The sequence below is a fragment of the Glycine max genome, chromosome 18, assembly GCF_000004515.6.
Source record: "Glycine max cultivar Williams 82 chromosome 18, Glycine_max_v4.0, whole genome shotgun sequence".
In the NCBI taxonomy this organism is placed as follows: domain Eukaryota; kingdom Viridiplantae; phylum Streptophyta; class Magnoliopsida; order Fabales; family Fabaceae; genus Glycine; species Glycine max.
The window spans coordinates 1197036-1341214 of NC_038254.2; the positions used below are offsets into that span (position 1 = coordinate 1197036).

A 144179-nucleotide genomic window follows, 5' to 3' on the forward strand; every position below is an offset into this window, starting at 1 on the left:
TGTTCTTAACACTTAATTGAAATCATAAATGATTATTTTAGCCTAAAACTAATAGTTTTATTGATTTCCAAATTTATTTTAAAACATTTATAAGATGTTCTAACCTTGTTTTTTTACAAAAATTTTAAAATACCACAAAGTTTATCATTTTCTAAATTTCCTAAAACTTTGAAGTGTGAAATAACCATTTTACCCACAGATTATTTATTTTGAACAGAATGTTTATAATTAATTTATTTTAAGTTCCAAAACGGTTTTCTCTTTAAATTAGACCCAATTAAACTCATTATAACTAAAATTAATTATTTTCATTATGATTTTAATTTAATTTAACTTGATTATTTTTTAATTTTCAAAATGATCAAAATAACTTATTTTTTAAGATCATTTTACAGACTTCTAAACTATATTCTAAAAGATTTATAAGATTTTTTTAATTTGATTCTTTTGCGAAAATTCTAAAAGATAACGAAATTCCAAAGTTAATACTTTTATGCATTGGACAAAGATAGTGTTTTACAATAACAATACAAAGCCACAGTTGAAATTGAAAGTTGAGACTTGAAACCGTTTTTACACAATCTGTCACGGATATTATGGAGGGCAACAGTGGCGCGTCCTAAGACCTCTTTATTTTCGGAAGATTTTTTTTCCTAAACGCCGTTCTTCTTTCCATTTTCTCCATTTTTTCTTCCTCCATCTGCATTCTCTTTCGCTCGACAAACCCTAGCGATTTGATGCTGTGCGATGCGACTCGCTGAGTTGAACCGGATAAAGATCTGAGTCGCGGTGATCGGTTCGACGCGCTCATGGGTGCTGCGGGCTCCAAGCTCGAGAAGGCTCTCGGCGACCAATTCCCCGAAGGAGAGCGTTACTTTGGCCTCGAGAATTTTGGCAATACTTGTTACTGCAACAGCGTTTTGCAGGTCTTCATCACCAATCCTTTTCACTCATTTAACCGATTTCGAATTCGATCCTATTATTTCGAAATTGCAGATTAATTAATTGCTTTGGTTGTTTTTGTGGTTCTCTCTGGTCATTCTGATAGTTGATTATTACTTGTGAATTTGTGAGGAAAAAATATGGCCGTTAAAGAAGGTCAATGCGCTTAGCTTTTTTTTTTTTTAATTTGCCACGGGAATTTTTTTTAATGAAAATAAGAAAATACGGAGAAACTAAAAAATGGCTTGTCATTTTCTTTTGGGTATTGCATTAATGTATATTCTTTATTTTTCTTGTCTTTAAGTTGAATGAGGTCTGCTCAATAAATAGCAGAAGTAATTGTGATTTCTGATTATTGGAAAGAATACTGAAACATTAATGTCAGCTTATCGGTCATTCAGAATGTCATGGAATTTGTCTTACCTTTCAGCTGTGTAAAGAGTACTTCTAATCCTGATGAATTATGTTTGGACATCAGAAGTCTGTCAAATAGTGTTATCAATGGTGGAAGGCCAAAATTCGGCCATATAAACACACCATTGTGGTCAATGGCTCTGCCATGGCGGGCCTCCCTTCTCAAATTGCCTATGGCGGTTGGCAAAAAATCTGCCATTGCAGCCATGGTGCCACCATTTAACGACACTTCTGTCACGTATACTAGTTTGGAATTTGAACAACTTCTAAAAGTTTTTATAGTTTTTCACTAACAAGTTACTCCTTTTTTCTCTATTATGCAGGCACTATACTTCTGTGTTCCATTTCGAGAACAATTGCTAGAATATTATGCAAATAACAAAAGCATAACAGATGCAGAGGAAAATCTTTTGACTTGCCTAGCCGACTTATTTTCACAGGTAACGAGTCTTATAATTTGGAAAATTCTCTGTTTTCCTTTCATGAGACCTCTCCATGGTTCATACTTTATTGAGTCAAGCATGATTTGCTGTTAGAGTTTGTGTTATTTTCGCTAATTTTATTAATGTACATATTACATACATGTGTTGGTGTTACTTGCACGAATGACAAAGCCAATGAGGTCAGAACCCAATCCTCCAGGTTAATGACTGCATAACCACCCTCATAACAATTAATATTCATTCCAGAAATTATACAAAAAATATGCAAGAATGGGAGAACATTTATCATGTTAACCCCACCCCAATTGAAAAATAGAATGGAGTCATTTGCAAATGATAGGCAAAAACCTTACATTCATTTAGACCCCATTCTCAGGACTCTATTCCTACTGTTGTTTATCATTCTGCTTAAGACGAAATCCACTGTGATTGTGAAAAGGACAGGACTAGGGGTCACCATGCCTCCCTCTCCATAGACATCCAAAGTCATTGTTTTGTTCACTGTTGACCACCATTGAAACATCACATATTGGAGCTAGGTAAACTCCCGTAATTCATTAATTCATTCCATCCATGGACTGTCAGAGCCATTTTCTCTAAAAGCAAAGAAATTCCATACCCTTTATCTTCCCAAAAGTCAAAATCAATCTTAAACACTAGGCAATTTCCTTTTCTACTTCTAATATCTTAAATTATTCTAGTTCTGGTGGTCTGGCTATAACATGAAAATAATTTGTTGTATAACATTATGGCGATGCCTGATCCATATAACTGATCAAACCCAGTGGAAAAAGACTTGGTTATTGCTGTTGTTAAAGAAACATGAATTTGTAATATATAGATCTACTTTTTAGCATGGTTATTGCTTCAGTCATTCTTAAGAGAATATTGTTTGGTTTATTATGTTGATCACTTGATCTAAAAATCTGGTTAAGTTTATCAAAAGTTCAAAACACGACTACCTATTCATGTGCCTAAATTTTGTTTCTCTAGTTAACATTTATGTTTCTTTCTGTTAGCTGTTGTACATTCCCCTTTGCCGTTTTTCTTTGAGATTTGAGAGACTGGAGACAGTGATTGCATGCTTGCCCGGATATGCATCTGCCATTACTTGTCTTTGAGAAATTGCTTCAAATTATTTATGGTGTGTTTTATTATAAGTACCTGTGTTTTATTGTTTTGTCTATTTTCCCTCTTTGTGGTTTTCCTTTGAGATATAAGAATTTGGCAGAGGTGATAAACTGCTTCAAAATATCTACACTATACCAATTTATTGCCTCAAATTTCCAGTTAATGCATTTATGACTTACCTGCTTATTTCTTTCTTTTATGGTTTTAGGTTAACCTATAGTATTTCTTTTGGTATAGATAAGTTCCCAGAAGAAGAAAACAGGTGTCATTGCTCCCAAACGATTTGTACAAAGGTTGAAAAAACAGAACGAACTCTTCCGTAGCTATATGCACCAGGTATGTGTATAATCTTCAAACTGTCAAGAATGAGCACAGAAGTCAGAAGGTTATGATTCTAGAAATTATAACTTAGTTTCTTTTGACAGTAAAAAATAGGTTTGCAATGACATTGTTTTGTCTATAATGAAAGAATAAAAGGCTCAAAGTCCAAAAAGAAAGAGGGAAACCAAAATAATTAAGTGACATGATGAAAAGGACAAGGTTTAGATTTAGTTGATCAAGAGGGTCCCAATTTGGTACAACTTGACTCCTTGAGCTGGCACAATGGTATTATGTATTATAAACTTCCAATTGTAATCGTGCTCCTGTATTTACCTTGATTGTTTATTTATGCTTTGAACTTGTGATTGGAAACTTGTGTTTTTTTATGTTTTGAACTTGTTAAAGTGTTAGATACTTGTATTATAGTCTTTTGAAACTTGGAGCATGAACTACATACTTATCAACTACTGACCTTGATCTAGTTGATGATCCAGTTGAGTTTACTAACGTTGGGTTGAATAATGATAACTTGTTTTGTTCAAAAGAAGTTATATATCTCAAATTGTTTAAGTTTAGGCCTTTCCTTATTTATAAATGCATTGTTAATTCTGTTTGCTAGACTTTGTGTACTGTTTATAGCATGATGTCACTTACGCATCTAGTTTTTTGCTTTTGAAAGAAAAGAATACACCTTTTTAAGATTAAAAAACAATATTGTCATTGTGATTCTTTTCATTTTTGGTAGGATGCCCATGAATTCTTGAACTTTTTGTTAAATGAACTTGTTGACATTCTGGAGAAAGAGGCCCAGGCTGCAAAAAATGATCAAGAGACTTCACCACCTTCTGAAAAGGCTGCAAATGGACCTAAGAATAGTCTAGCCAATGGTGCTAAAAAGGAGCCTTTAGTTACTTGGGTGCACAAAAATTTTCAGGTGACCTTGACCTACCAATTTAAGGTCTTTATTTTAGCATGCTGTGTTAAAGTTAAGAATTTGGACGCAAAGTACAAGGTATTATTGAGAGAATTCTGGAATTGAACCATAATATGTAATACAGAGGCCTTTGCCCTGCCAAGTAGTCACCTCCTTCAAACAACTCCAGCAATTAACATGCACACTCCCCTCTGAAATCTGTCACACATCCTGTTTATGAAATACATGCATAACTCTCATATAACAGCAAATAACTGTTCTACAGTTACTGAACACTCAACAACTGTCATGCAACCCTGCATAACTGTCATATTGTGTTGCTTGCAGCAAAGCTTGGAGTACCTATAAATTGTGAACTTTGTATTGGATTAAATCTGTTGCACTCTCCACTTATTTTTAGGAATCTCATTATTGTAAATTGCTCTGGTCAGGGAATACTCACCAACGAGACCAGGTGCTTGCGATGTGAAACTGTAACAGCTAGGGATGAAACATTTTTTGACTTAAGCCTTGATATTGAACAAAATAGTTCAATTACAAGTTGCTTGAAAAACTTCAGTTCAACGGAGACATTGAATGCTGAAGACAAATTTTTTTGTGACAAGTGCTGCAGGTATATAGAGTTTATTCCTAACTTTGATTTTATAGTTACTTGAATACTTTCGTGGCATCAGCTGTTACCTGGCTTCTTGAGGTTTACTTGAAAGTAAAGGGTCAGTTCAACCATTTTGAATAATGTGCGTTGCTGAACTATTCTATTGCTTGTTCAAGTGACAATTTTTGTGTGTGATGATGCAGACATATCAAATGACTTCAATTATGTATTATTTGTTGGCAATTTGTTATTCTTTTTAATTAAAAATAGATTGCTATCTTAGTTTATTACTAATAGTATCACTATGATGTTTTGTTTCTGGGTAGTGACTATATAGCATTATAGTTGTTAGCTAATGTTTTCACCATTCATCGGTTATTGTTCTTTTTTTTTTTTATCTGATATCTGGACGAGTTTTGATTGCTGTCAGTGCAGCGATAAAATACCCATGCAATCTCATCTGTTTTACTGGTCTGATAATCAAGATGTGAACTTTCATTGTTATCAGTTTGCAAGAAGCTCAGAAGCGAATGAAGATAAAGAAACCACCTCATGTGTTGGTCATCCACCTTAAGCGGTTTAAATACATTGAACAACTGGGTCGCTACAAGAAGCTGTCTTACCGGGTTGTCTTCCCTCTTGAGCTGAAATTGAGTGATACTGCTGAAGATGCAGATATTGAGTATTCTCTATTTGCAGTAGTTGTCCATGTTGGGAGTGGGCCCAACCACGGGCATTATGTAAGCCTTGTGAAAAGCCATAACCACTGGTTATTTTTTGACGACGAAAATGTTGAGATGATTGATGAGTCTGCTGTTCAGACATTCTTTGGGTCTTCGCAAGAATATTCCAGCAATACAGACCATGGTTACATTTTATTCTATGAGAGCATTGGCTCTGGTAACAGGAACTAGACGGAGGAGCCTTTGAGTTTTAGATACTTGAATCAGTTGGACTTGTCTTTTTTATCTGTTTAATTATTAATTATTTTTTCCGGTTTTATTCAACCTGCTTGAGTAGTTGTTATACATCAATGAGAGGATACGGGTTGTGAAAATGTATACTTAGTGGTCGGCATGTACAGTGGATAGCGGAAGCACTGTCCTTTTTCCCCTTATTTTTTTGTTACAATAAGAGCAGTGTATATGGTTTAAGAATTTCACCGACAGTACATTCACGATGTTAACTGTTAAGTGTTAAATCAATAGAAACACAATGCAATGGCAGAGTCACTAGTAAATTATGGTGTTTTCATCTACATTCTGGTATACAAGAGCTTCTTGGTGGTTTAGTCTGATAATTAGTATTAAGTTTTACAAGTTAGGTTTCTGTATGGCTATCTCACCATAATTCCTCTCAACTTTACACATTCTAATGTGTGATTTATGGTTAAAATTTAGATACGCATGTTGAATTACGTATATGGTTTAAAATTGAGTCCTATAATATTTAATCCAAAACCTGAAGTCCAATGGTAAACAATTTAAGCATGTTTGGGACAATAATCTAAAATTTCCACTGTTTTTTTAGAAAATACTTTGTTTCCAAAATAGGTTAGATGTTTTAGGATCCAAACTTAAATTTAGAAAAAGTTTTTCTTTTGAAAAAATAATTGTTTTTATGAAGCTGAAGTTTGTAACTTATAATTCTTTTTCAACAATTTCTTTTTCCTTTCAGTTGTTTTATACTATTTTATTATGTAAAAAATGATCTTTTGTTGCATCCAAACGAAATTAATAATTTTCAAATCATTTTCAACAAATTTATCCAGACAAAATTTGATTATGATTATAATTAATTATAAGAATGATTAATTACATATATGATTGATTATTGAAATAATTTAAATTTTTACGGTTGTCCCAAACATACCCTTATTGTTGCATAAAAAATGTACTCGCTCCGAATTCTTTTTGATAGATTGTTAAAGAGCGGCAATACCATATAGTATTTCAAAGATTTTAATAAGGGTCTTGTTTTTTTTAGGGAAACAAACTGAAGCCATTTCATTAGTAATTAAAGAGTGAATACAATGAAGAATACTCATAAAAGAAGTGGAACAAGGATGAGAGATAGCAGCCCGTGTCAAGGCATGAGTCATCATGTTGGCTTATCTCCAACAAACTTTACACTAAAGTTTTCACTTTTCATGACTAGAAATAATATGCTTGCACTGTCTGATAATTGTCCCAAATGCAGAAAGATCAGCATTAGCAGAATGAAGTTGCTCGACCACAACTTTGCAGTCCACTTCAAAAATGACCAAAATCTTGTTAATTTACTGATTTAAGATGTTAATAAATAAGTTATTTTTATCTAAAATCATGGTGTTAGTGTTTATATAAAAAAAAAATTCACTGTTTATTTCTTTCTTAACTAAAATCTTGAGAAAATAAGGTTTTTCCTTTTAATAATTGGCAGGCATAGAGACCAAAACCAAAAAGGTTTCCGGCCATAGCTTCCGCATTGCACTATGGTATTTGTTGGAGGTAACAATGGTCTTTCCCAAGAGATCAATAGTTTTTATTTTTATTGGAAAATATTAATTTGTTAAAATGTTAAGATTATATTAACAGATGGATCAAATCTGTGACCTTCTTGCTCATTTATGCTCTCTTAATCATTCAACCCATCGAGATATCAACAAACTGAGATTGTATTTGCATGGCTATGGTGGCATAGTCTCGTGGTATTTGTGTTAGGCTGTAAATCATATATTGCTCTTTTTATTGTAGGAAGTACGAAATTGGGTATCTATTATCTAGCACGGAACCCCTGTTTCTCTAACTGTTTTTTTCCGAGTAGGTGGGTGGGTGGGGTCCAGAAGAGAAGAGCATCGAAGCCTTGAACAACTGGCTTCATAATTACATTAAAGCTTTCTGTTTTTTGTAAATATCACACTAATCTGCACTGCACGTTTTAATGTCTGGCATTGGCAGGGGGTGAGTGAAGTCTGTTTATTTTGAGCTGCAAGAATAGTAATGATATTTGAATTAAAATTTAATCCACATGTTATACTTTTATAGTTTTATTAGACTGTTGCTGTGTATAGCACTCTCTTCTCTCTTTAGTTATAAGATTTGTTGTACAAATTGTTGTGAAAATAACATTTCTCATTAATCAATTCCACGGCCAAAACAAGGAGGCAGAACTATCTTCTGGTTTCTGATATATTGCCGTGTAAAAAAAACACGATTTAAAAGAGGATTTATTATTTTAATACATGAGTTTCTTGGGATCTGAGTAACAACATTCAATTCAACAGTCTATGTCTATGGTATTGATTTGCTGCCTCGGATACTGAACCGTTGACTTCACCTTGCAACCTTTCCTATGTTATGTTTGATTCTGCTCTCTTTTTCGAGCACATATCTTGTAACAGTGTCCTCACTCCTCACTGATTGTTCGTTTGCACAGAAAGATAGTGGAAGTGAAGAGAAATGAACAGTACAATTTACTTTAATTCAAAAATTGTATTTCAATTTATTTTCCATTCCCTTTAAATCCCACCAAACCATTGTATTTTTGGAGGTAGAATTGGATAAATTAGGACCGATTCATCCTTAGGAATATGCAACTAGAACAACATTTAATTTAATTAAAACTTAAAACTATATTGATTGCGTTAGTTAAATGAGAAAGCCTTTTACTTCACCCTTGAAAAGTGTAAGACACAAGGAAACGAGTCTCACAGATCACAAATAACAATTTTATTCATATTCAAAGTCTTAAGCTGTTAAGCCACGTCCATTATAATAACTATGGATCAGAAAGGTTTCTGCATTCCCCTGAATTATATATTTCAGCTTAGCTACTCGAATCTATGGTCAGGTACAACAAAAGTCCTGATTCAGCAGAGAATATGCTGCATAAAAAATAAAGCCACAACGCATAAGCAAGCAAACCAACATGTTGTATTTTAATTATATCATTTGGTTTCCAATATCATGTTAATATTTTTCATTTTGTGTAACAGATATTCAATAGGAAAATGTAACAATATAATGAATTTCTGATGTCTATATATATATATATATATATATATATATATATATATATATATATATATATATATATATATAAAGACTGACATTATATATAAATATAAATTAAATTCTTAAATTAATCAAGATCTTGAAACATGGCACGGCGGCCCATTATGATCACAGCAAATCTGTATTGCCGGTCAAGCCTTAGCCAACCGACAGATGATGTGGGGAGTTCAAGTTTTGGAGTTGAATTAACTTCTTTTTTTAATGTGAAAATTAAAACTGTAGAAAATTATTTGCATTTGGATTTGTTACTGTTATTATAAAGACATGTTTTAAAAAAAATTCTAAATATTCATACTACATCTTTTTACTAATTTTATTATTTTTAAAATATAAAGATATTGATGCTTTTTTAGGCTTTGAAAATTTAATAAATTTAATTTTCCATGTTAGAATTTAATAATTATATATTTTTATCATAAAAAATCTTATATTATTAACTAATAAAAAAAAATTGTTGATGTAACTTTTCAAGTAATGTAATAAAAAATAATAAAATTCATTATATATAATAGTTTGTGATTAAATGATAGTGTAAAAATACTTTATATTATTAGCCTAATTTTTTATTTAATATATTTTATACAAAATGTAAGAAGATTTATTAGTAAAATTATTAAAAAAATGGTATTAGTATCACTCCTTTTTCCTTTCTCTATTATTGTTTTGCAACACTAATTTAATAATACGAGATCGTACAAAACGGAATGGGCCAAGATTTTAATTTTAATGTATTTATGGAATGGGCCTAAATGTCTGAACGGTGGTTCTGCGAGACTGTAAGCTTGGTAGTGGGCCCGCACCGCCACGTCATCGATCTTCACAAATTAAACGCTGTGTCTCTGTCTCCTCATTAAACTTCTCTCACCTTTACCAAGGGCTTCATCTGAGTACCACTGAGCTCAATGTTTTTAAATAAGATTTTTAATTCAAAATTTTATAAATGAAAAAAATATATAATTATGAGAAGAAATTTGACTAAATATGAACAAAATTTTTCAAAACAGCAATTCGATAGAACTGTCGGAAAAAAAAATGTCTCCCCTTCCCAACAACATCCAATAATTCAAAACGGGCACCCATAACAATATGTAAGTCGCAACTATCGAATTAATTTAGGTGAGACAAATATAATAGGTAGTGAGTTGTTAAGAGATTGAAAAATAAAGATTTTATTATTAATGTCATTTAATTGCATTTTTTAATGAGTATGTTTAAAATGTGATTTTAATGAAAGCATCATTAGTTTTTTTACTGAATAACATTAATTATAATCAGATCACAGTTGTTATACAAAATATATTAATTTAATATTAATATCAGTCTAGTTAACATCACTCTTAATATAAAAATGTTCATTTCATAAATACATAAATTAATTAAAAAAATCAACTTTATATTATTATTAATTTCAACCTTAAAGACAGAAAAAACCGTATAAATGTAAGTAGAGTGTCATTTTCTTTATATAATTAAGAAGAAGAAGAATCAAGCAGAGAATCGATCCACGGGCTGGGGATGGAACAGTTACGAAACCCGTGACTCTGTCTTTGTCTCGTTGTCCGTGGCACCCAAGGTAGCTTTTTCGCTTCACAAATCACAAATCACAAATCACAAATCACATGCATAACACTCCCTTCCCAACACAACACCAAACGCAACCACATCATTCATCTCTCGTCACCAATTTTGCCCTTTCATATAGAAAAACCAACACACCCCACACTTCAATTTCATTTATTTACCGCTTCTTCTCTCCATCCATATGTCATTCTAATTCTTAATCTTCATTTTGGCCCATAACTTATTAACCGGCCCATTATGTCTTAAAAACTATTCTAACTTTGTTGCTTTTTTACATTTATGATTATGATGATTCTTTTCGGGTTACTTCATCATAGAAATGCTATCCTTTTCAATATGAGTAGAATTCGAGTGGGATCCTAGCATTGTAAATGAAAAAAAATTAATATTCAAAAATATTTTTTTAACATGTTTTATATTATTAGTTAAAATTTATTAAAAATAATAGATATTGATAAATTTTACTTTTCATTTAACAAGTTTGTCTTAATTTTTTTTTAATAATTTTAATTAATAATAAAATGTATGTAAAACAAATTGTATTAGGAAGAATATTGTTAACATTCCTCTATTTTGTGTTATTAATGCAAAGTATTAATTAAGTATTTCAATGATTAATCTACCTTTTTTATTAACAACATCGTTATTACCTCGATTCGCTGTTTAATCATATTTAAGTTTATCATTCATCTTCAAAAATATATTTTACAAAAATTAAACTCGCATCTTTTATTACAAACTCTGTATAAATTGCCGACGGAACTATACCCATCGGATAATGATTAATCTACCTATTTTATAATTTTTCTATTAACAGATTGAAACTTAGTTCATCTAGAAAAAACGTCATATATTGGTAGATTTATGATTTATGATGATTGTATTTTAGAATGGAGGTAATTTTGAAAAAAGGCAGAAAAGGAAGGGTCATAATGGTCAGGACATGAAATGAAGGTGTGTTAAGTAAGTAGGGTACTTTGCTATTGCCCTTCGTCCTCCGATAGTTATAATATAACCATGTAACGTTCAAATTCTACGCCAATCTCTGTCTCATTCTCTTTCCTCTTTCCTTTTTCCTTAGAAGAATCGAAAACGTCTTCAAAAAACCAAGCCATTATTAATGGCTGTCGATTCCTTCTTCCAGGTAACATTCTTAATCTTCTTCCTTAAGCCTCATTCTCGCTCTCAGTTATGTCTCTAATTAATTAATTCTAACCTGCATTTTGCATTTGGAGTTCATTTTTAGTACTTTTTACGACATGTCGTTTAACCGAATCGGAATCTCAACTCGTGTCGTGTTTTTTTAACAACTTGCTTTTGTTTGGCTGCTACTTACTAAATACTAACTAGTTGAAGAAATCAACGTTTGTGTGAAATGTGGAACAACTTTCCAGCTTTGATGGAAAAGAAAGGTTGGAAAAGTCTCAACGAGAGTCATGTGAGAAAGTGAAACCACACGATTTTGGTTCTGGCTTGCATTAATTACTTTACAGTTTGGAATTCAAGTTGATTTGTGAGGAGTCTTACTTAAGATGCATGGATTGAGCTCTATGCTGTTCAGATCCCGTAAGGTTTAAAGTTCTCACTGTACAACAATGAATTGAAGAGTCACATTGTTTAATGCGTTCTTAATTGAGATTCAGTTGTTTTGTTTTGTTTTTCATCTTTACTTGTGGTTTGGTTGCAGAAAGAACATCAAATTCGGGAGTTTGTGGACGGGAATGGAAACGTAGCTGTCGGTTTGAAGTTGCATAATAAACCAAGTAATGATGGCCTTAACCGACAGTTTCCTCTAGGTAATTGTACTAAATTGGATTACTTACGAATGTTGTAAGTTTTAGAAACTGCTTTAGTTTTTGTGGCTCTTTACACTGTTTTTGTTTTTGTTTTTTTTCCTCCTCTTCAGAGATTCCGCCGATTCTATTTGAAGAGACTTCACTTCCAGCAGGATTGCACGGTTCACATGTTGGTTTTTCTTTTCTCATGCAGAGATCTACTGTTTTTATGGATTTTTCAATTAATTTCTTAGTTTAGGGAATCTTTTGTTTGTGGCTGAATGATGGTAACTGGTATGGTAATGAGTCTATAATGGGGTTTATCTTCTTTAAGTATGTGCTTGTTGAGAGTGGAGATTGGGGAAAACAAAGTATGCAAGTTGGCTTAGTTTCTTGGCATGTTGTTGCTTAGAAACCAAATCAATTTGTGACATTTGGCATTTCAATGTAGAGGGGTCAGAGATGTCAACTAATAGTTTGTATGACTGGAAATTAGAACCATATGATTGAGGAGAGAGGATCAAAGATCTTTGTATGTAATCATGTTTCACATTGATTATTTTGGTATTTTTATCCATCCTGATTTTAAACTGTTGGAGACCTAAGCTTCCATTTAGTTTTGGGTTTTTAGTCACCTTGTTATTTTGGATCAAATGGGAAATGCAAGTCACTGAAACTCCCTTTCTCTAACTGTTGAAAAGAAGGACTAAAGGGACAGATATAAACTCAAATCAAATATTTCTTTCAATATATTACTGGCATTTCTTATTTGAATTTTGAACCACTTGACTGCTTTTATGACATAAGTGGGTTCTTTGGAAATAGCTCAAAATGTGTTTTAATAACTAATGCCCTTCCATTTCTTGCAGACTAAAGATGTTTATAGTATTTCAGTGTTGCCTGAGGAAGATGAAAATGCAAATTGCGCTTCACCACTACCTTTCTTGAGCATCTTAGGGGTTCCTAATCAAGTTAAAAGCCCAATGTGCTTAGATGATCCCATAAATTGTCAAAACTGCATTGATTTTCAAATGAAGAATGAGGGTGTGTATTCCCAGTGCATAATTGATATCCCTAGTGTCAATGGAAACTCAGTTTCACCTGAATCCTATGAAGAGGCAGTTGAAGGTTTTAAAACTGGGAACTCACCAACAGTAAGTCTTGTAAACTCATCTTGGCATTTGTTTTTTTAAGATATCGCATAACAAATAACATTAATTAACTTTGGATAGGGTACCCATATAAACTCACACATACATACATTTATGTGTGTGGTGTGTGTTTTATGATACGAGGATTGATATTTTACAATATTGTAGAGTGTACTGTGGAGAGAATCAAGTTTCAAAGCGGGGAAACTTATGCAGAGTCTGGTGAATGTGAGCAATCCAAGAGGTATATCTGCTGTTCTTTGGTACCTTCACATTTTTCAAATCAGATAAACTTATGCATCTTTCTTTTACTGGATATGATAAGATGCTAGGGAGATAATGATTTTCTGAGAGCAATCAAAATAGTTTAGAGCTGAAGAAAGTATTGTCCGATGCAATACAAACAGGTGGCTTGACAAGAGAAATATATGCATGTAACATTTGGATAAATAGTTCTATCCTCTTATGTAACAAGGAACAGAGAACCTGCTACTCTCTGTCATTCAAAAATCTAAACACAATTGAAACATGTTTTTAGCCAATTTGATCATTCTGACTGGTCCTGTAAATCAACTACAAGATTTCAGGTTTGCTTGTCATCTCAAAAGCAAAGCAGTAAAATATAAGTGGGTTTTGTTCTGGCATTGCCTTATGCAATTGAACAAACAAATGAAATACCCTAGTTATGAATAGATATGTTTGCAAAAGGGTATCGTTCAAAATTCAAATTGTCCATCATAATTGTTTTGCTTTCTGTGGTTAATTACTTTGAGAAGTTCATAATCTGGCATACTATATAATTTGATATTTCCTTATCTTTTATCTTACATTACACCCATTTTGTCATGTGCAAACTACCAATTACTCCCTTCTTGTACCTGGACTCTCACTGTTACATTTTTGTGTTCTATAAATGAGTAGGTTGGTGATCTTGATACATTTTTAACTTTCATATTTTGTAACTTGAACAGATAAACCAGTCTCTGAGAAGCTACATGATTTACCGAGTAACAGATGGAGAAAATATAAGCGTGCTGCCTCATTTGATTCCAGAAAAGTTGCTCTTCTGTTTTCAATATTGTAAGTTATAGTATATTGAACTATAAAACTTGACATTTAGAATCACTGATATCCATATGGCCGTACGTATTTATCAAAGTCTTAAATATTTGCCTATCTGACTTTATTATCATTTAATTAAAGGGTTTCATGAACTAGAACTGTGAGCTTAGCGCTAACTAAAATATTTATTTTAGAAGAAAATATGTAAGAAAGTAAACAATGCTGCCTGGTACACACTTTAATAAAATAAAGCACAACTATATGCTAAGATAGATTAATTCAATGATAATTTTAATATATGATGACCAAATTAAGTTCATGCACTAAAATTTGTTAATGGTGTATCTATTCTTATTTTGAATCTGCATGATACATTAGATATCTGTAGCGCTTCATTAAGAAAATACATTAGTTGTAAACTATTTTTTGTTCTTTCTGTATGTTAATGTAAATTGATGTTGACCATAGAAAGATTGACGTTGACTTGCCAAGATTATACCTACTCTTTAAAGCCTAATGAATGATATAAAGAGGGCAATTTGCTACTCAGCATTGCATATCTCATGTGAACTTTGGAGTTTACGAGAAATGTCACTTCTAGAAACGTGAATTGTTTAAGGTAAAAATTTCCCAGTTAGTTGTTTGGCAAATATATACTGAAATTATGGAAACCCCAACCTTAGGAAAAACTAAAAAGCATTAACTAGTAAAATACACTCAAAATCATTCCCGGTCAATGTTACTAGCACTAGGATGTTAGTAACTTGCATAAATTTATAAATCGTTCCTTGACGATTACATCCCTCTCAAAATATTCCTCTTTGAGAAAGCCATCCATAGCCATCATTGACAATACTCACCCCGTAATTGATCACTAGCACAAAGCCTCTCTGCCTCCATGAAGTTTTAAAGCATTCCTATGTCCATGCTAAACATTAGGGGGGACAAGAGTCTTACATCAAGTTTTAGGTGTTATGTTTATGCATGGCTTCAGAGCGACTGGTCTACTCGGTTGAGTGTCTGTGTTTTCCATCCTTCCAAGCTTTGATTTGTCATATAAAAATGCTTATAATATGGAAAGTAATGTATGTATTCATTTATCTAAGGACAGGATACCTTTAAGGCAACTATAGAAGGTGTAGAACTGGCTTCCCTGTCTAATACAACAATTCGATTTGTATTCAAAGTACTTTTGTTAAACATTTGCTGAGCTCCAACTGGAGATCTTATGCCTTTTCTTAAATAATTACCAAGTGATACTGATTTTTTCTGTTGTCTATATTTGGCATTTTATTTTTCAGTTGGGGCTTTTCTCATTCATTTGATATTTAATTTAACCATTTGCTAAATTGATCGATTACCCTGCAGGTCAAGTTTCGGAACATTGGTATTGATATATCTGACATTGAGAGTGAGGCAGAGGGCTGATGGGTTTGCTCTTATTTGAAGTTCCAATCTTTGACACCTTCTGTTTTTAGATTTCCGCTATGTTTGTTTAATTTAAGCTTTCCCCTTGAATTGTAATTGAGCTCCTTGTGGTGTTGAAGATGGAATCTAGGAAATGTTACTTGGCACAAAATATAGTCGCGTTTGTCTTAAAACTCCCTATGTTTATTAAATTATCTGCCAAAATCATATATCAGTTCAATCTAATGATTAAGCCGAGAGAGCCAAACTAAGACATTAAATGGAAATGTACCAAACAAAGACGATTAGATGGAGAGAAGATGCAGAAGGGAATGAACGTTGTGGAGTGGTTGTGATCATATTTTTGTAATCCTTCAGAGTCAATTATGGAAGCCATAAAGATAGAATAACTGATCTCATTGTGAGAAACCAAGATTTTGTCTAATACAATTTGTATCTATGTTCATAGTTCAAAAAGTTCTAGAACTTTGTCTGAATCGAACAGATCTATATTTGTTATATAAGCAGTTTTGACAGGTCGTGTTTCTGCAATCAAGTATGATATCATTGTCTAAAAAGGCCAAATGAACTATTGGCTTTTTTATCTTATGTTTATGGTTCAATTTGATGTTTTATTTTTTAAAATGTTACATATCATCTTTTATCTTATTTTTTTTAGTTTTAGTATTTTTATCTTTTAATAATTTATTATATATATTTTTTTGTTCAATTTAATCCTTCAATTCATTTGAGTTTAACATTGTTAATTATTTAAGAATGATTTTTTTTTTGTTAAAATGAAGGGGAGGGAAAGGAGAGAAAATTGAATAAAAAAGTTAAATTTTAAATTATTAACAACATTAATCTTAAATAGACTGAAAAGTCAAATTGAACAAAAAAAACTTATCAAACTTGATACTTTTTAAAAAGATAAATAAGTAAGCTGAATAAAGAAATAAAAAAGGACCAAAAAAGTCATCCGAAAATACTTCCAACAAAGCTCCAGTTTAAATCCTTTTATCTTAACTAGTAGTAAGTTAAAAATCGGTGATGCCTCCTTCACGTCATCCAGTAAATAAATTTTTATACAAGTATATAACCTGCAAGTGCATTCTTACATAAAGGGACTAACTATAAAATGAAACAGATGAATACCATTTTTTTTTTATCTTACATAAAAAACTATTACTGCAAACCCCTCTCCCCCAACTAAACACTGACGAGCATTGGTATGAAAGCATGTCTACCTCAGCTGCATCTTTCCGTTTAGTAGCCAATTCCATGACCGTGCTTACTGAAACACTTATATTGGCTTGTTATGAATAGCCTTTCTTTAGCAAGAGCAACCTCCTCCTTGCTGCTCTGCCTGGGATGAATTCACGGTGGGTTTTAAATTTACATCAACCATGTCTTCCTGTTTTGTAGAAGAAAGTGTTTCCATCCCTGGCAAGGCTGCAGCAATCTTGCGAAATAAAGGCTGCAATTTTGGATTCACATGAGACATAACACGAACATGAACATGATAAACTTGTAAAAGACAGAGATGGCCAGGAATCCTGAATGGTATATATTGACTATATATCCTTTGTAAAAGCAGTAGGCAGCCATTCCAGGTTTTTCAAGATTTATATGATAAATAACAGACATCAGAATTCAAAAGCATGTTGTTAGACTTAAGTTTGCTTAACAAATGAACAGAATTTTATTTATAACAACTCTGGAATTAACGAATTTGAATTACAGAATTGCTAACATAGGTTACTTCCCTAACAAGGAGTTTCCTCCAACACTGCACAAACAATGAAACACACATCTCCTCAACTGCTCTATTTTCATGTGTTGGATGGACGTTAACAAAATTGATTTTGAAGTGGTATGGTTTATGTTCGAATGTTTTATTTAAAATAAGTTAGGAGTAAAATTCAGTATAAAATTTTGGATTCAACGCAAAAGTTACTCAAAGTGGCTTCAACTCAGAATCAATTCTTGACCCATAATTAATTTTGAATTCTTCTCCAACATGAATTCAAACATGTAAGAATGCATCCAAAATCAATTATGGACTCAGAATCAATTCTCGAATACCAAACCAAACATGCACTATATCTATAAGACTATATTCCACAAATAACTGACAACTGTAGAAAAAAATTGCCTATTTCTCCCAATAATAAACAATAATTGCCCCCACATGTAGAAAATAACTGCCTATTTCTCCTAATACAGTACTGAACAATAACTACCATATGCAAAAAATAACTGCTTATTAATTATTACCAAACAATAATAGCCACATTTAAAAATATGTCTGTCTCATACATAAATTATACTAACTGCCTTTTATTTTTTCTGACATAATAGCCTATTAGAATTTGACCTATCACATGTTCTGATAAATGAAAAATATACGAGGGAGAACTCGTTAATTTCACCTTAATATTGAAGCCTGCTTTTGCACTGGTTTCTATGAACATGATTCCACTCTCACGGGACTTGGCATCTCCTTCCTCTATAGAAACCTGTCTGTTTAAGTATCAAAATGACATTAGAAGTTGCACCGGAACTTTAAATAGTAATACCACAATAGGAGAAATACAAATATGATGTGCAAACTAACTGGAAACCTCATGCCATATAATATTTTTTTTATTAAGTATGTATAATAAATTTAGCTTTAAATATGTATTTAAAATAACAACTTCAATGTACAATAATTTTAGCACGTCAGTCTGAAATTTGAGTGTTATATAATCAATTTATTGACAAAATGATTATTAATATAACCAACCACTTCTAACAAAATTATTCAATGGAAAAATTATTCATTTAATCCCTATAGTTACACAAACTTTACCTTTTAATCTCTACACTTAAAAATAATCCTTTTTAGTTCCTATACAAACACTTTCAGATCCCTTTTGGTTCCTGCCTTACAAAATATCAAGGAATAATATTTTCTTTTATCGGCAAATTTTAGTTTGTTAGTTTTGTTAGAAATGTCAATTGAGAGATTCAAACATGTGACCTCTCTCCCCCTTCCTTCTCCCTTCACCCTTCTCCAACCACTAGACCAACCTTATATCTCCAGCAAGGATTAAAAATAATCCGAAAGTGCTAGTACAGAAACCAAAATGGATGATTTTTAAGTGTAAGACTAAAAGTAAAAGTTTGTAAAATTATAGGACCCAATGAGTAATTTTTCCTTATTTAATTAGCCAATTGACATTCTATCCAATAGTCATAGTATCAAAATAGAACTTGAGCAATTACGAATTATTTTTTATGCCAAAAATTTGGAAAAAACAAAACAAAAATTCTTGCAAACAATATGGAAAGTCTCTTCTGAAAATAGATAGAAAACAAATTTTAACACAAAAAAAAGAGAACCAAGTGTAAAAAAAATTCTTGATGAAGATTCTTAGCAAACTTGTTATTTGCTAATAATATAACCTTTAAGAAAAAGATTTTCATTGACTGGATATACAAACTCATTGCTCACCTTTTTTCAACAAGATCAGTTTTATTCCCAACCAATACAATAATAACATCACTGCCTCGTTCTGTACGCACCTCCTCAATCCACTTGTTAGTGTTCAAAAATGATTGCCGGTCTGCATTATAACAGCTTGCTAAGGTTTGAATTTAATGATTACAATTTGATTTTATGTTTCATAGATTAAAATAAAATTAAACACTAAGCACGTCCTATTCCACAAGCAAACATAGAACATAAAGAGAGCATAAGAGAATATACACACAGGTAGGGAGATGAAGTTTTCATAACTATGTAATTCTTTTATGGAAAGTAAGATCAAGACAGTCAGACAAATACCAATCTAAGAATGCATTCATATGCTAGCCTACAAAATCTTTTCTTTTAGTAAAACTAACAAATAACTTCGAAGAACTATGTCGTGAGAAAATCTGTAAAGATCCAGAAAGAACACAGCAAATTAGACAATGAAACTGGCAGTTACAAAAAATGAAAAACAACTAGACTCACTGGCTACATCGTATACAACAACTGCAACAGAAGAATCTCTTATGTAGCTTGGAATCAGACTTCTAAATCTTTCTTGCCCTGCAGTATCCCTGTGAAGTTAAAATATGAAACAATTTTAACATACAAAGAATGGGTTAAAAAAAGTGCCTACACAACAATGTGAAATCTAATATAACTTTTAGAAAAAAAAATATAAATAGGTCTTGTGGCATGAGTTAAAGAGGAATATGGCCTACCAAAGCTGCAGACGAACTGTTCGATCTTCAAGGTACATTGTTTTTGACAAGAAGTCAATACCAATAGTAGCCTGAAATTTTGATGATCAAGAAATTTGTCAAGACCCTAGCAGGAAAAGGGGGAAGGGAGATGGAAACATTGTGCAAAACAAATTTACGAAGAAGATAATTTTTCATGTTGAGTTACTTTGTATGATAAATTGATAACTATTGACTAATACAATTACAAACAAGTATCATCACATGACGGCAGAATTTTCATAAAATATAATCACCAAAAAAATCTATTCAACTATTCCTAAAATAATATAATAGTTCAAACCTTGAAAATTTTCACAATCACTAATACAAACTCTTCTTCCTACTACACTAATTCAAACCAGATCAGATTCTAGTTCAATGCCTAACGGAAAAAATCTTTCAATCTATCAAAATGAATATATATTACTCCTTGCATCCAGATCAAATTCTTCGGTTAATACTCCAAAGACAACATAAACAAAAATCATTAGTAGAAAACGTATCTCTGAGAGTGCATTGCAAAATATGATACCTATCTCCTCTGATCCTCCTAATTAAGTGCTAATCATGCGCAATAAACACGTCTGAAAAATCACAGCAAAGATCATCACCGGTGGAGCTTATTTCCCAAACGTAACAAAACACAATAAATTACAAATCTATAACATGAACTTTCCACCCGTATTCTCAACGCATAACAGAACAATCACAAAAATGACCAAACAAGTAACACTCTAGTTCTGGCTCAGGTTGATCCACGTAAAATCACACGGAACATATCTAACGTATAACGGAAACGCCTCATCTAATGGCGTGATAAGATGAAATAAGAGATCAACGGACAAAATCAAAACCAAAACAAAACCTAGAGTGATTGAAATGGAATTAGTCAAATTGATAATCGATCAAAGGAAATCTTCGGATGATAACAAAAAATTACGAGAAAAAAAAAGAGAGATCGGTAAGAATAAAATAAAGACCTGATAATTAATGTCGAATTTGTCATACATGAAGCGAGTGATGATGCTGGTTTTGCCGACCGATTGATCGCCTAAGAAAACGAGCTTGTATTTGGCGAGAGGGGACACAGTCGCCATTTTTTATTTTTGGTTTTGTTGTTTGAGAGTGTGAGTAACACGGAATAGGCTCAGATCTGAACCTGAATCTCTCAAACTTCGAGAGAGCAAAAAACGAAGAGAGGGAGGAAATGTAGTTGACGATGACCAACACCAGTTGCAATTTCAAAGTACAATGCTTTTTATACACGGCGTCAGAAAGCGCCAACCACGATGACTACCACACTCCATTTTTTTGTATTTGACCAATTTCGCCCCCACTTTCTTACAATTTACCCGTATTTACTTCTCATTCATTGCTGACTTTTAACACATTTTAGAAAAGGGTAAAAGAGTCCTTTACAATTACATTTTATTTCTTTCCTTTTCCTTTTACTTTTCTATATGACTAAACTAAAACTAAATTACCTTATTATATTTTTTCTTAAACTTCACCACCCAAACATCACGTTTTCCCTTTGAAATTCACTTGATTTAATATTTTTTATCTTTTTCTTCTCAATTTCATTTATTATCCAGAGTGTTAGTTTGTGGTTTTTTTTATGCATCAAAGTCACCCTTTCTTGGAGAAGTTACACCTTGGAGAAGCGACTACATCATTATTAAATATAACTTTTAAAATAATTATAATAAAAAAAACCCGATTCGTTTTAGTTCCTTTGCCAATAATTGTTTGTCCTTGTTAGGTTTTTCAGTACAAAACAGAGACAAAAGTACAGAAACATAAAAAATAAAATAAAAAATACTCAGAGAGAAACTAAAACATAAAAGTTTTAGATATAGGGACTAAAACAAACAGTTGTCCTAGGTATTAGGACCAAAACATGAATTAAACTTTACTTTTATTTAGTTGACATAGTGACTCAAAATTATTGATAGTCTCAAATGCATGTAAAAGAAGACTAGGGATGCTCTTTTGATGTATTCAGAAACTTCAGTATTCAGATTCAACAATAATTGCTGCTTGGCGAGCTTTCAAGTTTGGCGTATAGATTAAGTGGCATATGCTGCAATCTCATAAGAAGGCAGGTGGATCTGTGTCACGAGGAACTATGTTACTTTTCGGATTCTTAATATTGCTTAGGTTTATTAACCAATTCTGGTTTGCGCACTAACATAGGAACATCAGTGACTTATTTTTTTTTATGCTTGGGAAAAGAACGAACAAAACAGGAAAAAGAAAAACTAACTACCCTAGGATACAAGATTCCTATGGAGTCAGCTAATAATGTAGTACATTGATAATCAGAAGGTTCTCACTTTATTTTTTCCATCCAAAAATTACTTGCCATTGAAGGATTGCTCAACAGTAGTAAATGTATTATGCTCTTTGATTGTGCTGAGAAATATTTTGCCTTTTTGTTTGGAAGTGTTAGATCAATCGTTATGCATGTGCAATACACACATATATACTTCCTAAGTACAATCACTTACTTATAGAAGGATTATTTTAGCAAATTATACTTTTTTGGTGTGTTTTAAGGCTTTAAGACAGCCCACACCTCAAAAGATCCCTCCATAGAGGTGCTAAATTTATACCAGTAACCAGCAACTGAACTACTTAGGCGTTGAATTCAAAAAATAAAAATGAAGATTTACTCCATTTAATCCATGAAAGCCAATGCATAAATTACCTCTTTCCGAAGCCTATTAAAATGCCTACTCAAAACTTGTTTTTAAAGGGCTAAAAGAAAGTGTCAATTTAGATTTCCTGCTCTATTTGAATGGGAAGTTAGACACAGTGAAATGCCAAGGAAAATGACACAGTAACCAAACTCAACATTTGAAAGAAAATGTTGCTACAGTTAACCGAATCTGATGTAAAGTATATCAAATATTTTCAGAATTATCAACATATGCAACAACTTGTAATTTTAAATAAATCAAGGTGCACATGAGCCTTATATTATTTTCACAATGATCAACATATGTAACGTATGCACTATGATATGAACCCAAGTTAAGGTAACAATGGAATCAAAAGAGCCAAACCATAACTAAATTTCACATTCGCAAATTCAAATGCTTTCACCAAATCAAAGTTGGTGACCCAAATAAGCAAAGGTGCAATTCCTGCTCTATTTGAATGGGAAGTTAGAAACAGTGAAATGCCAAGGAAAATGACACAGGAACCAAACTCAAACATTTAAAAGAAAAATGTTGCTACAGTTAAGCCAATATGGTATAAAGTACATCAAATATTTTCACAATGATCAACATATGCAGCAACTTGTATTTTTAATTTTTAATCAAATATATCAAGGTGCACATGAGCTAAGTGAATTAATATGTAAGGTATGCACTATGATATGAACCTGAGTTAAGGTAAAAAAAAAAAAAAAAGAATAAAAAAGAGTCAAACCATAACTGAATTTCACATACGCAAATTCAAATGCTTCTTTCACCAAATCAGGTTGCAAATTCTAGCATAACTGTGTCCTGCTCAAACACAGCATCATCATCTCAGAGTCAAAACAATTATTTCATTTTAAAAGAACAAAAGCACTACCACCACCACCACTACTAATGAACAAAAGCCAGTGAAAGAAACCCTTCAAACCATTTTCTATTATCCTCAAATGAGTTAATAACAGCCACTACCTAGTAGAGCCACTAGCAGACCTCATGCTAGACCAGGGAAACTTAGCATTGGAAGCGCCCTCGGGCCGGCCCAAACGGCCATGCTTTTGAGGCCTGAAGGGTGGTTGGGCCTCCTTGCGGTCATGGAGCCAGTGGTGGTGGGCCTCGGTGTGGGCCTCGTGGTCCTGAACGAGGCTGGACTTGGCTTGCTTATTGATCCTCTTCTTGTCCTCATCGATGATTCGGATCGGGTAGAGATCCGGGGAAATGGAGAGAGGGGTTTTGAGGGTGACGTAGGCTTTTTTGTAGTCGGGTTTTGCAATCAACAAGCCACCACGCTTCTTCTTCTTGCCCTCCATGTTGAGCGTTCGGACCTTATCGACATCGAAGCCGTAGAGGGATTGAAGGACGCGCTTGATCTCGATCTTCGTGGCCGAAGGAATGGTCTTGAGAGCGATTTCGTGGATGTTGGTGAAGCTGTTCGGCATCAGAAGCTTTATGGGGAGGTTCGCGAACTGCACCACTCTTCTTCCCAATCTGCTTCCCATAGCTTCAACTCCGCTCAAGGTTTTTCGCCTCTGTTCTTTTACCCTGACCTCAAATACCCGAATTTCCTTTAAGGCCCAGTTTGTAATGTCTCCTAGGCCCGTCTTATGGTTCGGGTTACATGCGTTCTAGATTGGGCTTGGGTTTCATTGGTCTGAGTTCTTCTTTTCTTTGAAGAAAAATTAAAACAAATAAAACAAACCTCTTGTTTTTACGAAGAAGAAAAAAAAAACTAACGTCAATTTTATCCGGATGTTGAATTTATGAAAATTATTTTATAATAAAATTATAATATTTAAGAATCAATTTAATATTAAATTATATTTTTTTAGGATTTATTTATAATTAAGTAGTAAAATTTAAAAATCAATATCAGTATGTTCTATCGTCACATTTTTTATATATTTAAAAATTAAATCATAATTTTTATTTTTTAAGGATTAAATTATTATTAATTTATGCATTGAGGGACTAAAATAATTATTTATCTATAAAAATATCAATGTTTTTCATTTAACTTTCTTTTGTATCTAACTATTCATAGAATTATCTTCCTATCTCTCTCCCCTTTTATTTTCTTTTTTTTTCTTTCACTTTTTTTTCTTATTTAAATGTATCATCGACTATGACTATATTGGACAACACTAACTAAAAATTAAAAAATTAACTGATAGAAAATATCAAAAAAGAAACCTATTAAATATTCAAGGAAAAAAGGTAATAAAAAATAAACTAAAAACTACAAAAAAAAATTTGTTTACCAAATAATTAAATAAATTGTTTAATTAGTAAAAAAAAATAAAAATTAGTTGAAACATCTTGTGAAACATACTCATATATTTGACAAAACTAGCTGGTAGTGAAAAGTTAAAATTTGGGTAGAAATTAATTTATATTTGATAAAAGTAGTTAGAAGTTAAATAAAAAATTAATTTATTAAATTATAAGTGTTCGATAAAATTATATAAAGTACCATAAAAATATAAAATGACATAAATTCAATATCATGATTTACTTAAAAAGAATAAAAAATATAAAAAGTCAAAAGTTAAAATATAACATTTTAAAAAATATTACTTAAAGTAGAGTTTTAAAAACTATTAAAAAAAATATTTACCAAATAATCAAACAAATTTTCTAATTAATAAAAAAATAAAAATCAACTAAAATGTTTTGTGTAACTTACCCTTACCTAAAAAAAGCCAATATGTGTACCTTACATTGTTTAATTTTTTAAGACAACAAAATCATATTCTATCCATTAATAAAGAATTGTGAATACAACGAAGAATTATATTGAAAATATTTTTAGTATCAAAATAGATTGAATTTCTAGCTTAAAGTGTACAGGAGAGATACAATCTCATGATATCTTTGATTTGATTAAAAATCAATCCATACTCATACAAATCTTCCTCATTGTTGAGAATATGATCGATGATCAATAATAACATTGAATAAATTCTGGTTAATCAGCCAAATTAACGATTGACGAAGGATGGCATTGGCTCCACCCTCTGTTTTTGCTCTGCGTATTGTTATTGACCTGAAGATTGAGATCTATATGACTATATGTGTATGCCACCCCCTTTGCTGCTGTGGACCCACGATGCAAATGGTGTTATTTTAAAACTACTAGCATGTTATTAATGATATATTAATCATATCATTTAAAAATTAATATCTCTAATGTTAATTTATAATTTTCTTAATGGAATAATTACCTTCCATCCCAGGTATTAGGCTATTAGCCCCTCTCTTCAGCCCACTAAATTTGACCAGGACTAAAAAGCAGGGGACAGCCTAAAAGGAATCCGGAGTGGAATCTGGTGCTAACAAGAACCCTAGTAGAAGATTCTTTCATCCATCACTTATAAAAAGAAAAAAAAATGCTTAAATGAATGCTGAAAAAGAAAAAAAGGAACATACGAGAGAATCTTCTGACAACATGCGAGAAACAATAATAATAAATAGTAAATAAAATTAAAAAAGGAAAAAAAAATGGTCATTCACTGATTCACGTGACTAAATAAATACTGAAACCTATCACTTTACCCTCAGTTCTGTTGTTGTGTTGTGTTGTGTGTCTTCCCTTGGTGTTCCAGTTTTTATTTGCAGCCGCCATGTGCGGAATCCTCGCAGTGTTGGGTTGCGTCGACAACTCTCAGACCAAGCGCGCTCGCATCATCGAATTGTCTCGCAGGTCACACACATTTCTAATTTCTTTATCTCTCTGCTTCGGTTTACCATTTTTTATATTTATGTTACTCATCATTTGTGCTTTCACTTTATGCAACCAAAAAAAAAAAAAGATAACTTTTTTTTCCCCATTTTATTTATTTTCTTGGTTTAGTAAATTATATTTTGCTGCTTTTGAAGAATTAATTTTTTTTATTCTGAATTGTGTGTGGTTGTGATTGACTTGAAAAACGTAGGTTGCGGCATAGAGGTCCTGATTGGAGTGGCATACATTGCTATGAGGATTGTTACCTTGCTCATCAACGCCTTGCTATTGTTGACCCTACTTCGGGGGATCAACCTTTGTACAACGAAGACAAAACTGTTATTGTCACTGTACGTATCTTTGTGCCACTATAAAATAATATATGTGCATTTTTTGGGGGAATATTCATTTTATTAGACTACGTATCGTTTTTTCTTTTCTGGAAAGGGTTAAAGAGGAGCACTTGCATGGATGCTAATTTACATGCTTATAGTCTCTAGTTTGGTCTGTTACTTAGCCTGAGAACCTAGCCAAATATGATATTTATGAAGTATTAGACCAAAAGCCTGACTCTTGCATTGTTGAACATCGATGAGAATGCTTATCAAAAGGCATTTGAATGCGCTATGCCGTCTTTTTAATTTTTGGATATCTCTTATTGTATTGTTTTCACACTTAAATTTTTATGATATATACTGAACTAGTTTCTAGATATTTGGTTATCTCATACCAGATATTTCCTTGTTGAAACTGTGCCAATGTTAGGTAAATGGGGAGATATACAATCACAAGCAATTGAGGCAGAAACTGAGTTCCCATCAATTTCGAACTGGTAGTGATTGTGAAGTGATTGCCCATCTTGTAAGTGTTTGTGAATCAGTTAGATTTGGTAATCAATTCACTGTTTTCCCATAAATTATTAAACTTGTTTTTTTATTGTAATTATCATGTCAGTATGAAGAACATGGAGAAGAATTTGTTAATATGCTGGATGGGATGTTTGCCTTTATTCTTCTTGATACTAGGGATAAAAGTTTTATTGCTGCTCGTGATGCTATTGGCATTACCCCTCTATACTTGGGCTGGGGTCATGATGGTATGTGGCTTTTGTTATAACTTTTTACTATTTCACTTCAATCTGAATGCTGTCTCAGCCTCTCAAATAGAGCTAGCTATTGTTCAATTTAAGTAAATCCAAGTGAATGTGGATATGCTTAACTGTATTTTTCAATAAAGTGAGATAAATGCGTGCCATCCCAGTGGCTCCAAATCTTCAACAACTCAGCTTTTGTAAGAACTCCTACAGAAATCTGAGTTTCAACTCATTACATTTTTTTATACAGGTTTATATATACTTGTATTTTTATAGTATAAATAACACTATCAAGAAATTTGATGTTGTTTACCCTCATTTGCACAGCACTTGAATTTTCTTAGCTCAAGGGAAGTACTAAAAATTGACCCCACCCGTTGTGCTACAACAACAACAACAACAACAACGCCTTATCCTACTAGGTGGGGTCGGCTACATGGATCAACTTCCGCCATAATGTTCTATCAAGTACCATACTTCTATCCAAACCATTAATTTCGAGATCCTTTTTGATAACCTCTCTTATAGTCTTTTTGGGTCTTCCTCTGCCTCGAATTGTTTGTCTTCTCTCCATCTGGTCTACTCTCCTCACTACAGAGTCTACCGGTCTTCTCTCTACATGCCCAAACCACCTAAGTCTATTTTCCACCATCTTCTCTACAATAGGCGCTACTCCAACCCTCTCTCTAATAGCTTCGTTTCTAATTTTATCCTGTCGAGTCTTACCACACATCCACCGCAACATCCTCATCTCCGCTACACCTACTTTATTCTCATGTTGACTCTTGACCGCCCAACATTCTGTTCCGTACAAAATCGCCGGTCTTACCGCAGTCCGATAAAACTTTCCCTTTAGCTTGATCGGTACCTTTGCATCACATAACACCCCCGATGCTTTTCTCCATTTCATCCATCCTGCTTGAATGCGATGATTCACATCCCCTTCAATTTACCCATCATCCTGTATTACAGACCCAAGATATTTAAACCGTGTGACTTGAGGGATAATATGGTCTCCTATTTTCACCTCTGAGTTAGAAACCCTCCTTCTTTTGTTGAACTTACATTCCATATACTCCGATTTGCTTCTGCTTAGGCGAAAGCCATGTGTTTCTAGAGCTCGTCTCCAAGTTTCCAACCTCTCATTAATATGACTTTATTATATCCTCTGGTGCTTCTTACTTTTTGGAACATATTCTAGTTTTTCCATGGCAAGTAAATGAAGCATCTCTTTCTCTCCCTCACATACACACTCGTCTTGTTTATTCTGAACTTGAATAATTTTTTGATAGAAAATTTATATTGGCTTATTTACTTGGATATACATGTCTTCTTTTCTGTAACTTGGCATGATTGTTCTTTTCTATTTTTAATCACATGAACGGATCAGATATGTTATCTATGGAGGGGCTGGTTTATTTGCAGGATCAACATGGTTTGCATCTGAAATGAAAGCTCTGAGTGATGATTGTGAGAGATTCATATCTTTTCCTCCAGGGCATATCTATTCCAGCAAACAGGGTATCAATAATGTCATTTATTCTATTCTCTGTTTATGACTCTTGTAATTCCCATGTTTTTTGCATTTCAGATATTGTAACACTACATGTTGTTAAAATTTGCTATATTTGCAGGAGGATTAAGAAGGTGGTACAATCCACCATGGTTTTCAGAGGATATTCCATCAACTCCCTATGATCCAACCCTTTTGCGTGAGACCTTCGAGAGGGTATAAGCTACTGTTGTGTTATTTTCTATTTTCAACTCTTAGATGATTCTTCTCATTTCTGAAAAATCAGTTCTACTGCATTTGTTTGACAACTGATTCAGACTTTTAGCAGCTCTACGCAAAACTTTGAATGGTCAAAACCACCCTTTCATGTTTTATCTATGTCTGTTATACTTATCATTTTTGCATGAGACTATAACCATTAAATTTCCTTCGGTAACAGCTCAAGTGGAAGTCACTTGACACTAATTTTAGCAAAAATGCATGCTGTAACCAGGGGTTAGAAAACCAAAATGCACCCCGGAATAAAACTTAGGACCCTTCTGAGGAAAGTATACTTAACAATCTCTGCATCATCACCATCTATTGAATCTGACGTCCAAGTATAGAACTGGCAAGATCTATGTTGTAGAAGATGTATGGCTTGCATGCACTAAATAAGTTGATATGCTACTGATGTGAGGACAACCATAGCTCATAGGTGGGGATGATATTATAATTTGTCAGTTTGTGAAGGAGAATGGTCCTTTTGTTCCTTTTATTTTTAGAGACTCCCTTTGGTGTAATGGAGTCACATACTAACTGATGGCATGGTTGATTATCACAACATCTTTTTTAACGCTTTGCTTGGTTTCACTGTGATATCATTCAGGCTGTAGTTAAGAGAATGATGACTGATGTACCTTTTGGAGTTCTTTTGTCTGGAGGATTGGACTCATCACTTGTTGCTGCAGTGGTCAATCGTTATTTGGCTGAATCTGAATCTGCTCGTCAATGGGGATCACAGTTACATACTTTCTGCATTGGTTTAAAGGTCAGAATGAGTTGTGTTACCCTTCTTCAACGCAAGGAAGCTATTATATTAGATTTTGTATGCTTCATGATCTGACAGTTCCACCATTCAGGGCTCTCCTGACTTGAAAGCTGCAAAAGAGGTAGCAGATTACCTTGGTACTCGTCACCATGAACTTTATTTCACGGTTCAGGTAATCATCTCTCATTCTCTCTTCATTTTATTTTTTTTCAAGTGAGTTCTTTTATTGTCACTCAGAAGTAATTTTTTGTTTTGCTGTATCAGGAAGGTATAGATGCACTTGAAGAAGTCATTTACCATATTGAAACATATGATGTAACGACTATCAGAGCAAGTACTGCAATGTTTCTTATGTCCAGAAAAATTAAAGCCTTGGGAGTGAAAATGGTACTTTCTGGAGAAGGTTCAGATGAAATATTTGGAGGTTACCTGTATTTTCACAAGGCACCTAACAAGAAAGAGTTTCATGAAGAAACATGTCGAAAAGTAATGCAATAATTGTTATGTAATTCTGTTTGATTTAATTTATTTTGCAAAGTTTCATGCGTGCTCAAATCGTTATATTCTCTCTTTATCTCTTCATTCGTTTTGTGCTTTGCTTGTTTATTCAAGTTTTTATGGCTTTGATGATTTGGCAGATTAAAGCTCTTCATCTTTATGACTGCCTGAGAGCCAATAAATCAACTGCAGCATGGGGTGTAGAGGCACGTGTACCATTCTTGGATAAAGAATTTATCAACGTAGCCATGAGTATAGATCCGGAATGGAAAATGGTATTTTACCTTGACTTTTTTCTGTTTTCCTCTTATTATGCTGCATAACTGCTTTAGCTTGTCTTATGATTGGGTTGATTGCATGTGCATCCAGTGGCAGAACTTGGTTATGTGGCACCCCCAAGCTTTTTTCTTTTTTTTAACTTACATATTTATATAATTATTAAAATATTTACTTTTTTAGTTGGTGTTGGATACAATAACTTTTTCATTCATAACTAAACTATGTACCTGCATTGTTGATTTAGATTGTGTACCTTACTGCTAAACAAATTCAAATGTCTTTTCAACTTTCCTTCACTTTAAATGTTCAAGTTTGTTTCTTCTGGTTAATGGTTATCTCGTATGGAGATTCTTCTTGTTTCATCAAGTATAACACCTAGTCTTTAAGGCAAGGCAATAGCCCTAGGTATATGATAGTGCTTATCCAATAAAACAAGTCTATGGACAGTTCTAAAGTTTTTATTATGTAAATTGATTTTACAGCATTATGAAGTTAATCTTGTTGACTTCATTTTTAATCACACTATGAAATGTATGACAAATTGCACAGATAAGGCCTGATCTTGGAAGGATAGAGAAGTGGGTATTACGCAATGCATTTGATGACGATAAGAATCCATATTTACCAAAGGTTTGTATCAACTACTGCATCATGTTTATTTTTGTGTCTTGAAGGATTTCTGAACTAGTTCTCTCTGTATTTTCAGCACATATTGTACAGGCAGAAGGAACAATTCAGTGATGGGGTTGGTTACAGCTGGATTGATGGCTTGAAGGATCACGCAAACAAACAAGTAGGTTTTAACTTGTGACGTTGAACTTCTTTTTTGGATGTAATGCCATAAGTTTTAATTAATTGTACTTTTGTTTTTTTCTTTCAATAAATGACCAGGTCACAGATGCGACGATGATGGCTGCCAATTTTATTTACCCTGAAAACACTCCTACCACAAAAGAAGGATACCTCTACAGGACAATTTTTGAGAAGTTCTTTCCAAAGGTGGATTTTATAGTTTCTTTTTTTAAAAAAGCAATGAATAAATAATATATGCATTTAGTCATCCAATCACATACTATTATATATGAAAATTTTGTTGAATTTTATAATAATTACTTTGAAAATATGACTTCTAATTGATTGGCATTGTAAAAAATTTTACACTGCGAGTGCCTTGCATGCCTATATTTAAACTCAAAAGAATTGGATGTTTTCATGTCATGTGTTGTGTGTGCATCAGAACCTTGCACCTAAGGATAGACTAGCCTTGTAATGTGCTCACAAATTGATTGACTTTTACAAATTCAAATCCTTCCAAACCTCCTTCTGATTATGTTGAACCATTTTGACAGAATGCAGCAAAGGCAACAGTGCCAGGAGGTCCTAGTGTGGCATGCAGTACTGCAAAAGCTGTGGAATGGGATGCAGCATGGTCAAAAAATCTTGATCCTTCTGGTCGTGCCGCACTTGGTATTCATGATGCTGCATATGATGCAGTGGATACCAAAATTGACGAGCCCAAAAATGGAACCCTTTAAGGCCCATAATCGATTGTCAAGAGAAAAAAATGTATGCAACAACTGTCTAGTGGGGATTTAAACTTCTAGTAGGCAAAACTAATGAGAAGTGGGATTGTTTTTATTTTCAGCTCAAATTAATATGTAGGTTTTGAACTGTTTGTGGGTTATTTTAAATAAATATCTATATTTAAATTTTGTAATTAAGTCATTAAATTTTTAAATCATTAGTTGGACCTTTTGATCACATTTCCATTAGAATTTTCTCAAATATAGGGTCCCACTCGAAAATTTTCAATTAATTTAGAGATTATGTTATTAAAAAAATTTTAATCCTTTCTATATTCTTAACCAATAATAATGAATATCAATCGTCGATTCGAGTAATATTAGATTTAATAATCTTAAACAAAGTCTTGTAGATGAAAAAATAATTGAAAAAAAAAATTCCACTAATAATGGTCATTCAAGTTCCTTGACAAAAATTAGTGATCAACAAAAAAAAAATGGATACAGTGTACCTATAACAAAGTGATTTAAAAAAAAGCAATACTAGACCTCATGAAAATAAGAAAAATAAGTTAAATACTGACAATTTTATATTATCTAATCGTAATTCATCATATATAATTAATTTATTAACTTTTATGTTTAAAAGTCATACAAATAGTATTTATAATTGAATAAAAATATAAAATAATTTTACACAACAATAACGTTTAACTCTTAAAAGTTCATATACTTAGTAATAATTCTTTTAAAAGTATTGACATGTTTAAAATTGTTAAATAATACAGGAACTTACAAATTCATTTAGCCTTTATTTTTCAAACTACGTATACGAATTAAGATTAAAGGACTCCACAGCATAGTAAAACTACAGTGTCGGGACGTAAGGTCATAGGGTTATTTCACGTTCTTTCATCATCTGCTTTAAGAATACAAACTTGCTCCACCTTTTATTCTGAACAAAATTGGCAAAAAAAAAAAAACTATATACAGTATATGTGTAGGGACTCCATATATACATGCTTGGTAAATATTTACATATATGTTAGTTGCTTAGTCAGAACATAATTGGATACATAAAATATGTCTCCATTATATTGTCATATGAACTTCGCATTGCTCACTTCACTAGAGGCCAGAGGGAAAGTGACCATTCAATGAAATACCAACTGCAAGCCATTTGAATATTCAGAATCGGCAGACCCCGGGTGCTTCTGTTTTGCTCATTGCAAGTACTTCTTCATATTTTGAAGCATGTACAAAGCCCCATAACTGCATGAATGACACAAATCAATTAACTTGTTCTAAGTCATATACAAAGCATATTTCACAAGTAGCAGGACAAACAAAGGTGGGAGAGGTGTGCAAAGAGAGGGAGGGAGAGAAACTTTGTGTGCACCTCTACTTCCTTCACTTCAAAGTCTTGAGAATTTGCAAGGCAAGGATTCCCATACGTTTCCGAGACTGAACTTGAACCATTCAATCTTCAAGTAGATGTCACAAATTCAGAAGGGGTTAAAAAACAAAAACAAAACTCAAGCTGATCATATTATTGATGGAAGGAAGCCTATAAATATAAGCAGTAAATCATATAAGAACACATAATTATTATGAGAAATAAGAATGATAAATATAGATCATTAGATCAATAATCAAGATTAAAAGATAAATAAAAATGATTCCTTTCAAGAGTTCATATGACTACTAACTTTTAATCTTGATCATTTATATATAGTTATGGTATAGATTCAGAATTATAACATTCTTAAAACGAAAAAAAAAAAATATCATCATGAAAGTAGAGCATCCTTACAGATCACCATCCAAATAAAGCGCAAAATGACCTCCTCCACCAATTGCTATGTAGTCAGTGTTGCACAGTGTGAAAAAGCGGTTTACTCCTGCAAATATTGTGGTTAAGCAAGTCAAGGAAAGCAGCATCTGGAATTCCACACCAAGCCAGATATATTCACTCTATGTAATTGTGTGTGGATCAAATCCTAAGATGGGAGTCACATTATATTCGTGTAACTTTAGCTGTATAGACTGCCGCTCTAGTATCACTTTTCTTTTGCATTTCAAAACTCACGTAAAGCCTCATGCTGGTGCTAAATCCCACACAAACAGAATTACTCCATTGTAACATTTTCTTCGTTCAATTTCTAATATTCTACTAGGGCAACTGTTAAACATGCCAGAAAATTCATCATTTTTAAATGATTCGTAGATAATCAGATGAATAGGAAAGTATCATGGAATTAAAATCGAATCTCATTGGCAAGTTGATCACTTAATGTAGCAGACAAAATTTCGGTGTATCTAAAGAAGAACAAAATCAATCATTCCTTAGGAGATTGATTCTATATGGTTAAAAGATGACATTCCATTCGCTAGATCAGGTGATCTCATGATTATCCAGAAATTTAACCTTTTAATTTAAAAAATAAAATAAGGGATGGGGGTCTGGGTGGTCTATATAGCCAGATTCTGCTACAAAAATAGTATTATACTTTATAAGCTAGTTTCAGCATGTTTTTCAAAATGTGCACCGAACCGAAGGGAAATCTTATGTTATTAACCTGTTATCACCATTCATCACAATAAATCAACTTCAAACAAATTCTCTTCACATTCCCTACAGATAGAAAAATCTAAAGAAGAACAAATAATCTCTGATTTTGATAGCTAGCCAAACTCAGTGTGATTATAACAGCAAAAGAAGAACAAAGTGCAACATTTCAAACAGAAATAATAGATTAAATGTAGATACCTGTTGGACGATATATAACAGGCTGACCAGAGATATTTGTGAAAACAAATGTCTTGTTTGTTCCCTGTACAAAATCTATTGTCAACAACATAAAGTAACAAGCATCACAATTGCAGGAACAGTATCAGCCTATCAGATAATCCATGGGAACATAGGATAAATGACTTTTGGCATGACCTGGTATTTTTTCTTGCTGGATGATCTGAGAGGTGCTTCAACTAAGCTGCCAAATACTGCTCCTTTTTTATCTCCAACAACCTAGAATGGAACATCTGGCAATGAGAACTAATCCAAGATTGGAAAAAGTAGTGGCTGTATAATTTCAATTTCAAGTTACAACTAAGAAAAAACAAGAGGGAGGCAATCCATAATATAGCATGGGAATTACCATGATGTGGTTGTACAATTTGCCAGCTTAAGCTTGTTTAACTAGTAAATAAACAAACTTGGGCAACATAGTGACACCATAAAACCACTGCATGCTACTGTTAATTACAGTATCAAAATTATTTACATAATATTCAAGCACCATTTAGCATTTGACCTTCTTATTTTATTTTTCAATGTAGATCAGACATAGATAAATGCATGCTTAAAATTAATACCAGCTAAAGGATAATTAAGCTGTACTACCAGCAAACTCAATCCAGGCCAAAGCATGCTTCTCCGGTAAAGAGTGGAAAGTGATATACCATGCCTCCAAGTGCTGCAGAACATGTATAATAAGCTTATGATAATAATGATAAAATTATCCATCCATAGCAAGACTAAGAACTTCAGAACAGAATGGACAGAATCTCGTGTCTGACAATGAACAATCATCCATAGAGATACCTGTACAACAACAGCCATTTCCTTCCGTGAATAAGAGGCGGAAGAGAAACATAGAGAACGTTCCGTATACTATCTGAAAGGAGAACTGAAGGTTCAGAAATTTCTGGAAGATCAACCAAAGGCACAGTCACAGGTTCAATTCTCCTCATCTCAACACCACCAGAAACCTTAGAACCATGCCCATCATCCAATTTCATTTCAACATTATCCCTGCGATCCTGATGGCGAAATCCACCAATTCTGCGAATAGCCTTACCAATTGATTGCTTGCTTCTAGAAATCAAACTCTTCCTCCCACCATTTTCCTTCAGCGATGATGAGTCTGGTAAAGGGTTGTGATCAGGTGCAGCAGATTTATTATCATCACTCTGCACGCGTGAGTTTGCATTATCTCCAGTGTCAGAGGAAGACAATAAGGAATAGAGGAACGCAGTGAAGGACGAAGTATCAGGCCCATCAACTAAACCACGGTTACCCTCTTCATCATTTGTCTCTGATCCACCTACTTGTCCCTGAGACAACAGCAAAATTGCACGGAAAATATTAAACAGTCACCTAAAGTTTACTTTGAAGCCAAAATCTCTTAAAAAAAATAACTTCAAAAAAAGTAAAGAGAAAAGGTAAATCAAACATATTAACATAAGTAGACATGAACCTGTAGTTATAAGGTTGGCTTGGTGGGAAAGGAGAAGGGAGAGGGGAAAAGATCGTAGGTTCGATTTAACCCGCTAACAAAATACCAACAATTAACGATAAAAAAAAAAGTAGACATTAACCTCGTACGAGCTAAGAATGAGGATTGAATTTGATAAATAAATTAATAAATATATTTTATATACGTTAGGGAGACAAGATAACATGGATTAAGAATTAAGAATGAGAGAGAGAACTTACGGAAGGAGGTGTAGGTGTTGGTGTTGGTGGGTGTTGTTTGGAGGTTTTGGGATTGGAAGTGTCGGAATCGGAGATGGGGTTGAGAAGGACAGAAACAAGGTGGGTGGCTTTGTTGCGCAAAGATTGTCTTTTTCCCATTTCTACTTATGGAACTCCAAACCTGCTAACTTCAGAAACATGGGATTTTTTTGTCCTTGTTTCTATGGCACATTTGAGGACAAGATAACTTCAGTGGTGGTGTTCTTTGTGGATGTGTCGCAGCTTTCAGATTCCTGAGCACCCAACCTTGTTGCAGATGCAGATGCTGACCCTGAAAGCCATACAGCTTGACTTGGTGATCACGCCGCCATCACTAATCAATTGTTTTCTATTAAATAATTAGATTGTTTGAAAACACTAATACCGTGTGGACTCCATGGCCCAATGGATAAGGCGCTGGTCTACGGAACCAGAGATTCTGGGTTCGATCCCCAGTGGAGTCGTTTTCTGTTAATGTTTTAATAATTTTTGCTATTTTTACGGGTTTTTACCTTTCATTATATTTAATTTAAGAGTCTTTCGATAGAATGAAATGAAATTTTAAATTTAAATAGATTTAAGGGTTTAGTTTAATACTACTTTTTTAAAAGCTTAATTAATTGTACTTGTTACTCTCAATTTTTTATTCTTTTTGTCAAATTTTATCACAACAAATTAATTTGAGATGTTTTACTTGTAATTTTTAGAAAATTTACAGATTTTATCTTGTTATTTTGTCATTAATAAACATAAAATTTAAAGATAAAATATATTAAAAAAAAGAGTTGAGTGTAAAATTTGTAAAAAAAAATGAAAATACAAAGTATAATTATGTTACCGGTAAAATAATATAAGATTAATTTTATAAATTTGTTAAAAGTAAGGAGTATAAGAAGCTAAATTAATTTATTAAAGATAAAACTTGTCAAAAAAAATAAAAAGTAAGTTGAAGGTTAAAAATATCATTAACCTTTAAATTATTAATTGTTCCAAATATAAAAAAAAGTCAAAGTTAATTTGTTTAAGCATCATGTAGATTTACTTTTGTACCCCTTTTCTTTTTAACTATATACAACCTGAATTTTGTCAATATTTTTGATTTTTTTTCATAAAGATATCAGTGTACGCCACTAAAAGAAATATAAACTCAAAAGAAATTGTCCTTTGCAGCACATTGCTTGCACTAATAGACTTGAAGTGCCCCTTCGTAATCAGATCACATAATCGCCTAATCCCACCCTTCTTAACTACTCAACAAAACATGACACAATTGTAGTTTTCGTAACATTTTTAGCAGCGGTACGAATAGGGATAAATGAACACAAAATCCTCGTCCAAGAGGGGCCGATTTCATGTTTCATCATTCAAATGTAAAGTAAGATTATGCCACGCTCATTGAAAGTTGAAACCTACAATGCTGATAATCGAACACACTGACCCTTCTACTGAAAAACATGGAAGTTCAGACGAATTTATAGAATGCCTAAGTCAAAGGGGGATAAGTTAAAGAAGAATGCTAACAACACATTTTTCAATACATTTTTTTATCTGCTTTCTTTCATTGACTGAAATTCATGTGAGTTTCACTTGTTTGTGGATGAGACTCACATTTTTAGTAAGACTCACGCGAATTTCTATCAATAGAAAGTATGTCAGAAAAAATATATTAGAGAATATATTGCTAGTATTTTTGTAAGTTAAAATTAACTTAAACCAAGGCAATGCTGCTCTCTCCACCAGGGGGTTTCCGGGCACCTCGCACAGGGTCTTTGATTTCTGCCTTTCCATCAGCAAATATGTCACTGCCAGTCATTTCTCTGAGCTTAGCCCTGCTCAGAGGCTTCTCTGCTGAGCCTGGAGGAACATCTCCTTGGAAAATATTATTGCCTGTCAGCTCCGCAAACTTCTGGTTATGTATCTTCTTTGCCGTCTTCTCAACTGGTGCTTCACCAAATAAGATATTACTTTGGCCACCTGCAGGCTACAAATATAAGAAAAGCAAGGTTAAAATGAAAGCCGAGATCAAAAAGGACATGAACTAAGTTGAAAAACATAAAAAGGAACGAACGGGAATCTTGTTTTACAAAAGATTTTGCCATTATTGACTTTATTGTAAAAGCAAAAACAAAAACTTATTTCGGGAAACAAATTTTAAAAAGAATAATACTATTATGGAAACTTTAAAGACAATGAGACAAACTGCTGGCCTTTTTCAATCATGCATGTGCGGTTTAGCATCAAATCAGGCTTATATTTCGGAAAAGAAAAAAAATTATGGAATAAAATTTTAATAAATCCATCCAAATAATTTGGTATTCCTCAAGAGATGCAATTGTATTATGATTATCTTTTAGTACATCCTTTGAGTTATATCTTAAATAAAATTCTTGCCAAAATAAAAGGTCAGAACTGATCTACTTCTGAATTTTGCATTACATGAAAGTACAAGTTAATCATTGGTGAACCCTCAAAGGTCAAAATTCATCACCATGAAGAACCATGTAGATATTACAGTCCCACAATTAGCACAGAAGCTTAGTTCAGTCCACATTGATAACCATTTTATAAGAAGGGATTATACAGTAACAAACAATTCTTTAGCCAATCATATATATGACGATTATTTCATGCCTGGAAGATACTTACATTTGAAACTTTCACTGATGTTCGCAGATTTCTGGGAAGAGGCTCTCCCATGTCTTTACTTTCCTTTGATTCCAAAGTGCGTGCAGCCGCAACTGAACGGGGCAGGATTTCAGGAGGAGGGCCAAATATGTCATTTCCACTGAGCTCCTTGGTCTTGGCATTTGATATTTGCTTCTTACTCTTTGTGTCCGAATCACTTTGCATAGTTCCACTCAGTTCACGCTGCTTTGCTACCTCAGGTATTGAGGTAGGCTTTTTAGGAGAAATGCTTTCGTCGGTGCTGAATGATATCTGACTAATTCCATTCATCGCTTGCTGAGATGCAATGCAACCACAGGGAGGAAAACAAATCAAAACAAGAACATCGTTGTTAGAATGGAGTTTGATTTTACCTTCATGAAATACTCATACAGTCACATACTGAAATACTTGCATAAAATTATCTGTTAGTATACCTGACACATGCGTATGCTTGTTCTGTTATTCAAATTTGCAGAATTGGCTTCTGATGCAGAATCTTCCCCATTGGCAGAAAATATACCACTTCCAGTCATTTCTTTCATTTTATACCCTGAGCATGGTTTGCTGAGAGTGAAAAATGGAAGGATATGTTCAACATTTTTTTATTTAAAAAAGTAAATTGGTATGAATGCAACATCTCCTAGCCCTAATTAATCATAAAATAAAGAGTAGGTCCTGAAGAAATACACACTGCAGCACATGTATATGAAAACCACTTTCTATTAAGGTCCTGTTTGAATAAACTTCTCTATATACACTCATAGGAGAAGAAATAACAAGGTAAAATGAACTAAACTTTTCATATAAGCTAAAATCAACTTATATACTTAACTTTTTTATAGAAACTCTTTCATGTAACTTCTCTGAAAGATAAGCTGCATAAGATGATTTTAGTTTATAAGAAAAGTTGAGTACATTTTAACTTCTTTTTTTTTGTTAAGCTCACCTTTTGTTTTCTTTATATGTGCTTAAGAAGAAAATTATCCAAACAAAGCCTAATTAAAGGTTAATTAACGCACCAAATCACGCATAAACATAGGCTAACAACAAAAAAGTGGAACCACTAATAAGATTACCACAATCAATTAATCAGGCTTAAGGTACGAAAGAAGCATTCCATTTCAAGCTCAAGCACAAATTTAAAATAACTAAATAAATTAAAACGAGCTAGATACTGAACATCACATTTCTCTCAAGCAAATAAGCATCACCTCTCAGAAGACGCCGAAGAAACTAACGAGTTTACCGAAATTACAAATTAAAAAAAAAAAAAAAAAACAGATCGATGGAAGAAAAGAAACAAGTTAAATCAGATCGAAGAAATCGAGAAAAGAAAAGCACTAGTAGATCTGATCTGAGTTGTGAATCTAACAGAGAGTAAGTAAGAAATGAATGTTGTATCGTACCTCTTGGCTAGCGTCTGAGCTTCTTCGTCGGTGAGCTGGCCGCCATGGAGAACCTTGCTGATTCTATCGGAAGGCTGCGATGTGAATGCAGTGTGAGTTAAAAGAGAGAAATGAATGAAAGAGTGTTTGTTTCAATGCTAACCTGGCCAGAGCGGGTGGCGGAGGCGACGGTGGCGGCGGATTCTGGCGGAGGAGTTTCCGACCAAGTGAGGAGATCGGAGGTGTTGGTGTGTGGCTTTCTCACTGGCGTGCCTCTCTGCATTCTGAATGTGAATGTCAAAGTGAGTGAATGAGTGGGAGATAGTATTTGAATTGAATTGAAAATGTGTTTAAATAATCTAAAGATTTGAAAAAGGTTTTGTACTGAGTTTGGACACTACTGTGAAACTCGCTCCTTCGTCGTTATGCTTGAGCTTCACTCATGTCCTTTGATGGCCAATGCAATTTATTAGAACGTGTTATCTCACTCTCTTACTATTCAAACAAAAGGAACTTAACAATTTTAATACTAATATCTTCAGTTGAGATTTGTGATTCAAATTAACCAATTAAAGTTGTCAACGAATGGAAACCCAACACCCTAAGCATTTTTTCATCTTTGTGACACTTGTATAAAGGAGGTGTATTTTTTGTCTTCTTATTCTCTAGTTCAAGAATTATTTTTTTATAATATTTGAACGATTTAATTTTAATTTTAATATATTAATTATTTATGTCTAATTAATGGTTCACATACTAGGATATGTACGTGAGAGTGTTTGTTAATTTATTTTGAATGAAATTAATTATAAAAATAAATATAATTAAAATTTATTTTGAAGTGAGATAGGTTATGTTTGATGTTTTTATTTTAAAAATAAGATATCAGTAGAATTTAGTATATTTTTTATACTCAAGGTAAAAGTTATTTAAAATTATTTTCTCATAATTAGTTTTAGATCTAATTTTCCTTTAAAAAAAATAGATCTAATTTTTAAATATGTGGACATCTATTTAAAATCACGTTAATCAATATTTTAACATAATTTTGAATTATCCAACGGGAATCTAAAATACAGGTGAGTGTTCCTAAAAATTTGTTTCGTTACGATGTTCTATAACAGCAAGGCCAATCTCATTTTTCTGGGTTCAAAATCTTAATGTCGTGTTCACTTCAAAATATAAATAAATGTAAAAGTTCAAGTTTGGTAACGTAAGCCAAGTTTCATTTAAATATTGTTCTGAGGGTTATGGTTCATATGATAGGAAAGGTTCTAAAAGTGGATGAATCATGCATACATATAGAGAAGCTACATGTCATCCACTTTTAATAATGATACTTGATCGCATCAACAATAAGTGGTACTATCAGTAGCTGTTTAATTACTTCTTACGATGATAGAGCTTGATACATGTCATTTTATCTTTCCATATTGCAGAAAGTTTACCTACCAATATATATTATATAGTAGCTAACGATAATTCTGAGTATTCTTAATTTTCTCTTTCTGACAATAAAAAATATAATTATGTTCACTTCATTTTCAATATGTTTTCTTTCATCTCAAATATATATATATATATATATATATTTGTGTGTGTGTGTGTTGGCTTGTGATTCTCCTTCAACCAATGAGGAGATTGTCTAAAGGTCCTAATCACCTAAAAAAACGTTTATAGCATTTTTTTTAATTTTAAAGTGATAAATTTTAATTTGTTGTGATACATTTTTGAGTTTTTTTTAATTTTACTTTAAAATAAAATTTATTATCAAAATAATAATAATAATAATAATAATAATAATAATCAATTATAGATTTTATATTAGTTGCATTTTCGTAAAACCAATTATCCAAAGAAAAATCTTCAATTAGCTATCTATTATTCTTACTATCTTATCTCTCTATTGCCTTAATGATTTTTAATTATTTAAATCACCAAAACTAATAATTTTAGATGAAGACAAATTAAAAATACTATATTAATTAATCTTAAAAAAATAAGTTTTACTAAATATTCTGGCATCTATAGTTTTACTTTGTTTTTAAAATCAAGGTATTAAAATAAATACTAACAAAAAGAAGTAATACCTATTAAAAAAATACTATATCAAAAGGTTAAATTAAGGGGCGGAACTACATTAATTAGTTCTAAGGATGGTCATACACCCTCCAAATTTTTAAATTTTCTTTATTTTATATGATTTTTTCTATATATAAGACAAAAGCTTTATCTACATTTATAAGTTAGTATGAAAGAGCTTTATTAAAATCCATTCAATCTTACAATCTACTTTAATTAATCTCCCACTATATATATAGTGTGTCTTGAAAAAAATTCTAATTGTATTGATATCCGTCCAATCAAAATTACTCTTTTAAATTAAGTAAATATACTCTAATCTTGAAATTAAATTTGTGTGTAAATGTGTATAAAATTCTAAAGTTTGGTTTTTTTTTCAACCCTACATATAAAATTATCATACACATAAGACTATTCGTATTAAATTATTATCAAAATTTTGAATTTAGAAAGTGATAATTTTCAACATATAAAGATTTACAATAATAAAAGATAGATAAAATATTTGATGATGTTTTATGCATTTGTTCACTTCTACTAAAATAATATAATCCTATCTATTAGGTAGAACGGGTAGATTATTTTTCATATGCATGAATTATTATATAATTTTTTTTTACTGTCTATTATTAATATTGTTTTTTTAGAGGATACTGTCTATTATTGTTGTGACCATTAAAATTTATTTCTATTTGATAATTAAAATAATCATCGTGTATTAGTCCTTCTTGTCAAGTTTTCGCAATAACTTTTTTTTTTATTCTGTTTATCTCTGAAAAATCTTCAGCATACAGTACACATGACAAACACCCAAAACTCAAACCAAGTTCTGGGAACGCCAAACGTCTTCCATGGTACTTGTATTTTCATGGAGATTATTACTAGATAGACTACCTTTCTGCGAAAAACTCCATAAAAGGCTTGTTCAGGTTCAAAATTTAGAAGTTTCTTGTTATTTTTGTTATATGAGAAAAGAAACCACTCAAGACTTATTTTTCACGTGCTATGAGACTATTCAGATTTGGTACCGGATATTTAAATGGTTGGGTGTAGATATTGTACTCCCTCACCAGGAGATTAATTACTTATATATATGACCAATTTGGTTTGCTTATTCGTGGAAGGAAATGCCGCAGATGGAACCATTTGCCACATGTTGGTGCATATGAAAAATAAGGAATAGTATTACTTTTTGGAAAAGACTTTTTGATGGGGCAAAACTCTTGGAAGACATTAAGTTCACCTCATGGCAATGGTTCTTGTACAAGAACAAATCAGTGATTTTCTTCTCTTATGGTGCATTAACCCCTTGCTTTATTTGTATTTACATAGTTAGATGTTTCTACGAATTACTTTTTGGGATGTATGATGCCACACTACTTTGTATAGTGAACAAGCACTTTTTGATTGTATATTTGAAGTTGTACCTCTTGTAGAGTCTTGCTCTCTATTATACCTTGCCTTAAAAAAAAAAAAAAAACACGACAAATACCAACAAGTTTTGCCCACATGGAGATGTAACATTAAATGCTGACACAGTTATACTAATATTGAAGAAAAAGATAAATATTAACTAATGTTCTAAAAATATTAATTAAGAAACTTAAAATATAAATATTTTTTATCAAAAGGTAAAAAATTATACTGTTCATAATTTTTTTTTTACATTTTCTTATAATTTATACAATAAATATTTTATTTTTTTTTAATTTTTTAACTAATATCCTAACTAAGCTAGTTAATCAAAGCTTAAAAGAAATACTACAATGAAAACACAAAAACCAACTCGAATCATATAATCCAAACATGTAGCTAACGTTGAGTAAGTTTTTGGACACCGTGAAACTCGCTCATTCGTTGCGTTTGACACATGTCCTTTAATGGGCAGAACATGCTATTCCACTCAATCTCAATCTCTAATGAAGAAACAAAAGGGACTTAACAATACATTTTAATTTTCAAAACAATCTCTCTCCTCCTCTAACAAAAAAGAAAAAGGAAAGAAAAGTTGTACGCAGTAATATCTTCAGTTGAGGTTTGTAATTTATATTAACCAAATAAAGTTGGCAATGAATGGATACTCTAACACCCTAGGCATTTTATATAGGGTGTGTTTTCAAGAATATATATATATATATATATATATATATATATATATATATATATATATATATACTGATTTTGAAGGAAAGCTATTTATGTTGAAATACTTTTATTTTAAAAAAAATAATAGTAAAATTTAGTTTAAATTTTTTACTCGATAATACAAAAGTTAAAGTATAGATATTTCAATTCAAAATCAATTTAGAATTCGAAATAATTATTTAATGTAAGACGAAACACATTTTCAACTACCAAAAGTCATATTAATTCATATTACAAAATAATAATTTTGAATCACCAAACACAATTCCAAATATATATATATATATATATATATATGCACATAATAGTGGGTGAAATTAGCGTTGCTCATAAAAGTTTGTTTCGTTACGATGTTCTAGCACATCAATAGCAAGATCCGGAAGTAATTTTTTTTTGGGTTTAAAGTCTTAATGTTGTATCGGGATCCCTGTATGATAATTGTCTTATAATTATATCACATTGACTGATAAAAAACATTCAAAGAAAAATCTCAATTTTGTGTTCAAATCAAAATATAAATAAATACGAAGGTCAAGTTTGGTAATGCAAGCCAATGTTATGAATGATTCATTTTAAAGTTGTGCTGAGGGCTATGCTTCATATGTGACAGGAACCTTCTAAAGTGGATGTATCATGCATGCATACATACAGAGAAAGGTACAAGTCAATTATCCGCTGTTAATTGTGATATTTGAGGCTTGACCCTGCATCAACAATAAATGGTAGCATATATAAATAAATGAGGTAGCTTAGTTGTTCCTTTCTTATGATGATCGATAGAGCTTGATACATGTCATTTTATCTTTTAATCAGCACAAAGAAAAAAATTGCCATTTTATCTTTCCATAGTACCGAAAGACAGATGACCTACAAGTGTAGCTAACAATCATTTTCTTGATGCATATGTTTTCTTAAATTTCCCTTTCTCACAATAAATATATATACACGTATGTAATTGGTTTGTTCACTTTCAATACGTTGATGAATTGTTATAAAATTATTTTAATTTAATAGGTAGTTTCAAGTTCAAATTATAAATATATAATTATATTAAATAATTAAAAAGAATATTGTTGTGACTCATAATATTCATATTTTTACTTATTCCGAATACGATCGATGGTCTGCATAAGAAGAAGAAAAAAAAAGACATTTCTCATTGAAGATGAAGACATGTACATTTTGAAATTAATTTGGGGATCGGAAACAGGATTTTTTTTTTTATATTTTTCTCTTGATAATTAAAGTATCCATCATACATAACTTTATTCCTGTTTGTCAATTTTTCGAAATAGTTTCCTTTAATTTTCTATTTTATATTTATCACGGGTAATATATTATGTAGCTAGGAAAATCTTCTGCATACACAGACAAGCTTTGCCAGCAGGGAGATTTAACATTAATTGTGACAAAGTCTACTATTATTAAAAGAAACCATCAGGACCACATACAATTACAACATTAAAAAAAAAATTTAAAAAATCAATGCTCATGACTCGCAAATTAATATATTTTAATGAAACAGACAAAAGCAACTCGATCGAATCATATAATTAATTAATTAACGAGCTAATGTTAGTGCATCAATTGCTTGCTCTCGTGTAAATCAAAAAGCCTCCAAAACTGCTCCCAAAGCAAATATATCATAATCTTCAGCACTGCACCATGCATGTTGATCATGCCCTTGTTTGCATCCACACTCGTCCCACCTATTGTTCAATCTCTTTCTCCTATTATTATTCTCTTTCTCCACTTGTATTTTAATCTCCACTTGTACTTGTGGTGCCTTGAACATAACATCTTCACAATCAATTCCACTCACCAAATCCATCTTCACCCATTCCTTGAACTCCATGTTTGGTGATTCAAAAATTGCCTTCCAAGGAATCTCACCCTTTCCCACCACATGTGACCCCCAAATCTTGCTTTGCCTTAGCTCCACCACAAGGCTTTCCTTCTTTAGACCTTCCAAGAATTCTTGGGGACATGAACAATTTAAGTTGAAGGACTCGTTCCAAAAGGGAACATATTTGGTATTGGAGGAAACTTTTTTGGTGTTGAGTTGAATTCTTTTGTTGCTTCCTGCTGGAAGATATAACCTGGTAAATAGGTTTTTTGTGGACTTTATGGACTCAACGTTTTGGGCTTGTATTATTCTAAGTTCACAACTAAAGGAAGGAAGTTTATGGGAATGATCCATTAAGAAGTTAATGGAGAGTATATATATGGCTATATCTTCTCTTAGTTAGGTGTTTTAGCAAGAAAAGAGAGAGAGAGAGAGAAGGAATAAAAGCTAAGAGTATACGAGAGAGGCTTGCTTGAGTTTGAGTTGTTTTCAATGTATTTTGGACATGGACGATTTATGATTTATATATAGTGTACATATGTGTGTATTTTATATATTGGAAAATATATAAAGTTAGAAGTGATTTCCAGGATCCTGCTCTTATCCTTAAACCCTTTTAGATATATTATTATACAATTTATAACTGGCCAATATTTCTCAGTTGTGATTTAGGAATATTATAAGGCCGACTAAGATCATAAACCATGCACTCGAGATTGTGCCAAAGATTTTACTTTATTAAACAAAGTCCCTTCAGAATCTCGAAAGTCTAGATTCTCCATATATATGGCTCTTTCCATGCAACTGCAGTTGTATTGGGTTAGAATTCAACAGCCAAGTTGCAGTCTTATACAGGGACCCCAAGGTGGAAAAGATTAGAAATAAAATAAATTGCTAGTGTTCTTATTAAAGTGAGACTTCAAAATGCTTGCTGAGTTGCTGGCTTCAACCGTCGTCCAAAAAGGAACATCATCAATTAATAAGCATGATCTTTATCCAATTGACTAGATGTAACAAGCTAAAACTATAAAACAGTGCAAAATTCCCCCACTAGTCGAAAAATGTACGAAAATATACTGTTTCCTATTGTTTCATTACAACGTTAGTTTCATTTTATCATTATTTTTAATGCATATTATCCCATTATTATTAAGAAACTCAAGGTAATGATTTTTAATTTAATTTATACGCATTGATAGTATAATTTTTTTAACATTGTCATTTAAATGCATGTTATCAATTTGATTAGTTTGTTGACTTTACAATAATTACTTTAAAAATAAATAATAAGATGATTTTTTATTTTGAAGAGTGTAAAAAAATTTACATTGGATGTGTATGAAAAATAAACTTTTAGAAGTAATTTTTATTTAATTTTCTTTTAAGTTCTATTACCAATATTTTATCATTTTAATTTAATAATTATTTTATATTATATCACTTAATTTGGTCAAGAAATTTTTATTCTCAAGGAAACTTGTTTATAACATACTTGTTTTAGAATAGTCTCCTAAAAAGGCCTGATCCTTAAAGCATGCTTTTCCAAAATTATAAAATTATTGCTCCAACTTACATTTATTTGACTTGGTGATAAGATGATCTGCCGAGATATCTAGAATCATTGGAGGCCTTTAAGTTTGGCCGAAGATGACCTTAGTACTAGATCGATATGTCCCATGATAGTCTTGGCTAACCTGAAACAAAATAAATAAAATTTTGGTTCATATAGCTAAAATTTCGACTACTGTTTTCAAATTCCAATATTATACTAATATAAGCCACATATAAATTATAAATAGAATTGAAACAGTTAACCTAATAACAGGATATAGTTCGAAAACAGATATTTTACTTGTTTGTCGGGCACTAATTAGGCCACTAGTTCGGATAATTCAACTTGCAAGAGTATTGGGTTATAATTCAATTTGCAATAATGTTGGGTTACAATTCAAACAGGTAAGTGTTCTAAAGGGAGGCTTAAACAATGTTGCTGAGTTGCTGGCATCAAACACCGTCATAAAAGGAACCTCAATAAGCATGATCATTATCCAATTGATTAAATATAACAAGCTGAAATTATACAACAGTATACATCAAATCATTAAAGTTGATTTTGGGTGAGCGTTTATCAAATGGTTTTGAATGAAATTAGTTATATAAAATTGATTATAGTTAAACTTAATAATAAAGTAAAGTGGAAGTTTTATTTTAAAAGTAAATTAATAGTAAATTCTGTATAAAATTTTGACACAATGCAACAATTACTTAAAATTATTTTAATTTAGAATAAATTTTTCAACATGGGATCATACAGTTCATATGATACTTGTGCCCATTTAGACAAGTGACAACTGGGAAAAACTTCAGCCACGCCTTTTCTTTTTTTACTTCAAACAATTTGGCTATTGAATTGATGACAAAAGAATGGGTGCAACTGCCTTGGGGAGGAGTTGTAAACTTTTAGTTGACTGTAATATTTCCCTTGCAAAGAATGAGTATGTACGCACTATCTTCGCATCGCGATTGGTTTAGTTGTCCATATATGTCAAATAGAACGTAGTTACAAACCTGAAAAGTTACAAAAAGCTGAATTAAATCAATTAAATATTCCAGGTGCGCAATCGTTCATCTCAATCGTAAAGTGATTATGAGTTTGCAAATGGACTCATTTATCACACATCTTACTATACTCTTGCAAGATACAAACTTATTTCTTTACCAATAAGCTTATACTTTAGTGACATTGGATGAACTCAAACCATTGGAGAAAAGTTAGTTAAGAAGACTTATAGGAGCTGAAGGAGAGTGTAATTCCCGGTAAGAAAGTGACTTGTTTTTATTTGTCAAAAATAAAGTATTTTCATATTCAAAAGTCATGAAATTAACTCTTAAAACCATGGAAATAAATTTTATTTTGTCCAATAAAGTCTTTTTCATAAGCACGGTCAGAAAATCAAACTCTTCCGTATGCTTAAATAATTTAGTCATCTGCAATGTGTGCTACACCTTGTTGATGAAAGTGATGCTTTCTAATCCTTGGATAATCAGATCAAATTGTAATTCTGTAATCGTGCTTATGGATTGTAAGATTTCTACAAATGCTGATCAATATTAAAAGATAGAATCCTGAGGTTCTACTACAGACAGTTCTTTCACCAAAATTTTACAATCACAGTAATTTGAATGAATTTCCTAAAATTGATTCTTGATTATTTTTTATGTGAAAGTTTCCCAGGTCCACGAGCATGACAGAATACCAAAGCATTTCAGCTGGCACGGGAGTAATGGACAACATAGAAACTAAAGCGTACAAAGATGCATAGAATTATGAAGGGAGTAAAATAATCTCTAAAAGCTACTCCTGTTTCGTGCCGTTTTATTGATAAAATAACATTAATAATTACATCCAATTGTTACAAAATGTGAATAAATATCTAAGTAACTAATAATAGAAGCGAAAACCCTGTACATAATTGATTATATACTGCAGAGATCATGAAAAGGTTGTGCACTCCAACTTACTATCAATCATTTTGGCTATCGATGCTGTTTTTGTTTGTTTGTCCCCACAAGTCGACGGAGCAAGCTTGGAGAATATGGTAAACCCAAAATGAAAAAAGAAAAAAGAAGAAAAAAAAATATAAAGGAATGACCATCATGGCAAGCCTAATATCTGCTTGCAATCATTCTGTATGTTCGAAGACTCAGCAACATCTCAAATAGTAACAATGAGAATCTGCAGGTGCGAAAGTCATTGCTTGATCGAACGAAGTTCCCAATTACCCTCACCATCAATCAGACGCAATTCCATGGAATGAAATGGTATTAAAGCAGGACGCTGAGAGGACAGGAGCAAAGGCAAATTAGTTTGATGGAATGTGGATGGTTATTATGCATTTTCAGTTTGGAGAAGTTAAATGGTTAAGATAGAACTATATAAAAATTAAATAGATTTGTGCAGATAAGGAATGTACTGCATAATCTCATACGGAATCTCTTACCAAACGAAGCAAGTTCAAAATGCTTACCAAATCCCAATTGTAGTGAGAAACAAGGAATAACTTACTAGTGAACTGCTCTTATTTCTCCAATTTACCATGATAAAATTTTAATTTTTTTCAGTAATAATAGATTCTTACTTGTGAGGAAGTAACAACAGTGATCCCCATTTTGTTCGCTAGCCCATATAGGTGTTCTTCAACATCAACGCTAGTGGCACTGCCATCAATATTTTTTTCAAGACAGTTAAAAACAAGGTTAACCAAAAAAAAAAAGAAGCAAACAATTCCAAGTGAGAGAAAAAAAGGCATAAGTAATCATAGATTCATACATACTTGGTACACTCGTCCAGGATACCAAATTTAGGCTTATGGAAGAACAAGCGTGCCTTAAGAACACAAGGTAAATGTTAAAATCCAAATAGAAGAATATCATAAACATATTCTAATGTCTTCCTATACCTAATATTCAACAAATTTAACAAACCCATTTTAAAAATAATATAGATTAGATTTACATACCATGCCTAATCTCTGCTGTTCTCCAAGAGAGAGAATGTCTTCCCAGTTTAGATTTGCATCCCAGCCATTGTTGTCTCTTTCTAGAAGATAATTCAACCGAACATTCTCTAGGATAACTTGCAAGTGTGTGTCCAACATTTTTCTAGGGTCAGGATGTTTTTCACCTGAAATAGCAAGATTACAAAGATCAGCACTAAAATGGGGAAAAAATCAACCCTTTAAAATGATTAAAAAAGAACACGAAGTTATTGTTTCACAAAAGGAAACTGAACAGAGAAATTTTTCAAAAATAAATTTAAAGAAAGAAGACATCTTTAATGCTGCCAACATGACTAACATCCAAATTATTTCATGAATTATCACAATTGTATGACAGCTCAGAAGTGAATTTATTCTCTCAGTTAGTAGTGATCAATCAGAAGCAAAGCAGGTAGCATCATTTTAAAAATTAGTTTAGTCAAATGAACAGCTGTTGCTAATGCATAGTCAAGTAGCATCATCTTTGTACCCAGATACCTTTTCCATGCATCTTCAGTGCTCGAAACTGTGCCTCTTCACGAGACAATGGGTATATAATTTGATCCCGCAATGTTCCCAAGCATGTGTAAGGCCGCTGAGGAACATAGAAGATGCCACAACCTGATCCAGCCTCTTGATCCACATCCTCAGATGGTCTAGAGAGTCTTCCACTTGCAATTGGCCAAAGTCCTCTAAGAACTCGGAAAATGGAACTTTTTCCACTTCCATTTGGACCTTTTAAATATGACACAAAAGATTTAAATTCTAATCAAAGAAAATTCCCTCTTCTAAAAAATAAAGTATAATAATAAAATAACAACTATACGAACCAGTAACAAGCAGGCTTTTACCAAGCTCAATGTCACATGTCAACTCCCTGGCCAACATCTTCTGGGTAGGGGTTACAATATCAACCTTAGAAAAGGAAATAGCATCTTTACCATGATAACCCCATATTGGAGATGTAATACTACTATTGATGGAGTCCCCTGTATCATTGAAGATATGGTTAATACATGGTGACTGACAGACGGATTATTATTAAGAATTTTGATGTAGAAATAGCAAGATATTATTTGATACTATGCTAATCTAATAATGAAGTACCAGACTGTGCTGCATCCAGAAGCTCTTCAAGCTCAAAGATCCGATTAATACCACCAGAAAGCTCTACAAACTTTCTGTGCAATTCAAGAATGTCGCCAAAAGCTAAAAAGCTTTGAGAAACGACAGATGCTAAGAACCTCAATGCATGTGCTAGCTCACCTGTAAGATAGTACAGCATATGTCAGTGGGGGGCAAGAGGAAATAAAGAGAGTAACTGAGAACAGTCCAACAATCCTACCCTGAGTACTTATTGAAGCACGGTCTCCCTTATGTTCCATAGCATATAATAAGCTCAGCAACCAAGTCACATTATGAGGGAGTTGCTTTGTGATAAAATCATCCAGTATACCAAACAGCCACTTCTTTTTTAAAAGGTATTTAGAGTGGGAGAGAAGCTCTCTGAATCTTGATTCAACCATCTGCACAAAGTTAAGGTAGTAAAATTTACAGCATGTAATATTCAATGCAAAACACTAAGGTAAATAAAAATAAATGAGGCATATTTTCCTTTCAAACCCGGAACATAATCACATGCCCTGTACTAAAGCCTTACATCAACTAAAATTTTAAAACACAAACTCGTGCAAAAGTTGGGCATTTAGGGTTAGCTTGTTCAAGGAAGCAGTAAATGAAAAGATGAAGAGTTAAGAGGAGAGTGAAAACACAATGGAATGGAATGATTTTGGTTTTCACTCATCGCTGCCTGGTAGAGTCATGTTATGGTATATCCAAAATTTAAGGGTTAAAGTGCAAATAAGTTGCCCTATACAGTCAAATGTCAATCATTCCACATTTAGATTGTGCCAAGCAAGTGTGAAGTAATTTTCATTCTAAAGTTTGCACATTCTAAAATAAGCACACCCTTAAAGAAAAGATATTAAATACAGATGGGATGCTCACAGCTTTTTCTCGAGCTCCACCTCCAAAGAAAGCAACAGATTCAGCATGAGTACAGAGTCTTTCATGCATGAACCTAGAAGAAGCATAAAGTTGAAAAGGTCAGAACCATTACAACAGCACTATTTGTTTAGAGCCATGATAGGACAGCGGAAACTATAATGGATTTACCTAAAGGTTCCTTCAAGTTGTTGTTCTTGGCTTATCAAATCGCCAAAATCAGGAGTAACAGTTCTTAAAAATCCCAGACCAAGTAACATGTAAGCATAGAGTATGGCAACCCCCCTCTGACCTGTTAATAGCTTCATTCTCCATGTGAACCTTGACAAAAACAACAGTTAGCAAAATCAATAGAAGGAAAGAACAAGCATCAAACATGTCCAAGTGCTAGTAAAATGCACACTAGTAGTAAAATATAACAGCTCAATTATGAGGTACTCACCACAAAATATCCACAGATGGCTTTACCATTCCGGTTACCAATCCAGACAAGTCCGCTGTTAACTTCTCCAAGTCGTGAGTTATCCTCTGATCTGCGTCAATATTTTTGTTTGCCATGTGAAAGACCTACAAAAAATATGCATGCAAAAAATTTAAACCAAGTCAGAGACATCTGCCTGAAGAGTCAGAGCGAAATGACAGAGAATAAGTCATACTTTTTATCCCTAAAAGCTAAACCTAGTCAATGACTCAATGTTAATCTCAAACTCATGCGTAGGGACTATTATTTTATATGTGGCAGCTTTTAGGATTCTTGCAGATGGACCTTAGGGAAGTTCTGATATCTGTGATCTAAAATTATAGGCTTAGATAACTTTTAGTTCCCATAATATATACCTTTTGGTTTTAATCTTTACAAAAAAATCTTATCAGTTTTAATCCTAGAAAAATAGGATTTTTTTTTAGTTTCGTGTTGTTTGACTGCAGTCCCTGTAATATTTGGTTTATGTTAAATTAGTCACTGTAATATGTTGACTGTATTGATTTTGATCCTTGCAAATATGTTGATTAAATTCATATTTTAAGGGCTAAAATCAATATAATCAAACATAATAGAGGGACCATTCAACATGGACCAAATATTATAGGGACCAAAGTCAAATGATGACCAACAGCAACAGCAAAAAATTTCTATTAAGAATTTTTTTAGGGACTAAAACCAATAAGGCTGTATATTACAAGTACTAAAATGTAATTTAAGCGAGAAAATTAATGCTGGGTAAGGTAGTTTTCCCAGTTTGTTAGAATAAGATTCCTGCCTAAGGGCATGAGCATCTAATATTCCCATAGGAACAGAGTAAAATAGAACATAAAATTAATATTCCATCCTCTCCTCACCGATATCTACCTACCCTACCCCACCCCCACCCAGCAATGGCATCAATGTCCCATGCATGCTCTTGCCTCTAAAAGAACCCCAAAGCAACTGTACTCTGTATTTCTCTGGCAAAACGTAAATGATAACATTTCCTTTAAAATCATCCATCTCTTTCAAATGCCCTTATTTGTATTGGTAGTTTCTTATTGAATGAAGTTTGGCATTTCACTCCATTTAAAGTATTTTTCATTTTTATTATTTGTGTGTGACAAGGATGACATAGTAAAAATATAAATATAACAAATTATCAAGATCCTACACTCAAGGGTAGTTTTGGAGAGTAACAAATTCCTCAGCAAGTTGATGTATAACCAAAAACAGCATTCATCAACTCCCATGGATACTAATTTATATTCCTAAGACAAAAACACAAAATCCCTGCTTTCCAGTTTCCAGTGATTGTTATTCCCTTGGCTCAGAATGGAAATTTCAGATTTCACATACCCAATTGCCCCTTGGTGTGATTAACAGAAGTCATGCAAAGCATAACATATTACTAACATTTGAGCATCAAACTTTTCCTTGAATATTACCATCTACAGTGGGAGAAGAAAATAATGGTATAAATTAAAAAGTTACAGCTTATAGGGATGTGGAATAATACTGAGCAGTCAAGGAACCAAGTTGAAAACTTAGTTAAATTTGAAGGGGAAAATGTGTATAACAACCATAGCTATAATTAACTGAAAAACAAATTATTTCAAGAAAAATTTCAATGTAAAATAGCACAAAATAATGTAGTCAATCATGATTTAGCAAATAACTAATCATTGAAGCAAAAATACAGAACAGGCTTACAATGTTGAAAAAAATGGGGAAGGAAAAGAATATGTGAACAATTCATATTCAATTACCTTGTAGAATGCATTGTTTCTTAAGTAGTTTTTTAGTAGATGTTGCGTCAAACGAATCCGCCACCCCAGGGCCAGCCTGGCTGTCAAGTGCCTGAAGAACAGTACATAATTTACTCAAATTTGCTATTTGAAAGGTCAGCAAGTTTACCCCCCCCCCCCCCCCCCCCCACCCCCACCCCCCTCGGGTTTCAATGCTTTAAACAATGATATAAACATCTTTGAGATATAATAAAAAATTTCACCTGCAACCACGTGTAAACCAGTCAATGGTGAAAGATAGAAGAAACTAAGGTCCCCGATGGAGTTGCACTAATTACCTTATAGAAGGAGCAATGAAAGAAGATGCAGCACTTTGAAGAACACTTAAACCAATTAACCGAATAAAGGAAGCTTTATCCTGCTCCAAAACAAACTTCACAGTGGTACCTGAAACATAAATTTTCATCTAGCATGGATTCACAGAATAAATGAATGGTCAAAAGATGAGAAAATACCATTTAGTGATGCAATACGATCTGAGACCCATGTTCTTGAAACAACAAGAAAAGCGACAGCAAGCAATTGTGCACCTTGTTTATCAAGTACAGTGGGTACCTGAAAGGAAGCGGTCCCTATAAGAAAAATGAGCCTGAAATATATAGTAGACCACTCGAAGTTTGGGTCATAGTAAGTCATCAAGGAGATAATGCACAAACAGCCATGTATATGCATTCATTTCATTCTATTAGAGTTGTGTGATTTCAAATGCATCACTTAAAGACATGCTTAAAAGGAAAGATGTTATAACATATGGTCTCGTACTCTAGTTTAAATTGGTCTTACTGTGATTTGTTAGAGATCATAAAAATTATTCACGGGTCTTCACCTAATGGCTTAATGTTCAATTTGTGTAACATGCCCATTTTTTAATGATTACACTAATTCCAACATCAGTGTTGGTGTATGCATCATCTACATTCAAGGACATGAAGGGCTTGTTAGAGACATGCATGTCTGGTGATAGAAATCCTACCAATATGTGTAAATCTGTCTTATTGTATGCAAAAGAAGGAAATACAAGTAAAATAAGAGAGCAATAAGCTCCCAAGTCGCAGAAAATTCTCTAGACTCCAGTCTCAAAATAAAAACTCAGCATGCCCTACAATATTCCTTTATTTCCTATATAACAGACTCTATCACTTCCTCTCTCCGTATCTATCTACCCTCCCCTTTTCTTTTTCCCTCCTCCTAGGATGAGGATTAGACTGAGGTAGCCCTGGGTGTTTGGGCCTTCAGGTTTTCACTTTCAATGGCTTCCCCATATTTGGCTGATGTCCAAGACTCATACGATCTGGTTTCCTGTCAGGTTTAACTTATTTGGGGGGAATGTGCAACTTCACGAGAGGGCTTTAAAAAAAAGAGACAATTAGTGTTTGTTTGGTTCAAGGAATTTGGTATGTAATTGAATCTTGGAATTTTAATTATAATGTTTGTCGAGTTGGAATCATAATTCCAAAGTCCAATTCCATGGAATTACAATACAATTAAAATTAACCTTTCTCAGTTCCTAACCCCTACCCTCTAAATAACAATTCCTAATCACCCCCACATTACGTAAATGTTTTCCTTGTTTTTGCCGCAATCTGCCATCACAGCCACCACAGTTGTCATTACCACCTCTACCAACTACCGGCCACTGCTGCCAAACCACTAAATGCCACCTTCATTACCACCACTGCCTCTGCAGTCACTACTTTCCACCATCATCACCGGCATTGTTGTCACCAGCCCAATCACCATTCAATTGACCGCCACCGCTACCATCACTACCATAACCGCCACCCCCTTGCCCCACAAACACCCTCATCACTGCTACCACTACTATTGATCCTTTCTTTATACTCAAACCTTTATGTAATCAGTAACCTCCCCTCATAGCTTCATCTAATTCTTATGTTGGTTTAGAATTATAATTCTTATGTTTGTTTGATTTAAGAAATGTCTTTACAAATGTTAGGGGTTATAATCACCACAGCAAAAAAGCAATACCTAAAGCTTTCATAAATAAACTCAAAAAGCATTTAGAATTAATCGCTGATTGAAGTTGAGCAAATATACAGTACACTACTACTACCACTACTACACACACACAAGTAAAAGCCTTAAGAGAGCATGTTTATAGAAGGCACTCACCAATACTTTACACATGGCAGCTGCTCTCAATGGCAATACCCTTGTATTACCATGGAGTTGGGGAACAGCAGATGGTGAAATTGTATGATTGATAGATGGAGATGATGATATCACCTCCGCAAAATATGACTGTGCCTTTGGACTTGAGAATGCAGAATCCTAGGGGAAAAGTTGAGAAAATCTTCAAACTCAATGTAAAATAAAGAACAATGAAGGCAACAGGAACCAAATCAGAATATATCTAAACCTTTTTGCTCATGGAAAATGCACGTTGAACTGCCTTTGCATCACTCTGTCGTTTTTTTTCTGATGCCTTCATCGTATCAATCCCCATTTCAGTAGAAGAGCCCTCCCTGGAGTTTAAATCTTAATCTCAAACAATAACATAACTCCAAAGTAAAATAATGTTAAACAGCACAGTAAAGTTCCAACCTTTTATAATGAACACTCCATCCTCCTTCACCATCTAAGGATAAAACCACATCATGGAATGCAACCAATGCTGGACGATGTGATATGGTAATGCATGATGTTCCCATGGCCCTAACTTTAGCACAAAACCGTTCTTCCATATCGGTAGTGACAGCACTTGTGCACTCATCTAGAATTGCAAATTTAGGCTTATGATAGAAAAGTCTTGCCATGCCCAATCTCTGTTGTTCACCCAATGACAGTTCATCACCCCAGTTTACCTCCTTTTCAGGTGGGTAACGGTCCAACAGGTATTCAAGGTCAACCTTGGATACATATACATCCAAGTTCCATAACATCAACAAAATTATCAATAAGCTGATACATATTTGTGTGAAATTAAAAAACACATGGGATTAGATGTGAACTTTACATTTTTTAACAGCTCCACCATCCCACGATCTGTGAGAAGTTCAATCTCTTGATCTTCAGTAAGAGGATAAATCAACTGATCTCGAAGTGTTCCTACAGCAGTGTATGGCCTTTGCGGCACATAGAAAATCTCCTTATTAAGATCAGAGCCAATTCCAGGTTTCACTATATGTCCAGATATCAATGGCCAAAGACCACCTAGAACCCGGAAAAGGGAGCTTTTTCCACTGCCATTTGGACCTTCAGCCAAAGAAGCGCCAATAACATGTCAAACAATCAACCAACAAAAATCAGTTTAACAATGACTCTTACAACAAAGAAATAGAAAGTAAATAACATCAACTTTCAATGCTGACTCAAGCCCCCTGAAAAATAAATAAAAATCGGCCACTAAAAAGAGAGTTCAGATAGCTACCTGTAATTAAAAGATTAGATCCTGATTCAACCCTAAGAGTCAGATCATCCACCAAGACATTACCAGTGGGTGTTACAACCTAAATTTGGGTACACCGTCACTAATAAAACATGAAAAACACAACATGAAGTCAAGGCTAATAGATAGTTGAGCAGACTTGACTTACCTTGACACCATCAAATTCAATGTAGTTAGCTTCACGTATGCAATTTCTACTTGCATTTCTTTGCAGGGAAGATTTCTCATTCACCAAGCTTAGCTCCCTTGATACGGCCATTAATTCATAAATGCGATCAGCATACCCACTGTAATACATACAGATAGGTCAGAACATGTAGGCAGACAAAATGAATCTTACAAAGGAATTGCATATAAGGTGCAATGGAAGCCTCAAATATCAACTTCTAAAAATGGAAAAAATGAAAGATCTAACAGACCTGAGGCGATTGAGCCGTCTTGCACTGATAGAAAGAGTTCCTAGAGACTGAAATAAGGAAATTATGACACTAGTATGATATCTAAGATTGCTTAACATCTCTGCACGCCCTAAAGTTGAACTATCGGGCCTTAGATGACCAGAAAAGAAAGGTTCAATGATCAAAATAACAGCAACAGTAGCACCAAGGTACTTCAATAATAAGTCCTGAATCATGCCAAACCACCAATGGTCATGTAGCACATTATACATGTGCCTAACCAAGGTTTTAAACTTCTGTTGAATATGAGCTTCTTCTTTCCTCTCTCCACCATAGAATGCTATGCTTTCTGAGTGAGTCCTTAATCGTGCGTGAAGCTGTCGATACTCTCCTTCCAATTGCTGCTCTTTAGACATAAGTTTTCCAAATGAAGGAGAGAAGTTTCTGATTGCAGCACCAGCTCCAAGTACATATGCCTGAAAAGGTTATAACAGTAGATTGAGAAGATAAGCACCGATTCTAACATCAGATCTAACTTCTAACAGCTTCCAGACATCAGCAGAAACTCAAAAAATTGCAAATATAAGCTGCTAATCAGAAATTTATAAAACATTATAGTTCAATTACACAGATACCAATATCCAGACGACATATTTTGGGCTAGCATATGAACACAACCGCCAAGTGTATAAAAGTCCATCAGTAACTGCTGTTAGATCATCCTGTACAATTTCACTCAACTCCGAACAGAACCTTGGCACATCACTGGCAATTCTTTGCTCTGGATTAGTTATCCGACCATCAACATGCGATATTTTGTAATACACCATGTTCTGAAAGCAAAATGAAAGATATATACATTAAGCCATTGCAAGAACTACATAGGGTTATAATACAGTCTTTAGGCTTTTCTCATATGAGAGTGGCTGAGTGGGCATTGTATATTTGGAATTTTAAAGAATCTACTGGAAACAGGCTAGTTTTTCTACTTTGAGAAGCAAACAGTTTGTCAAAAAACTTTCTCAATTAACTTTCACTTAATGAAAGAAGATGTGGATAAGCCATACGCATCTGGAAGTATAAAAGTTGACAACTAAATACTTAAAGACGGTAGGAACAAGGAATATATAAAATGATCAATAGTTCAACGCAGACAATCTAAAAAGACAAATGGCATGCAATTTATACCTCAAAATAGTGGGAATGGATAAGCTTTGTCAATATTTTTCTGAAATGTAAACTCAAAGTCCCTGTTATATACTTTGACGTAGAATGAATGGTTGACAAAAGGAAGCACAAAAGAATATTTTCTGAAATTAGCCGAAGAAACAATGGTACACGTCGAAGAAAAGCAGCACGAAATAGGAAGCCTTGCACTTTAGCTAGCCTGTTGCTCAAAGCAGTTCGCAGCACCTGCAAATACAGGGAAATGTAAAAGCCATTTATGTTATTTATTTCTAGGGAGAGAAGGTTCTCAACCAATATATTTCTTGGTCTTACAGATTTTGATATTCATCTTTTTTTTATACAAAACAGACCGGTCTCATGGTTTTCGCATACAAATAAAAATGTTCCATATTTATTTTTCCCCTCAATTTCTTTATCCTCACTTAATGAGGCCTATTTTGATATTTCAAAATTATAACTCTTCCCATTCTGTACTATCTTCTTTCAATATGCAAATAATTGTTTTTTTAATTTTCCAATCCACACTTAACACTTTTATGAAACACTCCACTCCAAATTCAAATCCAATATAAGAAAAGGAAAACAACACAGAGATTTTCAATCACAGTTCCCAGTGCACCTAATATGAAAACCCAGTATATAATTTACACACAACACATAAGAGTCCTGTTAATCCTGAGTTGAGTTGCAGGCTTGCAGCAGGAGAATCTGAATCATATCTGTCCATTCAAGGTGTGCATAATAGCAAACTTCACATTTGGCCCAAAAAACAAGTCAACAAACTAGTTGATTTTTATTGATGTCTTTCATCTGAATAGTGAGTACATTTACATGTGGTGGGCACTAATAACTCAGGACTAGATTCGATAAATTTAAAGATAATAGATGGAGTTAAAAACCATGATGAGAATACTAGATGTGGAATATATTAAATAATAAATAACAGCTCATTTCGAAAAAGCGAAGACATGCATGAAGCATAATCATCCACAACAAAACAGACTTACCGCTATCGCAACTAAACCTAAAAGATCACTTGCACCAAATTTGCCCATTCCAGATAGTAGAATTGCGGCTAGAACTTGGAGTGACTTCAACCCTTTCTTTTGTTTATTTTTTGGAGTACTAACATCCTTCACAACCTCCTCTGCAACTTCTTTATCATTACTGTGCCCATTGCAATGGCCAAATAAATCGTGATTATTAACTCTAAACCTTGATTGCACATATGCAGCTGTTCCACCAGCAATTAAGATACCAGATGCAAGTAATAAAGTTTTCCTGTCATCAATCCCATGTAGAAAGCATCAACAATACTACAGTATACATGCAAATTAGTTAAACAGACTAAAGATTTTCGTAGTACCAGTCAGCAACCAAGGTATGGTGTACAATGAGTAAAAGGATACTATTGCTAATACATGGAAACAGAGCTATGACCAAAGCAGAAAAAACACTTCCCAGATAAATGTATAATGGAAATGTTAAAATCAAGATGACAAAAAGAATAATCCAACATTTTATGCAAAGTCAATCAACACAGCATAACATGCATTGTTATTAAAAAGAAGGGGAATTATTAATCATTGAGAAAGAAATTCAGGATCAAATATGAAATTTTGTACCAATGCTTCTGCCAAGATAACTCTAGTCTCCTTCCTGAACACATTTTGTACTAATAAAGTTTACATTTCACATTGCAAATCATACCTGATGAATGCAAGTTTTCAGGGTCCAATTTCTAATGGTACGGAGAGAGGAAGAGTTATCATATAAAATTTATGTGAATTTTTTTTTGGGCAAATATAAAGATATCATATGGAAATATTGGAAAAAAGAGGAAGAGGAATACAAAATAGAAACCACATTTATTAGTTACAACAATCAGTTTTAACAAATGAGAAGTTAAAAGAAGAAAAGAAAGAGAATAAAGATTAAATAAAAAATGAAAAAGTAAAATAAAACCAGTTATAATACGCTGTCAAAGAAGCAGAACAAGCAAAAAAATTGAAACCAAAATGGTATATTGCCTTTATTATTGTTGGATTACAGATTACCAGATTCTAATAGTTTAAACTAAAATAGCATGAGAAGTCTCAATATTGCAGCATGGACATTTTGAAATAGTATAGCCATTATCTCATTCAATCTCTTTATATATATATAAGAAACATACATCAGTGTTGGGTACAGCCAAATTGAAATAGCTCAAGCATTATCTCATTTGATCTCTTTATATATATATGAAACATACATCAGTGTTGGGTACTGCCAAAATTCCCTAATTGTGTTTTTCAGCATTATATATTCCCTTTTGGATAATGAGAATTGGGGGTGGGGGGATCCAATCAGATGTGAACAGTGTATTCTTCAAAACTGGCCTAGGAATAATGAACAGAATAGCTGAAAAAATTATAAACTTGATATTTAGGTCAGCAGGCAAACAATTTTAGTCAAATTCAATGCTAGATGTGAAATTATGAATCCCCAGAAAAAACATATAGAGATCAATACCTCCTTGAAGCTAGAAAACTCTGGCCATGCCGAGTTAGTTGCAACAGTTGAAGGGAAGACATTGTGGTAGGTCTACCTCTGCCTTACCAAAAAAACAAATCTGTTGTGGCTGCTCCTCTTATTGTTGGGAGCAAGAAAATCTAGCATACATTGAATTCCATACAGAAATAATAGATCAGCAGCCAGAATTGCAGGAATTATAAATCTTTGGGCAAAGTAGCATGCTTAAGGCACACCATGCTCTTCAAATTAATGAGGATCCCACAGACACATCAAACAATGTGAACATAATGTTTTGGTCTAAAAACTGTGGAGTATTATGCCCTAAGGTTACACAAAATGATGACCTCAACTGATCAAAAGTTTAATTGAATATTTACAGCTTTGAAACTAGAAATAGAAAGGCAAGTGTTGCAAGAACTATTTTCTTGACAAGTTGACATTTATATAGACTTTAAGGTAGAGACAAATAAATTAGGGTATGTTCATGCATCCAAAATCCTCAAATGTGAAAACTTGGCCACAGAGCGGATAACATGTTCTAAACAGTTTTTCAAAAAAAATGAAAAAGTAAAAAAATAGTTGATGGCTATATATTCAGCACGTTGTGCCAATCTGAATCTACTAATAATACGCCCAAACAATGCCTTAACACCACTTATTTTTAAGTTTAAAGCAATCATGCCACTAAAGGAACAAACAGTAGAAATAACCGATTATCCTATCAAAGTGGTAAACCTATGATACATGGGTCCTCTTAAATGGTTGCCTAACCCGGAATGGAACCAAATACTAGTACTTAATGGTTACTCATAGGTACATAACAAACATTCACTCATTTCTCAAGTACAAGTCAGTCCATGTAAAATATTACAAATTAGCTTGTGCATAAGTTAATTTGAGCTTATGAAGGAGCTCGTCCCATTTTTTTTCTTATTTTCTTCTCCTAGAAGTCCTTCCAAATAAGCTTACCCAAACAGGTCCTGAGTCATCTTGTCACTAAGTGGTTTGGTTTGCTACTACTTCACTCCTTCAAAAAGTGTGCCTTCCTTAAACATTTCCAAAGATTTAATAACTTTATTGTTTCTGTTTTGATACTGTACCCCCTACGCGTCCATGAAACTAAGTAGCAAAACAAATAAAGGATTTTGCAGCACTTATTAATGCACCTTGTAGACCTTAACCCCGACGCATAAATCACGTAGAAACAGAGGGGAATTAAATTAAAGCATTGACACAATCATGAAGTAGTATAAAGGAAAGGAGACAGAGATGGCTAACATTGAAAGGTGGATAATATTAACCATGCTCCAGCAGCGTCCAAAGCATGGTAAGAGAGCAAACTCCTCTCTCTATACTATAGATTGCTGTGAAAACTAGAGCTCAGCGACGGTCAGAATCTGCAAGGACATTGTTACAGTGATTCCATTAAACCTCAATTAGAGCATCAAGCGAAGCAGAATCGACAAATTGACGCGTGGTGAAAGAGTGTGAAGCAGTGAATTCAGCAAAATATGAGAGAGATTGGAAACAATACCTATGAATTTAGTTGAGAAAGAAGTGAGTGAGTCACGTGCTTTGGGAGATTCGGAGATTGAAGAGGAAAAACGGCGAGGGATTTGGAAAGATATGTATATGCGTGAGAGTGCAAGAGAAAGAATTTGCTTTCCGCGGTACGGTCTGTGATCGGGTCGGGTCCATTCCAGTGGAAACGGGTTTGGATAGGAATCATCAATCATCATAGCATACCACAATAATATACAGACGTATTGTGTTTGTGTACGTTCAACGTATGTATAAAACTTTTGTTTAATAGATGTTGCTCTATCTTAATGCTAATGGTAATGGTCACTGTACAAAATTCAACTATTAAATCGATAAGAATCGAGATCGAGAAACAACAGATACAGGGATATTTCTAACATACGACTAATATTTATTAAAAATTATATATTTTTTTAGATTTTGTTATTTAACAATTCTCTTTTAATTTTATAATTTTCAATCACTTTTAATTAATGATAAAGTGTATTAGAAAGAGTGTGATAGATAATGTGTTGCTTATACTTCTCTTATAACTTATTTAATTTGATTATAAGAAAAAAGGTTATATATTATGTAAAAAGTTATATATTATTATTCAATTACAAATTCAATTGTTCATCTTATATGATAAATTTGTTGAGTCTTAAAATAATTAATTTAAAATAATTTAAAGGATAATATATGATTGAATTATAATTAGTATGTACTCATTTAACTCTTTTATTATTAGTTATAAATGAATTATTTATATCTCATAAATAACCTAATCATTGATACATTATTCTTATAAATAAGATAAGATTATTATTGAAAATAAATAAATAATTTTTAAAATATAAATTATATTCAATTAAAACTCATAAAAAATAAATATTTTGGATTTAATATAAATGATTTATGTTGTGATAAAAAATATTTTGACTACTAATAACTTTTTAAAAATAATATTAAAATTTAATTTAAAAATAAAGATAAAATGATTATTGAAATAGATAAGCAGTTAAAAAATAAATAAACCAATATAAAAATAAAAGATAGGGCAATAGTTTGAGATGGTTGAAAAAAAATTATTTTAGTCTAACTTTATTGCCAAAACACTTAACGCAATTGCAGACACAAAATTCGAATTCAAGATTACTGATTAAATTAGAATAATTCTATGTTAATTGATTCACGTGCTTAATAGTATATATTGGAAGTATATGTGTAGTTTAATAAGATGAATAGTACACAACATCAATTTTTTCTTACTTAAACATAACTTATACTTTGTTTATTGTTATTAAAGTATGGGGGCTTTGATATAATTTAATCATATTTTGAGGTGACTCTCGACATATAGAATTAGTTATGCACTAACTGTTTTCTACTATGACAGTTAGAAGCAATTACAGTTAGTTGTATTTTTATGTTAGTTAGATTAGCGCCCGCAGCTGATTGTATATAAGGTGAAACACATGTATTCATCATTCATTTTTCTTTCAATGAGATTCATTCAATCCATTTGATCAATTGTTGCTTTCTATGCAATCTTTTGTTTCTTTCTTTGTTTGTTCATGTCCATCATGAACTTTATGATGATATCAGAGCTCTTCACTTAAAGAGCTTTGTTGCGCATCCTCTGATTTTGTTTACCTTTTCATCTTTGATCATCATGAGTGAGAGTCAAGATGATCCACAAGATTCATCCCAAAATGTTTATAGCTCCTACTACTTACACCCTAGTGAGAATCCAACCACGCCATTGGTTTCACCTGTTCTTGATCTTGCGAATTAGAGTTCGTGGAGCAGGTCGATGTTCATTGCATTGAGTGTAAAGAATAAAGTAGAGTTCGTTAATGGAATGATTCACAAGCCTGCATCGAATCATGTGTTGTTTCCAACATGGAAGAGATGCAATAATATGGTGGCTTTGTGGTTAGTGCATTCTATGTCAACAGAATAACACACTCATTTTTTTAGTAGCAACAACACATTTGCTTCTCTTCTATTACACTCCCACCTCTTTTCACCCCCTTTATTCCCTTCAATATATTGTTTTGTCTTCCTTTGTTCCTCCTTTGCTTAGTCTCTTGCTCTAGCTAGGGTTTTTCATCCTTCAAACTTCAAGTTGTTGCAACTAGTGACAGATCCATAAATTTTAAGTTGTGGGAACAATATTCACATATGTAACTTAATGTGGGAAAAACTCATTGTAGATTTTTTTAACTACATTTCAAATTATGGAAATAATTTATACATACACGTAAATGTTACACTAAAAAAATTAAAATTTTGTGGTGGCAACTACCCAAAAAGAGCCTAAAGTAGATTTGTCCCTGCCTACAAACAAAACATCTCTTGGAGTCATTTAGATTGAAGGACTAATATAATTTTATCTACTTCAATTGTTCCAGTACTGTAAAAAAAATTCTTTGTATGAGATTTGTAATATTCTTATTGTTTTGCTTTAATTTTTTTATATTTTTTCTTAAATATTTTAGAAAGTACTTTTCAGGACAAAAAACAATATTTTGGGAAATACTTTTTGGAATGTTAAAAAAACATTGTTCAAAGTAAATTTCGAAATAATGACTTTGTAACAATGTTAGGGGTATAAAGGGTATATATGATAATAAAAAAGAAAAAAACTAAGCAGAGTATACTTAGCAAAAACAGATAGTGGATATAGCAAAAGCGTTATTATTACCCACTCAATAGATATTCTAAATCTGGGCCTACATTTTAAAACCAACACCACTTTGAACCCAACAGTGACAAGAGATAGCCATACCACATGCTAGATGGGCTCCTCAACCCATTCATGTGTTTGACATGAATGTGCTCTCTTTTTTTATTTTATAAATTATGATGAATTATCTTTAGCTGAAAGCAAAATAAATTTAAACAAAAAAAACTCTTTATGTTACAAATTTCATATTAAATCTTATTATAATTAATTTTTAAAAAAACTAAATAAAAATGATTTCCCTCAAATGTGTTTTAAATAAAACTAATTTTATATGTCAGCAAAAAAAAAATTATAAAATCAAGTTCGTAAATAATTAATTCAAATTAAAGACGCATTAAGAAGTCATCAAGTTCGGCAAGGAAACAAGATTTTGGGTTTAGGAAAACCCACACCGCGCATGATTAATCAGTTTTAAGGAATTAAAAAGTACACGAATATTATTCACAAAAATATGTAATGAATGTGTTACGAAATTATAGTGTGTTTGGTTAGAAATTTTGGAAACAGACAGCAGTAATCCGCGAGAATCGAGTAATGTTGGTCATCCTTTTCCACAGAAAACGACTTGCAACTAACCAGATGGCCAAGTTAATGAATAATGAATTCGCAGGACCGAAAAACGACGCAGATTTTTTTTATTGAAAAATATTTGACAAATATCATATAACTAGAGATAAAAGATAAAAAAAATGATTTAATTTATGACACAACAGAAAGAGAAAAAAAAAAAGAAATATTTAAGAAAAGAAAAGGACTAGAAATGTGAAGGGCATGGGGGTTGAAATTCTGCTTAAGTTTCTGCCATACTCCAAATGGCTAAAGCCACTTGTTCACTTTACATTACACCACCGACACATGGTTATCATAAACCGTCGGTGCTACGCTTAAATTACTATTTTAGCCTCACCCATGCACCATTCTTATCCTGTTTCACGCCGGAGACATAGGATAATATCTGTACGTAAGTGTGTGTACGTGATCTATAAAATATAAATTATAGAGTTAGAGGGTTATTAAAATTAAGGGATTATACTATATAAAAAAAAATTGTTGTAATTTGTGACTGAATTGGAAAAAAGAAATGTAAATGTTATTGTTCTGCGCGCATTTATTTGTTTGTAACACTGTGGACGTAACATCAATTGAATATAGTAAACCCCAGATGTACTTGCGTCATAAATATGGACTCTGTAACATATTCTTGCTGTTATTAATGTGGGAGAAAATTAGAACTAAAAGTTATTATTTGATGTAAAAAAAAAGTGTATTCATTTAGGAAAAGGGGATTCTTTGAAAAGCAAATAAGGTGCCACGCACTTTCTGAACAACGCGAAAACACAGAAAAGATGGTATCCATGTTCACGAAAGCAGAAAGAGATTCTGTACTTTTGCATGCATAATAAAATAAAGGAGAGGCAGAGCCCATGTACTAGCAATCTTAATTTTTAAATCCAAATTAATCCAATTCCAGCAGAACAGTGCTAAAATTTCACGGAAAGTCGGTGCTTGATAAATATAATGCCAAAAACAAAACGCAACAAGACATGGAGTTAAAATGCAGGAGGGAACAGTGAAATCTATAGGCATACATACACTCAAGTGTAAATATCATACAGAGAGAACAAAAAACCAAGAGTTCAGAAATCAAGTACTAAGGAGGTATAGGTTTTTATTTTTTTTATCAGCAATAAAATTCATTCATTCATATGCACAAGGTGTGCTTAATCAAGTACCAAGTTATGCTTGTAATTACAAAGACCCTACTGCACGAGATGAGGTCACGAGTAACACATGAAACCAAAATAAGATTAGCCATTTTTACAGCAATTGGATTCCTTCATAGAGTAACAATAGCAGCCGCACCCCTAGGAGGTACATATAGTGATACTTATATCATGATTCAGAATAATATATGCATTATACAATAATACAGTTATATAGCCATCACCTCATCATGAATTTATTTATGGAACGAATCTGAATGCTGGTTGACACAAAAGCCAAAAGCCTTACGGCATTTCGCTACAATATAATAGAACAATATTGGTATATGTTGCTTTGGATAATTTGAAAATTTTAATTATGAGGAAAAAAAACGAAAATGTAGGTATAGCTAATAGCTAATATATATAGCCAATTTGACTAATTTCAATTTTTCTTGCCCTCTTCTCCACCTTCTTCCAAGTAGGTCTTCTTCTTTCTATCAGCCCTAGCAATGACACAAATGAGGAAAAAACACGTGGCATAAATGGCGTGAATCTTCCAATTGGTCTTGGGCGGTTGCTTCAACACAACCCTGTGAAACACAGTCACGTAGTAATGCAACCCCACGGAAAAGCCCACAAAAGTTTGGGCCAGGCCCAAGAATTTGGAGCCCAATCCAGAATCAGTTGAGAACACCAAAACGAGATACATGAGTAGCAGCAAAAGGTAGAGAACGTAAGCGAGAGTTTGGAGGACCTGCAGGCAAAGATAGGTGGAGCGCGAAGCAGAGTAGAAAAACCTGAGAGGTTCAAGGCCAGTGACGAAGGAAGAAAGGCAAAGAATGGAGAAGTAGATAGCGAGGTAGGCTTGGATGAAGATTAAGAGCTTTTGGAGTGAGAAATAGGCTTTGATTTTGTTGAAGAGGAGTGAGGCCAAAAGCAAAGGGATCAAAGCGAATGCGCAAGAGAGTAAAGTGGTGATGGTGGGTGCGTACTTGTTGCCAACGTAGGGTTTGAACCCTCTCGTGATCTCTTTGTTGGCTTTTGTTATGTAGGCTTTTGAGGTTGTGGAGATTCGTTCCAGGTCTGGGATCAGTGTTTGTTGGAACTTCATGGGTAGATCTTTGAACTCCGAAACCAAATCATCGTCCACCTCGTCTTCGAACACCCAACTAGGTTGTCCTTGTTGTTCTTTCTTCTTCTTGTTGTTGGTGGTGTTACTCTTCTTATTACTCTGCTTGTCGGATTCTTCGGTTTGATCCAACTTGGTCTTTTTATTGGTAACTTCCTTGTCCTTGGTGGCGGTGGCTTTTGTCGTTTTGTTCTTGCCGCCACTAGTACCACTTGTTTTCGCGAGATCCAATGAGGATGATTTCGTGGAGCCTTTGGATGTGGAATTCAGCTTCTTGGACTTTAAGGTGGTGGAGTTGAGCTTCTTCACGACAACCTCGGTGTCGGTGAGGGTGGTGGCTTTGGTTTTGGCTAGCTTGGTTTGGTTTTTGGAGGAACTAAGGTTATTGGATTTGATGGTTTTGGTTTGGTTTTTGGAGGAGAGGCTAGTGGTGGGTTTGATTAACTTGGTTTGGTTTTTGGTGGATTTCTTTTTCAGGGGTTGTTCAAATTCTTCCTTTTCAGAATCCAACTCCAACAACAACATTCTTCTTCTGCTTCTGCTGCTGCCATCACCAGACAAGGCTTTGCTCTCTGGTTGATGAGGTTCTGAGCAAACAGAAACAAAAAAGAACAAAAGAAGAGAGAACAGGAGCACCCTTCTGCAACCAAGGTACAAGAGTGGAGCCATTTGGTTCCTCCAAGATGCTTCAGCTTCAATCAAAATTAAGACCAAGATATGTAATACTAATAATAGAGATTGGGTCTGAGCCTAACCCGCAAAGTTATGAATCAATGGAAAAGAGAGAGCGAGTGTGTGGAATGTCATAGGGCTGAAGCTAGTGAAATGGTTTTATAGTTTGTATTTGTACCATAACTATTAACCACTAATACTAGTTTATGGGACCATAAATATGAGAGAGAAGCAAAGCAAATGGAGTGAGATTGAAAATATTTATTGCGTGAGTGGGAAGGTGCGCATGGAGACAGACACAGTATAGACTTCCCTCACTACGCGGTTTCAACTATTAATACTAGTTGATAATTAATAATTAATAATGATATATAATAACAATAACTCTTATGTCTTAAGAAATTGCTATAAATAAGGGATCTTTCTTTAATATATTGATTAACAAGTTAAAAAAAGATTATTATAAAAAATAAATAAAAAACACAATTTTTCATAAATGACAAAAAAAACTTACGTTAGAATTATCATTTGCCTATTTGCTCATCGTGCTTACTCTTTGTGTGGCTTTGACCAAATATGGGTGCATCTGGGAATTCTTTTCTCTGCGCGGTGCTCGGTGGATATCAATATATTATATTTCTACAAATTAACAATTCCTTGTTAGCAGCAATGTTCAGTGAGTTCATATACGATGACTTTGGTAGGTCAATAATTTCAATGAGTTGGGTAAGCAAGAGACAAAATTTTAAAGTGTAACGGAATCTGTCCGACTGGCCTAGAATGTTATTAGAGAGTTACTCCAGTTGCTTCAAAGTAATAATTATATTTGGCAATTTTCCTGCTTTCACATTCAAACACTGATCTGTATGAATTTTAATTTTAAAGAATTATTATTGTTTTAGCTAATTCATAATCATTTAAAGGAATTAATAAGGGACCATTTATTTTGGTAAATATAATTATTTAATTAAATAAAAATGTAATTAATATAACTCAATTGCTTCTAAAAATATAATTTAATTAATTAACAACAACCACAATTAAATCTTAATGTACAAAAAAATTATGTGTCGACCTTGATAAATTATAACTGTGTTTGTTTTTTAATGGTTTTGTTGATGACAGTCCTTAAAATTAAATCTAGGTTTTAATATTATTACAAACAAAAGACATGGTGTTTTTGGCAAAATTAACCGACAAATTAGTTATTAAAAAATAATTAAAAACTTAAAATTGATAAACCAGCTAAAAAGCTATTTTTAACTAAGAGTCGTTCTCAAAAAATAAAATAAAACAAGAGTTCTTTATTTACACTTGATAGTTGTTAAATTATTAAATTAAAAGTATTTTGTAAAATTAATTGTTAATAATTATAAAATAACATAAAACTAAAGGCTCAATGTGTTTTTTATATAATCTTTTACTTTATATACTTTCAAAACTTTATAGTAACTTTATATAATCTTTTTTTTTTATATTTTTAACTCCAACATTGATAGCTGGGGAATTAACTAACACACTGTTGACATGTGAAATTTAATAGGAGCGGTGGAGTGTGATCTCGATAATGTTAATCTAATTGCGTTGCATTTTGCCGAATGAATCGATGAAATTAGCACAAAAACCGCCTAACACTGCCACTGCCTACTGAGATTGAAAATGGGTACGCCTTTGACCACAGTACACGTAAATTAGGCAAGAAATCAATATGACTATTATTATATGTCATTATCATCTTAACTATCTGTAAAATCAACATTAATTGAATTTATTTTATATTTCATCATTGAAAAATATGTTATTTAATTTTTTAAGTACTTAATAAGTCAGAAATTTTGCAGAAAAAAATTATTGCCACTACAATAAATAAGTCAGAAATAATTTAATATAAAATTTAAAATAATTATTATAAAAGATAAAAGAAATCATACAAGATAGTTTTTTTATTGGATAACTATAAAAATCTTTTATATCGTCAGGACATAAACTATTTAGCCATGATTAAAACAAATAATCTAAAATATCCCATAAGTAATAGAGTTAGTATATAATCATTAAAAGAAATATTTAATAATTTTAATTACATTTTATTATGTTTATTGCAAAATAGTTAATAAATAAATTGAATAAAATATTAATGTTAAAATAATAATAAACTATAAATGGTAAACTTGTATATATGGTATTTAAATAACAAATAAAATGTTACCACAAATTAATAAAAGAAAATTATTTTATCAAATAATTATATTTTAATTAAATGAATTTATAATTTGATTAAAAAAATGAGATAACCAAGCTCCTTACCCTCTTTTTTACTGCACTTAAGAATTATTGCTACTGTTTTTGCTGAATTGCCGTTACTTACTTCTTCCAGCAGTAAACCAGTAAAAATACTGATTTGCACTGTTCGATCCGTATGCAAAAGGAACAACAATAATAGGATGTCAACGTGGTTTGAAGGTTTTTTAATTTATTTTTCAAGTATTTTTAAGGCCTTTAATTTTATTTTCAGTTAATTAAGTTTTTAGTCTCTTAACTTTTTCATATTATAATTTTTTGTCCCTTAAAATATTTGTGATCATTTTTTGTTGTTCATTAATTTTGTCATTATTTTTAGTTTTGTTCATTTTTAATCTTTCATTTAATTTTATTTTTAAAAATAATTTTGAATATAAAAAAATAAGAGACTAAAAATTGACAAAATAATAACTAATTTTAAACAATAAAAATAAATAAGGGACTAAAAGATTAAAATTGCTGACAGAAAATTAAGATTAAAAATTATATAAAAAATTATGAGAGACTAAAAATTGAAATTTAGAAAAATTAAAGTACTAAAAAATTAACTAATCCTTTTATTTTGTAAGTACAAATAACAAAAACGGCTCGCAGACTAAAAAATATTACTGTACTATTATAGTAATTGTGCGTTTAATGTATGCATAAAATAATTACAATATATAAATATTGTAATTAATTAATTTTATTAAAAGCGTCCGTCCAAAACATGCACAATGCATTACTCAAAAAGTTACAAATTACTACCATTAAATAGAAAACCTTTAATGTCAACTAAGTCTTTTACCAAAATACTAGCATTCCCAAAAAGTAAATGCTTTGTGACAAGTATCTTTTAGAATATTAGTTACAAAATTAAAAATAAAAACTATTAAGATGCGCAAAATTATATTACTAATTTTTTTATAAATTTTACAATAAGTATTTTTTAATCAATATCTTAAAATACTAATCAGTAGGACCCTTAAAAAAAAAATCTTACCAAAATAGAAGCAAGTCATCCAAATATCAGATCAGTCTTGTTAATCAAAATGTTAGCGTAAGCTATCAACTTATCATGGTCCCCACAAGGAGACACACAAGCTGACCAGGGCTTGAAATTGTTGACTTTTGAGTACATCTATCAGGTTGTGATAAATACTTAAATAGAGTTATGTCAAGTTTGATCAGTTAATTAATTCGAATAGTAACCAGGATAGTAAGATATATATTTGATATTTATTGTTAATTAATTGATCTGTCTCATTATAATTAAGCATGATGTTAATTACTTTTTCAAATTTATCTTGATTTTTTGGTATCTTTGCTGGTCATGATAATAGGGTGAATTATAAAGTGAATTTTCAACTCGTTTCCGCTGTCTAGCTTTTGGATAGGAATGTCGGTACCAAATCAAATCCTACCACTCCGAATCAAGAATTAAGGAAATATACAAGTTTCGGCCCCATTCTTGACCTTTCTCTTCTAATATATATTATTGAAGCTAAAAAAAAAAAAATCTAGTATGATACATTTTTTTAAGAAAATAAATTATATATTGAGCACAGTCTCATTCTAGCTCAAATTATACTTCAAAAGGACATTAAAAGCCATGGCTAAATAAGAAGCTTAAATTCAACCTATATTTTCGGTTTAAATACATAAGTTTAAACATTTAAGTTAAATTTTATGATTAACCGATATAATCTAATTAGAGATATAAAATTTAACCTTTTTGGGTAAAAAAACTAATATAATCGAATTATTATCGAGTTTGGCATCCAAATTTATAAACTTCTCTCTGTATCCCTTTTTATATGCATAGAAAAGCTCAGCCTTGATCAGAATGAATTGTTCCTATCAAAGTCAACGCGAGAGTAAATACACATGGATACATGTTTATTTTATTTGTCTTTAATATTTAATGAGAAAACATTAATAAAATTATAATTTAAAAATTTTCAAATAAAATTTAATAGTAACATCTAAATTAAACCGCATATTTAAGAAACTTAAAATTTTCTTATTGTCAAACCCATCTACATAGGTAATTTAAAATGTATTTAACAATCCTAAAATCGATCGTTGGCTTGGATAGAAGTTGTAATTGAAATTTAAAAGTGTGTACTAAAAAATGAGTCGACCAAGTAGAAGGATGATTAGTTGAATGCAAAAAAAATAAAATCCAAATACCTCTTGATTATAACAGAATGTATTTTATAAACTTATTATATGTTTAAAGTAATAAGTTTTTAAATCACTTTAAAAAAGTAAGTAATAAGTTTTTTTAAAATGATTTCAATGTAATATTCTATTGAATTTTATAAAAGTAAAATTGCTAGTAAAGACATATAGATTAAGGAACTAACAATATGAATTATTAATTAAAAAAAACAAGGGAAATTAATATGTTAGAAGCTAAAAAGCATTCAGTAGTAAGTCATTAAAACAATTTAATAAAAAACGTTTTGTTAATATATGAATGAGAGAAAACTTATACACTTTACACATAACACGTTTGGATACTATTAAAATCATGATAACTAACTCAAAATTACAGTATCATCATAATTTTTTCCAAACAATAATGTGTTATTTTATCTTCAACATAATTTTAAAATCAATTTTGATTCACATTAATTTTTACTTACCTTGCCATCATCCCAAACATGCTATACAGTAAAAGAGAGAAAATTAGAAACATTTGTTGCAGGAAAACGGTATTCTGAATGGGGAAGCGAGCAGAGCTGTAGTAGTAAAAGAAAAAGAAAGAAAACCAGAAAAGTACGTCATGCGATGAAATTATACTCACCCTTTGATTGAAATTAATGAAAAAAAATATGGAATCTAGAGTGGAAACATGAAAGTGACCCAATAAAAGCAAATGCAAAGGTGTTGGGACCGACATGTAAAGGGATACGTGTCATTGAATTTTATATTGCATTATGGGATCTACCAGACTAGCCAAGTGTTTCTGAATCAACTTGTATTTCCGAGCCAAGGACCCAGTTACAGTCAGCATTCTCTTTTTAATTCAGGGTATTTCTCCTTCAAGGTTTAGAAAATATAAGATCTATTTAAGAGATATATTTCTCTTAATATATGTTTTTTTTTTGCATATATAAAAACTTAAAGATCGAATTCTTGACTACTTATTTAAGGATACAGTAGTTAACCAACATTTTTTTTTCTCTTGTTTCTTTTGAATAATAAACTGTTGGATGAATTTCTACTCTCCTGTACCTTAATATATACTCATAATAGACAAATAAAAATATAATTTTTATCTATAAAAACTCTATATAGTTAGGTGTAGCATTCATTAATTATATTTGATAAAAAATATTTCTTTCTACTCTTAATATGATTATATCATGTTATTTAATACGAGAAGAAACAAATTTTATTGTTAGGGATGCTCTTAGTTCATAATGCTGTCTACCTGCCGATGTAGCTGACCATTTTTTTAAAAAGGAAGGAACACTAAAATATAGAAACGCGTAATCAAAAGGTCAAACATTTGAGATTCCTTTCCTGGTATACTATTGCAAATGGAATTAGATTGTTCTTATATATATTAATTTGTTATTTTTGGTACTGAGAATATGGGCAAACAAAGATTTTGACTTCAATACTTTTGTCTCTATTAATTATTCCATCGGACGTTTGGTAAAGATTTTTCACAAAACGGAAGCCTAGAATAATAAGACTTAACAAATAGACTATATATATTTTGTGTCAGAATCGCATTTCCACTTTGAGGGAAAATAATACACATTTTATAATAAATAATAGGGACATAGCTAGGGCAGTTTAAAATTAGATGCTTGATCTATGAAAACTCTCCAGTCCCCACCGTCGCTAGAAAGTGGGAATTTGAGGCTCAATCTATGCGACCAAAACATAGGGATGATACGGTTTGTGGGAAACATACATGATAAGCCAATAATGAAGCAACGAAATTAAGAAAGGAATGACAATCGATGTCTGAGGGACGAAGCCAATAATAATCACACACATTTTTCGTTTTTTCTTTATGAAGTCACATGAAGTTGATAATTAATCTAGTGTCCCCATCCCCTTTCACAGGCTGGATTATCAATTTATCATTGTTTCGAAAATTAGTCTTTTTTCTGACCCAGAAAATCTTAAAACTAAGTCGGCAGTTTTAAAAGAATAAGGCCTAAAAGAAAGTAAACAAAATGAAAAGCATAAGAAAAAGGTTTCAATAAGGAGTAAAACCAATTTACAATTCCACTTATTCGGTTGATGGAATACCATCCAAGCAACATCAATAATGTTTGTCGCGTAATCATATATCATATACTTAACCATTTTCAAAATCGAAACTTCACTCAAAATTTATGGTGTAACACTGTAACTTACCCTCGAGATTTAATTACTAGGGAGCTTAAAACCCCTTTCCATCAAATGACATCCAAATCATTAACGACATTATGAATTTTAAGTTCATCTTCAATTCAAGGATGAAAACTGACATTTTTTTTTTAAATTGCAAAACAAAAAGTTTTTTTCTTTTAATTTGAACTTTGAAAACTAGTTAATGAAGACCCCTGCTTGATTAATGACTAGCGTGACAAGTGACAAGTCCTATCTCCACTCAAATTGAAATAGCATTTATAACCAAACTTGTGTTTCTGTGACCCGTTCTAAAGCTGATGGCACATGTGTCTCACATGGCAACTTGGACATAAAATGTTTAGTATTGGTAAAGTATATTTTCCTTGCTTTGTTATATTTGTAACTGATTATTCTTTTTATAAGCAAAGTAATTCTTAACTGATTCTATTCGAAAGTATACAAAGTGAAGATCATTTTATATGTGTTCGGATTGGTGGTAACAAAATTAATTTTAAATAAAATTAATTTTGATAGAAGTAGAAATTAGTCTCTTCCTTCAATTCTGTCCTGATTTTTATGCATCATAATTAATTTTACAATGATTTTAAAAAAAAATCCGAATATACAAAATTTGATGAAAATCAAGATTGACCCATCATGGTCTATCATGATTTTAAAGGCTATCCAAAGGCACACTCAAGGTCTCCCTGGAAGTTCCACCGGCTGGGAAAGACAAATCAACTGTTACTTTTGAGTCAAATTGTTGTGTTTTGTGATTTCATTAATTATTTCATTTTGTGGATATATGTCAGAACTAGGGACAAATAAATATTGAAATTGGCTGTAAGAGGAAGGAAGAAGAAATCGAATTGGATAAACCACCTTGCCATTGATTTTGTCTGAAGTGATTCCGCAGAAGCCCATTGATTACATAATTAAGGATGTAACGAGAATTTTTTATTTTTTTTGCAGGAGTTATGGGCAGAAAATTAACCTTTCTTTTCCTGAATCAAAGATGGTGAAGAAGGTCTCCGATTATGTGGGGATTAATGGAAACTGGTTGGTGAATAGTTTTGAGAGTTATGTTTCTGAGCAGTCCTTGAACCAGATCATATCCATCTATACTCACTGTTCAGAATGATAAAAAAGATGATATGGCTTGGAAGCACTCTAGTGATGGTAACTTTACTTGTTTGACTATCATCTCTCCTGATAGAGATGACATTGTTCTTCCCATTCCTGAGAATGAGAATCCAAAGGGTTTATGGTTTACTACTAAAGAAGGTAGTCATTACCGGTTGAAATTCACCTTCAATGTGAGCAATAATATTGTGTTTGGCTTGAACAAGAATGTCAATATACCTAATTTGCATCTGCATTAGTAATTCATAAAGCTTGTAATTGGGCTCGTGCTGATGAAGATGTTGCTGCCATTTATAAGCCAATCAGTGTGACAGACATGAAATGGGCTTTAAGTTCCTCTAGCTTGTGTAATTGACTAGAAAAAAATGAGACTTTTTTTTTGTCATTGAGAAGTGTTATTTTGTCTCTTTGTTGTTAAAGGTGGAGCAAAGCATTAAAACTGAAGAAAGAGGCACTCAATGGGCTCCAAAAAATGGACCGAACCCAACATGTAGTAAATGAACGAAATATCATACACTGTTTACATTTAAATTGTACAGTTATAAATTAGTAATAGTAAATGAATATTTGTGGAAAGTTCGTTTACAATTATTATCAGCAAATAACATTTTTGATATAATGCTAAGTTTAATGTACACTTTTTAATTATGTAGTTATTTTAATTTGAAACCAATATGAATATAATTTTTGTTGTTGTGTTGCGTGTTGTAAACAACTATCTGACAATATTTTGACAATTGAATATTTGAATGTGTGGGCAGGTGCAGACTGAGCGTTGAAAGTCAGTTGGTGGATATTGTGCCAATTTGAAAAAGTATTTGGTTTCCCTCTTTTTTCCTCTTTTATGGCCGTGTGACCAACATATGAAAACAGACAACCTAGTTGGTTGAACATAGTCGAAATAAAGGCAATAATATAAGACACATTAATGGAACTAATTACTCATAAACGATACAAAAACTTTTTAAGGCGAAAAACAAAGTAAGGCAATATAAGACACATTAATGGTACTAATTAACTGATAATGGATACAATGATGCCTTAATTGAAATTTGAAGCTATTAATCTTCGTTGCCAGATACTTTGATGACATGAGTTGCTTTTTTTTTTTTTTTTTTTTAAGGAATTTGACATTATCATATTTTTTCAGTTGAAAAAAGTGCATATAATCATGCCTCCTTTGACCAAGTTGACAGGTAAATGAGTTTGGGGATGTGCACAGTAGAGACCATTTTTCCTTAAAATCATCTGGCAAAGACGACACAACAATTTGTTTTGGCCTTTGAGGCATAATGTAGCGCACAACGTGTTCTGGGACTTCCTGTTCATTGCAAAAAACAATGACTATGTTAGCAAGTATCTTAGTGGGATCAATAAGTAGAGAAATAAGATATTTTAAGAAAAAAAGTGATAAAAGTAAGTAATTAATTTGTAATTTTGTAGAAATTTAGTACATGCACCATTGTATATGTTTTGTCTGGTAAATATTCAGGAATGGTTGCTTGCCATAATAATTCTTCAGTTGGTTCTTCTCCCTCATCATCGGTATCGGTCATCTCCAACACTATCTCTACTACGAAATAGTCATCAAGGTAGGTAAACTTCATAAGAAAAATGTCTTCAATATTATAAAATTGCTTTATTGCAGTGACCCGTTTATTATCCTTCCCCATTCTCCATCAGTTTGTGAATGATAAGTGAAAAACTCTCCCTCTGCACATATTAAAATGTTAAATATTGCAAACATATAATAGGGACATCAAGCAATATTAATATATAAAAAGCAAAGACAAATGATGAAAATTAAATGAAGAAAAAACTAGTCATAACTAAACATAGAATACCCTATCCACGTGAACAACGGAACTGAAATGCAGATAAAGATCCATGGACTAAGCTGTTGATGAGAAGAAGTTCCTGGCATAGAAGTTGATGATGTATGGGTGAGGATGGTGTGCGTGATTATTTGTTACCAATCCGCTGGGTTGTTTTTTTTTTTTTTTGGGTAATATATTATTATAAGTAAACAACTATTATTTGTCTAAGTGTGTTATTATTGGTGAGTGATGAATTTGTAAGTTATTTGAAAAGTGGTTTAAGTAATTTGTTATAACAATCATATTGTTTTCTTATTTTGGAGAAAATCTTTTAGTAATATATTTTATTAGTTTCCGGAACAATTGGACAATTGAAAAAATAAGTAATTAATTAAACAATTTTTACATATTTTGTTTTGAAAAAAATAGTTAATTACCTAGACAACGCTATGTAGAATAACTCAAATAAGATAAAGACAAACTTACTACTTCTTGATCCCAAAAAAACAAGATAAAAAAAGTTTACTTCTAAAGTAAAAATGTATTGGGGTGAGAGAGGCTCGAACTCTCGACCTCAGGATAACTCAGAAGCTATGAGACCTACGCGCTAGCCAACTGCGCCACCACCCCATGATTGTAAAATGCTGTTATCTTTTAGATTAAAATATTAATACTAAAACTGATTTGGACCAAACTAGGTCCACTAGCGACAAATTATTTTGTTGTGACTGACCCGTTTTGGGCCTCTTGGTCCGTATAGTTGTATTCTGCCCCCCTTCAACTTATTTATTTATTATTTTATGTTTAAATATATTTATATAAACAACAGAAAAATATATATTTATTATTGTGATTGATATTGAGTAGGATGAAATAGGTTCTTCATTATCTGTTTTTTATTTTTTCCAAACTTGTTATTGCTCACTATTCGCTAATATTAGAGTATATCATCAACCGGGACAGCAAAACTTTTGCAGTATAAATGTATAATAATCCAGAATTACAAATAGTTATTCTTTTCCCATAGATAAATATTCATTCTTTCTGTTTTATAGCCATTATGCTTTTCTCCTAGATGTTGGACACAGAAATATTCAAGAAAGAAATTTCTTTGGTAGATATTCACTAGATATGTTGGACACAGACAAATTCAAGGGGTACATATATTTGGATTTTTGCCAGATTATATGGAATTATAATTAAGACGACTTTTCATGTGTTAATCATACCAAATTTTCAGAATAAAAAAATGATATCAAAATTTAAAATTAAAGACATGTCTGGTATTTTTTAAAAATAAGTTAATTTATCGTAAATAAATTAGTCTTACTCTATATACTTAAAGCTATAAACTATGGTCCCACAAAAGCGAATGGGCCATTAATATAAGTCTATTTGTTACTTTGTTATGATGTTATCAATATGGGTTCAAGCATTCAGGAGTTAATATTTTGGGAAGGAATAGAAAATAACCGTAGGCCATATACGTGGTCCACACACAAGTGACAAGACCCCTTTCTTTGTTTTAATCTCAATCAATGTCAAAGCCTCTGAAGCATTAGATTTTTTTTCCTATTATAATTGAGTTCGGAGGGAATAGACCTCAACACCCACATATGGTGTGTACTAAAGATATATATTCTTTTAGTCAATATTTTTTAAAAACAAACAAACAAGAAAAGTGTATTATTTAAGAGAATAAAATTGTTTATTATTTATTTTATTTCCAAGACTCTTGAACTCGTACTAAATAGGAGGTAATATCCTTTTCACTTGAAGCATATATGAATCGGTAACTACATCAAGGACTTTTTTTTTATGAGATTACAAGTATTTTTCATAAAAGGTAATTATGCTTGATCTGATAGAGTCACTGTGAGGAAAAAATGATATTTAATATACTTACATATTCAAAATTTAAATCAACAATCATTAATTATATTAAATAAAAATAATTTTATATCAATTAATCCATGCACTTAATAATAATAACTATCAAGAACTTGCTACAATATTTGAAACTTAATTGTTTTTATCATTTTTGATAGCTTATCTTTACGCAACCCATGACTTTCGAGACTTTTTTCATTATATTCAAAAATTAATTTATATAATTTATGGCTTGTTTGACTAGTCTATAAGCTTATAATGTTTAATAAGTGAATTTATCTTGATATCTGATCCGATGTATGTGGTAAAAATAACTTATAAGTTAGCTAAAACTTGTAGGCTAAGAGTTAAGAGTTGAAAATTTGAAAGTTTATAAATTGGAAATTTATATTTAAAAGGTTAACAAATAACTTAGTTGATAAATGTAAATTAACATAAAAAACACCACCACCTATTATGTAGAAAAAATGTCTTTGCTGCTATAGGTATTGACATCCTCATTATAATGATTACGGCTATCGATGATACAATGATGATAATAATAATAGTGACAATAATATTAGTAACATTTAATAGTGATAATGCACTAATGGTAGAAGCAAATATCAATGTTTAGGATGTTTATAATTTAATTTTAATTAATCTCAATAATTTATTAATTTTAATCTTGATCTTAGGATTTTATTGGTTATTTTCAACACACACGTTATAAAAAAATGGTGAAGATTTGATATTATGAATGACCATGATAATCATAAACTATAAGTCAGTTGGAGTAGTTTATAAAAATAAGCTAAAAATTATTTAAATAAACTTGTGTATCAAATAAATATTTTTAGTGAAATCAGTTCATAAGCTAGTAAAAAAACTTATAACTTTTATGTTATTTGAAGTAGTACTAGAACTTATAGTTTATAAATATTTTAAAAAATACAATTTATAGAAACGCCACAAAATAATTTTTGTAAAACATCTTTCTGAATCAAACCAAACAAAATAGTAAATATACTCGAATTTTTTTTATATATAATTTAAACTATTCCAATCCAAAATCAATTAAGGCAAATAGGTTTAGTTTAATTTTAGAATACTTTTATTAGTTTTGAACAAAACGTTTTTTTTTCTTCATATGCTGCAATAGGGAAAAGAAAGAAAGCAAAACTGGATCCTTGAAATATGTTTATCGTGGTGGATTTTACATGCATCTGGTCGGGCATCATAATCTACGCAAGCCACGCAATATTGCAATTCTGTTAAGTGATGAGTTATGCCAGAATAGCTCAAATACTCGATACCTTGCATTCATGTTCCTTCTTTAGGTTGAAATATTCTAACAAATGGAGGCGAATGGCATGAAACACCATTATTTCAATGGCTGGGATTACTAAAAGTAACAATAGTGGCAGACAGAGTACGGTTCATGAAAATCACATCTGACCCACTTACTCGGACAGAAGATAACGTCAAAAGTCTAATAACTACTACAACTGATCTCCTTCACTTCAAATTAACTTTTTCAAAGTACAATTAAGAAACCAATTGGTAATTACTGATTTTAAATGATGTTTTAAAGTCAACTAGTGATAATTTATCTTTAGTACAAACGATATACTTGTGTAGCTCCAGTTGATTCAAGGTTTCAAGGTTGGAGATACACTAATTTAGGTATAATAAGCATTTTATATCAAGAAAAAAAAACATTTTTGTTCTAATAAAATAAATATCAACTTTATACTTATTAAGTTGACATTGTCTTTTTTCACTTAAGATAATACTTAAAACATATTGATTAATTTAAGGACAATCAGCCAACTACAAGATCAACGATCACAAGTCAAACGTACCTTAACGGAAATTGATTTCTAATAAATTTACGATAAATTTATGACAACCCACAAGATAAGACCCCAAACCCAAACACTTATAACAAGCCATGTGTGACTATTAGAGTCACAAGAACAACACTATAACTATGTACATTGTAACCACATGAGAAAATTTAAACATTTACATTTAACCACACTTACATCTCTAAAATCTCTTTTTAATCCTTTCTTTCTCTCTCACCCACCCAATTTTACACGAGACAAAATCTTATTTCGTGTCCTACAGCTTAACAATTTTATATCAAGTACCTCTCCTCCTACATATGAAAGTTTCATGTCTGACGTTAACTCACTTCGATCTTCAATAAATATAAACAATAAAGCTTTTAACTAGGGCAGCTTTATTTTGAAACTTAATTTGAATTAATCACAGTGGCGCTGGCCAGCTAGACTGCAACATGCATACACACACATGTAATCACACAACACGGCGGCGACGCATGTATATAGTAGTTTCACAATGATACAATTAATTTCCACGACCAAAATCATCTAATCCTATAGGATGATAAGAAGTAGTAATTAATTTCATGGTGGTCCTGATTTTCTGTATGTGCCAAAAACAAATATATTTAAATGTTGACTAGTGACTAAAAATGGGCAATTTCATGATGAGTGAAACTTACCACCGCTTTGCATTGGGTTAGCTAGCTGGGGCCATCTTTCTTTAACTTATATCCATCAACAGCGGTGTAGTTAAGGAATGTTCTAAAAAAATGAAAATCTACGAAGCACGCATCAATTCGATCCATCCAATAAACTTTAGAGACTGGATTGGACATATGATATCTGTCTTGCAAGAATTTAGAATACTGAAAAAGGAAAGAAAAACAACGAGGACAAAATAATGCAACCGGGGGTGGGAGGGTATATATTGTTTTAGCATATACTGTGTTACACATGCATATATATTATATATAGCGTGTTTGATAAAAAATATATATTAAAGTACGAGAACAAAGTGAAGTCTTATATTAATTAAGATATTGAATTAAAATGTAATATTAAATTTAAGTGATTTACCGGAGATTTATCGGTGAAAATCTTTCATACAAATAACTCCGATTTTCCAACAGGATGTATTATAAATAAATGAAGGGCGGGCATAGGGCACACGCACATACTAGTAGTGTATAACAGCACGATCGATTGCGCACATATTCCATAATCGTAGGGGTGGGAAAGTGTTAATTCCTTGTTTAATGCTTGATACGAGTGAGGAAATCTAAAACTAGATTTGTGGGACAAGACACTATATTTAATGTAATTTAAATGATATCGTGTGGTTTGTCTTTTTCCGGCATCAGGTACTTGAATTGATGCTTTTTCCCTGCCAAGGGAATGTATTCAAGCAAAGAGGGAAAATTAAAATAGTAGTGCAGCCTTATTCGCGAGTATGCCTAAAGCTGTTCATCTTTTTGTGTTTAGGCTCGAAATTGTAGGGCACTGCCGCATTAGAGAGAGAGAGAGAAGCCTTTTGCCAGTTTGGCATGGCTCACTGTTTGAGCCTTAGAAAATGCAAATGCCTGTAGCACTGATGGTGCAGGGTGCAGGAAGAGAGTGATGAGAAAAGCATCATTGCTAAAGAGCAAGTGAAAGTTTTGTTCATTAGCATATGGGCCCAAAAATGAAAATGTCAATGGTCACGGCATCAAATCTAACCACAAGGCTTGCCCCTAACAAATCTCCCAAAATCCGATGCCTAATCATTTGAGTTTTATTTAAAATTTTCATAAAGTCTTCCAAGTTTATTAGTGTAAAAACGTGCACCCCTTTTGTGAAAGTAGCTCCCCCCATGGTTTTCCATGATTCATATGTCCTACCTTTACAATAAAGGATTCAAATTTTTTTGAATGCCATCCTATAACGATATATCTCCCTCTCATGTGTCTCATCATTCAATTTTAAACCCAAAGGTGAAATGAAAAAGATAATGATATATCAATCAATGAAATGGAAAAGATTACTAACTTTTGGATGGATAATATCCCGGGCCGGCCTTTTCATGCAAAGACAAGCCACTTTAACTTCACAAATTATAACTATTCCAGCTGAGGGGTGCTTGAAACACAAGACCTTTTCCATAATTTCAACCCTTCTCTTTCTAGCTAGGCAAATGCTTCAGAAATTTTCATAATTAATTGAACATCAATATATATATGAGTGCTAGCTACAATGCATGTGGATGAAAGACTAAGGGCTTCTTTTGTCACAATGATGTTAGACAGAAAGATGGAATTCTCATACACAGTAGTATATTAATTGCTTATTCTCTCTTTCAAAGCTAATTGTTTTCTCGCTCTAGTCGATTTAAATGCACTATAGAGAGTGGGGTAGACGATGGCATATGGTTATAGAAAGGGCGATGCGGCTTGAGCAATATATTAGGAGAAGATTATTTTTAAGTTTATCCTTAAAGTGTGTATTTTAGAGTCCATGTACTCTTAAATTTTAGCAGCAGATCAATTTTTTCATAACGTGTCCATGTCATAATGTTCTTTAAATTATACTATTAAATTGAAGATACACATACTTATACTTGTTTACGTATTTTTTATATTTTATGTTGATTGATTGCAGATCTTTTTGTTGAGCTATATAAGACGAAATTGTAGACAACCTACTCCATTATTTTTTAAATTAAAAATTATGATGATTAAATGTTTTAGAACAAACTACGCAAAAACTGTGTGTTTTTTTTTTCTTTTTTCCTAGTAGTTGTTTAAAAAGAAATTAGAGAAGGACAAAAAGATTTATTCAAATCAAACCCAAAGTCATGTATTAGGTAAAATTAAGTGAGATTTAAGACTTTGAGCGTGGAGGCAAGGCAATTTGCCTCTAGCACCAAAATATGATAGATAGGTGAATTAAAGCACATAGATTAACTGGATTGGACGTACCTGCATCAATGTTAATTAACATAGGCAGCTGGCAACAGCTAGGGAGGAAAAACTGCGGCTTCGGTTTCTCTTTACCATCATTGCTGATTTTTTTGGCCATTCTTTTGTTCTTGTTTGAATGAAAGGTGAACAATGAATTTCTAAACAGATTTTGAATTATTTTCTTTGATTATTTAAATTTTCCCTTGTTCTGTCTTGGCTCGACGAATAGGGACCATATGACAAATCACAACGCTTGCAGAATTCGTCCTTGACTTTGATTTTTCCACGGATTGAATTAGCAAATTTGAATCTCTCGATTATTCTAACTAAAGAGATTAAGGTCCTACTCATGGACTCCAGCCAACTAATTAACCACGCCATCAAAGTGTCATTCTATTGAGTGGTTTATTTTTAAATTTAAACCATATCATAGACCTTCCATTCCAGATCCCACATGCATTAAATCTATCAAGATACAAAGTCTTATTCATGAGTGTAATAGAACATGCACGCGTACCACTTTTCTTTTCTCTTTCCATCAGACTAATAAGCGTATGGTGCGAAATCGAAAACAGACAAAAAGTGATGGAGAGCTAAATCAATGGGCGCTTTTTTCATTATCATTTTTCAGCCAATAATATTTCAATTTGAATACATTGATTATTTGTTCAGCTGGCCACATCAGCATTTTCTTTTTTCACATCATGGCTACATATTCTCTAGCTAGTATAAATAATGTGTGCCTATTTTGGAGTGGTTGGGAGTACATATATGAATGAAATCATATCCCTAAAATTCAATAAAAAAAAAATTTGACATATAAAATTCAATAAAATTAAGTATTATAAAAATAAAGATTAAATAAAGAATTTATGTAGTGATCAATGAATTTTTTATTTAAAATAATATTAGAAATATATTTAAACTTATGGTAGAAATGTATTAAAAATATTTTTAATACAGCTAGTTCCTTAGTCATAGTCCTAATCAAAATATAAATTACTCCCTATAATTATGATCATATATGACAATTTTTTAATAATTTGTTTTCATATTTTACTTAATCGTTTTGTAATATACTATAAAACAAGAAGTAGCCCAATTTTAATTTTGAACATTTATTCGCTTAAACTTTTAATACAAAACATACAGAGCCCGTGATTAATTATCAAAGTTAGTAAAGTAAAAGAGTAATTTATCATAGAGTGTCTACTTAGAAATTAATACAAAAAATAATATAGGATAGCATTTACAAATTATTAAAAATAGACAATGGTTTACATTTTCTTTTGAAAAGTATATTATAGAAGGTGTGAGTGTATAGAGCCACAAGCACAAATTACATTAGATTTCTAAACATGGACTACTTTGTTTTCTAATTTCTAAAGTTGCCGTGAGAAACTATTTTTATGTTTATAATTTTGAGATGTGCAGAAAAGCACATAAAAAAAATGTTTAAAAAACATGAGTAAATCTTTGATTTTGATAAAATTGAGATTTCGGCTGCTTACAATCCCCCAAATCTTGCCACCAATTACTCCTAGAATCTACAATTTTATAATCGGCGTCAAATTAAAAAAAAATGAAAAAGAGAATAAAGTGTAGAAGAACAGAAGAAGAATAGGGGGAAGAGTGCAAGAAAGAAAGCAGACAAAATGGCAAACAAAAACATTAGAGGTAAAATCAGAAATAGAAGGTGCATGCGACAAAAACAGGAAAAGAGAGGATACATACAGTTTTGTCTGTGTTGTTCAATCTATGCTGCACATTGTACATTCTCTGAACCATAATTTCACACAAGTAGTCAAAACCAAAATCCATATACAGTGACACGAACGAACACAAACTGATCATATGATGCTGCCATTGTATGTATAGCTCTCTAGTTTACCAAATAGAGACACAAATTATTACTATGAAACAAACGTACGTACGTACGTCGAAACGAAACCCCTCCAGGATTCTTTCGTATATAGCTGTATATAATATTGATCAAAACCACAATTGAGATTTTGAGAAGAAAACAAATAAAGAAAAAGGAGTACGGAAAGACAAGGTAGCTGCTAGCTAGTTTTTTACGCATAATTCTAATGGACACAAAGAAGCAAGTAAAGAAAAAGTGTTTAATTAATTTGACGGTCATGGTTAAGCTGAGGATACCAATTACCAAGATTCAGTCTCTCACGCATTAGTACTACCATCAGTTGCTTTAAACCGTGTGAAAATTATATATATATATATATATATATATATATATATATATATATATTTATGAATCTCCCTTTTTTTTCTTTGTTCATAATATTCTTTTCCCATTGGATGGTAGGGTATGGTATTGCTTCCTGCTCTTAATCAGAAGAACAATTAATCCAGGATTCGACCATACCTTCGCTTCGTGCGGCCACAGCACATTCCGGTCCTTTGTCTCCATGAAAATCCGAATTATTATTAGTAACCTTTACTCGCGGATCCGAAACATTGCTTCTGTAGTTTAACGTCGCAGTGGCACCACCGAGAGACCTCAAAACTCCTCCATCATTGTTGTCAATTCTTTGGGCCTGGGACAGGGCCCAGTCTGCCGAAGAAGGACCACCACGCATGTTGCTGTTGGTTACCCTTGACAATGCTCCATCCGATGAAGACGAAACCATGTTAAAGTTTTGATGATGACCACCATCGTGCGCATTGCTCAATCCTAACTCTTCCAACCCACCCATCTTGAGGTGTGAAGAATCAACAGCACTAGGCGGTATTTCCAATGAGGGTTGTTGAGTTTTGGAACCAATGAGTGGTTGTGGTTGGAGAATGGATTGGAAGCTGAGAATTGGGTTTTGCTGCATGTTGAGAGAGTGCTGCTGGTAGTTGTTCAACATGGGTGGAAAGGAAGAGGGTGGTGGGATTGAAGAAGGAAGTTGAGCTTGAACTTTGTGTGCAAAGGGGCGAAGAAGATAAGGAGGTGTTTGTGTTTGCTCTCTAATAATGGAAGAAGAAGAAGAAGAAGCAATAGAATTAGAAGAGGCAAAGAGATCTAACCTGGTTCTGGGGAAAGAGGAGGAGGAGGAGGAAGTGAAAGGAGGTGCTGGGATGCCAGTGAATTCCTGAACCATGGCTCGGAAATTTGTGGTGTCCGTAGTGAGAACAGTGGTGGGTGCACGCCTAGATGCTCTTGACCTTTTCTTCGGGTTTCGAACCACCGTGTTGGTGCTGCTACTGTTTACTTGTTCATTCACTGGTAATCCTCCTCCACTTTCTAGAGGGAGAGTGGTACTGGGAAAAACAGCAACGTTGTTAACTCCTCCTCCGCGTGGTTGACTTTGACCTCCTGCTCCTCCCAATTGAGTTAACAGAAAAGCTTGGTTGTTGTTGTTGTTGTTGTGTGGGGAAGATGAAGGTACGAAGGAACTAAGACCGGGGTCGGATCTGGCGGCAACCTTGGACCACACCATGTCCAGGTTGAGGATTTGGTTTGATTGCGGCGGTCTTTGTGTCGGATCCAAGTAATTGGATAAAGGGTCGAACACGTGGTGCTGAGAAGAGAAAGGAGGACCAACAACGTGAGTTGCTAACGTTGTTTGTTGTGGTGGAGGGTGGGGGTTACTGTTAATAAAGAACGCAGAGATTGATGAAGACGATGATGGGTCGGCGCGTGAGTCGTACTCTTCATCACCGGCGGTGCTGGAAGATTGCATACTCCCACTGTTGCCCGAATCCATTAGAGCCCAAAATAGAAAGACGTAAGAGAGACAGCAGAGAGATTTGCTTTATTTCTTTACTCACACACTGAGTATTTATTATTTAAGAGGACGCTTGCAGAATGAGGTATGGGTATGGGACAAGAAAGAAACATTAGAGAGGGTGTTTCTGCTTATGGGAGAAAAAAAAAGATAGATAGTGTACCAAAACCCTCTGATCTGCACAACCCCGTACAGCGTGTGAGTGTGCTGTGGGTTGTGACTTTGGATTGCTTGAGATATTAGGGTTTCACAAGTGGAATAGAAAAAGGAAAACAGAAAGAGAGAGTTTTTGTGTGAAAAGGAGGGACCGGGAGAAGAAGAAAAGGATGGTTCTCTAGCCTTTTCCTTCTCTTATAAAAAAGAGGCTGCTTCGGCTTGCGGTTTCATCTGGCAAAATATCAGAGTGGGGTAGACATGGGAGATATATACCAGCCAGGCTCCAATGGTCAGACTATGTGAGACTTTGTGGTTCTCATTTTCTTCCTGTTGTTAATCTCAAATGAAAAATGTTTGTTGAATGCGCCCATAATGTTATCTTACATCTAGAGAGACAGGCTTGAAAGAGAAAATAAATTACATATATGATATGATTTATAATGAGATAAAAAAAAAAAGAAATAAAAAAATGAGAGATGTTAGTTAAGTATTTGAAATAGATGAATATATATCTATCATGCTCAATCTCAAATGGTGAAAAAATGATTGAGGAAAGAGATATTAATTACTTAATTGTATTATTAATGAATACATGATGATGATGCATTAAAATAATTAGTGTCTTAATAATATTAATACTATTTTTTATTATAAAGTTTTTTTTTTTATGGGGATCGGAGGGGATAATGAGGTGGGCAAGCAATCAAAATATAGAGTGATGGTTGTTGAATTGCATCATGAAAAGAGAACCGCCATGTTTAGCTTTCTGCTTTTCCCATACGCATCAAGAAAACGAATACAAATACGTGCGTATACAGTATCAAGATTTATGCACAAAAAGAGAAATGACTGGTTTGACGGTAAACCCATCAAAAATATGTATGCCAATCAGGACTGATAGCAAACAAAGAAGAAATGTATGAACTTAATTATAGTTACATGTCATTTAGATTTGACCCGTACTTACTAATATACTTATACTACGAGGGAAAATAAAATATATATGCATCAAAAATAAAAGCTGAGGGAATCTTTCACAGTCTTCCCTCTGCTAAAAGATGCAGAAGGAATATATATCATGATATTTATCATATCATGTAAGCCTATATATTCTGCTTTTAGATGATTGCTTTCCTGTAACATCTTTCTTGAGCTTATGATTCATCTATAGACTATAGCTGAATAGCTGAATCAGTTGAACGACATATAAATAAGTTCGCTCCAACGATCCAAACTAAAAACTAATTAGGAACGAAGGCGTTGGGTTTCGTTATAATTATAATTATTTGCAAGACCCCTACCCTTCGCTATTCAATAATAAATGTAATTTAATAATCTTCAAATTAATCAACTTGGTTTGAAGAATATATGGCGGTCGTTGTCATTTGTACGTGTAATATTTATATGCTTTTTCCTTTTTGATATAGCTATGGTCTGTATTTGCCCCCTATATAATATAATCAAATCCATACCAAAACATCTACACCCTTTTTCTCACGTCTTCTAGGTCTACACGTTATATGTAATGTAATACAGTATAATTCACTTGCTACAATTATTTTTACCACTTTTCTTGTTCCCCTCATTTTAAACTTGAGTTGGAACTTGTAATATCAATTAGCTTTGTGATATATGGATGTTTTATTGCTAAATCTAAAAGCTGGGAGAGAGGGTCTTGAGATTTCCCTGGATATATAACACCAAAACATGACAGTATAATCTTTTATATTTTCAATTTAATATCATTTTTTCGCTCAAACAGGGACAAGCTTTTCAGAGTCCTTTAACGTGAACAACATGGGCCCTCAAGATATCATATTCTGAATTCAAAATTTATTTTTCATTAAAGATTTATTGTGGTTACATTTATTTGAAGTTCTGTATTAATGAATGCCAAAAACACGCATTTAAATTTAAAGTAAATGAAGATAGATGATACTATCACTGTGATTAGTGAACGAGTGGTCAAAAATAAAGAACTAATAACACACGAAGGAGGAGAGAGAAAAGCAACATGAAAAGAGTCCGCCACTTTTGTTTTATTTTCTGTACAATAATACTAATATTATAATGTACTTTTTTTTCATTTTTTCTCTAATTTGTCATATCACAGTAGTTATCGTATTTTACTTCTCTTTTTCTCTCTTACTAAATATATATATACATCTAACAAGTGTGTAAATATTATTGTTTTTATTTTCTTTATACTTAACATATTTGATGTGTGGAACAGAAATGGAAAAAAAAAGTGTTGAGATTGAAAATGGATCAAAGATGTCTGATCTCTCCGTATTGGTTAGTATAGAGAAAGAAGCTAGAATAAAATAATAAGAAGAGTATAAATAAAGTGTTGAGAGAGGTATTCATTTTTAGTTTTTCATGTGTTTAAATAAGGCCTAAGGCCTTGTTAACAGGGCTAGCATTAGTTAAAGAATTTATTATAGAAAATTTATTAGAAACAAGTACTATTGAGAATGCATTGCAAATTTCTGTTAGACATATTAAGACAGTATTTTTTTTTATTACCTAGTACCTTGAAAATATTCATTAAAGAAACGAAAGTATTTTTTTAATGAAAATTATTAATAAAATTTTAATTTTAATAAAAAGTTATATCATCAATTCCTCAACTAGTATATTTTAAAGATTATTTTTAATAATAAAAAAACATTTTTGATTTTAAACCAGTGCCCTAAAAGTATTTATTAAAATTTGTTTGTATAATACTACCTGTGATTCATTTTATAAGAAATAAATTATAATTTGTTTCTTATTATATTGTATAACTTATAAATATTTTAAAGAAATAATTGTCTATTAATTTGTTTATTTTTACTTTGTTTTCAAGTGAATAAATAGAGAGAAATCCTTGTTAATTTTGTCACCAGCCTTTTACATTTAAATTATTTCTCTCTTATTATTTAGTTTTCGTATTTCTTTAATTCTTTCTTATATCAGAGCGTGGATTGAATGGATGGCCTTGCCATCGTTGAAGTTCCTATCCAGAAAGTCTTTTTCAATCGTGATGTTACTACCCAGGGCTACGTACATGTTGACGCCTAAAATAAAAGGTCCAAACTACACACGCATATACTATGTAGTATACACTGTATATAGATTTCTTAATTAACTTATTCCTTGAAATGTACTACAAATTAATGCAAACACGTGGCCCTAGCATTAATCTGACCAAAACTGTTGAGCTAATTATGTATTGTTTAAGTTACTTGAACATGTAAAACTACTTTAATTTGTATTAACTGGATGTGGTCACCGTCCCCTCCACCTACAAAGATAAGTGGTAAATCAAAGAAAGATTGGGAAATGATGATGGGACCTCTAATCTAATGCCCATTATTGTATAATTGATGCTTGGAATCTTGGACATACCCAATATTGTTCTCCACTGATCATGCTGGCCGTTCGATTTTTTATGGACGGTCCGATCGACAATAATCAATTTCATTGCTGATCCTCTGAATGAGAGAATACTATATAGAATAGAATGAAATTTTTATTTTTGGATTGGGGGGTCTCATGCTCCTACAATTTGTCCCTTAATTCTTGTACATAATTTACATGTGGGGTTGTAAAATGCCGCATCTTTTTCACTTATTTCTGTTTACATTACAAATTCCACATATACACGGAGCAATGAAACAAATTAAGGATCAAATGCTTTGATTTTCCATTTATTGTACGCGCTGTATAATGTATATATACTTGATAAAAAAATGTTTTTTTTTTTATACTTTCTTCTTCTTTCACCTAAATGCATCCCTGCCTAAAGCATTATCAGAATCCATATTTTACTTAAATTCATATTGTTAATCAATTAATTTGTAAGGGATAATGATATGCTAATGTTAACATAAAAAAATGGTGTACTAATGTTCCTAGATCTAATTTTAAAATTTTCAGATGATGCCGAAGATCATGGAGACAAATAATATTATACATTACTATTTTTTGGTACAGAATATATATAAATCATATATATTTATATAATAAAATTGTGCTTAGTTTTCTTTTATAAATGAGGGATAGAAAAAAGAGGGGAGAAAAAGGTAAATAATGTGTTGAGAATAAATAAAAATATTATATAAATACGATATCTCTTTCTATTTTATAAGTATAAAATAAATGTAATTAATGAAGGACGTACACTTATAAGTTAAAAGAGGTAATGTGCATGTTACGTAGGTGGCGGATGCAAATAAGATAATGCTGTACCTTTTTGTTTGAGAAAGGGTTAGAAGCTTTCTCATGCATACACGAACCGCTGTATCCGAAATGCCACTAAAGTGATAAACAAACAGCTTCTGATTCATACAGCAATAATACACAATTCAATATATAATTTGTTGTATTGATCAAATAATAAAAAGGCTAAAGGAGTCTTGTTAGATTTGAGAAGGCTTTTTAGTAGCTGATAAACTTATTTCATTAGTTTATAATTTTTTTTAAGTAAAATAAATTTGTTTAGTACAAGAATTTATTTTAGTATCTTATTTTTTATAAGCTAACTTGTAGGTAAATTTCTTTTTCTTCTCAATTTGGTCTTTATTATTTTATTTGAAATTTCATTTTACCCTTTTGTTTAATTTAAAATCCTCTTATCTTTTTTATTTGCTATATGAAAAAATACCTATATTTAATTTTATATTCTTACATGCATACCACACATACAACAATCAATTTCTTAATTATCATCATTATACCATTTCTTAATGTTAGAAATTTAATTTTACCATATTTTTATAATATATAATTAAAAAAATTATTATCCTTCCTTTAAAATGATAAGTTATTAGAAATAAAATTCAAATATTAAAAATATTACAATGTTCTTTTATGTTGTTTCACATTTATCATTTAACTTGTTAATTAGCTTTATCAAATACTTTCAATTAAATAAGTTAATTTATAAGTTTTCATCTAACTTCTAGCTTTTGAAGTCCTAACTTATAAGCTTTCAGCTACCTTATAAGCTAGTTTTATCGAACATGATTTATATTTAACTAGTAAGTATTGTGTATGGTGTGAATAATTTTTAATTTAAATAAAAATTAGCATTATACTTATTTAAATTTATAAACTATAAATATTTTAAATTCAAATATAAAAATATCACATTTTAATTTTTTTTTCTCTTATAACATTATATTACCAAGATTTTATTTAAAAATTTGTGTGTATATATTTTTTGGATGATTTTTTATTTTCATAGTTGGCCCCTTTTGATGAATGTTAGTTTTGTCCCTACTACTAAAGATTAGTTATCAATAAAATTGATAAATATTATGTACCAATGACGGTGATAAAAAAAAAAGAAGAAAATTTAGGATGAGAATAGAGAGTAATTCTTTTAAATTATTTTAAAAAAAATAGGAAAATCAAATATCTTGATTTAAAAATAAGAAGATGAAAATTATGAATTTAAAATTATAAAAAAGATAAAATTATAATTTAGCCTATAAAAAATTATCATTATAAATAGAGACCACATAATTATATATGGGATAATCAATCTTAAAAATTAGCTAGTAATCCTGTGAACGTTTCTTGTAGTGTTACAATTATATTTACTGGAAGTATATTTAACATATATATATAAATAAATAAAAGAGATTAAATTATATTAGTGTAATTTTGATAATTATTACATCATTATTTATCCAACCGGTGAATGATATCTATATATTACAAAGATTGTTTATGTCAAATTTTATTAAAATCGAACAAAAAGATAATAAAATGATTTATATGAACGATAATCTATATGAATGATATAATAACTGATTTTGAATTAATTTAAATTTTGTATATATGATTTATGTCAAATTTTGTATAATAACTGATTTAAGTAATTTTTAAGAAAAAAAATTATATAATCGAAAGTTATAAACATCATAATAGTTATCAAAATTACACTTATCAAAATTACACTGATGTGAATTTGATCCCTCATATATATATATATATATATTACAAAAATATATAAAGTACAAAAAAAAATTCTAACATGGTGAAGTGGTTTATGTCAGCAAAAATATTTTTTAATAGTATAATTACTTTTTATTAAACTTATTTTGAAAATAAGCAAAAATATAAAACTATTATATATTAAAATAAAATTATAAATAATTGGTTCCTTTATTTAGTTTGTAGTTGTTATAATGCTTGACATGTAAAAGATGGAAACGTGTAAGGCTCAAATGCTTCTTTTTTCTTTTTTTTCCCTGTGGTGTTGTTTTCTAAATGAAGTATTGTCATTTCTAAAATTGTAGAGATCCTCGTTAAGCCTACGGCCGAGTTTGTTGGTTTTCTATTCTCTGTCAAACAAACAACCAACAAAACAACTGAGAAAAAAAAATCAAATAAAAGTGAAAGAAAGAAAGTTTAGAGGAAAAAAAATTTGAAAACTTACTATTCCAATGTTTATGTTTCAATAAAATAGTGAAATTACCCATTGTTATTCCTTCCCTCTCCCCAATAATTTCCTCTCTCGATCATTCCCTCAATCGAGATAGAATACAAAGAAATTATTTTATTCTAGGGGCAGCCTCTCCAGGAGGAGGCTTTTGTGCATATTATCTCCTGGGTTAAATTCTAATAGTCAAACAATTCATTTTCTCTATATTTTTTGTTTGAGGTAAAGTGTTGTCAACTATTGTAATATTCTATTTCACTAAGATTTGCTAGGACATATTCAGCAACCATTTTTCTCTTGAATAGCTCAGGAAGAAAGTGATCTTCCATAACATATAGCAAATCAATAGAATGGGAGGCAATTCACCAGAGAGGAAACCTGGTTGTGGCTTGATGACAGCAGTATTTGGGCGAAATAATCCATGGTCACGAAAATCAGTCTCTGCAGGTTCTTCTCCCGTAGCCAACAATTTTGAAAAACCACCAAACATTCAAGATTCAAAACGGAGACATAGAGGCTCTAATGATTTTGTTTCAATTAGAGAATCTTCATATAACAATGATGTTACAAACTACTCATCTTGTTATTCTGTCTCCAATCCTCAAAAGCCAACCCATGTTGTAAGCCAAAGGAAGCCACAAAATCGTAATGAAACAATGGGAAGAGGCCCTTCACCTTCACCTACTCAGGGCTATGTCAACCAAGGCAAAAGGGTACCAAAAGAAGCTGTTGGAATCTCTGGTGAACTTGAAAGCATGATCAATGAACACCTAAAGTCCAAAGGAAGTAGTACCCTTGGCAATTTAGGTAACCTTAGGCAAGGAGCAGGACCAAATTACAATGCTTACAGTGAAATGGATTACTGTGTTAGTAATAATGTTGCTAGTGGAGGATACACAAATCAAACCATAGGACGTGAATACGATAAAATTAGTTATGGCAAAGAAGCTAAACCAAGCAAGGAACAATCAGGTTCACTGTGTAGGGCTGTGTCTACTCGAATGGATCCCGAACAATTGAAGATAATGGGCAATGAGGATTACAAGAATGGAAGGTTTGCAGAGGCATTGGCTTTGTATGATGCCGCCATCGCAATTGACCCGAATAAGGCTTCTTATAGGAGCAACAGAAGTGCTGCATTAACTGCTCTTGGTAGGCTTTTGGAGGCTGTTTTTGAATGTAGAGAAGCTATTCGAATTGAGTCTCATTACCAAAGAGCCCATCATCGGTTGGGAAATTTGCACTTAAGGTACTTATGCATGTTTCACTTTGATTTGTGGAATATGCATTTTCCTACTTGCATATTTTACTCTCCCACGTTGTTGTTATTTGTCATCACTCATTGTCATGTATTTTCTTATAGATTAGGAGAAACAGATAAAGCTTTGTATCATTATAAACAAGCAGGACCAGATGCTGATCCAGATGAGATTGCTAAAGCAAAGACTCTCCAAGTATATTTAAACAAATGCACCGAGGCTCGTAGGTTCGGTGATTGGATCACACTTATAACCACAACCAACAATGCTATATCATCTGGTGCAGACTCTGCTCCACAAGTGAGTTATTTATTGGTTTATTTTTTTTACTGACAAATGTTAATCGATAGTTTTTGTCCGTGGTAGGGTTTGAACCCGTGACCTTTTCCTCCTTTCCTTCTTTCTTGGCGGGAGTTATTAATTAGTGTATAATATTATATCATCTAGTCAACAAATGTATTAGACCTTTCTTTTTGTTTGACTCACCTATACGTGTATGTATCAATCATTTTGATATAACTCTTCTTTTGGCCTTAAGATATATGCATTACAAGCCGAAGCCTTGCTAAAACTTCGTAGACATCAAGATGCAGACAAAGTAATGTCAAGGTGCCCTAAATTTGATGTTGATGAGTGTACCAAGTTCTTTGGACCTATTGGTAATGCAAATTTGTTGGTGACACAGGCTCAAGTTGATTTAGTTGCTGGCAGGTTATTATTTTGTTTCAATTTATAACAAAAAACCTCACTAGCATTGATTAAATGATTACTATTTCTCTAGCACACATTCATTAAAATGCAATTTCTATCTGTTGGTAGATTTGAAGATGCTTTGGAGGCAGCACAAAAAGCAACTAGGTTGGATTCTAATAGTAAGGAGGCAAATAAGGTGATGAGAAAGGCTCGAGCTGTCACAAGTGCTCGTGCAAAGGGAAATGAGCTTTTCAAGGCATCAAAATTTCATGAGGCTTGCATTGCCTATGGAGAAGGCCTTGATTATGATCCATACAACTCCGTTTTGCTATGCAACAGAGCTGCTTGTAGATCAAAACTAGGCCAATTTGATAAAGCAATAGATGATTGCAATACTGCCCTTAACTTACGCCCATCTTACAGCAAGGCCAGGTTGAGAAGAGCCGATTGTAATGCTAAGGTGACTCGCCTAATCAACTTATATTTACTTATTGCATCACCTTTTTAAAAATATAAAAACTTTTAGTAATAATATTAAAGGTTTTGGTGATTAAATGCATCAAAACACATTCTTTTTATCAACAAATGTTAATTATTAGTTTATTAATTTTTGTTAGTAAGAAATCCAACCTTATATCTTATTCATCAAAACACATGTTTTTAACTTTGGTTTTCTAGTGATGCAACTTGTGTGATGTTTATTGTGAAATCATAGTTGGAAAGATGGGAAGCTTCAATACAGGACTATGAAATTTTACTAAAAGAGACACCAGAAGATGAGGAAGTAAAGCGAGCATTGCTGGAGGCCCAAGCACAGCTTCAAAAACAGGCAACGTGATGAAAGAAATTAAGGGCATGAAGTATTGTAAAAGTGATTCATAGTTAGAGGGGAGGAAATTAGAAATGTAGAAGATGAAGCTAAGACATGGAACAAGCATCATGTGTCAGTGTGACAAGTGTCAGATTGGAGAAAAAATGCCTTTTCTCTTCGTTACCAAAGGCCAATTTTAATTTCTTTTCTTCTCTTGGGAGAAATTGTACAAATCTCAACGACGCTTTCTTGATACACTGCCTCAAAGATTCTTTTTCTTAGAATTTATTAAAAGTCATTAATTTTGATAGATATTGCTTCTAACTTACATAAATCAAAGAGAGTCTTAAAAATGAGAAAAAAAAAACCTAGAAAAAAAATAATTTTTAATCAATTCTAACCAATCATAAAAAAATTTAGAAAAAAAGTGTGGCTAACATTTCACAATTGTGCAACACTTGTCTTTGAAGGATTTCAAATGTACATTAGAATTGAAAATTGTAATTGGACGGTTTTTGCTATTTTTTTTTTCACATGGAGTCATGGGGATGGGGAGTTGATGTTGTTGGACTACAACACTACAACATCAGCTCCTTTTGTGCTCAACTAATCTAGTTTCCTCTTGGGAGTAGCTATTCTCATCCACACTTCTGCTATTCACACCCTCACGTGCTTTTAAAAAATTGTTAAATAGATATTCATTTTCAGTCGTGTTAAATTTTTACGAATTTTTGTTAATTAATTATAGAAATAAGTTACTTTTTTTAAGTAATTTAACTGATGGTGATAAAAATTATATTTTTAAAAATTGAAATTAAATTAATTAAGATATAATTTATCTTTTTTAATAATAGTCAGTTCCATATAGATTATATATTTTGATTAAAATTGATTTAATTAGATAGAAATTATCATTTCTAAAAATAATTGAATTAATTATCATATGAATTATATTTTTATTGTAATAAAATTAATTATGATACAAATTTGTATCATAATTAATTTTATTACAATTAAAAAGGGTAATTTGTGTTATTATTAATTCAAATTTAAATTGAAAAGGTAACTATATTGCATTTATTTCAATTACTATTAAAAAATATATTGAAAAAGATCATGTGTGTTGACATTGAGATGATTTGTATCGTAATTAATTCAAGAATAATTAAAAATGTAATTGTTTACAATTATAACAATTATTTAAAATAAAAATAGCAAAATGGATGTTGAGCTAGAGGGGGTGTGAAAAAATACACATTCAAAATACGTTTCCCATCCATACTTTATGTAAAGTACACAGTGGAAACGTTCGTTGTTTATTTTTCATATCTAACTAAAATTAAGAAGAGTATTTTGTCAACAATTTTTATAAACACTAGGGGGTGTATTAGAAAAAGTGGAGGTGAGAATAACAACTCCCTTTCGCTCTTCTTAGACTCAATTCTCATTAAAAAGTTTCTTTTAATTCTAGTTATTAGCATTCTTTTAAAATTGTGAAAAAAAAAATCATCTCTAAATGTCATTCAATAATTAACATGAATGACAATGTAGTTTTTTTTTTTTTTAGCCAGGATGACAATGTAATAAAGACGTGTCATTAAATTATATAAATTAACAAAAATGCTTAAAATATTTAATAACCATTTTTAATTTCATCAAAATATTTGATATATTTTTTGTTTACAAATATAAACAAATTAATGATATATTTTTATTAATTATTGAATGGAGTTTCAAAATAAATAATTTAATGCAACCAATTAAAAAATCATAAAAATTAGAAAAACTAAAATTAAATGACCCATAAACCAAAATACAAATATTATAAGTATCATCAATTTTTTTTATAAGAACCTTGTTTGTGGTCACACATTATGCGCTATCATTTTCTTAAACATAACACCAACACAAAAAGTCCAAACCGCATCCTCCTTTATTGAATAATAAACAATACAAATAGAAACGGGAACTTCTGGAGTAGTCTAGACTCATGAACCCATTAAACTAATTCTGTTCTAGCGATCGAGCCAGAACGAACAAGCTTAAGGAGGACGCAAATACAAATATATATGCCCCAAAAAACATACGTTCCCCAGCAACATTACAACACTACCGACACAACAAGAACCACCTCAAGCAGTGCAACCAACATAACCAACCACAACTACCACTTCATAATTCACTACTACGTCATTATTGGGGTTGTTTCTTCCTGCACTCTCACAATTATTTCATGCACTTCCTGTCATTGCATTATGAAAAATACATTCTGGAATGTAAATTATATTTCGAAATAGGTTTTCTATAATACAGGGGAAAATGCAACAGGTAATAATGAAACTGCAGAAAGTTTTACCCTATGTTATTATTAGGGTTGTTGCACTTCCATTATTGTTTCATGCACTTCTCATTACATTATGAAAAATGCATTCTGAAATGCAAATTATATTCCAAAATAGGTTTTCTGTAATGCAGTGGAAAGTACTGGAAGTAATAACGAGAGAGTGCAGAAAGTTTTACCCTACTATTTTGGAGTGCTTTATTTTCCGAACGTACACCGTGTACACACAATCCGATTAATATTGTTTATATTTATTTCATCAGTGACAGTAAGTAATATTCAGGAAAATAAAGCAGAGATGAAGGGTAGTGAGATTTTGAGGCTTACCGAAGAAGCATAGGGAGAGCAGAAAGAGGAGAAGCGTTTTGGTTGCCATCAGAGTCATGAATACGTTGATAGGTCTTCTTCATAAACAGAGTGCTATGCTTGATAGGGAGTGATGAATTCGCCATCTTTATGTTTATGACAGATAATAATTACTACTTTCCCATAATGCTGGATAGGGAGTGATGAATTCGGGAGCATATGCTGGTCATCGCCAAAATGTTCCATTTATATATACCATCATCAGCAAATTATACTGAAAAGAGACACGCGTAGTCTTTTTAGAAATTCACATAATATCTCTCTCTGTTTCTTTAATCTAGAAATATCATATAAATTTTGCAAAACTTATAAAATTTCATACAACCATAAAAGTGTGTATATTACTTTTATATATTGAATATAAAAGAAAGAAAAAAGAGATTGCAAATTACAAATTAGTACGGAGGCTAGACATAATATGTATGAAAAATAAAATAAAAGTATTCCATCTAAATTAGGGCTGCCGACTTCCGTCGTTGGGGACTGAGCAGTAGCTGACAACAAATGCATCCACATTCCAAATTTCAAAATTCATTTCCGTAAAAAAAATAATTAATCTATAATTGGAAATAATATTATTTTACAGAGAAATATAATTTTAAATTTAGATAAAAATATAAGAAATATAAATTCTTAAAAAATAGAAATTAAAAAATTAAATTCATAATATTAACAATTAACGTTAAAGTAATAAATTTTTATATGAAAAATAAAAAAATTAAGGTTAAGATTTATTAATTTTTTTATCAGTAATATTTAATGAATCTAAAATAGTGTAAAGGAATATGATATTATGAAAAATTAAAAATTGTAACGTAAAAGAAAATAATACAAGAAATAGATATTACCGTCAAGTTGATCAACTAACTTGAGAGATTGTAGTCTCTAGGAAAAAAAATTAAATAAAGATGAAATTATATGTCATAATTCATAAAACAAAAGAAAATATAACAGAAAATGTCTTCATGTTAAAAATGAAAAATCAAATTTCTAATATAAATTAATATTTTAGTTTTGTATTACACAAGATAAATAACATCACTTAAAATATACCTAATTAATTTGTTGAGATAAAATTTATTAAAAATTAAAAAATCTAAAATAAAAAATGGAATTAAACCTTCATAAAAAAGCTTCGCAATGCCCGGCATTGATTCTTTAGAACGGCCAACTCAACATGTTGAGCATATTTTTCGAGGGCCTCCATAAAAATTGTAACATGCTGATTAACAAATTAATAATACATAAGAATTTATTATATTGTAAATACATAATATTTTTCTCATAGTTTATAACTTTGTCCCAAGAAGAAGTCAATAAATTGTATTTAATTCTCATTCTATAATCATCACACACAACACAAAAAAAATAATCTCAAATCTATAATCAAATCAATATAATGTGAAGATTAATAAAATTCCCGCTACGCGACACCCTTTCTTATGACAAGAAAATCAAACCAATTTGGCTCTTTCAAGTAAATTTGATGATTAATTAGGACAGTACATGGGTGCATGTATGGATCAACATGCGAATGTCGTAGTGGTGCAGTTATTTCAGGGGCTATGCTATCCAACGAGATTGTTCATCAAAAGGGTGGACATAACTTGTGGCGGGAACGTGACTCATCTTTGGTGGTGCAATCTTTTAAAAACTCGGATTTAGTCCCATGGAAGCTGAAGAACAGATGGTCTAATTGTATAAATTTAACCAAGACTATGAATTTTTTGGTTGGTCATATTTTCAGGGAGGATAATACTTGTGCAGACATTCTTGCCAACGAAGCTCACTCTTATAATGAGTTTTATTGGTGGAATTCTCTCCCTCAGTTCTTAGCTGTTGATTTCAATAGGAATAGATATGGTTACACAAACGACAGGTTCAACTAATTTGTCTTCCATGGGCTTGATTTATGTCCTCCCATGCCTTTTGTTGATCCCTTTTTTGGTTTAATGATATTTATGGGCTTGTCGTTTGCAGAATTCCATGAACGGTACCAACCTAGTTAGGATCTCTTATGCAATTCTTTTACATCGACCAGCCTCTTTTGACTAAAAGAAAAATTTTAAGAATAAGTGGTTCAGGTTATATCAGTCACGTCCAGGAAACCATAACTCGCATGATGTTTATGAATTTTTTATAATGAAGATTAGATTTGGCCCTTGTGCATAGACAAAAACTGGGGCCTAGCTCGTTTAAGCAATGCAATATTAATCAGGCATTAGTTATTTCCACTCCCTCTTATTACTAATACACTCTATTTTATTTATTTTTCTAAGAAATATCCTTGAAAATACACGCTTCTTTGCACTCACCCATATCCATCTTCAGAAATTGCTCCAGTCCGCATTTTAGAACTATCATAATTAAGTTGCATAGCCGTAACAATCTCTCAATTCAATAGTACCCAATATTTAATTTTGTCTCTCCTATATTACAATTTCAAATAGACTATTTTTAGTTTTATGTTTGAATGTGTGATCTAGTGATTTGCTTGTTGAGTCCAGCTGACGTTGAATATGCTTTATTTATGAGATTTTGCAGTCACGCTTCTGCATGAAACCCTATAAATGAGAGCCGCAGTAGGGGTTTCGTCCAGTGCCTCCCGAAAAGGAAATATTCCCACATGCATTTGTGAGAAAAGGGAGGATACAATATCTCAATTGTCTAAAGATTGTTGGGCGTTGGCAACACCATCCCCTTCTTTATTGTGAGTTGCTTCCATGCTGAAGTTTTCTTTCATCAGATGTACTTGTGGAGAGAAACAAGGGAAGTGTATTTTATGGATATTTTAGGGAAAACAAATCTAAAGGAGAGTGCATTAGCATAAGGGAAGTGAAAATAGCATTAGCCTATTACGCATTTACGAGGTTCTAGTTCTGGTTTCATTTTTGTCTGTATGTACAGGGAATACATGAAATATATCTAGTTAGAATTATTATCATTTTAAAAACGAGAGAATTACGCATCTAAATCATATAATCAAATATAAAAATTAAAATAAAATGTTTACTGATTACATGATAATAAAGAAAATTGTAAATTAATCATTTAAAATATTTGAAATAAGAGCTAATAATATGTAATATTATTTTCATTGCTTCCTCATCATAATTAGATGTTCTTACTTAAGAGGATCTCTAATCTAGTTGCTTATCCAAATTCTTAAAATTAAGTCACGTTTGTTAGAACAAATGATGTGGAATTTTTTTATAAAGAACTATTATTTGTTCTGGAATTCGCCCCCTTTTATACTCTGGAATTTGGTCCGGTCCCCTTTTGGGTGCTTGGCTTATAGGTGGGTGCTTGGTGCCATGCTCCTGTGTGCAGATTATTTCGGATGCTGTTAACAGATGAGCATTGATATCTTAACTTTTTGTGATAAATAAAATAAATTTGCAATATTTTTTATATTTTGACTTTTTATATTTATTATTCAAAATTAAAAAAAATATATTAATTAAAATTTTAATTTATAATAAAAGTATATTTAAATAAAAATATAAAAATGTGTAATTCATTGTGTGATCCACTAAAACAAAGTTAAGAACCCAAGTTAAATTTTACTATATTCGAGTGAAAAATAGTAAATATTCTTAAATCTACGTGACAAGGTCCTACCAAGAAAGAGGATGTTCTTATTTTTAAATCAGTAATGTTCTTATTTGAACAAAAAAAAATGTATAAAATATGTAATATTGGTCAAAATACGTTAGTATTTTTTTAATAAATTAAGAAAAACAATTATTCTAAAATAATGATATTTATTAGGGATCAATTTTATTATAATATTCTTACACTTGAATTTTTATAATAAAAAAATACTACTTGGTATGAAAATGATTTTCGTGCTGTTGCACATAGATGTGATCGATTTCTACCAAAATTCATTTATATAATTTTAAATTTTTTAATCAATATTTTATTTTAAAAAGACCATCGGTCCATGTTTGTGCTCATGCATTTCATGCCATACATTTTTTTTTCTTCATAATGAATAGCATTGTTTATATATATATATAAGCATTTCAAAATTATTGTATTTGTTAAGAAATAAGATTAGAATAAAAGTTTTAATATTTATTTATAATTGAAAAGTCAATTATTGTAATTTTTTAAATACTAAAGCATTATTAATTGAAATGGAAGTAGTTTTTATATTTTACTTTTATTTTATACACATTTTAAACATACACTTTATTTTAATGAAATCAATTGATATTATCTCCTTTAGCATGAGTTTGGTTGAGGGCAAATATGAGGGGAAAAGGAGGGAAGAGAGGTTGGAACGGTGATTTGGTTGAACAGATCAGCACGAAATTTTTGAAAAAATTGGTGGTATCCATGCATACAAAAATCCTCTCAAAATTGAGCATAAACAAGTAGAATTTTGTACTGTTTACGTGCATGATCATCCTAGCCTTAATTTAAACATTTTTCTCCCATGTGAAGTACAAATCAGTAATTCTATTTACAACTAATACTTTAATTTAAATATTTTTTTTCTTTTTTTTTTAACCAAATCATATTTATTTTTACTTAATTTCTCTTCTTTTCTCTTCTCATCTATTTTCTTCCATTCTTTCCCTTTCTTTTTACAATCAAACACTACCTTAATGTTCACATAACATCTTCATACCGTTAAAGAATGACATGAAGAATTTAATCATCAAGTAACTAAACAATCATAAACCAGTTTATTGTAATTTGTAAGTACTATTGCTCTGGTACGTAAAATGCATGCTAATGAACAGTGATAAATAGTACTAGTATCAGAGAACCCAGCCCAAAAAGTCCTTTTCCAGAATATCATGGATATTAAATACAGCAGTGATATCATGACACGACATCTGCGTTAAATAATTCATGAAGACATAACGTGCCATGAATAGATCCCTATCGTATGCTAGTAAAAATTGAGGAATGGTTATAAGCTTATATTATGGCATATTCTTTGTCGATTGTTACCCGATTGAAAACATTATAGGAGGTATATAACAGTAAACTTTTCCGCAAATTTGCCCAAACTAAGACATATGGTGCTTTGGCCTATCGATTAAACTTTCACTTTTTACTATAGAACAAATTGTAAGGATTCTCTAAATATTTTCCTATTGTTTCCAAGATATGGTTACTGCTCCTTTAACTTTATTCACGATAAATTAAAGGTCGATTTGGTAGATTATTTAGCTGCCTTTATGGAAATCTCTTTATGTAACTGTTTCCATTTAAATTAATTTTCAATATGTTGGTTAATTTGAAAATCGAGATAATACTGGATAAATCTGAAGTCGTGTATAACACTTTCAGATTGAATCAAATTTCGGGGTTCAACCAAAATTGTTCAATCGGATAAAATCAGAAGATTATAATTCAAGAGTTTTGTTTTGGTCTTGTATGTTTTGTCACCCGTTATACTTTCTGAACCAGAATGATTATTTATGATCAAAGAACAGGTGGTTTTTGACGGTTGATGAAAGTTTTTTCTTTTTTAAAAACTGTCATTGATGGAAGTTTTAGTAAATGTAACTTTCAAATTTTGCTTAAACCGAACATCTCGTTATTACATTAAAATAAGCGTGCATTCTTATCTTAACATAATAATGAGATCAATTACATTAAAATATCCAACATAACATATCGTAAGTTAATTCATATAACAACTGGTTTTAATATTTATAAAGTTCGTCCAATCACTAACTAAGCCGCAAGCCCGAGAAATTGATTTGATATAAGTAATTCGTGTTACGGAAAGAGTGTCATGTTTGACGAACATTCTACAAACATGGATAATGCAATTGACCTGCTGTTCAAATTGACAATTTTTATTAATAAGTCATTGGAAAAATTAACATACGCGCTTGTGAAAACTATTTTGGTTTATCCAAATCATGATACAAGGCCGTCAATATAATTAATTGACCGAAGTTGACATAAATTAATCTTTGGTAATAATTTAGAATACAATATTCAATCACTGACTACCAAGACAATAGCCTATCAAGACCATCTGACCTGGAAAATTTTGGCAGGCGAATAATCCAAATCTATAATTATAACATAAAAGGTTATGTCTAATTCCTTAATTTACGAGTTTTGTGTGTTCACTTTCTACAAATGGCTGGCTGTTTTTTGTTTTTCTATCCCCTTTTATTTCCATTTTGTTTATTATGAGCAATACTTCACAATCTTGACAAGTATTGAATATATTAGATTTTCAGATGCTTTCACACGGTTTGTTCTAAATAAAAATGCCCTTGTCAATTAAACAGGGCAATTTCATTGTAACTGGAATTGTTCATAGAACTTAATCGGATAATAGGCCAGAGGACCCCAATGTTTTTCCAGTTAAAAAATAATTAAGGTCTTTTCCTTATTTGAGTCACAATGTAAATATTTTTCTTAGCAAAAATTTAAACTTTGATATGGCACTGACAAAACTAGCTCCTTCTACTTATCCAACGGCGTTAGTACAGGAGTGGTTTTATATACTATCATATTGACAACAACTACAATAATAATAAATAATACATGGGGAAGTCAGGAGGGGATTACTTAAGGCACGTTAGACACTAAGACTTGTAATTAAAAAGTATATAGCATAAATAGGCATATACATGATAACTTCTTTCATCACTCCCTAAAAAGAGAAAGAAAAGAAAAAACACCACATATACGTGTGAGCTTATGCGACAAGTAGAACATAGTGAAGTGATTTGGAAGATAACACCTTGTTGTAATAGAAGCAATGCAGGCCATTAATGGCTGTAGATATTATGCAGATTTTAGAACTGCTGAGTGAGATTATATTTGGTTTTCTTGATCCCATTGTAAAGCGAGTAGGAGTTTATATCCGTGAAAAGAAAGTGGGAAATAAAGTTCTCAGTTCCAGTCGCCTTAAAATATATTCTATTTGCATGTTGACAACAACAAAAAATTAACATCCAATAAGGGTCAAACCCAAAAAGATCGATTTCTCGTTGGCAAAGTCGCACATATTGACAAAACTCGTGGATAAGGACTAGTCTGGTTAGCAATGCAGACTGCCAAGGCCTCAATTGTTATTCCAATTAATTACTACTATTTTTCAACATTATGTATTTCATTCTTGTTTTGCTTTGGTAGATCTCTTTAGCCAAGATAAATCACTTTTATATTATTTAAGGACTAATTTGAAGATTTATTTTAAAAAACTATACTAATTATAAGGAAAAAATTGCTTTCCAGAAGGCAATAAACCCAAAAGAAGTGTTGGATTAAAGGAGTAACATCTTTAAATTAATTTTTCATTATTCAGAAAGTTGGAGTATTGAAACTTTAAATAAGCATGCTTTGTTCTGAGGAAAGGGGGCCTCCCACCTTTTCTGATTGCACTAGAGCATGCTCAATTGCACATGCATACTTATTTGGAAAACCTTTTCCTTTTTCTCTTAATGGTTAGTGGAAGCAGTCACTGTAACAGGAAACAATGTTTTATTCCTTTTCTCTGGGATTTCTTTGTGATCCTCTTGGTTCATTCGTGTCCGTTTCGGTTGTTGGAAGTATATATTGATAGCAATATTTGTGTGCTTTGTTCCAATATTTAGCATAATTAAAAGATTCGGCTTTTAGCTAAATTCCCTCACCCACCTGACTGTGAATTTTATCAATCACATAAAGACACAAATCATGTTTGATGCTTTATTCTTCATTTCACTCATTTATGAGCTTTATGCTACTATACTTACATTGTAATTAGTTCCTTCCGAATATGGTTATGTTCCCCGTACAAGTTGCATTTCAACAAATACTTCTTGTTGGCAGGCATTCACATTGCACACGCACACACACAATATGGATAGATAGATAACATACACAATATATATAAATAGATGGAGAGATAGGTAGATAGATAGGGATCAAATTATATTGGTGTAAATTTGATTATTATTATATTATTTTATAATTTTTAATTGAATAATATTTTTTTAAAACTCACTATTGAATTAAAATTTTCTTTCACATAAATTATATATACGAAATTTTATATTAATAAAAAAATTATTACTTCATTCATATAAATTAAAATCAACTTAATATAAACATGTCAAAATACACTAAAATATGAATAATTTGATTATCTATTTATTATTATTCAAGTTTGACAAAATTTAACACAGATCATTCTAGTAATAATTATAATTCAACGGTTGAATCAATAAAAATTATATTGTATATCAAATTATAAAATTATATAATAATTATCAAAATTATATCAATATAATTTGTTTTCTTTTCATATATATATATGCACACATAAATGCTTTTTTTATATTATATTTTCCATGTGTAATTCGTTGAGCTATTTGCTTATATACCCCCTCTCCCACCTTGAATTGTTTTGTGATAAAGGCCTAGTAGCTTTTATATATGTTATTCCCGTTACAATCAATCAGTGGTTTATCAACACGTATCATAAATAACTATAGTGGGAAAATAATTGCTTCAATGCACGTGACACTGCACAATGGAACATCATCACCAATCAGCCACTAACACATTTTGGAACACTGCTCGTGTGTAGTTGCACTCGATCTGTAACAAGGAGCTTTCAGGTACTGCAAAAATGAGTTTTAAAACCGGTAAACTCATCATAACAAGCTAGCGCCATACTTTTGTTCCCCATTTTAAAGGTATCAAGGGGTCACATGGAGACCCATGTGAATAAGCAATTTACACTTTAGCAAACACAACTAGTGAAACTCTCAACTTAGCTAATTCTTTAGCTTAATTAATCATATTATTGATGTGTGTGTTCGTGTATACACATACTAAAATGGTTTTTAAAACAAAAATTACTAAATAATTAGTTATACCCGGTCACAAGTGACAAAAACCATGGTATTCGCAGCCATTTGTGGGCTCGACCCTCAAAGCAGGGACCAATTCCCCAAATTAACCAACACAGGTGATACTGGGCATTTTCGTTTTCCCATAGCAAGAACCAAACACGTGTACTCAAGGACCATTGCTAACCAGCTAAGCTTCTGACACCTTAAATGTCAATGCCACTTGCTACAAAAATACGGATTATTATATTCTAAATAAGTTTGTATTAGCTCTTAATATGATTTTTGGTTTGAGATTATATGTAATTTTAACATTAGATAATCTTATTTGAATGAGTAATATAATTTTTGTTCTTAGTATGTAATAGAGTTTCTATTCAAAATTATTAGTATTTTTTATTTTCAAAATTTTATTTAAACTGATAATGAAAAGTTTTTAAAAAATGCTAATATATAAAAAATGAAAAGTTTTGATAGAAAGTGTTATTAGTGTACTTATAGTTTTTAATGTATCTTCATTATGATTTTAAACAAAACTTTCTACTTACTAATTAATTAATCAATATTCATAAGGTATTGGTGAGCAAAACTCAATTTAATTATACATTGCATGTTATGCCTTTCAAAAACGATTTATTAGTGGTTATTCTAACTTTTGTTCTAACTTAAATATGAGTCACTAGTCTAGATATTGATGGTCTTAATACAAAAATAAGCTCACGTTTAATAAATACTTAATTAAATTATTTATCTAATCGTATCCTAACTACGAATAGGATCCAGAATCATTTTTCTGAGAAGGTACGCGATGTGATGTGATTAGTTATTATTCCAATGAAAACATGGCTAACTTATTAATGCCTATAACAATACTATAATAGTATATGCACACTTACAAACACGCATTTGACACACTTAAAAAAAAAAAGGATGATTCGTGGTAAGTCCTTAAAACGACTTATAAGTTTTTATAATGCACGAGGCCGTGAACCTGGTAGCTCAACTTGCAAGATTAAATTATATCAATTATATGATTTTATATTTGAATTTTGTTGATACTCTTTCAATAAGAAAATTTCTATAATTATCATTGTAAATATGCATTGACTTGAGAACGAAATAATTTTCTTGAATTTTCAATATATAGTAACATTCTGGGCATGTCAGAAATTTTATTAAAGAAAAATAAAAGGAGGGGGGGAACAATTGGTGGAGAAAGGTTGTTTCACTTTTCCTACTAGCCAATAATTGAAAGTTACAAAAAACTTAGTTTAATTCAGCTAAGACATCAATCATAGAGAGAAATCTAGTGGAGTCCATCTTTCCACGTCCGACAGAAGGTGAGGGTTGTCAATAGATGGAGCAAGGTTAGCGTCTCTACTTCAAATATCTTTGTTATTCATCCCATCAAACATCTACTTTTGAGTGGATTCCAACTCTTCTTTCAACCATATGGATTCCCTAACCCAACCCTTGAGTTTAACTTTCTCTAACCTAACCAAATCATTAACCTTCCTCGTTTTAACTTATAATTTTATTTATTACCTTTCAGCCTGAAGTGGGTTACTTCAATCTTAAGTACCCAATGAGCAGTCCTTGTTTCTCTCTTCTTTTTTCTTTTGCCAACTTTATTGTCTGCATATATAACATACAGAACCTAAGCTATAATATTAATCTCAGTGTCATTATATTATGAGGTAGATTTTGGCTATGTTTCTTGTTCAAAACAGGCACAGCTTTTTTGCATGTGTATAATATCTGTGGTCAATTCACATGATTTGTGATTACTTGAATCTTTTATAATAGTCGCGGCAAGGTCTTATTTTATAAATAGTGCCAACTCACATTTCTAATTAAACAAAGCCGGCATTTGGTTCATAAGAAAGTGGGACACCAAAGTATAACGGAATTATACCAAACCTTTCTCACTTTTCTTTCATGAAAAAAAAAAAAAAAGACTCGGCATCGGTATCTGTTACCAATTTGTAAAATGAAGCACCTTTTTCATACATGGGACACCAAGTTTTGTTTCCGAATTTATCGCCAACCCGGATGTGATTTTAAAAAGTTAATTATCTAGGCAATTGGCATCTATATTCTCTAAATAATTCAGAAATGCCTATTTGCCCACATTAGATAACAGTGAAAGATTGTTGAATTAGAATCGAACCATGACTTAATTTATTGGTTGTAACTACCAAGTCCATCCAAACTTTCTAAACCACTATTTAAATATTTTCTTGCTTTACCAAATATTGATCTAGCTAGAATCAAATAGCTCATTCATAGTAACACTTACATCTTGGTATTCAACTTTCTGACCAAATATTTTCTTGCTTTACCAAGTCCATCCATACTTTCATAGTAACACTTACATCTTGCTTTATCAAATAGCTCATTCATAGTATTACTCTCTTTTCTGTTGCTTCTCTGTCTTAGTTTGTTTGGTCTACTAGCAGTACATGAATCTATGATGCTATTATCTCCAGAACTAAAAGGTGCATTTGAAGAAATGGCAGTACTGCATGACAGAACGAAAGAAATGAGGTTTTTTAATCTGGGGGTACGGACAAAGAAACATTTATTCAAAGGTTCAATAATGACAGCATACCGTTCTTTGAGAACCAACCCGGCCTAACCCACAACTGCAACTTTTGAGTCAGCTTCAGAAACAGGAAATAGAAATCTTGTAACAAGGTTGTTTACAAGGGGCCATCTTGATACTTGAGTCTCCAAGTATTCAAATCAATAATCATTAATGGTGATGGATCCTATCTCCAAGTTAAGGGTATCTTCTTGATCTAGGAAATCTGTTTACCCTACTATAATATTGCATATTAGTTCTGGTTGATTATGCACGTGTGTCTTAGGCAACATTACATACTAATATGGATGATTGTAGAGGTTGACTGGCATTGTTTTGTGAATTGGAGCCTATAATGAACCAAATTAACACTCTAAGCTTTTAATCAGCAACTAATTATTAAATTAGCATATTACTTGAATTTATTTTTTCCATATTGGTAACTCAAGATTGAATTCTCTTGCCGATAGAAGATTAATGTCCATTATTGTTACTATTGGTCCAAGTCTAACCAAGACAAAAAATATCCTTGCAGAGGAGACCAATAATTGAGATTGATTGAGAAAGAGCTGCATCAATTCAGCCATGCGTCCCCTTTCTCTTATGTTTTTTGTTTTATTAAAGCAACAGATATGATTGATGCGAAATGATCTTACCCCTTTCACTTCATGTTCCAATGGTGAACACAGACTATCACTTCATAAGGTTATTCAAGGTGTCATAATCTAATAGCTTGTCAAATTCTATTTCCATGGATTGTTTCGTAGAAGAGAGGAGACTAGGAGAGGACAACCAAATAAGTTTTTCGTAGTTTCCAAACAAATGGTGTCAACCGTGGTATTCTCATTTTTCAGTTTTTATTTTTTAAGAGCTCACAAACAAGAAAGTAACATGGTAAGAATGAGACAAAAAACAAAATCACGGTTGAGAAACCATACTTAATCATAGTTTGATCGATGTAACAAGGAAGAGGGAAAATTTAATCCATTCAGACTTGCATCTGAAGGCTACATAATCTTTTTTTCCCATGTACTGAGTACTACTTGGCTAATTACATGAATGTAGACGTCTTTCAAACTAAGAAAAACACTTTTGTCTTTCTTTTTCCATACATTTTTGTTCTGACTTGAACAAAAAATACAAAACATCCTATATTCTACCCAAGTTGAGCTTCTTTTTCATGGCAGGGTAGGGATGTGCATGTCATTTCATCTTTCTCGTTTACACTCGGGAACGTGCTCCCAGGGACACATGTTTCCACTCCACCAAGCGTTGAAGAAAGTTCATCACCTGCATGAAATAAATACACGAGTACATAAATAATAATTAGTTATATTTTAGGCATAGGATACAATGGGGAAAAATAAATGAAGTAAAAAAAAAATTCTGCTTGCCTCGTTGGGTTCTTGCAAAGAGTAAGATGCACTTGTGTCTTTCGGAAATTTGGAGACAAGAATGCCAAAACCTTGTCCTCTGTCTCTTAATTTCTGTATATTAAAAAATTTGAAACCCTTTAGCTTATTAATCATCCCAAATAAGATAATTAACTTACACAAACTATAGGCCTCTAAACTAAAAGAGCTGGATTTTTATTGAGAAGTTTCTATAAAGAAATAATAATAATTGAGATCTTTGGATACCTTGAAAGCATCTTCATCGGATCGATCATCGCCAATATAAACAGGAAAGACATCACTACAATTGGCCAAACCTGTTGAACATTATTTGTAATTTAGATGATGGTGGACAATTTAAAACAAATTTTAATATAAATTAAGAATCTCATGTAGTCATGTGTTAAAACAATGTTCAATGAGTAAATTAATCGTAGGGTATGGGAGTTTCCTTTAATTATTTGTAATAGTCAAAGCACTTCAGAGTTATCCAACAATTGAAGAGCACAGAGCCACAGACTTGTACGTTACTTTGAGCCATCATTAATACATGTTTTATAAAAATATGTTTAGCACATGTTCAATTGTGACAATAAAACGTAGAGTCTGTTAGACTAAAACTCACCTAGTGACTCTAATAAAAATTCCAAGGCTTTCCCTTTGTCCCATTTAATAGTGGGACGAATCTCTAGCACCTGTGCAAAACAAATGGCAATGAAAGTGAGACACCTCTCACTTCTTTTCTTACTTCTTCTTCCAAACTAAATCAAACGCCCACTTAAAAAATAGATAAAAAGAAAAAGAAAACAGAACCATGGCCCACCTTTCTTCCTTGGGTAAGTCGAAGCTTCGGGTACTCCTTTAAAACTGATTTCACTTGGCGTGCCAGTTCACTCCATTTCTATGTATAGTGTGCATTTTGTTTAGACTTTTTCATGAACACAGAAATAAATAGTCCATATAATAAAAAAAAAGTTGGACAGGAACCAAAAACACTGCAAATAGTTACAAACGAATGTCTAAACTCTAAAACATGGATGACTTCATAGCTTATAGTTTGTACCTTTTCATCAACGCAACGAAAATGGACTGAAAGACAGAACTTGTTGTTCTCAACCAGAGCTCCAGGAGTTGATTTTGTCTTTTCAACTAATTGTTGATACACCTAAAAAATTTGTACCCAAAATAAATTACTTTTAACATTCTAGAAACAAAATCCATTTGGGTAACTAGGAAGGGTTAATATACTAATAGACGAACCTCATCTATCAAGGGAAGAAAATCACTGGCAGGTTGACAAAGGATTGCCTCAGCTTTGCTATCCTATATAGACCACAACCAATGCAAAATTATGAGTTCTCATAAAATTTGGGAAAGTTAAGAGTTAGGAATTAATATATGCGACCATATAATAAATAACCCGTACATGTACTACATCTAACTCACTCACTTTGTTGTATTTGGAACTTCTTGTTGGTCCTTTAATATCCATGCCATGGCTTCCTGCATAATATAGCTCTGCCAATCGAACAAAATTGTAAACCTATTGTTTCCAAAGCCATCATCAAATTAGTACAAAAAAAATTAAAAAGAAAAGGAAAGGAGAGAATAGGAAGTACATAATAAGAGCACGGAAATTTACTCTAACCAACTTCCGAATTAATATTGTACCTTGTCTTTGCATCTGCCGGTCACTATAGCAGTAGGGAAACACCTAGCAAGTTTCCTCACTGTTTTTCTCATCTGATACACACAACAAATTTTTACGTATAGATTAAGTATATAATAATAAGTCCAAGATAAGGTTCAAATTCAAAAACATCAGTAAGTAATGAAACTAACCGAATCAGACATGAAAGCACGGTCAGGGTCGTCGACTATAGGAGACAGCGTGCCATCATAGTCCAGAAACATGACAATTTGTTTTCCCTTTGACGCGTCAATAATTTGGTCAAACATGTCTAATGCTGATGGATGGTGAAGCTGTTTCATAATTAAAAAAAAAAAAAAAAAAAGCACATGTTAATGTTACGTATGATTAATTAGCAAAGTCAGATAGATCCACTATTTGGAATTTGAACATTTATTTAAAACAAAAAGTGTGAATTAATAAGAGAGGTTCTTCTCACAATCCAAGAGTTATGCTCCTGCGACAAAGGTGTGGATTTATGATGGGTAGGAGAGGAGGCTCTCATGGACTCAACCCATGCATTGATTCTTTGGCCTCCATTGATTTCAAGGTTCTTCAAAACCCTCCTCCTCGGAATGGAAATGTACCCTCCTGGCGCCGCCGGTGGCTTTTGTGTTGTTGTTGGAAAAACCGTTAAGGAAACTCCGGATTTAGTATCAGACACTACCACATTCTGCTGCGTCATTTTGACACAATCAAACTGCAAAAAACAAACCCAACAACACTCACGTCACGTACGTTTTCAAAAGGGTATGCTATGGTATTGGTTAATGGTTAATTATTAAAACCAAGTCTGAGTGAGACTTTAGCTTACGTTTCAAAAGAAAGTAAGTAACTAACTTCAAATGTTGTGGTTTAGTTATTGTGTGCTGTGCTGTTGTGGCAGAATATATAGATCAAAGAAGAAGGAGAGTAGTGACAGGAAATGAAGAGTGAAGAGAAGAAAAGGGATGAGAAATGGAGAGTGTAATGTAAGTGTGAGGGAGGAGACAGAGTCCCCTGCATTGAATTTATAGTTACAAAAAAAAAACAGAAGCTCCAAAACACTTTCGTGGGACCCACGAGTTTGCCAACCCCCGATATCCCCGAGGTCCCCACCATAGTCTACAGACCACACCGTCTTTCCTCTTTATTACGTGTGAGAGCATAGAAAAAGGTTGAACAAGCTACAATATTCATCAATAATGGTTGATATAGGGTGTAATTGTTTGAGTTTTTTAATTAAGTAATTTAAGAATTAATTAATAACTTATTTTTAGATATATAATAAATCATATTAAAAAGAGAATATAAATTTTGTATACATTTCTGACAAAAATTAAAAGGATTAACCATATAAATATCATGATTAGAAAATAGAAAAACAGCTACCGTTTCACTATGGAAATGGTTGTGTTATGTGTCGTGTGTAGATGTGTGCGTGGAACATCTTATGAGACTATATTATCAGTATGTCTCTTTAAATTATCGCAAGATAATACTTGTGCATGTCATTATACATATGTGTGATGTGATAGAATTGAAAGTTCGTGTGATTTTATTTTTTTTGATAAAACATGTTACGGCCAAATGGTTAAATACCCAAATACTTTGGCAATTCAGTGAAAAACCAAAAAACTTTTGAATTTTGCCAAATTCTGCTTTCAAGCATGGTTAAGGGTAAAACATAAAATACACTAAACCGTGTAAAGTGATAGAATGTAAGTATAAGTATAGAAAAGGTATGTTTTTTTTTCTCTCAAAATATTTCAAAAAATTGATTTTAGTCTTCATAAAAATTTAATATGTTTTTATTCTTTATCTTTTAATAGAAATGTATGTTTTTTTTATCCTTGATGAGAATTACATCAATGCAAGGACTAAAAATATAGTACATTTTTATAGAGAAATAATAAATATACCACTCCAATATCATACATCCTTAAAACACCTAATAAAATATATATTTTTAATTTTTATTAAATGTATTAAGTAATAAAATAATATATTTTATGTCACATTATCACCGGGGTTGGGGAATTTATTTTACTGTTTAGGGGTGTTTGTCATTTTTTTTCATTTTTATGTAGACTTAAATTGAATTTAAAGATATTTTGAAAGATAAAAAAAAAAAAATTACCCTATGAATATTATTCCTAATAGAATTGGATTTGATACTAACTCACGAAATTATCATTGTTTAGACTTCATTTTGAAATCATGGTACTGATTATTAAAATAAAGCAAAGCAAATTGAAATTGAAAAAATCAAGGATCTAAATGAGACAGTGTAGAACCCCCTAATTCTCACTCCATGTAATCAAATATCTTCTAAACTCATGTTCTAATATCTAATTAAAAATCAAATAAAGTATTAAGCCAAAAAATTACTAAGATCTCGTAATCATCTATTCTTATCCCTAGGATATCAACGCATATGGTTAATTGCTCCAAAATTCAATCCACTAACCACTTCCCCAATTGTGAATGTGAATCTAACATTACTCCATATATTTTGAAAGCGAACACTTATAGCAACTTGAATTAAGACGTCATAGAATTCAAATTGAAAATTATATATTGGGATTCCTTATCCCTAACCTAGAAAACTAATCACACGCCATAAAATAAAAGAAAAATAGAAGATATGGAAGAATGTTATCAGGATTCAGTGACCTTGTAAGTTTATTCCTCAAGAAGTTCCCAGCTCCAATATTGTAGGAGGAAGAGAAATGGGAAATTTTTTGCTAGAAGTCCTTCTATCGATCTTTTATTAAATTCAATTATTTATAGGTTTTTATCGTAGTTGTTAATTAGGGTGGTCACACTTCACTAGCGCTCTAGCTTTGTCACGCACTACAAATACTAACAATGTAAATTCTGGAGTTATATGTAGAAGATTTCCACATAGTTGACTTTGATATCAACTAACATTGTCAACTATATGACAATTACTGATTTTTAAAATAAGTCTGAATAGTTTAAAAGTTTGCGTAGATATCTTTTGTATTTTTTAAATTTGAGCTTAATTTTTTTTAGTCTCCCAAATTTAAAACTAATTATATTTGTTCGTCTAATTTAAAAATATTGTATTTCTTTGAAATTACTTTTTGTGATCATTTCGGTTCTCTTAATAATTAAGGATTAAAAATGAGTTATTTCTAAAATCCGGGAATAAAAATAATTACTTTTAAAATTGAGGGATAAAAAGAAATTGATTCAAATTTAAGGAAACATACAGATATTTATGCCTTAAATTTTTTTAAAATTTTACGTATTTAAATCAATTTTGACTGACTTATGTACTCGTTAGAATCTATATCAATGAATATTTAAAGTCATTAAATATATGTTGTTATTACATAGGACTTAACTTTAAAGTTTTTATTTTATTTTGCATGAAAATAATTAAAAAGAGTATACATTTCAAAGACTTAATATTTTAAGACTTAACTTTTACACTTGTTTGCCCAAAAACTTTTACGCTTGTTACCCAAATACTTTTACGCTTGTTTAAAATATTGTTTATTTGGCTCTTAATTTTTACATTTAACATTTTCGCGTTTTTCTATGAGCACACGAAGAGATTGAAATAAATAAAGTAAATAAGGTTTAAGCTCTTAGCAGAAGGAATAGCATTTGGAGAAAATTTCAAATAAAATAAAAAGAATTATAATATTTTGTAATTGCAATTAAATAACAAATATATATATATATATATATATGGTTATCAAATTCGAGAGTTTATGCAGACTTGTGAAAGTTCCACAAACTCGACTCGTAAACTTGTAAGAGTGTATTTTATATAAGAGTAATAATAAAATATCTATAAATAACATATTAATTAAATGTTTCAACAATATAATAAAGTAAAACAGTAAATCATAAAGTTCAAAATATTTAAATAACTAAGTCTAGTAATAATACATCACTACTAGATAATAACATGTGGAAGTTATAGTAGAGGTAGATCATTCTCATCGAGAGTTTGATATTATTAGAAAATAAGAGTTTGATATTATTAAAGGTGAGAATTTTGTATTTGAGAATAACACTATAAATGAAGGTATGTTGAATACTAAATAGACAGGAAACAATACAAAATAACTTACATTTTGGTCTAATTTTTTTAACTTGCTAGCTCGTTGACTCGATAGTAAACTCAAGAGTATACCGAGTTTACTTAGAGTTTATAGAGTTTACCCAAATTAATTCTACTAAAAAAAGAGTTTACTCAAGAGTCTCGTAGAGGATAAGTGAACTCGTAAACTAGTAAGAGGTAACGAGTTAACTCGAGAATTTGATAACCATATATATATATATATATATATATATATATATATATATATATATATATATATTTGCATCAATTATTTAAACCAAATATTTTCCATTGTTATACTTTTAACTTTAACTATATTTTGAAGTTGTAATTAATTAGTATGAATCAACCAAATCTTGAAGTATAAGTTGAAATAATAAAATGAACATTGTAAATATATAATGAATCAACCAAGATAAATCAAAAGTTAACTCACTTTGGCACATCCAAGAAAGTTGAGTATGTCACATGTAAACAGCATTGGGTGTTGACAAAGAACGGGAAAATGTAGATATATATGGTGAAAAGTAATATGGGTATACCTACCCAATTAATATTATTATTAATAATAATAATATTAAGTTTTGAGATAAAATTTTGGAAACCCTGAACCAGAGGTTTACTAGCCATATAATTGAGTCACCACTTTGTAATGGTTTTATTAATTGGATTTTGATTGGGCCGTATCGACCTTTGAATACAAACTTAGCCCTGTTAATTAAAGGGTTTGCTGATATGTGCATGCTACTATAGTACTATGTGCTATATAGTTCCGTTCCATTTTATTTTATAGTTAAGAAATGGAATTACGCCCACTGAAAAGGCCCTGCCGAGCAAAACAAGGAGCTCAGCCATAAAATCAAGCGTGCGTTGAACAAAACCAGGAGTTGCATGTGCGTTTTACAAATTGGTTTTGGCATACACCACTGCGTCTATCTCGTATGTATACTTACATATGCATGAACAGGACAAGAATCTCATCCTCCTTTTGAACCAATTATTGTTTTTTTTAGTCGTATATAGGCATGCATATATAAAAGGAAAGATCCATCAATTTTAAAAAAGAAAACGAGAGAGAGAGAGAGAGATTTGAAATTTAAACTGAAGAGATAATATTTTTAAAACTTAACTGTTTTGTCTTCTTCTTCTTTTCTTTAATAAAAATAAAATATGCTATCTGTATTTTCTCTCCTCTCATCCATATATACTTGTAATATGTGTGTACGATTAATTTACACAAGTGTCAAATTTGACAAAATAATGTTTTAATAACATTTTATAAAAGTCAAAATTTATAACCTAATCATTGAATCATGAGATTTTATTTTTAAAATCACATATATTCTGGACGATTGATCAAATTATAACAATATAATTTTGATAATTATTACATCATTTTTATAATTTGATATATAATGCGATTTTTATTAATTCAACGATTAAATTATATTTATATATTACCAAGATCATTGCATTGGCAAGTCGGTCAAATTGTCTCAAGTAATAAAGTAAAAAGATAAAAAATTTAAATGTAAAATTTAAAGAAAGTAAGAGATAAGAAATTTAAATTAGAAGATAAGAAGAGACAGGATATAAGATAAAGATTTAAAAATAAAAAATAAAAGATGAAATAGATAAAAAATTTAAAGATAAGAAAAGTAGAAGATAAGGTGATAGAGGAAGAGAATGAGATAATGGACATAGATAGATGGTTTCTTCTATTAGAGATACTCAGGATGTATTCATTAGAGATCTCTTAGTCTTCGGGGAAGTATAGGGGTTGGTATAAGTTGTATCTTTCCTTTTTACTTCTTACTCCTTCCTTTTATAGGACATCTTACTTTTCACACCGACTTCGCGTTAAACGTGCCTTTGGACTTATTTGTGGGCCTTCTTCGTGATGAGCCTGAGTTTCTTTTGCTTAGTGAGAGTATGCGCTAAGTTTGGAATTGCGCGCTAAGCAAGCTGTCTAATTCTTTCAATTTTTCTTAAGGTTTTTTCTTTCAATTTTTACATCAATTTTCCTCCAAAATACTTGAAATTTTCTTCTTTTAACTTCTGCTAAAGATATTAATTATTTAATTATTTCATTAAAAATAACATTAAAGTAAAGAAATTACAATCATTCTTAGCTAAAAATGATTATCAAATTAACTCAAATTTTGCGGTTATCAATTATTTGTGTCAAATTTTGTCAAAGTTAAATCACAATAAAAAGGTAATCAAATGATTCATATTTCAGTATATTTTGACATATTTATATTACGTCGATTTTAATCTATATAAATGAGATAACAAATGATTTTGAATAAATATGAAATTTTATATTGATCTATATGAATGAAATTTTCAATCTAATGATAAGTTTTAAGAAAATATTATTCAATTAAAAATTATAAAATAATATATATATATATATATATATATATATATATATATATATATATATATATATATATATATATATATATATATAGCTTTATTGAGGAATTTTTATTCCCTCACTATAACAAGGATACATTCTCTCATTCTCAGTGATAGATATTATATCCCGCTCTGTTTATAGAGTACTAAACTTCTTTAATAATAGTGACTAGTTGTAATTTTTTTTTACCAAATTTGTTGTAAATAACTGTGAATATTACTGTTTGAGATGGATATGTTCCATCCCTAATAATGACGTACATTGATTCTCTCTCTAATTTGTCATTAAAACTATGAATAAAAGGTCCTAATATATTTTTTGACAAGATTTTTAACATTTTAGGAACAGATTTCGTCTCATTCTAATATAATTGTTTAGTATTGCCAACATATTTAAATTAAATTTTAAAGGTTATAATTTGTGTATCTACTTTTACACTATAAATTAGAAATCACATGAAAAGTGAGATTCTCACTTTCTTTATTCTATCAATTAAATATTCTCAATATTTTTGTTTCTATCATTTAGAGAAGTATTTCACACCTACTTACACAACTAGCCTAAAAAATCCCTCTCAATTATCTCAGCAACATATTTTTTCAATCTATCACATATATTTTATGTCTAGATTGAATTTCAATTGTTTGTTTTAAAAGAAATTGTTAATAGTTTAAAATAATGTTATATTATAATTTAACTGAATTATGAAAGTATAAAATATATTCATTCATACATTCTAAGACTTTATTTATTATAAATTTAATTATAATATAAATTTCATATTAAAAACATCTATTTACTAAAAATTAAATATATAAAAAATATTTATTCTACATAATTTAGAAATTATATAAATGATATGTGATATTCATACAACTACTCATATAAAAGTTTATATAATATTGTTTTATGTATCTCTCTCCATTACATTGTTTATTTACATCTCAAACGTTTTAATTTACTCTTCTCTCTCGCCATCTCTTTTAGTTGTACAGTTTGTTATACGAATTGTTAGGATAATAACATTTCTTATAAAAGAATAACCCGAGTCACTACAAATAATCAAAGCATTAATGATTAAATTTACTGACAAAAACTACTAATTTTAAGTTTTCTTATAGCGGGGACTGGTATATATGTGTACGTGTGAATCATTGTTTGTTTGGAAAAAATATTTTCACATTTATGTTTGCCCTGGACTTGTTACAGCGTATGGCTATCAGTTCTAGCTACAATTTCTTTCTTACTTTCCACAAACAAAGGAAAATGACATTTAATTATGTTCTTTATTGTTACAAAAACACTTAATATATATTTATTTTATCCTCTATACCATTTCTATCATATTTTTCTTTTTATTCTTTCTCTTTATTACACCATTTCTCACATCTATTTTTTTTTCTTTTAATTTCCATTATTTTGTCGTTATATCTTTCTCTTCTTTTCGTTCAATCACTCAAAAAACGAGGTATACATTACATTTATCATTAATTACTCTCTTCTTTGTTTTCGCGCGGTTGTTAGTTTGTGAAATGAACGCTAGCTGCTCTAAGGGAATTGGTACCATGTATCTAGTCACGATCGACCACTTACATCAAGGGTACAAAAATACTTAGCCACCAGTTTCAATTTTTGTTTTGCAATATCTTTTTATGAATAATCGTGGTTTATATATATATGTATTCTCATATAGTGTTCCGTTTTCTTTTTTTCTTTTTTAATGTAGCGTCTAGTCATCATTTGATGCATAACCTCCTTTTTGTCTTCATACTCTTTTTCGTTGATTTTCTGGTTTATCTTTATTAACTCCTTTTCAAGTACGTTAATAATTTGAAATGAAATGTATTTCATAGACATCCATTATATTATAATATATTGAAAGAGAAAAAAAATATAAGTACTATATAAGATTTATAATGTGATGAGATGATAAAAATATAAAAGAATAAAAAAATTAATAATTTTTTTAAAATAAATAAGTATTTGTGTATTATTGCTTATTTGAGAGGAAGAAACTTACTAACAATAAAACAAGGCCAGTACCTGATACGTTCTTTTATCTAGCATAGCGAAAAATGCGAAAGGAGAGAATTTTCTTATAAGGATACTTTTCAATCTTACTTTGCATCTATGATTATGATTATGACTAGCAACAAACTTGCGCATCGAGTGGTTATAGCGGTTGATTGTTAATTGCTGCAACAATTATTTTGGTTTTGCATGTGTGGATTCAAAAGAACGTTTTACCAAGGAAGAGTCTGACACAAACGTGAAATAAACATGCTTGTAATAAATCAATTAATAATCATGATTTGTGTGCATTATGGTTCATGTGCATGTATACCTATCTCTAGTGCGGGATGTAATAAAAAACTACTCTAGTGCGGGGGGAAAAACTGTTGGTTATAATTGTTTAAATTACCATCAATTGCTGTCAGAAATTAAATCAAGTTGAAATGCTTGACTGGGTAAATGAATTTGTTTGGAAAATTATTACTTCATAGTTAAGTCTTTACGGTTGTAAAATATAGCAGAGTTGCAGTACTGCAAGTATTCGATTGCCACCGTTCTTACTGCACCGCAATTGTTTTCTTAGGAATTAAACCTTGTCTTAACTTATCTATTAGTTAAGTAAATATCATGTATGAGCATTTTGTACCAGATTTGAATGAAATTTGATTGAATTGAAGTGAAAATCTCTTCTTCTCTTCTTCTAGTAGTGTGCGTGAGTGTGTGGTGCAAATTCATTTATTTCCTGTAATATAGCAACATGCATGATGCATGTACTAACATCTTAATAGTACGTAGAGATAAGAGGGCGTAGCTATAGTTAGACATATGCGAGAAAAATGACTTAAGGCACTAAAAAAATGGAAAGAAAGAAATATCGAAAACGGGACACAAATTAGAAATTAAGGGGAGAATCTCCTGAATGACTCGAAATCGCATCAATGTGGTTTGAATCCGAAGATATTACTAGCTAAAAAAAAGTGATTTTGCAATATGGAATTTCTTTTACAATTTGAGACTCATCCTAAAATAATGGCATCATCAAAAGTTCAAAACACAAATTAGATTATAGATCAATTGTGATCATAGTTTGCTCTTTTCCAAGAGATATCTACGTGACATCATGAATTTATAACATCATTTAGTCATTGCCTTTCATTTAGCCTATAAAGCTGATCAATATGTATTCTTATCCCTTCCATGGATATGATACGGATTAATTCTTCTTGAGTTTAAACATTCCAGTGAGATGGCCGAATTAATAATAACTAGATTTTGATCATTACCACTGAAAGGACATCATCAATGAGCTGCTTTATCCTCAAAAGAGCATTAGGGAAAAAGGGGTCGGCAATTGTCCAATTGTGTATACACTTACGAGAGCCATAATTAACTCGTTGTTAGGGTTGACGGAACGTAACTTCATTTTTATGCGCACATTTGGCACATCTAGAAGAGCTATTGGTTTGTTGGTTCTGTTTTTTTTTGCCCACTTCTTTTGATTTAAACTAGAGTGACGAGGCTTTTGCCATTATTTATTGCAAAAAGCTTGAAGATGGATGATGTTGGATAAGAGATAAAGAAAAACAACCCTTTATCTTTGCTTTGGTTTATCACTATATATCTCAAATTCATTTTTCAAATATTTTCCAACTGAAACAGTTGGAGATGTGACGGAAAGAGACACTCCTTACTAAGCTCCAGGTCGGCATGATGGACTCACACGGGGCTAACATATTGTTGTCGCCATTAAAATAGAAAAATAAAAACGGTTGATATACACCCACAATGAAAGATAACAAAAAGAAAAGAGAGAATTAAAGATGCGTTAGATAACGTAGTATAACAAGAAAGAAAAGATTGACAAAAAAGTGAAAGAAAAATAAAAATGTTATGTAAGTTTACGAAGATCAGAACCTTTTTAAATGTGAATTTAATTAAAATGAATTGATGTAAAGATTTTTATTAGTGTTATCCAATCATTTATAAATTATCATGTATCATAATATTATTAACTTTTGTAATTTTATATATAAAATATTTTTTAACTATAATTGATATAACAATATTTAAAATTGAACTATTAAAATATATCAATCGAGGGCTCGTTGATGATCTTCTTTCTCCGAAATAATTTAAAACTACTTTTTTCTTCAAATGACTTTGCAGGATGTAAATCCAACGAGGATGATTACCTATATAAAGAGGAAAGATATGAACAAAGAATCACAGCTTTTTTGGGACGAAAAAGAATATTGCATGGGCTTTCTAGTATACTTATTTGGTATTAGTCATTGGAATTGTTGATTTTAAAGACTGAAATGAACATTTTTTTTATAAATTAAGAGATTAAAAAGTTTAAAAAATCTAATCAACACTTATGGTTTTAAAGATTAAGTTGGGACTTTATTTTATTATGCATTAATTGAAAGCGCACATGAATGCCTTTAACTTGATTTATTTATTCACAAAATAATGATCGTACACTTCTCATCTATCACCATCTAGATCTACCTCTACACCACTACATATATAACACTCATGAATTTTACACATGTTTTCTTATATAAGCATGTCTAACATATAACAAATAATGTGACTCCATTTTTGAAAATTACGACTCTTTTTCTAAAACATATAACATAAGCACGTCTCAAACATGTAGACTCTTCCTCAAGCATAAGAACGATCTCATACATGAAAAATGAGACTCATTTTTTCAAAAATATTTTTAAAATCTCATAGGCCTTCCCACCATGGTCTGGATTACAATTACAACAAAAAAGTTCGCCAGTTATAAAATTAATTTTCTTTAATGACTTAATTCTCTTACTATCGTCACTTTTGATCTCCTCAATTATTTTCCCGCAAATTCCATCTTTTATTATTTTAACAGTATAACTTTTGTTTATCTCGTTAACTTGACAATCAATATTTAATACAAATCCTAATGACAATGCAGTAAAATTTTATGTTATTAATTAACATGGATGCATGACTTGAAAGTGCAATAAAGTGTTACATGAGCATTTTCATTAAATATTAGATTTCAAATTAATACATGAACCAAAATTGAAAAACTAAAATTATGAGAGTTTTTTTTACAAACAAAAAAAATTGTGAGAGTTGAAACTTAAAAAAAAAAAAAAGGAATTATAGAACAGCAAATTGAAAAAATAATAATAACATTGACGAAAAGTCCAATTAAGTCTTTCTTAATTTAATGTATGTCTATTGGTGTCTTTTAAAATAAAAATAATTAATATACATGTTTAAAAAGATTTACAATAATTATGTCAGTTTTCAAAAAGACTTTAAAAGGTTAAATTTTTTTATAAAATATGAAAATTTATAATTTCCAAAAATTTAAATTAAAATTACTTAATTTTATATGAATTCATAGTAATTCCAAACTAAGAACCATATATTAATATCTTGAAGATATGAAAATTCATTTAATGCGTTAGTTTATTTCAATAAATATTTTTTCATACGTGTAACTACTTATCACATTTTAGGATTAAAAGTTATTTAATGATCATATGATTGCCTAAAGAAGTCATAAGACTCTATCTTTGAATTTTAACATTTGATTCAATAGTCATGATTCATTCTCACATCTGCATTTATCTCTCTCACTCACAAAAATAGATATTTTCATTTTTATAAAACTTGTTTTTCTATGCTAAAATGTCATCCACGAATACCACTTTTTTCCTCCGTTCTTGATATTGATCAGGGAAATCCTACATACCCAACTTTGTAATCTCCATTCCAGCTGTTTTCATAATAAAAAAAAACTGTATGCTAAATAAGTGGCCAATAGGCATAAAGTCTCGTTGTTTTCACAAGTAGTAGGAATTTGACTCATAATACCTAACTGAGATTTCATTCCGATCAACCCACGAGACAACGATCATTCATAATTACCAATTGTTTGGTTCCAAATTGTGCCACCTACTTAAAGCTTCACTCGTGCAATAAAAATGATCCAACCATCTTGAAAGAAAAGTCTATCACTCTATAATTAGCATGCTTTTGACTTTCCAAATTCCAACCCCAAGTAAAATGGTTAAAACTCTGTTGCCAATGCGTGGAATGAGAATAAGAGACCTTGGATTAAATATAAATGGGGGAGTTGTCTTAATCAAGAACTTGCATCAATCCCAATTTCCCTCGATCCCCTCTCTTGTTCGATCCTTTTAACTGCTGGGAATAAAATAGTACAATACACACTGCTCTGGAAACCAGTATGAATCTTTTCGTTGGTGTTATTTTACTTCACCGTCACAAACCTAAATACTTTTAGAGAGATAATTTTATTGACAATATATATGTAAGCAGCATTCATGCATGGAATCATATTTGAAATTGACAAGAGAGAACTATAAACCTATATGTGCTGAGCATAAGTGTAGTCAAACCCAAATTCTGGTGGCAAATCATGAAGAATAATAATATTCTCACCCCCACCCTATGGCATGCGAGAAAAGGAAAAAAAAAAATGTGATATGCGTCTTAGACTGCAAACTTGGGATTTTATTTTTTGGTATTTCAAAATTACTTTCTACACACGGAGAATATAACCCACCATTAATATGCTACAAGAAATAATCGTTAATAAAGTTAGTTCGTTAAAAGTCTTATGACAATAAGGTCAAATAAGATTGATGACCAGGTGAAGTTAGAAAGATGAATTTGCTTAATAGTTTACTACACAAACATAATTAATAATTAATGTTTTTTTTCTGGGAGTTGAGAGCGGCAACTTGAAATGGAGGACATGCTAGTGGTACATTGAGAGATTCATTTTTGTAGTCTCGATTAAAATGCATAAAATGTTCTTGTGAAGTGTTTTGTGCTTAGTCAAATAAAGGTCTAAAAGTCAAGGTCGAAAGTTGAAACTTGAACGGTACCACCAACATTATGTTACAGCATCCAAATTATTATCTGCCAATGTTTATGTCCTTGACTATTCTAAAGAAAGTGACTGCATATAATAATGTATAAATTCAAAAGAGAAAACCAGAATGGACGAAATTGGTAGGATTGATTTCAAAGTATAATACCCATAATAATACCCGAGACCCACTAACCAATTGTTTGGTCAAAAACCATATGGAAGAAAGCATTAAAGAAAACTATGCATTGCAACTTGCAACTATATATTGACTGTGTTAGTTATGAATTTTAATGATAAATATTACATAAGAAAATTGAGAAACTTCTAAAAAGAAATAAAAGTAGGAAGTTTACTAATTTTTTTTACGGTAGGAAATTTACTGTTGTATACATACTATATACTAAGAGATATCCCATAACATCAAAATTAGAATATCTCTCCCATGTAACCAATTGGTCCGAATGTTAAATATTACTTTTTAATTTGTAAGAGTATTTTCTATTGAGGCAGGGAAAAAGTTAATTTCCTACAAAAATCTTTAAAGTATTAAAAATAAGAGCTATTGCATCATGGACCTGTCATGTGAGCTATTACATTTTGAATTGGGCTTTCCAATATATAAAGAGGGGGCATTGCTCTGTGCACCCAGTAAAATAACAAAATTTCATTTTTGCTCTTTTATAAAGCTCATTAGGATTGGCGAATCCGTAAGCTCAATACGGATTGGCCAATTTGTAAGCCTCAACTGAGCTAATAGAATAATTATATTATAAGATAATTAATGTCGTTATATATAATAATAAAATTTCTAATGTATATTTAATGCACATGTAAATTTAGATAATAAATTTTTTGACAATTAATTTTGATCTAATAATTAATTTTTTTACATATATAAATTGTAAATAAAACGGATTGGCCAATCCGTATTGGGCTTATGAATTCTCCAATCCGTATCAGTGTTACAGAAGAACAAAAATGGAATTTTGCTGTTTTGCCGAGTGTACCAGCAATTGTGCTGGGTGCACATAGCAATGCCCATAAAGAGGGTGTTGTTTTGATTTTATGGGTGGCAGGAAGCTTTATCCTAATAGGAATTTCAGTATATTTCCTTTTTGGGTCGATATCCCATAATGCTTTTAATATTGTGATGGCTCACGTCTAATGTTTTTGGGCCCTGTCTTGTGTTTCTTAACTTTTCACTCTCTCAATGTACGCTGCACCTCCAAGTTACTTCATGTATCTTTTTCGAAATATTTTTCTTACCTTTCGGATCTTTCATTCTAGAATTCAAAATCTGTAATCATTCAGAAATGTAATTTTACATTTCAAATTGATCATCTCAAAGCCAAAAAAGAGATGCAGGGAAACAACGGCCTCAATGTACCGTTGTTGGCATCAAATGATAGTAATGTGATTGAGTTGTGAACAAAAATCAAAGTGATTGAGTCATTAAATGCTTGGGTATTAAAAAATACACGCTTAGGAATATCATTATTTATTTTATCTTGTGACAAAGCCACCTCATTAAAGGTTGTAAAGTAAATGTGCATCGGACGATTAGCTTTATCCCTTCTTCACGAAATCCTTGCTATCTTTAGTTGCAACTTCCAGATCTCGTTCACATTCATTTTCGAGGATAATCAATACATTCATAGAATGTATGAAATAGAGCTAATGTAAAGTAAACAATCCCAAAAGGCAAAATTAGAAAGAGCAATGGATGACAGAGTGAGAAATTAAAGGTTATGCAGATCTTCTTAAGTTCTCCAATGATTCCTTACTATCATTAATTACTGTTAGCCCAACAAACCCAAGGATGTCTATATTATTATATTTGGGGTCTTCTTCACACTACTATATTTGTTTTGGCAGCATTAGCATTATCTTTTGCATGCGAGTAATATAAAAAAAAAATGTTTAATGCAGAAAATATTTAATTTAAAATAGAGGTTGAAATCTACATTCTCTACGGCAGATATAAATTTTGTATTAAAATATACTTGTAAATTTCAACTAGTTTAATTACCAATGATAAATATTTTCCCACAGCACTCTTGCTTTGTCTGAGATAGGTGCAGGAGTGAAGTATATGAAGTGAATTGTTGATTTGTTCGAACGATCATTAACTTGTTTAGGATTGGCCGAAGTACAATAAATTTAGGGATGTGAATTCTCTGTAGTTACTTTTGTGATTGTGTAAAATTTTATTCGATTAATGGCTTAATAATTTATCAGTCACAGTGACATTATAATGCGCTGTGATTTAGAAGAACTTCCAAAACTTGTAATAAGGCACTTAAATTACATTCGAACTACGTAGCCGAGACACAAGTTGAAGCTACCTTGGTTCCATTAAAAAAAAAAAAAAAAGAGTTGAGGCAACCTTGGTCACGCAGGAATAAAAACACCATCACAATATAATAACCAACCACTGTGACTCACCTATCTACAGCAGTACACTAAAGTTTGTAACCTGACTCGGCAAAACAACTGCTGCAACGGTAAAAAATTTGGTTGCAGCTGCCGCCTAAGACACATTAAAAAAACAAGACAAATGTTAATCATATCCTTAAAACATTGATTAAGAAATTAAAAAGAGAAAACATTAAGTATTTTCTTCTTTAATTTCTTAACCAATATCTAAAACACTGATTAACAAGAAAAAAACAAACAAAAGCAACCTAAAACACACCAAATCTAAACTAAACCCGTTAACCACTGATTATTCATGAGTCAGATAAAGCTGCCCAATCAATCTCCACGGAAGGGTACTTCTCCAAGTCCAACCCAAGATTGTCCATTGTTTCACAAGAATCCGAGAAATCCAAGAGGGTAATATCGGATTCAGGTGAAGAAGAAGAAGAAGAAGAAGAATATTCATCGGAGAAGGCCGAGGACGATGATGTTTGGTAATTCTCAACCTTATTAAAATCCTGAAACTCCGATGTCTCTGTCTCTGCCTTGTGTGTATCTAGAACAATAGGGTTTTGAGTTTTGAGTTTCTGCGAATTGGTCCCCAAGCTTTGACAAATGGCTTGAAGCTTCGCATCGACCGCAGAGGGGAGAGGCTTGTAGTTCCCAAACTCACCGTACGCGCGTGCTCCATGGTGACGCAGGTGAGGGAAGTTGAGCCTCGCGTTTTCTCCTCTTAGCTTAAACGCTGCGTTGTCGTAAGCCAACGCTGCTTCCTCTGCGGTGTCAAATGTACCTAGCCAGAGACGTGTTCGGTTCTTGGGGAGTCTGATCTCAGCGACCCACTTGCCCCAGTGTCTCTGCCTCACCCCACGGTAAAGCTTCGTGGGCTTTGAAGAAGGAGAAGCCCGCACGTGCTTCATGGGAATGGGCTTTGGGCTCAGAAACTGGCCTCGTGGAACCTGGATTCGGGCTTGAATTTGAAACATCTGTGATGGGGTGAGTTGGTTCAGTTTGATGGAACTAGCATGGTTTGGAGTTATTGAAACCTTTTGCTCGTAGCTTGTTGTTGAAGAGAAATTGGGAGAAGAAGAAAAGGAAGAGAATGAAGGGTATGTAATGCTAGATGAATCACTTTTCATAAAAGGCTCAAGTGCTTTCATCAGCTCTTGATCACTACACTGGTCTAAGAAATCTGGTATCATGATGCTACTAGTATTGTACATGTCCATAACTGTTGCCATGCTTAACTAGATAATGAGAAAGAAAGAAGTGAAAAAATTGCAAACAAAGAGAACAACCTGTCTCAATTCCAAAACCAGAGAACAGGATATGTTCTGTTTCTTAACAAAAATAAAAATAGATAGACTGAAAACTTTCCCGAGTTCAAAATGAAAATTGTGATGAAGAGATTAGGAGAAGGTATTAACTATTAAGCAAAGAGATGTTTGTTTCTAATTATCTCACTATGTTTTTGGGGTGGCCTCACTTTTTGATAGTTCCCCTCTTGCATTCCGGTGGGTGACCCTTTTGTGGGTTTATATAATAGGGGCAAATACTACTCAACGTCACGAGAATATTAGTTAAAGAAGTTAAAATAAAAATAATTTTCTTAAAAAATAAAAAAATAATTATTGTTTCTCATTTTTTTAAAATTTTATATGATTTATATAATCCTTTAATTTTTTAACGAACGAACTAAAGATAATAATTAAAAAATCCTTTATAATATACTGTTGTTGGCGCCCATGGTTTGAGTATGTAGGTGCCACGAAGTTCCTTCCTTAGCCGTTGCTCTAATTCAGCTTCTTTTCTTGTTTAATTAATGGTTAATTACTTACGTCGTCAACTTCAACGATATTCCTTTATTCGATGATGGCCATCACATGACGATTGACACATATCACCTCCACCCAATAGAGCTGTTGGACACGAGTCCTTGTATAATTGGGCTAAGCTTAGCTGAAACATGTGGTGTGTGATGCCCTCCAAATGTCAACTTTTAGTATTTAATAGATTTTTTGTCCTTTCTGCTCTCTAATGGGATTGGCTTTATCTTCGCACAAGCACAGCCACCTTAAACAGAAAATGTTTAGAGTGAAATTTACATCTTAATTACTGTATTCAAATGATAATGATAAAAAAGTTTAGTTTTTTTCTTAAAGAAATGATTATTCTATTTTGATTGTTTTATACACATCTTTTTATAGGAAATTGTTTTATATACATATTGATAGTTTATTTGATCAAATTTAATCACACAAAACACAATAAATATATCCACTTATTAATATTTGTCCATCGCGATAGCCAAATGTTAGTAATTTTATATTGGACAAAAATATCAATATTTTTTTAACCTTTTTAACCTAAATATCAATACGTTCTATTGGACCAAGATATTAATAAATTATCATTATTAGATGAAAATGTCGATAAATTTTTATTAAACCTAAATATTCGTATATTTAGACATAAAATCTCGTTTCATGTAAAGATAAAATATAATTTTAGGATAAAATTTCATCATTTTTTATTGTTACAAACATAACATTATAATAATTACTTAAAAAATATATTAACAAACATAATTTAAAACAAACATAATAATAATGATAATATTGATTATCAACCATAATTTTTCTGTCACAATATAAATTATCCAAAATAAACATTATAACAGTATATCAATCATTACAAATTTTTTTAAATTATAATAATTAGTCACAATCTACTATAAATAAAAGATAAATATATCTTAGATTTCACACTTCGAATCTTGATTATTTTATTAACGGTGAGAACGAAAGTTAACGATTAGATATATTTGTTGTATTTTTTACGCTTTCAAGAACTAACTTTAACTTTTGTATTTTCATCTTTTGAATGACGTATTTTTCACTAAATTATACATTTAAGAACAAAATTAATTATTTACCCTATTTTTATCCCCAAAGAGTGGAAAGATGAAAAATCATGAAAATATTATATTATAAATATATCTTTGTATTGACAATTAAAAATAAACACGTTGACAATCATTTTAGTAATAAATTCGTCTCGTTTATTTTTTCTTTCTTCTTTTTCTGTTCACTGTATATATAAAAAAAACTACGTTATCTATATTTTTTTCATATCATTTAAACATACTAAAACCGCTACGTTATACCAACGAGAACCTCAGCTTTTCACGTTACGTAATTCATTGGGAAAATTATTTGTCAAAATACTGAAATTTCTTTAATAATGAAAGTAATTCAGCAAAAATTCAAGGACGGAGAAGGGTTATTAAAGGAATTGATTCAATTGACGATATGATACTGTATATTCAAATGGAAAATGAACATACATACTTTATATATATATGTTTGAATTAACCTACGTATTTAACTAAAGTCAATCCTATGTGCACCTTGACCTGATGTACTGAGAACTGGTTTTGGTTTGGAGGAGCGTTGAAATTTGCATATTTTTTTTATGATAGCTTAGAGGCGAAGAAAATAATGGCTATAAATAAATGAAGTCTAATCTTAACTTAAATGTTGAAACACCATTGTGCGTGAGCTATAAGTTGCGTAAGATGCAAGCGAGAGCATCATGGCTAAGTGATTCTCATTCACTTATTAAATGTGTTACAAAAATTTCTTGGCATTGGTTATATTATTAAAAATGTTATAAGAACTTCTCCGTGACTTATTGTAAGGGTTAATTATCGGTTAAATTGGGTTGAGTTTAATTAAGAGATTTTCTTTCCAAATATTCGTCGGGTCATATTTTGTTTTTCATTTATATCCCAAACCAAAGCTATTATAGATTATTCGACAGAGCTACATATGGTTAGATTCATGTAAAAAATTATATATAAAAAAAGTTAACACAACAAAAGAAATCAAAAATATGAAATTATGGGAAAATATCAAATATGTATGAAAATTAGAAATGCTAGGAAACTACTCCATAATCTCCAAATTTCATCAGACATACATAATAACTTTAGAATACACAAGTTGAATGGCTCTTCCGAATTCCAATGGAAAGACTATCGAAGAGGAATAGAACAACCAAATTCTGCTAACAAAAAAAAAAAAAAGAACAAGCAATTTCTCCAACCTCTTTAAAATGGAACATTAAACTTAGTATTTTGACTTTTATTTTATTTTTAATTAAATAATACAAAAATACATTGTTTATCTATTGAGAGGGAAATAATTGGCATTAGTTATAATGTGTTTTGTGCTGTTTCAGTTAAGGAGTAATTATATTTTTTTAAAAATGTATAAAACTAATGAATATATTGTTTTGTTATTATTATTATTTTATTTAAAAAAAAATATTTCTGTTAATGTGTATCACATTTGGACCACTAATGGCCTGTTAGACTTATCCATATACGTGGTAGACCTCATTAAATGTCAACGATTGAGCTCAACACTAACATGTATGGTGAGTGGCTGAAATCCTCATCAAAAGCATATTATAAGATTTTTTTAAAACAAAAGAACTGTTCACGCTAATGATAAGCTTTGTATTTGCTGAAAGCTAACGTCGGACGCAATCAAATTGGTCATGGTGGCAAGAAAAATGTTTTCATTAAAAAAAGTTGTCAATAAATATTATCAATTTTAATTAAAAGGCTTGCATAATATCATATAAATATTGTTTTCAATAAATCACATATAACAAATTATAAGTTAAAAACATTATTTCTTAATTTTTTTCATATCAAATTAATTTTATTTTTTATATTCTAATAAACCATAAAATAAATTACATGGGCACCTCCTAAAGTTTTTTTAAATTCTTTAATTCTTATGATTTTTATAAGTATATATTTATTTTTTTAATTCTTATCATGTTTATAAATATATATTTATTTTTTCTTTCATCTTTAATACTATTTCTTTCTTTTCTCCTCCTTTTTCATCATCTCTATCATTTTCTTTTTCTATCTTCACAAATTTTTCTTTCTTTTTCTCACTTTTTCTATCACCATTCACTCCAAAATAAGGTGGAGTTTACATTTATCCTACATTTTTTTTAATGTGTTGTTGTTATGCTTTGATGTGACACCATGTTGGTGGCGTGTGCGATTTAAATAATGTTGATCTATTCATAATTTTTAGAATGATAAAAATAAAATTATCAGTTAAATAAATTATGAATATTTATTTATAATTATTTTAAAAAAGTATTGGTATACATACTTTACTAGTTATATCATCTAATATCTACATATATTCAACAACAAAAATCCAATTTCTACATATTATTTAATATATTGAATTTAAGGAAACAAAATAAAGAGTATATAAATAATTTTACATATATAAATCATTAGTATTAATATACATGATTTTGCAAAAATCTTGGAATGTATAATTAGTTCACATACAAATTTATAAGTTAGTTATTTTGTAAAGTTGTGTTGTATGCGAATTTAACTAAATCATCATTTGTTTTGTAATCTATTCATTAATTTAAATTTAGTTAATTGATTCTTGTATGAATATTGAATATTCATCCATCCATCGGTCAAAGAGTACATAAAACACACTCAAATTACTAAGTGCATTCTTATGGAACATGTTATACAAAATCCTACTAGTACTTTTGATGGATTTTATAGACAAAATATTGTGCATTCATGAGATGCTATAACTCACGACAAATTGTGCTAAAATCAAGCTTCACCATTAGTTCGAGTTTGGAAACCTCCAGATCCATTACCAATAGCAGTCCTCAAAGAAGGATTTACACTACAAATTGGGAACTCACTAAATACAAGTGAATCCCTTGATATATATATATATATATATATATATATATATATATATATATATATATATATATATTCCTAAAATTATAAGGAGGATTTACACTACTGATGATCACAAATGTACTTAGGAAGAAAGTTTCTTAATATATTCCATTCCAACTTAGTAATTATAGTTCAGATGGATATATATGCTATAATTAATGCACCAATCTAGAAATAGAATACGCTAGGTTACATAATTACTTAACTAATACACCGACACCCATTAATCAACCCAAAATCTAATAGTGTGACCATTACCATTGTTCCATTAATTGAATAACTTAAGCATGTCTCCAAGCACAATTATAGATTTGCTTTGCAAAATTCTACCCCACGGAGAGTCCTTGTATAACTTTCCTCCTAGCTTATTTGGGGCACAAACTTCTCTAACAAATTAAATGGCATTCCCTCTATTCAGAAGTGATTTCCTAGGTGAAGTGCCTCTAGATTACTTCAATTTCATTACAAATCCCAATAGGAATCAGTGAAGTTTGCATCACATATTCAGGAAGACTCATTAATTGAGATTTGAGATGGGACGACTCAACTTCAAATGAGAGTAATGATGCTTTCCAGCCTACTAACTTCTTTTTAACTTTTTCGACAAGAAAATGGCAGTAATCTTTTGAGAGTAGATAATGAAGGAGTGAGACAGATCCATTTGTAGAAGTTTACTATATTATTATGAGTAAGGGGGATAGAGGTTTTGGCTAAGTAAAAAAATTGAATTACATTTTATTTATACCAAAACAATATATCCGTTGCCAACCAAAAACATTCATAGTGTGTTTGGATTTCCGTTCCAACACTTCAAACGTCTGTTCATTTCAATCCATGCAGAGACAAGTTTTTCCGTTTAGATATATTGGAACGTGTGCAGAAAGTTATTCAAACACATCCTTAGTCGTTGTTGTGGGCAATCGTTGCCCAACGGTGCTTTTTTGCACTAATATAGTTGTTGCTCATAAATAACATTATGGTTTTCATTTTAATTTTTAGGGGTAAGTCGGTTGCCTCATAAGCAACAATCCGTACAACGCAGTATCGAAAGTTACTTTGCAAGCATGTTGCTTGCTCTGACTTGTTGCTTTCCAAGCCACCCGTTGTAGATGCTCTTAGGTTGCACATTTTGAATGTGACTTTTAAGAAGCTAGTAGTAATAGTTTTCGCATTCCAAATGCAATTCCTTAACTCTTAACAGTTTTCCAAACATGCTGGTAGTCCATTCAGGTCATGAGATTTGTAGCTTCCCATTCCAAAAAGAGCCTAGTTAACCTTTTCAAAAGAAGGTTGTTGCTAATCTTCTCCTGACTTATATAGGGAATTTGAGGAAAACCATTTATTGGTTATTAATGAAATCGAACTCGGTTAAAAGCAGGATTATTGTATTGTTGTGTTGAGCAGGATCATTGTATTGTTGTGAGTAAAATTTTTGCCATAGCTCACGCTCTTCATAAACCCATTTTCAAGAGATGTTTTTTTCCCTTAGGAAAGATAAAATTTAGGTAAAAACCAAAAATACACTAAGATTAATTATTAAAATAATACTAGGTGCATTTGAAAGAGCTAGACAATGTTGCCAAAAAAGAATTAAAATGAGCAAACGCACTAAATCAAGAGATCATCCTGAAAACGACAACACAAATAATTGTTATTGTCTTATGTAGTATTTTCTATTAATTTTAGGTAAGAAGAGGGAGTTAATATTTGAGGATCAAATTTTCCCAGTCCTGATAGTCATGCAATTATGATACGCAGTTTGAGCTGTTTCACTTTTTTGTCTGATATCTTCCATACAACTTCAATGATGCCTCAGCAAATTTAGTGAGTTGGTGAACAAGTTTGGTTAAACTTGCATGTATGCAACACAAATGTGAAGAATCGTCTTCACTTTCTTCATTAGTTTTGCTCTCGGTTTCTCCACCAATGCTTGCAACAGTTGAATTCTGTTTTTCATGAAGCTCTTGATCTTGCTGCTCTATCATGCGACGAAGATCAGACACAAAGTTCTTTATTGCACGACTTAGTTCCTCAGAAGGCAAAGCTTTAATTCCAGCACACCAATCTCGACAAAGAACAAATATAGGTGGGGCCAAAGCACGGCGAGGGGAGAATGGTTTTCTGCTCTTGGAACGTTCCCTTGGTTGTAGTATACAATTTTGTAGCCATACATTGAGAGCTTCAATGTATGAGGTGTGGCTGTCGATACAGTTAGAAAAGCTTAGACCAAAGCACTCAAATTCTTCTAGTAGCTGAGTCATTATCTCTCTTCGGGTATCTCCTTCCAAGGTTCTCATTGAGTTCCTTGAATGATAAGCCAAAGAGATAGTAATGTATTGTGCATGATGACATTCAAGCATAGCCTTCCACATCCTCATCAACCTGCACTGCTAACATTTCCATAAGCCAATACTACTACAAACTAACACTTCAATTATCAAGTATAGCAAACTGCTTGTGAAGTTTCAGGTTCAGCAGCACAAATGTGGAAATTTCAAAATTTTCTCTTACCCTTGAGTTAATTCCAAAAGTTGTGGGAACAATTCTTCATCTCTCATCCTCTCGATTCGTTTAGATATTAAATCAACAGAATAAATAGCCACTATTATCCGTGAATGCAGATCCTTCACTACTGTTCGGGTTTTGTCAATCACTTTATTGCCTTCATCTTTTGCAAATTGATGCCTTAGCTGGTCACATTTTCGATCAAAATCCTTCTTGATGAACTCACCAGCCTACAAACAACCCCATAGGCAATTTAGTCAACAGGATAAGGGATTTAAAACCCAAAAATAAGATGTGCAATGCATTTGACCAGATGATGAGTGACTAGACAAAATTGTCATTCAAACATATATACCTAAGCACCTAGCTGCTTATTCTAGGGACAGAACAAATATAAGATCATCCAGAAAGCTTTAGAATCATTGAAGTCTAAATGCATATATACTCCTTGCTTTCCACCTGTTAGTTCTTAACGGCTATATCTAATGCTTCTCAAAAACCTTATCAAATCTACTGTTGAAAAAGATATATGGAATTATGAAGTGATAAAAAGGAAACAAAGAAGATGCGCAGAAAAATACATACCAATAGTTTATGTAAAATAGCATAGTAGGATATCATGTGATGTTAATTGTCAAGCATATTTGGCAGATCGTGTAATACCTTTACTTCATCATAAAGTTTTCTCTCCCATGCATACAATCTGTCAAGGGTGCACGAATGACTTCCAGCAATCATGCAGGGTTCTTCACAAAAGTCACTTCCATTATCATCCATATACTTCTTCGATGTTGTAACTAATGGGTTCCTGATTGAGGATGATTGAGAAGATAATGTCCTCTTCCAGTTAATAATCTTCTGTGCAGGTTCTACACAAAGGGAGACACGTATTAGTCCATCATGCATATTCATTTTACAAATGTTCGTTGGTACTCAGAGATTGGAGATATTAACTAACAGAATGTACAATAACTAACTCTCAACCAAATACCCGACTCAATTAAGTTTTAAATTGTAATATCTACTCAATATTTTGAGCTTGTGTCTTGCTTACAATAGTTAAACTTTCATTTAGAAAGTATGGCTGATCTCATAAAATTTAATGAAGGATCTCGAAACCTTTAGAGGGTAAAATAAAAAATCTCTAATTTACATATTTAATTGACTCTGCATAGAAAAATGGCAAAACCAAACCATTAACGATGTAACGCTGATAGCTAAACCTTTCAGAAGAAGTTAATTAATACAAATGAAGTTTAATCAAGTGATTTGAAATAAGTGGTTAATGTGTTGAAGGTAAGGTTGAATCGTTCGAATAATATTCGAATTCGATCCTTGACAAAAACAATTATTGATCAAACTTTACTTATTTTTCGGCCGAATTCCGGATTAGTTAGGATTCCTTTTTCCTAATAAACTGGAAGGTTAAGACAAAAAAAATACAAATCAGTGTTTATTAACAGAATTGAACTAGAACTTTACCTTGGCAAAAAGGTGTAGCCTTTTGACCGTAGCAAGCAAACATAAAAGCCGCTAGCAAAATCGTGGGAGATGATTTCCCTATCATAACAAGATTAGTATTTAGACTTAAAGTCTATCCAGGTGTATTTTACACAACATACTACATACATAATTCATAGCCTAGTTCAATAGTTGTAAAAACAGAATAATGCAAGTAGCAAGTACCTTTTGCCTCAGAATATCCAACCTTGATTTTGTTTGCCTCCAATAGCCTTGAGACCTCCCTACCAGATTCAGAAGCTCGTACAAACCGATTCTCTATAACCTTAATGCTAGAAAAAAAATCTTTAGCCCTGTGAGTGATGAACTCAGAAGGATCATCCCTCTCAGTGTTCATAGCTAGATCCTTCTTATTGTTCTTTGAACTTGATCGTCCAACAACACCAACATAATTCTGTTTGCAACCTTGTACCGCTCTAGCAACATCCCTTTCATTAGCAACTTGTGACCATTGACCCCTTGACACATCCATGAACGAACCGGTTTCTCCTTCATCCTTGAAGTAACTTGCATGCCCCTCAAACTTGAAATTCTTAGCATTATCAGTAGGATCAAAGAAATCCCAAGAGGCACCACTCTCAGGAGGAGGTGGAGGAATTGGGAACAACCCAATGGCTTCATCATCGAAGTGATTTTCAATGTGGGGATTGATCATAACAGTCACAGCTGCACTGCCACTTGTTCTCATATAACTCACATGATGATGATGACTCTCATTGTTCAATGGTGACTCCGAAGCATCATCATCAATATGTGAAGGTGATGGAGAAGGG

The 144179-nt window shown here is 31.6% G+C and overlaps 15 protein-coding genes and 2 non-coding genes across 21 annotated transcripts in view; 5 read left to right on the forward strand and 12 right to left on the reverse strand.

Annotated features, from left to right (window-relative positions):
* The first annotated feature begins 588 nt into the window (after window positions 1-588).
* LOC100305765 (ubiquitin-specific protease) lies at window positions 589-6038 on the forward strand. Its single transcript, NM_001249454.2, has 6 exons — window positions 589-926; window positions 1680-1796; window positions 3168-3266; window positions 3997-4185; window positions 4617-4798; window positions 5289-6038. Exons 1-6 carry the CDS (start codon window positions 810-812, stop codon window positions 5692-5694), a joined length of 1110 nt encoding a protein of 369 aa, NP_001236383.2. The 5' UTR covers window positions 589-809; the 3' UTR covers window positions 5695-6038.
* A 5413-nt stretch (window positions 6039-11451) lies between these two features.
* LOC100798817 (uncharacterized) lies at window positions 11452-16456 on the forward strand. 2 transcript variants are annotated; one of them, NM_001255336.3, is made up of 7 exons: window positions 11452-11560; window positions 12104-12212; window positions 12323-12381; window positions 13061-13345; window positions 13511-13586; window positions 14314-14422; window positions 15773-16452. In NM_001255336.3, the coding sequence occupies exons 1-7, from the start codon at window positions 11537-11539 to the stop codon at window positions 15849-15851; spliced, it is 741 nt and encodes a 246-aa protein (NP_001242265.2). In that variant the 5' UTR covers window positions 11452-11536; the 3' UTR covers window positions 15852-16452. The 2 variants fall into 2 exon arrangements, with proteins under 2 accessions (NP_001242265.2, XP_040867554.1); XM_041011620.1 differs by lacking the exon at window positions 11452-11560 and adding an exon at window positions 11811-11987 and having other exon boundaries at window positions 15773-16456.
* Window positions 16457-16878: 422 nt separating this feature from the next.
* LOC100799871 (ras-related protein RABH1e) lies at window positions 16879-22177 on the reverse strand. The gene is made up of 6 exons (XM_003552009.5): window positions 21052-22177; window positions 20051-20121; window positions 19815-19903; window positions 19311-19422; window positions 18244-18334; window positions 16879-17288 (listed from the first exon to the last, which is right to left on the reverse strand). The coding sequence occupies exons 1-6, from the start codon at window positions 21166-21168 to the stop codon at window positions 17145-17147; spliced, it is 624 nt and encodes a 207-aa protein (XP_003552057.1). The 5' UTR covers window positions 21169-22177; the 3' UTR covers window positions 16879-17144.
* A 1342-nt stretch (window positions 22178-23519) lies between these two features.
* Window positions 23520-24357, reverse strand: LOC100800404 (uncharacterized). Its single transcript, XM_003552010.4, has one exon. The coding sequence runs from the start codon at window positions 24273-24275 to the stop codon at window positions 23745-23747; it is 531 nt and encodes a 176-aa protein (XP_003552058.1). The 5' UTR covers window positions 24276-24357; the 3' UTR covers window positions 23520-23744.
* A 1983-nt stretch (window positions 24358-26340) lies between these two features.
* Window positions 26341-32627, forward strand: LOC732660 (asparagine synthetase [glutamine-hydrolyzing] 3). The gene is made up of 14 exons (NM_001251630.1): window positions 26341-26476; window positions 26709-26847; window positions 27263-27358; window positions 27452-27593; window positions 29016-29111; window positions 29225-29319; window positions 29972-30133; window positions 30225-30305; window positions 30398-30619; window positions 30772-30906; window positions 31460-31540; window positions 31617-31703; window positions 31802-31909; window positions 32260-32627. The coding sequence occupies exons 1-14, from the start codon at window positions 26397-26399 to the stop codon at window positions 32443-32445; spliced, it is 1710 nt and encodes a 569-aa protein (NP_001238559.1). The 5' UTR covers window positions 26341-26396; the 3' UTR covers window positions 32446-32627.
* A 794-nt stretch (window positions 32628-33421) lies between these two features.
* LOC100804124 (oxidation resistance protein 1) lies at window positions 33422-37271 on the reverse strand. The gene is made up of 8 exons (XM_003552017.4): window positions 36932-37271; window positions 36038-36549; window positions 35837-35909; window positions 35381-35461; window positions 35204-35267; window positions 34247-34334; window positions 33833-33917; window positions 33422-33705 (listed from the first exon to the last, which is right to left on the reverse strand). The coding sequence occupies exons 1-8, from the start codon at window positions 37067-37069 to the stop codon at window positions 33622-33624; spliced, it is 1125 nt and encodes a 374-aa protein (XP_003552065.1). The 5' UTR covers window positions 37070-37271; the 3' UTR covers window positions 33422-33621.
* A 69-nt stretch (window positions 37272-37340) lies between these two features.
* Window positions 37341-37413, forward strand: TRNAR-ACG (transfer RNA arginine (anticodon ACG)). The gene has a single exon. It is a non-coding gene; the product is annotated as a tRNA-Arg (tRNA).
* Window positions 37414-38265: 852 nt separating this feature from the next.
* Window positions 38266-41627, reverse strand: LOC100804656 (uncharacterized). 3 transcript variants are annotated; one of them, XM_006601873.4, is made up of 6 exons: window positions 41387-41627; window positions 41165-41285; window positions 41023-41096; window positions 40051-40180; window positions 39596-39910; window positions 38266-38930 (listed from the first exon to the last, which is right to left on the reverse strand). In XM_006601873.4, exons 2-6 carry the CDS (start codon window positions 41282-41284, stop codon window positions 38658-38660), a joined length of 912 nt encoding a protein of 303 aa, XP_006601936.1. In that variant the 5' UTR covers window position 41285; window positions 41387-41627; the 3' UTR covers window positions 38266-38657. The 3 variants fall into 3 exon arrangements, with proteins under 3 accessions (XP_006601936.1, XP_006601937.1, XP_003552066.1); XM_006601874.4 differs by having other exon boundaries at window positions 41403-41604; XM_003552018.5 differs by having other exon boundaries at window positions 41165-41490.
* A 5004-nt stretch (window positions 41628-46631) lies between these two features.
* Window positions 46632-47677, reverse strand: LOC100807677 (uncharacterized). The gene has a single exon (XM_003552023.4). The coding sequence runs from the start codon at window positions 47426-47428 to the stop codon at window positions 46835-46837; it is 594 nt and encodes a 197-aa protein (XP_003552071.1). The 5' UTR covers window positions 47429-47677; the 3' UTR covers window positions 46632-46834.
* Window positions 47678-50448: 2771 nt separating this feature from the next.
* On the reverse strand, window positions 50449-65146 carry LOC100813765 (ABC transporter D family member 1). Its single transcript, XM_041012001.1, has 27 exons — window positions 64934-65146; window positions 64678-64796; window positions 63397-63536; window positions 61890-62163; window positions 60883-61107; window positions 60330-60527; window positions 59716-60170; window positions 59445-59583; window positions 59279-59357; window positions 58865-59103; window positions 58453-58757; window positions 58268-58373; window positions 58021-58179; window positions 56343-56442; window positions 56166-56274; window positions 55849-55939; window positions 54059-54183; window positions 53788-53937; window positions 53620-53692; window positions 52958-53138; window positions 52720-52878; window positions 52443-52601; window positions 52111-52347; window positions 51595-51758; window positions 51409-51461; window positions 51214-51292; window positions 50449-50912 (listed from the first exon to the last, which is right to left on the reverse strand). The coding sequence occupies exons 3-27, from the start codon at window positions 63456-63458 to the stop codon at window positions 50826-50828; spliced, it is 4008 nt and encodes a 1335-aa protein (XP_040867935.1). The 5' UTR covers window positions 63459-63536; window positions 64678-64796; window positions 64934-65146; the 3' UTR covers window positions 50449-50825.
* Window positions 65147-69610: 4464 nt separating this feature from the next.
* LOC100814298 (uncharacterized) lies at window positions 69611-71788 on the reverse strand. Its single transcript, XM_003552767.5, has one exon. The coding sequence runs from the start codon at window positions 71174-71176 to the stop codon at window positions 69821-69823; it is 1356 nt and encodes a 451-aa protein (XP_003552815.1). The 5' UTR covers window positions 71177-71788; the 3' UTR covers window positions 69611-69820.
* A 9538-nt stretch (window positions 71789-81326) lies between these two features.
* TRNAM-CAU (transfer RNA methionine (anticodon CAU)) lies at window positions 81327-81411 on the reverse strand. The gene is given in 2 exon segments: window positions 81327-81362; window positions 81374-81411. It is a non-coding gene; the product is annotated as a tRNA-Met (tRNA).
* Window positions 81412-89787: 8376 nt separating this feature from the next.
* LOC102668250 (cell wall protein RBR3) lies at window positions 89788-91152 on the reverse strand. The gene has a single exon (XM_006603030.1). The coding sequence runs from the start codon at window positions 91150-91152 to the stop codon at window positions 89788-89790; it is 1365 nt and encodes a 454-aa protein (XP_006603093.1).
* Window positions 91153-98273: 7121 nt separating this feature from the next.
* On the forward strand, window positions 98274-100669 carry LOC100814829 (inactive TPR repeat-containing thioredoxin TTL3). Its single transcript, XM_041012002.1, has 5 exons — window positions 98274-99011; window positions 99126-99321; window positions 99560-99732; window positions 99841-100174; window positions 100430-100669. Exons 1-5 carry the CDS (start codon window positions 98419-98421, stop codon window positions 100550-100552), a joined length of 1419 nt encoding a protein of 472 aa, XP_040867936.1. The 5' UTR covers window positions 98274-98418; the 3' UTR covers window positions 100553-100669.
* Window positions 100670-115568: 14899 nt separating this feature from the next.
* Window positions 115569-118717, reverse strand: LOC100815357 (probable trehalose-phosphate phosphatase J). The gene is made up of 12 exons (XM_006601875.3): window positions 118543-118717; window positions 118168-118428; window positions 117881-118021; window positions 117710-117781; window positions 117489-117581; window positions 117299-117361; window positions 117102-117203; window positions 116862-116939; window positions 116664-116733; window positions 116285-116355; window positions 116039-116131; window positions 115569-115934 (listed from the first exon to the last, which is right to left on the reverse strand). The coding sequence occupies exons 2-12, from the start codon at window positions 118411-118413 to the stop codon at window positions 115866-115868; spliced, it is 1098 nt and encodes a 365-aa protein (XP_006601938.1). The 5' UTR covers window positions 118414-118428; window positions 118543-118717; the 3' UTR covers window positions 115569-115865.
* Window positions 118718-133179: 14462 nt separating this feature from the next.
* On the reverse strand, window positions 133180-135092 carry LOC106796800 (ethylene-responsive transcription factor ERF060). 2 transcript variants are annotated; one of them, XR_005889682.1, is made up of 2 exons: window positions 133785-135092; window positions 133180-133431 (listed from the first exon to the last, which is right to left on the reverse strand). XR_005889682.1 is itself a non-coding variant. In XM_014770302.3 (1 exon), exon 1 carries the CDS (start codon window positions 134804-134806, stop codon window positions 133877-133879), a length of 930 nt encoding a protein of 309 aa, XP_014625788.1. In that variant the 5' UTR covers window positions 134807-135092; the 3' UTR covers window positions 133483-133876. The 2 variants fall into 2 exon arrangements, 1 of the variants encoding a protein (XP_014625788.1); XM_014770302.3 differs by lacking the exon at window positions 133180-133431 and having other exon boundaries at window positions 133483-135092.
* A 5845-nt stretch (window positions 135093-140937) lies between these two features.
* Window positions 140938-144179, reverse strand: part of LOC100816755 (protein ROLLING AND ERECT LEAF 2) — a 4022-nt gene continuing 780 nt past the window's right edge. Inside the window, exons 1-5 of the mRNA XM_014770358.3 lie at window positions 143572-144179; window positions 143368-143445; window positions 142549-142754; window positions 141892-142115; window positions 140938-141762 (exon numbers count right to left, since the gene is read on the reverse strand). The exon at window positions 143572-144179 is cut by the window's right edge and continues 780 nt beyond it. Coding sequence (XP_014625844.1) covers window positions 141150-141762; window positions 141892-142115; window positions 142549-142754; window positions 143368-143445; window positions 143572-144179 — 1729 coding nt within the window. The 3' untranslated portion in view covers window positions 140938-141149. The remainder of the gene's footprint in view (window positions 141763-141891; window positions 142116-142548; window positions 142755-143367; window positions 143446-143571) is intronic.

Coding starts and splice junctions, on each gene's coding strand:
- LOC100305765 (NM_001249454.2), top strand. CDS start 810: ATGGGTGCTGCGGGCTCCAAGCTCGAGAAGGCTCTCGGCGACCAATTC. Junction 927..1,679: donor ACTGCAACAGCGTTTTGCAG/GTCTTCATCACC, acceptor TCTATTATGCAG/GCACTATACTTCTGTGTTCC. Junction 4,186..4,616: donor GGGTGCACAAAAATTTTCAG/GTGACCTTGACC, acceptor TGCTCTGGTCAG/GGAATACTCACCAACGAGAC.
- LOC100798817 (XM_041011620.1), top strand. CDS start 11,949: ATGCATGGATTGAGCTCTATGCTGTTCAGATCCCGTAAG. Junction 12,382..13,060: donor CAGGATTGCACGGTTCACAT/GTTGGTTTTTCT, acceptor CATTTCTTGCAG/ACTAAAGATGTTTATAGTAT. Junction 14,423..15,772: donor GCTCTTCTGTTTTCAATATT/GTAAGTTATAGT, acceptor ATTACCCTGCAG/GTCAAGTTTCGGAACATTGG.
- LOC100799871 (XM_003552009.5), bottom strand. CDS start 21,168: ATGGCGACTGTGTCCCCTCTCGCCAAATACAAGCTCGTTTTCTTAGGC. Junction 20,122..21,051: donor AATTCGACATTAATTATCAG/GTCTTTATTTTA, acceptor TCAAAATTTCAG/GCTACTATTGGTATTGACTT. Junction 18,335..19,310: donor ACTGATCTTGTTGAAAAAAG/GTGAGCAATGAG, acceptor ATACTTAAACAG/ACAGGTTTCTATAGAGGAAG.
- LOC100800404 (XM_003552010.4), bottom strand. CDS start 24,275: ATGGGAAGCAGATTGGGAAGAAGAGTGGTGCAGTTCGCGAACCTCCCC.
- LOC732660 (NM_001251630.1), top strand. CDS start 26,397: ATGTGCGGAATCCTCGCAGTGTTGGGTTGCGTCGACAACTCTCAGACC. Junction 27,594..29,015: donor CTTGGGCTGGGGTCATGATG/GTATGTGGCTTT, acceptor GTTTATTTGCAG/GATCAACATGGTTTGCATCT. Junction 30,134..30,224: donor CTTTCTGCATTGGTTTAAAG/GTCAGAATGAGT, acceptor TCCACCATTCAG/GGCTCTCCTGACTTGAAAGC.
- LOC100804124 (XM_003552017.4), bottom strand. CDS start 37,069: ATGGGAAAAAGACAATCTTTGCGCAACAAAGCCACCCACCTTGTTTCT. Junction 36,550..36,931: donor CAACACCTACACCTCCTTCC/GTAAGTTCTCTC, acceptor CTGTTGTCTCAG/GGACAAGTAGGTGGATCAGA. Junction 35,268..35,380: donor CCAGCAAGAAAAAATACCAG/GTCATGCCAAAA, acceptor GATTTTGTACAG/GGAACAAACAAGACATTTGT.
- LOC100804656 (XM_006601873.4), bottom strand. CDS start 41,284: ATGCAGAGAGGCACGCCAGTGAGAAAGCCACACACCAACACCTCCGAT. Junction 40,181..41,022: donor GCTCAGACGCTAGCCAAGAG/GTACGATACAAC, acceptor TTTCACTCTCAG/CAAACCATGCTCAGGGTATA. Junction 39,911..40,050: donor CAAGCATACGCATGTGTCAG/GTATACTAACAG, acceptor ATTGCATCTCAG/CAAGCGATGAATGGAATTAG.
- LOC100807677 (XM_003552023.4), bottom strand. CDS start 47,428: ATGGATCATTCCCATAAACTTCCTTCCTTTAGTTGTGAACTTAGAATA.
- LOC100813765 (XM_041012001.1), bottom strand. CDS start 63,458: ATGTCTTCCCTTCAACTGTTGCAACTAACTCGGCATGGCCAGAGTTTT. Junction 58,758..58,864: donor TGGTGGAGCTGTTAAAAAAT/GTAAAGTTCACA, acceptor TATGTATCCAAG/GTTGACCTTGAATACCTGTT. Junction 51,759..52,110: donor ACTGAAGATGCATGGAAAAG/GTATCTGGGTAC, acceptor TTGCTATTTCAG/GTGAAAAACATCCTGACCCT.
- LOC100814298 (XM_003552767.5), bottom strand. CDS start 71,176: ATGGCTCCACTCTTGTACCTTGGTTGCAGAAGGGTGCTCCTGTTCTCT.
- LOC102668250 (XM_006603030.1), bottom strand. CDS start 91,152: ATGGATTCGGGCAACAGTGGGAGTATGCAATCTTCCAGCACCGCCGGT.
- LOC100814829 (XM_041012002.1), top strand. CDS start 98,419: ATGGGAAGAGGCCCTTCACCTTCACCTACTCAGGGCTATGTCAACCAA. Junction 99,322..99,559: donor GTGCAGACTCTGCTCCACAA/GTGAGTTATTTA, acceptor TTTGGCCTTAAG/ATATATGCATTACAAGCCGA. Junction 100,175..100,429: donor GAGCCGATTGTAATGCTAAG/GTGACTCGCCTA, acceptor GTGAAATCATAG/TTGGAAAGATGGGAAGCTTC.
- LOC100815357 (XM_006601875.3), bottom strand. CDS start 118,413: ATGACGCAGCAGAATGTGGTAGTGTCTGATACTAAATCCGGAGTTTCC. Junction 116,734..116,861: donor GACTTACCCAAGGAAGAAAG/GTGGGCCATGGT, acceptor TGTTTTGCACAG/GTGCTAGAGATTCGTCCCAC. Junction 116,132..116,284: donor CCGATGAAGATGCTTTCAAG/GTATCCAAAGAT, acceptor TTTAATATACAG/AAATTAAGAGACAGAGGACA.
- LOC106796800 (XM_014770302.3), bottom strand. CDS start 134,806: ATGGCAACAGTTATGGACATGTACAATACTAGTAGCATCATGATACCA.